General features: G+C 44.6%; 2 protein-coding genes across 5 annotated transcripts; both read right to left on the bottom strand.

Annotated features, from left to right (window-relative positions):
- Positions 1-25242: 25242 nt before the first annotated feature.
- LOC121545519 (leucine-rich repeat-containing protein 38) lies at positions 25243-39191 on the bottom strand. The gene is made up of 2 exons (XM_041856100.2): positions 38252-39191; positions 25243-25869 (listed from the first exon to the last, which is right to left on the bottom strand). Exons 1-2 carry the CDS (start codon positions 38877-38879, stop codon positions 25622-25624), a joined length of 876 nt encoding a protein of 291 aa, XP_041712034.1. The 5' UTR covers positions 38880-39191; the 3' UTR covers positions 25243-25621.
- Positions 39192-47661: 8470 nt separating this feature from the next.
- LOC121545520 (ephrin type-B receptor 2-like) lies at positions 47662-128033 on the bottom strand. Of its 4 annotated transcripts, none has more exons than XM_041856101.2 (15): positions 127870-128033; positions 91321-91385; positions 89676-90360; positions 60550-60705; positions 58071-58406; positions 57089-57213; positions 56810-56972; positions 56489-56662; positions 56005-56148; positions 53854-54101; positions 52304-52519; positions 51410-51559; positions 50972-51165; positions 48930-49085; positions 47662-48701 (listed from the first exon to the last, which is right to left on the bottom strand). In XM_041856101.2, the coding sequence occupies exons 1-15, from the start codon at positions 127964-127966 to the stop codon at positions 48593-48595; spliced, it is 3018 nt and encodes a 1005-aa protein (XP_041712035.1). In that variant the 5' UTR covers positions 127967-128033; the 3' UTR covers positions 47662-48592. The 4 variants fall into 4 exon arrangements, with proteins under 4 accessions (XP_041712035.1, XP_041712037.1, XP_041712036.1 ...); XM_041856103.2 differs by having other exon boundaries at positions 56026-56148; XM_041856102.2 differs by having other exon boundaries at positions 56005-56139.
- Positions 128034-143930: the final 15897 nt, after the last annotated feature.

Raw genomic sequence — 143930 nt, 5'->3', positions numbered from 1 at the left:
TTAGATTCCCATGATTCCCCCATCGTCCATCCATCCATCCATCCATCCATCCATCTAATGACTCCCATTCTAGGCCCCACTGTGTTTCAAACCCCTTGTGTAATTACTGGGCTGGCCTGATCCCAACAGTTCATCAGATTTGCTAAATGTACAGAGAACACTAATCCATCCAGACCCCACAAATCTAATCGCTATAGTCACCTGACCAGGAGGCTACACACACATGGACACGCACGCACATTACATGCAGGCATGCACAAACATATACACACACAGACACGCACACCAAAACCTATTTTGTTGAGTCAGCATAGGGCCCTATTCATACGGTAAATACATCTAAACACCAATTTGATTCCTATTACACCGGTAGGCCTTTCTAAATGTAAAGCCTGCTGTAGCCTGTCTCTTTTACATTTTTGAAAAGTCACTTTATTGCGCTACAATCCACTTTAGAATTTGTATGTTATGATGTTAGGTTGAAAATGGATTGGTGTATTGTTTCAAATAATGTGGTTAAATGAGTTATACAGGGGCTGAGACATACAGATAAGAGTAAACAGTGTAATAATCACAGAATTAAATAGAACACATAAAATATAGCATCTCTATGGTAATAACTGCACTCGGTCTCCCCTATAGTATATTCTGCAAGCATAACCTCCCATGTTTCCCCATCTTCCATCACTGTCCAGCAGCATTAAGCCCTGGCAGATGTGAATCTTCCCACTACACTACCCCCATAAACCCCACCCCCACTTGCTCCACAGGCAGGTCCTGTGCCACCACATAATCCAAGGCAAACCCACAGTGTCAAAGTAGGCCATCTGTTCCAGCTCACAGATCTGTAACCCTCCACATCTGGACACTGCACGAGGCGAGGCAAGGGGAAGATGGGATGCCCACTCACCCTCACCCAAACTGGCCCAAATGGGAAAGGATTGATATTGCTCTCATTTCTCTCTCTCTCTCTCTCTCTCTCTCTCTCTCTCTCTCTCTCTCTCTCTCTCTCTCTCTCTCTCTCTCTCTCACACACACACACACACACACACACACACACACACACACACACACACACACACCAGTCCTTTCACAACAGCTCTCTGATTTCTTGACGTGTTATTTTAGATATATTATAATCAAATCAAATCAAATTGTATTTGTTACATGCGCTGAATGCAACGGGTGTAGACTTTACTGTTAAATACTTGCTTACGAGCCTCCTGAGGGGGAAAAAGCACCCTCTTTACGACTGTGTCGGTGTGTGGACCATGTTAAAATCAAATCAAATCATATTTTATTAGTCACATGCTTTGTAAATAACAAGTGTAGACTAACAGTGAAATGCTTACCTGCGGGCCCTTTTCCAACAATGCAGACTTAAAGATAAAGAAAAAACTGAAATAGAGGAATAAATACACAGTGAATAACGAATAACAATAATGATTATAAATAACATGACTATATACATGAAGTACCAGTACCGAGTCGATCTGCAGGGGTAAGAGGTAATTGAGGTAACTATGTACATATACAGTGAGGGAAAAAAGTATTTGATCCCCTGCTGATTTTGTACGTTTGCCCACTAACAAAGACATGATCAGTCTATAATTTTAATGGTAGGTTTATTTGAACAGTGAGAGACAGAATAACAACAAAAATATCCAGAAAAACGCATGTCAACATTTTTATAAATGGATTTGCATTTTATTGAGGGAAATAAGTATTTGACCCCTCTGCAAAACATGACTTAGTACTTGGTGGCAAAACCCTTGTTGGCAATCACAGAGGTCAGACGTTTCTTGTAGTTGGCCACCAGGTTTGCACACATTTCAGGAGGGATTTTGTCCCAGTCCTCTTTGCAGATCTTCTCCAAGTCATTAAGGTTTCGAGGCTGACGTTTGGCAACTCGAAACTTCAGCTCCCTCCAAGATTTTCTATGGGATTAAGGTCTGGAGACTGGCTAGGCCACTCCAGGACCTTAATGTGCTTCTTCTTGAGCCACTCCTTTGTTGCCTTGGCCGTGTGTTTTGGGTCATTGTCATGCTGGAATACCCATCCACGACCCATTTTCAATGCCCTGGCTGAGGGAAGGAGGTTCTCACCCAAGATTTGATGGTACATGGCCCCGGCCATCGTCCCTTTGATGCTGTGAAGTTGTCCTGTCCCCTTAGCAGAAAAACACCCCCAAAGCACAATGTTTCCACCTCCATGTTTGACGGTGGGGATGGTGTTCTTAGGGTCATAGGCAGCATTCCTCCTCCTCCAAACACGGCGAGTTGAGTTGATGCCAAAGAGCTCAATTTTGGTCTCATCTGACCACAACACTTTCACCCAGTTCTCCTCTGAATCATTCAGATGTTCATTGGCAAACTTCAGACGGGCCTGTATATGTGCTTTCTTGAGCAAGGGGATCTTGCGGGCGCTGCAGGATTTCACTCCTTCGCGGCGTAGTGTGTTACCAATTGTTTTCTTGGTGACTATGGTCCCAGCTGCCTTGAGATCATTGACAAGATCCTCCCGTGTAGTTCTGGGCTGATTCCTCACCGTTCTCATGATCATTGCAACTCCACGAGGTGAGATCTTGCATGGAGCCCCAGGCCGAGGGAGATTGACAGTTCTTTTGTGTTTCTTCCATTTGCGAATAATCGCACCAACTGTGTCAGGTTTTGGCCATGACTGTTCGGGTTTTGGTCACTAGATGTCCCCATTGCACCTTTTTTGTACCTTTTGTTTTTTCTTGATCTATTATTGTTTGCACCTGTAGGTCATTCCCTTGTTAGTATTTAAACCCTGTGTGTTCCTCAGTTCCTTGCTCAGTGTTTGTAAGTTAGCACCCAGCCCCAGCCCAAGCCTTGTGTTATATGGATATTTCTCTGGTGGGATTTTTACCACTTTGTGGAGTTTCTTTGTTTTTGGAGGTTTTTCCTCTTTGTGCCTCTTGGCTTTATTTTTGGACATTGTGGATTTAGTTTCTTTGCCTGAGGATTTTGTTCTTTATTAACCACCATCTCTAGTACTGCTGTGTCTGCCTCATCTTCTGGGTTCTGACAATTATTAGTGACTGTTTCTCGCTCTGGTCCTGACAGAAACACTGAGCCATTATTATGAACCCAGAGGCAGCCAGTACCCAGGATTTTTTTTCCATGCTGTCCCACCAGGAGGGGACTGTCCAACGCCACGAAGCTGCTCTGGTTCAGCAAGAGGCCTTAATGGCTAGACATTCTCAACTTCTGTCAGAGATGCTGACTTCCATAAAGCAGATTTCGGATCGACTTTCCCCGGCAACCGCTTCTGCTCCAGTTCATCCGATTCAAGGGCTCCTGGCAGTTAATCCCCTGGCGGAACCTCGTCTGCCGCCTCCTCAACGGTTCTCAGGGGACCCAAGTGTTTGTAAGGGGTTTTTCACCCAATGTTCTCTCTCCTTTGAGCTGCAACCATCGTCGTTTCCCACCGACCGGTCCAAGATAGCATATATCATCACCCTGCTGTCGGAAAAGGCTCTAGCCTGGGCTACTGCTGTGTGGGATGCCCAAAGTCCCTGCTGTGCCAGCTACTCTACCTTTGCTGAAGAATTCAAGCGAGTGTTTCAAAGGTCCTACCAACGGCCCTGACTCAGCCAAACAGCTCCTGATTCTCCGCCAAGGTCGGGCGCAGCGTGACGGACTATGCCATCCAGTTCCGCACTGTGGCAGCAGCAAGTGGCTGGAACGACGAGGCGCTCACAGTGTGTTTTGAAGGGCCTTTCTGACACCATCCAAGATGAACTGGCCACTCGGGAACCACCGGACAACCTCGAGTCCCTTATCAAGTTGGCTTCACGCATAGACCAGCGTCTGAGAGAGAGAGAACAAAACCATAGACCGCTCACCCTAGTTCCTATCGGTTCCAACTCCGAGTCTCCACCTTTATCCTCGCTGGCTCCACCAGAACCCATGCAGGTTGGACGCATCTCCCAGGCTGAGAGAGTCGCCGAATGAGGGAGCAATGCTGTCTATATTGCGGCAAACCGGGCCATTTCCGCTCCACGTGTCCCGGGCTCCAGGGAAACGCACTCTCCCGTGCAGGCCTGGGAGGACTGTAACGGGAGACATAACCTCCTCCCATCTATCCAACTCCCGCCTGCTCATTCCTGTTACCCTTTCCTGGGACGACCACGAGGTTTCTCTTCAAGCCTTGGTAGACTCTGGAGCCGCAGGTAACTTCATGGATGGGATCTGGGCGAAGGAGAATGGCGTTCCTTCTGAACCTCTAAGTGACCCCCATAAGGGTTACTACGTTGGATAGAAGTCCTTTGGGATCTGGACTTGTCACTCGTGCCACTACCCCCTTACGACTTTCAGTTTCCCAACACAAGGAAGTGATGAACTTTCATCTGATCGCCTGTTCCGAGTTTCCTCTCGTCCTTGGCTATCCCTGGCTTCACAGCCATAACCCTCACATCGACTGGTCTGTGGGCACTATCAAGCAGTGGGGTCCCACGTGCCAAGCCACTTGTATCTTCCCGAGTTCCCAGAGTTCTCCTTCCGAGTCTCTAGAATCCATCGACTTGTCCCGAGTTCCCGAGTGTTACCATGACCTCAAACTGGTATTTAGCAAACAGAGGGCCACCAAACTACCACCCCATAGACCTTACGATTGCACCATCGACCTGTTGCCAGGGACCTGCCCTCCCAGGGGTCGGATCTTTTCCCTTTCTCCTCCCGAACGAGCTGCTATGGATACCTACATCAAGGACGCTCTGACAGCAGGCCTCATGCGTCCATCTACCTCGCCCGCGGGAGCAGGGTTTTTTCTTTGTGGCCAAGAAAGACGGCGGATTACGACCTTGCATCGACTACCGGGGACTCAATGCCATAACCGTCCGTAACCGCTACCCGCTACCTCTTATGGCCACAGCCTTTGAGCTGCTCCAGGAAGCAGTTGTCTTCACTAAGCTTGACCTGCGGAACGCATACCATCTGGTGCGGATCAAACCCGGGGACGAGTGGAAGACCGCTTTCAACACGCCTACTGGTCACTACGAATACTCGGTGATGCCCTTCGGCCTGACCAACGCTCCGGCTGTGTTCCAAGCGCTCATAAACGATGTGCTTAGGGGATATGCTTAACATCTTCGTGTTTGTGTACTTGGATGACATCCTCATCTTTTCGAGCTCCCTTCAAGAACACACTAAGCATGTCAGACAAGTGCTCAACGCCTCCTAGACAGCCATTTGTACGTTAAGCCGGAGAAGTGTGAATTCCATTCCTCTCGAGTACAATTCCTGGGATTTATAGTGGAACCCGGACGAGTCCAGATGGACCCCAAGAAGGTAGAGGCGGTAGCGGATTGGCCCACCCCCAAGTCCGTTAAGGAAGTTCAACGTTTCCTGGGCTTCACCAACTTTTACCGCAAGTTCATCAAGAACTTCAGCTCGGTGGCAGCCCCTCTCTCGGCGGTAACCAAGGGTGGCAACACAAGGTTTCTGTGGGGAAGAGAAGCTGAGACGGCCTTCCAAGGACTCAAGCAGCGCATCCTCTCTGCTCCCATCCTGACACTACCAACGGCGGAGGAACCTTTTGTGGTGGAGGTAGACGCATCAGAGGTTGGGGTTGGAGCTGTCCTGTCTCAGAGGGGTGAAGACAAGAAGCTTCATCCTTGCGCCTTCTTCTCTCACCGGCTTACCCCCGGCCGAGAGGAATACGATGTGGGGGGACCGTGAACTCCTAGCGGTTAAGATGGCATTGAAGGAATGGAGACACTGGCTCGAGGGGGCTTCTCAACCGTTTCAAGTGCTTACGGACCACAAGAATCTGGAGTATATCCAGCAGGCGAAGCGGTTGAACGCCAGACAGGCTCGATGGTCTCTTTTCTTCAGCCGATTTCAGTTTATCCTCACCTATAGACCCGGTCGAAGAATCTCAAACCGGACGCCTTGTCACGAATCTACTCTCCTGCCATTCGAGAAGATACTGACATGACTGTCCTTCCGGCCGCTAAGATCGTGGCTCCGATCTCGTGGCAAGTGGAGGATACCGTGAAACAAGCTCAAGCCATCGAACCGGGCCCTGGTGGAGGTCCTGCTAATCGGTTGTTTGTTCCCAAGGCAGCAAGGTCCCAAGTCCTTCGGTGGGGCACTCCTCTCGCCTCACCTGTCACCCGGGCATAGGCCGCACCTTGGAGTTCATCCAGCGTAAGTTCTGGTGGCCCACCATGAAGGAAGACATTGCCACTTTCATCAAGGCCTGTTCCGTGTGCTGTCAGGGCAAATCTTCTCACCTTCGCCCTCAAGGACTCCTTCACCCTCTATCTATTCCCCACCGACCCTGGTCCCATATCTCATTGGACTTTATTACTGGCCTTCCTCCGTCCCATGGTAATACTACGATCCTAGTCATCATCGACAGGTTTTCTAAGGCGGCCAGGTTTGTTCCTTTGACCAAATTACCTTCTGCCAAGGAAACAGCTGAGTTGGTGATTAACCATGTGTTCCGAGTCTTTGGGATCCCGCAAGATATGGTTTCCGACAGAGGTCCCCAGTTCGCCTCAAGGTTTTGGAAGGCCTTCTGCCAACTCATAGGGGGCCACGGCCAGTTTATCTTCCGGGTACCATCCGAGTCCAATGGCCAAACTGAGAGGATGAATCAGGAGCTGGAAACCACCCTCAGATGCATGGTTTCCAACAACCCGTCCACTTGGTCATCCTTCATTGTTTGGGCCGAGTACGCGCACAACACCTTGTGCTCCTCCTCCACTGGTATGTCCCCGCATGAGTGTCAGTTTGGCTATGCACCTCTATTGTTCCCGGACCAGGAGGCAGAAGTCAGAGTGCCTTCAGCCTCGAGGTTCATCAGACGCTGTCGAGCTTCACGTGGAAGAAGGCACGTCTTAATCTTCTGCGTTCCTCTCAGCAGTACCAACGACAAGCCAACAGAGGTCGCCGTCCCGGTCCTACCCTGTACCCCGGCCAGAGAGTATGGCTCTCAACTAAGAACCTACCGCTACGGGTGGAGTCTCGCAAGCTGTCCCAGAGGTTCATCGGTCCCTTTAAGATTGCCAGGAGAGTCAATCCCGTTACTTTTCGCCTGCACTTACCCAGATCCCTTAAGATCAATCCAACATTTCACATTTCTTTATTAAAACCTGTTGTTTTTTCTCCCCTTATTCCGGCAGGCAGACCTCCCCCTCCGCCCCGTGTCATCGGTGGCCAGTCGGCTCATACCGTCCACCGGATACTGGATTCCCGCCGGGTGCAGCGGTCCCTGGCAGTATCTGGTGGACTGGGAAGGCTACGGTCCCGAGGAGCGCTCCTGGGTTCCTGCCAAGGACATACTGGACCCTGACCTCATTCGTCAGTTCAGGGCCCTCCACCCTGAGAAGGCTGGTAGGAACGTCAGGAGCCGTTCCTAGGAGGGGATTCTGTCAGGTTTTGGCCATGACTGTTCGGGTTTTGGTCACTAGATGTCCCCATTGCACCTTTTTTGTACCTTTTGTTTTTTTCTTGATCTATTATTGTTTGCACCTGTAGGTCATTCCCTTGTTAGTATTTAAACCCTGTGTGTTCCTCAGTTCCTTGCTCAGTGTTTGTAAGTTAGCACCCAGCCCCAGCCCAAGCCTTGTGTTATATGGATATTTCTCTGGTGGGATTTTTTACCACTTTGTGGAGTTTCTTTGTTTTTGGAGGTTTTCCTCTTTGTGCCTCTTGGCTTTATTTTTGGACATTGTGGATTTAGTTTCTTTGCCTGAGGATTTTGTTCTTTATTAACCACCATCTCTAGTACTGCTGTGTCTGCCTCATCTTCTGGGTTCTGACAATTATTAGTGACTGTTTCTCGCACCGGGTCCTGACAAACTGTTGTCACCTTCTCACCAAGCTGCTTGGCGATGGTCTTGTAGCCCATTCCAGCCTTGTGTAGGTCTACAATCTTGTCCCTGACATCCTTGGAGAGCTCTTTGGTCTTGGCCATGGTGGAGAGTTTGGAATCTGATTGATTGATTGCTTCTGTGGACAGGTGTCTTTTATACAGGTAAGAAACTGAGATTAGGAGCACTCCCTTTAAGAGTGTGCTCCTAATCTCAGCTCGTTACCTGTATAAAAGACACCTGGGAGCCAGAAATCTTTCTGATTGAGAGGGGGTCAAATACTTATTTCCCTCATTAAAATGCAAATCAATTTATAAAAATTTTTACATGCGTTTTTCTGGATTTTTGTTGTTGTTATTCTGTCTCTCACTGTTCAAATAAACCTACCATTAAAATTATAGACTGATAATTTCTTTGTCAGTGGGCAAACGTACAAAATCAGCAGGGGATCAAATACTTTTTTCCCTCACTGTAGGTAGGGGTAAAGTGACTAGGCAACAGGATAGATAATAGACAGTAGCAGCAGCGCATGTGTTGAGTGTGAATGTGTGTGAGTGTGTATGTGTGTGTATGTGTGTGTGTGAGTGAATGTGTGTGTGGCAACAGTATGCATGTGTGCATGTTATGTGTGTGTCGGCGTATGTAGTGTGTGTGTGTACAGTGGGGAAAAAAAGTATTTAGTCAGCCACCAATTGTGCAAGTTCTCCCACTTAAAAAGATGAGAGAGGCCTGTAATTTTCATCATAGGTACACGTCAACTATGACAGACAAAATTAGAAAAAAAATCCAGAAAATCACATTGTAGGATTTTTTATGAATTTATTTGCAAATTATGGTGGAAAATAAGTATTTGGTCACCTACAAACAAGCAAGATTTCTGGCTCTCACAGACCTGTAACTTCTTCTTTAAGAGGCTCCTCTGTCCTCCACTCGTTACCTGTATTAATGGCACCTGTTTGAACTTGTTATCAGTATAAAAGACACCTGTCCACAACCTCAAACAGTCACACTCCAAACTCCACTATGGCCAAGACCAAAGAGCTGTCAAAGGACACCAGAAACAAAATTGTAGACCTGCACCAGGCTGGGAAGACTGAATCTGCAATAGGTAAGCAGCTTGGTTTGAAGAAATCAACTGTGGGAGCAATTATTAGGAAATGGAAGACATACAAGACCACTGATAATCTCCCTCGATCTGGGGCTCCACGCAAGATCTCACCCCGTGGGGTCAAAATGATCACAAGAACGGTGAGCAAAAATCCCAGAACCACACGGGGGGACCTAGTGAATGATCTGCAGAGAGCTGGGACCAAAGTAACAAAGCCTACCATCAGTAACACACTACGCCGCCAGGGACTCAAATCCTGCATTGCCAGACGTGTCCCCCTGCTTAAGCCAGTACATGTCCAGGCCCGTCTGAAGTTTGCTAGAGTGCATTTGGATGATCCAGAAGAGGATTGGGAGAATGTCATATGGTCAGATGAAACCAAAATAGAACTTTTTTGGTAAAAACTCAACTCCGTCGTGTTTGGAGGACAAGGAATGCTGAGTTGCATCCAAAGTACACCATACCTACTGTGAAGCATGGGGGTGGAAACATCATGCTTTGGGGCTGTTTTTTCTGCAAAGGGACCAGGACGACTGATCCGTGTAAAGGAAAGAATGAATGGGGCCATATATCGTGAGATTTTGAGTGAAAACCTCCTTCCATCAGCAAGGGCATTGAAGATGAAACGTGGCTGGGTCTTTCAGCATGACAATGATCCCAAACACACCGCCCGGGCAACGAAGGAGTGGCTTCGTAAGAAGCATTTCAAGGTCCTGGAGTGGCCTAGCCAGTCTCCAGATCTCAACCCCATAGAAAATCTTTGGAGGGAGTTGAAAGTCTGTGTTGCCCAGCGACAGCCCCAAAACATCACTGCTCTAGAGGAGATCTGCATGGAGGAATGGGCCAAAATACCAGCAACAGTGTGTGAAAACCTTGTGAAGACTTACAGAAAACGTTTGACCTGTGTCATTGCCAACAAAGGGTATATAACAAAGTATTGAAAAACTTTTGTTATTAACCAAATACTTATTTTCCACCATAATTTGCAAATCAATTCATTAAAAATCCTACAATGTGATTTTCTGGATTTTTTTTTCTCATTTTGTCTGTCATAGTTGACGTGTACCTATGATGAAAATTACAGGCCTCTCTCGTCTTTTTAAGTGGGAGAACTTGCACAATTGGTGGCTGACTAAATACTTTTTTCCCCCACTGTATGTGTGTTGGGATGTCAGTGTAAGTATGTGTGAGTGTTTGGGTAAAGTCCATTATGTGAGCATAGAGTCATTGCAAGAGAGTTAGTGCAAAAAAGGGTCAATGCTTGTAGTCCGGGTAGCCATTTGATTAGCTATCTAGCAGTCTTATGGCTTGGGGGTAGAAGCTGTTCAGGGTCCTTTTGGTTCCAGACTTGGTGCACTGGTACCACTTGTAGTGCGGTAGAAGAAAGAACAGTCTATGGCTTGGGTGGCTGGAGTCTTTGTCAATGTTTTGGGCCTTCTTCTGACACCGCCTGGTATAGAGGTCCTGGATTGCAGGGAGCTCAGCCCCAAAGATATACTGGGTCGTACTCACCACCCCTGTAGCACCTTGTGGTTGGGTGCCTTGCAGTTGTCGTACCAAGCAGTGATGCAGCCAGTCAAGATGTTCTTAATGGTGCAGCTGTATAACTTTTTGTGGATCTGAGGGCCCATGCCAAATCTTTTCAGCCTCCTGATGGGGAAAAGGCGCTGTCGTGCCCTCTTCACAACTATGTGGGTGTGTGTAAACCATGTTAATTCCTTAGTGATGAGGACATCGAGGAACTTGAAGCTCTCGACCCACTCCACTACAGCCCCATCGATGTGGGTGGGGGTGTGCTCGCCCCTCTGTTTCCTGTAGTCAACGATCAGCTCCTTTGTCTTGCTGACATAGAGGGAGAGGTTCTATCACCGTCGTGTCGTCAGCAAACTTGACGATGGTGTTCGAGTCGTGTGCGGCCACGCAGTCGTGGGTGAACAGGGAGTACAGGAGGGGACTAAAATACACACCCCTGATGTGCCCCATATTCATGGTTAGCGTGGCGGATGTGTTGTTGCCTACCCTCACCACCTGGGGGCTACCCGGAAGGGAGTCCAGGAAGTCCAGGATCCAGTTGCAGAGGGAGATGTTCAGTCCCAGGGTGCTGAGCTTGGTGATGAGCTTGGAAGGGACTATGGTGTTGAATGCTGAGCTGTAGTCAATGAACAGCATTCTTAAAACAATAAAAATAAACACAATCCACCTGCAGTGAAGCCACTCAACTATCCAAGACCCCCCACAGTCCCCCATAAAAACCTCCCCCTCCATCCCCCCTCCCCAAACCCCCCCATCTCCACCCCCTCCGAGCCACCATCCCCATCCAACCCAACCAAACAACTACCCACCCGATATGCCAACGACCAATACATTTAGAAGAAATGGAGAAAAGAGACAAGAACAAAGGAAAACAACAATGTAAAACAAAAGACATCAACGACAAGAAAAAACAGCAAGGTGTGTTTGTGTGCATGTGTGGCACTATTTACATTAACAGCATTCTTACATAGGTATTCCTCTTCTCCAGGTGGGTGAGGGCAGTCTGGAGTGCAATAGAGATTGCATCATCTGTGGATCTGTTGGGGCGGTATGGGAATTGGTGGGTCCAGGGTGTCTGGGATGATGATGTGAGCCATGACCAGCCTTTCAAAGCATTTCATTGCTATAGACGTGAGTGCTATGGGCCGACAGTAATTTAGGCAGTTACCTTGCTGTTCTTGGGCACGGCGACTATGGTGGTCTGCTTGAACAAAGTTGGTATTACAGACCGAGTCAGGGATAGGTAAAAAATGTCAGTGAAGACACTTGCCAGCTGGTCTGCGCATGCTTTGAGAATGCGCCCTGGTATTCCGTCAGGCACGGCGACCTTGCGAGTGTTAACCTGTTTAGGGAGCGCGAGATCACACAGTCATCTGGAACAACAGGGGCTTTCATGCAAGACTCAGTGTTGTATTCCTCGAAGTGAGCATAAAAGGCATTTAGCTGGTTTGGGAGTTCTAGATCACTGGGCATCTCACGGCTGGGATTTCCTTTGTAATCCGTTATCGTCTGCAAGCCCTGCCACATATGACGAGCGTCGGAGCTTGTGTAATAGGATTCCACCTTCCTCCTATATTGTCCTTATATGGTTTCATTATGTTACCATTTGTTTATCTTGTTCATGCTTTGCACTGTATCTTGGTGATGTGACCCACAGTAATGTCCAACATACAGTAAGTCTAAAGCTTACAGCAGGCAGCAGCTCCCTTTCAGCACACAACATGCTTGAATGTATGCAACCTGTTGTTCTATTAATCACGCTTTAACATGGGATCGAGTGTACACAGAGGCGCATCAGAAATATTAGCAATGTCTAGCATAGGAAAGAAGATCATGCAGGTTGTGTGGTACTCTGGTATCGTGCTTCCTTCTTGTTCTAACCACTGATTTCAATCATTAGCACCGTAATAGATCAATATCATTATCACTGGATTTTAAACTTCAACTGGTTCTAAGTACAGTCGTGGTCAAAAGTTTTGAGAATGACACAAATACTAATTTTCAAAAAGTCTGCTGCCTCAGTTTTGATGATGGCAATTTGCATATACTCCAGAATGTCATGAAGAGTGATCAGATTAATTGCAATTAAGTGCAAAGTCCCTCTTTGCCATGAAAATGAACTGAATCCCCCAAAAAACATTTCCACTGCATTTCAGCCCTGCCACAAAAGGACCAGCTGCCATCATGTCAGTGATTCTCTCATTAACACAGGTGAGAGTGTTGGCGAGGACAAGGCTGGAGATCACTCTGTCATGCTGATAGAGTTAGAATAACAGACTGGAAGCTTTAAAAGGAGGGTGGTGCTTGAAATCATTGTTCTTCCTCTGTTAACCATGGTTACCTGCAAGGAAACACGTGCCATCATCATTGCTTTGCACAAAAAGGGCTTCACAGGCAAGGATATTGCTGCTAGGAAGATTGCACCTAAATCAACCATTTATTGGATCATCAAGAACTTCAAGGAGAGAGGTTCAATTTTTATTTTTATTTTTAAAAAAAATCTTACTGGCCCCCCGTGGGAAACAAACCCACATCCCTGCTGGCCAAACTCTCCCCTACCTTGGACGACGCTGGACCAATTGTGCGCCGCCCATGGGTCTCCCGGTCGCGGCCGGCTGCAACGGAGCCTGGACTCGAACCAGGATCTCTAGTAGCACAGCTAGCACTGCGATGCAGTGCCTTAGACCACTGCGCCACTCGGGAGTCACAATTGTTGTGAAGAAGGCGTCAGGGCTCCCAAGAAAGTCCAGCAAGCGCCAGGAACGTCTCCTAAAGTTGATTCAGCTGGGGATCGGGGCACCACCAGTGCAGAGCTTGCTCAGGAATGGCAGCAGGCATGTTTGAGTGCATCTGCACGCACAGTGAGGCGAAGAATTTTGGATGATGGCCTGGTGTCAAGAAGGGCAGCAAAGAAGCCACTTCTCTCCAGGAAAAACATCAGGTACAGACTGATATTCTGCAAAAGGTACAGGGATTGGACTGCTGAGGACTGGGGTAAAGTATTTTTCTCTGATGAATCCCCTTTCTGATTGTTTGGGGCATCCGGAAAACACCTTGTCCGGAGAAGACAAGGTGAGCGCTACCATCAGTCCTGTGTTATGTCAACAGTAAAGCATCCTGAGACCATTCATGTGTGGGGTTGCTTCTCAGCCAAGGGAGTGGGCTCACTCACAATTTTGCCTAAGAACACAGCCATGAATAAAGAATGGTACAAACACATCCTCCGAGAGCAACTTCTCCCAACCATCCAAGAACAGTTTGGTGACGACCAATGCCTTTTCCAGCATGATAGAGCACCTTGCCATAAGGCAAAAGTGATAACTAAGTGGCTCGGGGAACAAAACATTGACATTTTGGGTCCATGGCCAGGAAACTCCCCAGACCTTAATCCCATTGAGAATTGGTGGTCGATCCTCAAGAGGCGGGTGGACAAACAAAAACCCACAATTTCTGACAAACTCCAAGCATTGATTATGCAAGAATGGGCTGCCATCAGTCAGGATGTGGCCCAGAAGTTAATTGACAGCATGCCAGGGCGGATTGCAGAGGTCTTGAAAAAGAAGGGTCAACACTGCAAATATTGACTCTTTGCATAAACTTAATGTAACTGTCAATAAAAGCCTTTGACACTTATGGAATGCTTGTAATTATACTTCAGTATACCATAGTAACATCTGACAAAAATATCTCATAACACTGAAGCAGCGAACTTTGTGAAGACCAATAATTGTGTCATTCTCAAAACTTTTGACCACGACTGTAGTTTGTCCCTTACTGGTGCTGTGGCAGTCAACCTTGTCATGGCTTTTGTTAGTGTCCTGAACCTCATGTCACTCCAATCCCTTTTTTGGACCTCAGAATATTATTCATACTGTTCAACTCAAGGTGTAGCATTACTTCCAATGTTCTCTGCATAATTCTGCCCTGCAGGGCTCCGCAATTAACCCTGCAGTGTAAGCTACAGTGAGTAGATGTGGGACATTCGACATGTGTTCATTTTTTATGGTCTTAAATTGCTTTCTGTGTAAAGGGATACAAAAGCTACAGCATCTAAAACCTATACGTTCCTGCCAATTATTGCCTGACTGGTTTAGATTCTACAGGCTGATGATAGAAGGAGTCAGGCGCAGGAGAGTAATACGCATCCAAAGAGTTTATTCTGTCGATAAACAATTGCGCAAGCATGCGACAACGAAACTCAGGCACAGGGGAAATATCTACCCTGGCAACAACAAGGTAAGGGTAGCTCAACCGAGCTACACACAGCTCACTACAAACAATCACCCACACAGACAAGGAAGTAGAGGGAACACTTATACAATGACTAATTGGGGATAAGGACCAGGTGTGTGTGATTAATTAGACAAGACAAGTGGAGTGATGATAAATGGATCGGCAGCAGCTAGTAAGACGGTGACGACGAACGACGAAACCTGCCCGAACACCAAACAAGGAGGGGAGGCAGCCTCGGCGGAAGTCGTGACAGTACCCCCCCACCCCGGCGCGGGTCCAGCAGGGCACCGACCCCGGCCTCGGGGACGGCCAGGAGGACGCGGAGCAGGGCGAGCCAGATGGCGACGGTGGAAATCCCATAACATGGAGGGATCGCGAGGATATCCCTCACCGGGACCCAGCACCGTTCCTCCGGACCGTACCCCTCCCACTCCACAAGGTACTGAAGGCCCCCCACCCCACGCCTCGATTCCAGGATGGAACGGACTGAGTACGCCAGGGCCCCCTTGATGCCCAGAGGAGGTGGAAGGACCTCCCGCACCTCAGACTCCTGGAGCAGACCAGCTACCACCGGCCTGAGGAGAGACACATGAAACGAGGGGTTAATACGGTAATCAGGGGGAAGTAATAACCTATATGTGACCTCGTTGACTCTCCTCAGGACTTTGAACGGCCTCACAAACCGCGGGCTCAGCTTCCGGCAGGGCAGGCGGAGGGGCAGATTCCGGATAGAGAGCTAGACCTGATCCCCCGGTACAAAGACGGGGGTCTCACTGTGGTGGCGGTCAGCGTTGGCCTTCTGACGACGCACGGCGCGATGGAGGTGAACGTGGGCAGCATCCCACGTCTCCGCCGCGCACCGAAACCAGTCATCCACCGCAGGAGCCTCGGTCTGGCTCTGGTGCCACGGTGCCAGAACCGGTTGGTAACCTAGAACACACTGGAAAGGCGTTAGGTTAGTGGAGGAGTGGCGGAGAGAGTTCTGGGCATATTCTGCCCATGGCAAGAACACCGACCACTCCCCGGCTGGTCCTGGCAGTAGGACCGCAGAAACCTACCCACGTCCTGATTTACCCGTTCCACCTGCCCATTACTCTCTGGGTGGAACCCAGAGGTCAGGCTGACCGAGACCCCCAGACGTTCCATGAACGCCTTCCAGACCTTGGACGTGAACTGGGGACCACGGTCAGACACTATATCCTCTGGTACCCCGTAGTGCCGGAAGACATGAGTAAACAGGGCCTCCGCAGTCTGCAGGGCCGTGGGGAGACCGGGCAGAGGAAGGAGGCGGCAGGACTTGGAGAAGCGGTCCACAATGACCAGGATGGTAGTGTTACCTTGGGAGAAGGGAAGATCAGTCAGAAAATCAATGCTAAGGTGAGACCATGGTCGTTGTGGAACTGGTAACGGTTGTAGCTTACGCGCTGGGAGATGCCTAGGTGCCTTACTCTGGGCGCACACCGAGCAGGAGGAGACGTACACCCTCACGTCCTTAGCCAAGGTAGGCCACCATTATTTTCCGGTCAGGCAACGCACTGTACGGCCGATACCTGGGTGACCAGAGGAGGGTGGCGTGTGTGCCCAGTAGATCAGACGATCACGGATAAGAGCAGGCACGTACTGTAGCTCATCTGGACCCTGAGGTGGAGAGGAATCCGTGCGTAATGCCTGCTCTATATCCGCGTTCATCACCCATACTACCGGCGCCACAATGCAGGAGGCCGGCAGTATGGAAGTGTTGTCTCTGGGCCTCTCCTCTGTGTCATACAGCCGGGACAGTGCGTCTGCCTTCACGTTCTTCGTACCCAGGATGTATGATAGAATGAAATCAAACCGGGTGAAGAATAGGGCCCACCTGGCCTGGCGAGGATTCAGCCTCCTCGCTGCCCGGATGTACTCCAGGTTACGGTGATCCGTCCAGACGAGGAAAGGGTGTTTTTCCCCCTCGAGCCAATGCCTCCACACGGTCAGGGCTCGGACAACAGCCAACAGCTCCCGATCACCAACGCTGTAGTTCTGAGCTTTGGTGGCGTACACGAGCGTTGAGACAGGACAGCTCATATCCCAACCTCGGACGCATCCATCTCCACTGCGAACGGTAGTGATGAATCGGGGTGGGCCAGTACTGGGGCTGAGGTGAACAGACCCCGCATTTTGCTGAAGGCCAGGTCAGCCTCAGCAGACCAGCGGAGCCGGGACTGCACACCCTTCGACAGGGAGGTAATGGGAGCTGCGACCTTCCCAAAGCCCCGGATAAACCTCCGATAATAGTTGGCAAAGCCAAGGAAGCGCTGCACCTCCTTAACTGTGGTTGGGGTCGGCCAATTACGCACGGCTGAAATGCGATCTCCCTCCATCTCCACACCGGAGGTGGAAATGCGGTATCCAAGGAAGGAGACGGACTGCTGGAAAAACATACACTTCTCTGCCTTAGCATAAAGGTCATTTTCCAACAGTCGGGCCAGCACCTTGTGAACCAGGGACACATGCTTGGCGCGCGTAGTGGAATACACCAGGATGTCATCGATGTAGACCAAGCATGTCCCGAAACACCTCGTTCACAAAGGACTGGAAAACTGAGGGAGCATTCATCAAACCATAGGGCATCACCAGGTATTCATAATGCCCCGTGGTTGTGCTGAACGCTGTCTTCCACTCATCTCCCTCTCGGATACGCACCAGGTTGTACACACTCCTGAGATCTAATTTGGTGAAGAAGCGCACCCCATGCATTGATTCAATCACTGAAGGAATGAGGGGGAGAGGATAACTCCCCTGTTCAGTGGTCGATAATCAATGCATGGGCGCAGACCTCTGTCCTTCTTCTTCACAAAGAAGAAATTCGAGGAGGCGGTTGAAGTGGAGGGACATATATACCCCTGGCGCAGGGACTCTGTGACGTATGTTTACATAGCCACCGTTTCAGCCTGTGACAGGGGGAATATATGACTCCTGGGAGGTACAGCGTCTACCCGGAGGTTTATCGCGTAATCCCCCGCCCGATGAGGTGGTAATTTAGTAGCCTGCATTTTAGAGAACGCTTGCGCCAGATCTAGGTATTCAGGGGGAATGCGCACGGTGGAGGTACTGTCTGGACTTTCCACCATGGTTGCACCAACGGAAACACCTAGACACCTACCCTGACACTCTCGCGACCACCCCGTGAGAACCATCTGCGGCCATGAGAAGGTGGGGTTGTGGAGTGCTAGCCAAGGGATACCTAATACCACAGGGAAAGCAGGAGACTCAATAATGTAAAAAGTAACCTGCTCACAATGAGTCTCCTGGGTAATCATGGTGACTGGTGCAGTAACTTCCTTAACCAACCTGGACCCTAATGGTCGACTATCAAGTTCTCTGATGGGGCGTGGAATGGATAGGGGAATCAATGGAATGCCTATTTGGTGTGCGAATGCCCTGTCCATAAAGTTCCCAGCTGCGCCTGAATTGACTAGCGCCTTACACTGGGGAACATCCATGTGCTCAGGAAAGGAGACAAGTATTTTACAGTGCGCAGCAGAGGGCTCTGAACGAGTGTGGGTGTTCGATACCTGGGGTTATGCGTGAGTGCCCTGCCTGCCGCCTCCAGGCCTAAAATAACGTTGACTATGACATGTGGTGGATTGTCCCTTTGTGCCACCAGAGTGGCACTGTCGCTGTCCTCCTCCCCTCTCTCGGCCGGCGGCTCCACCCAGCTCCATCGGCTCGAGGTCCGAGTCTTCCAGTGTGGAAATGGGCAGACTTCTACCAGGACGTCCTCTGGCTGCCAGCAGGTTGTCCAACTGAATGGCCATGTCCACCAGTTTATCGAAGGACAACATGATGTCCCGGCAGGCTAGCTCCCGTCGGACGTCCTCTCGCAGATGGCACCGGAAATGGTCGATCAGGGCCCGCTCGTTCCACCCGGACCCCGCTTCCAGCGTTCCGGGACTCCAACGCGAAGTACTGTGCGGTCCTCGTCCCCTGCCTCAGGTGGACCAGTCGCTCACCCGCCTCTCGACCCTCGGGTGGGTGGTCGAATACCGCCCGAAAGAGGCGAGCGAACTCCCTGTAGTTCTCCAACGCGGCTCCTCCTTCGTTCCACACCGCGTTGGCCCACTCCAGGGCTTTCCCATAGAGGCAGGAAATGAGGACGACACCTTCTCCCGCTCCGATGGTGCCGGCCTGATGCTGGCCCCTCAAACGCCCGTTGTCGGGATATCTGGATCCCTCCTGGTGCTGGGGTGTAGGTGGCTGGATCCGGTTGGCCAGCTGGTCTCGACAGATCGGGTCTGCTCCTCTTCAGGCGTTGGACGACCTGAAGAACCCGATCCATCGCTTCCCCCAAGCTGGCCAGCATCATGGAGTGCTCCTGGACCCGTGCCACGACTCCAGGTATGCGCTCTTCTCCCGCTGCCTCCATAGCGGGTGGGTGATTCTTTGATGCGTGTGATAGAAGGAGTCAGGCGCAGGAGATGTGGGACATTCGACATGTGTTCATTTTTTATGGTCTTAAATTGCTTTCTGTGTAAAGGGATACAAAAGCTACAGCATCTAAAACCTATACGTTCCTGCCAATTATTGCCTGACTGGTTTAGATTCTACAGGCTGATGATAGAAGGAGTCAGGCGCAGGAGAGTAATACGCATCCAAAGAGTTTATTCCGTCGATGAACAGTTGCGCAAGCATGCGACAACAAAACTCAGGCACAGGGGAAATATCTACCCTGGCAACAACAAGATAAGGGTAGCTCAACCGAGCTACACACAGCTCACTACAAACAATCACCCACACAGACAAGGAAGTAGAGGGAACACTTATACAATGACTAATTGGGGATAAGGACCAGGTGTGTGTGATTAATTGGATGACCGAGTGGCGCAGTGGTCTAAGGCACTGCATTGCAGTGCTAGCTGTGCCACTCTGTCTTGGCCGGCCGCGACCAGGAGACCCATGGGGCGGCGCACAATTGGCCCAGCGTCGTCCAGGTTAGGGGATGGAATGGCCAGCAGGGATGAAGCTCAGTTGGTAGAGCATGGCATTTGCAACGCCAGGGTTGTGGGTTCGATTCCCACGGGGGGCCAGTATGAAAAAAATAATAATAATGTATGCACTCACTAACTGTAAGTCGCTCTGGATAAAGAGCGTCTGCTAAATGACTAAAAATTTAAAAATGTAAACAAGACAAGAGGAGTGATGATAAATGGATCGGCAGCAGCTAGTTAGCCGGTGACAACGAACGCCGAAGCCTGCCTGAACAAGGAGGGAAGGCAGCCTCGGTGGACACCTACATGCAGATATCCACAGACAGTGTAAAATTAGGCATTAGATTTAATGCAGTTATGTCATAATTGTGAGGCATCAGAATTATAATACTATTGTATAATTCAGATGTTTGTTAAACTGTGTATATACTGTAAGTGTAGTAGACGGTGGGGAGGAATGAGACAGAGAGAGAGGGTGGTGGGGGGGGGGGGAGCAGTGACGCAGCAATTTTGAAGGCTCTTCCTCAGTGGTAGTTTCAGCTTCCAACCAAACTGGCCCCCTAGCCATGTAACCATGGTGACAACAGGAATTCAGGGGATGCAGGAAAATCCCAATTTTCTGCTCCTCTTTCCCCCTCCTCCGCTCTCATCCTACTGCTATCCATTCTGTATGGCGACTCAGCTGGCTGCATGGCTCAAAGGATGAGGAGGGAGGCACTGGCAGGAAGGCTCACCCTCCCTCCACTCTCATCTTCATCAGTGGCGTGTTGGTCGGAGGTCTGTTCTAACATCACGCCCCACTGTTGATCCAGTTGCTTTGTTTGTGTGTCCGTGCCCACAGGGTTCAACTGTACTCCGTCCAGTTGTTTTACAGCACACAAGACAGTGTTGTTCAACTCCCTTCGCAAACACTCTCTAACAACACGTTGACTCCCAGTGCATGATGCACTATTTCAATGTGTATAATACTATAACATCAAGCAGGAGCATAAGGCTTGATGAATATATGTTATTGTTATGTTATGAGTTAGATACCACGAAATGAGAAATATTACTAACATTATCTTCAGAACAATATACACCATTGTGTTATTGGGTTAAACAAAACCTAGAAAAGGATAGACCTATAGTTTATGTTTGTATTTATATGAAGTGATGAACACTAAATCTCTTTTATGTACAGTTAATCTAGAAATGTTACTGTACTGTTATGACATGGGAGTAAGACCTGACCCTGAATGGAAATGAAAACGTCCTTGGCAGCTCTTCAAAATTAAATTTAACAGCTAGTGTTAAAAAACACCCCCAACTTCCATGTCTCTCTGTTCTGTGGCGTGTGATGTGGATGCCAGCTTTAGCATTATGGGACCTGTGATTATTGGACCGAAGAAACAGATTTCATTGAGCGTAAAGGGCACCCATATGGGGTCCTTTGGTTGGACAGTGACAGCATCTCCTCACATTGAGATGTGATGTGTACATCCAGGAGCCTGGACTAAAGCAATAATGGAAAATTGTCTATGGGCCCCTATTTCAAGTAATAAAAGTGTCAACAGTTTTCATATATTAATTGTTTTTACTTGTAGTGTTTTGTTTAACAGAGAAAAATGTAATTGTATTATACACTGAACGAAAATATAAAAGTAACATGCAACAATTTCAAAGATTGTACTGAGTTACAGTTCATATAAGGAAATCAGTCAACTGAAAGAAATTAATTAGAACCTAATCTATGGATTTCACATGACTGGGAATACAGATATGCATCTGTTGGTCACAGATACCTAAAAAAAATAAAAGTAGGGGCGGAGATCAGAAACCCAGTCAGTATCTAGCATGACCACCATTTGCCTCATGCAGCATGACACATCTCCTTCGCATTGAGTTGATCAAGCTGTTGATTGTGGGCTGTGGAATGTTGTCCCACTCCTCTTCAATGGCTGTGCAAAGTTGCTGGATATTGGCGAGAACTGGAACGTGCTGTTGTACAGTACATGATCCAGAGCATCCCAAACATCCCAAACATGCTCAATGGGTGACATGTCTGGTGAGTATGCAGGCCAAGGAAGAACTGAGACACTTTCAGCTTCCAAGAAATGTGTACAGATCCTTGCGACATGGGGCCGTGCATAATCATGCTTAAACATGAGGTGATGGCGGCAGATGAATGGCACGACAATGGGCCTCAGGATCTCGTCACGGTATCTCTGTGCATTAAAATATCCATCGATAAAATGCAATTTTGTATGTTGTCCGTAGCTTATGCCTGCCCATACCATACCCCCACCGCCACCATGGGGCACTCTGTTCCCAACGTTGACATCAGCAAACCGCTCTCCCACACGACGCCATACATGCTGTCTGCCCAGTACAGTTGAAACTGGGATTCATCAGTGAAGAGCACACTTCTCCAGCATCCCAGTGGCCATCGAAGGTAAGCATTTGCCCTCTGAAGTCGGTTACGTCGCCGAACTGCAGTCAGGTCAAGACCCTGGTGAGGACGACGAGCGCGCATTTTAGCTTCCCTGAGACGGTTTCTGACAGTTTGTGCAGAAATGATTTGGTTGTGCAAATCCACAGTTTAATCAGGTGTCCAGGTGGCTGGTCTCAGACAATCCCACAGGTGAAGAAGCCGGATATGGAGGTCCTGGGCTGGTGTGGTTACACGTGGTCTGCTGTTGTGAGGCCGGTTGGACGTACTGCCAAATTCTCTAAAACTGACATACCTGCAGTCAGGATACCAATTGCATGCTCCCTCAAAACTTGAGACATCTGTGGCATTGTGTTGTGTGACAAAACTGCACATTTTAGAGTGGCCTTTTATTGTCCCCAGCACAAGTTGCACCTGTGTAATGATCATGCTGTTTAATTAGCTTTTTGATATGCCACACCTGTCAGGTGGATGGATTATCTTGGCAAAGGATAAACGCTAACTAACAGGGATGTAAACACATTTGTTCACAAAATTTGAGAGAAATAAGCTTTTTGTGTGTATAGACAATTTCTGGGATATTTTATTTCAGTTCATGAAACTTGGGACCAACACCTTATGTTGCATTTATGTTTTGTTTAGTATACAATGTTTTTGGTTCCAAAGTGTACTTATTAGCCAGGTCGTTATTGCAAGTGAGAATTGGTTCTCCATTTACACACCTTGTTATATAAGAGTTAAATCAATAAATAAATAAAATTCTACAAACACTGAGTGTACAAAACATTCGCAACACCTTCCTAATATTGAGTTGCACCCCCCCTTTTGCCCTCAGAACAGCCTCCATTCGTTGAGGCATAGACTCTACAAGGTGTCGAAAGCATTCCACTGTAGCTCAGCTGGTAGAGCACGGCGCTTGTAACGCCAAGGTAGTGGGTTCGATCCCCGGGACCACCCATACACAAAAATGTATGCACGCATGACTGTAAGTCGCTTTGGATAAAAGCGTCTGCTAAATGGCATATTATTATTATTATTATTATTCCACAGTTTTGTCAAGTTGGCTGGATGTCCTTTGGGTGGTGGACCATTCTTGATACACACGGGGAAACTGTTGAGCGTGAAAAACCGAGCAGCGTTGCAATTCTTTACACACTCAAACCGGTGCATCTGGCGCCTACTACCATACCCCGTTCAAAGGCACTTAAATGTTTTGTCTTGCCCATTCACCCTCTGAATGGCACACATACACAATCCATGTCTCAATTGTCTCAAGGCTTAAAAATCCTTCTTTAACCTGTCTCCTCCCCTTCATCTACACTGATTGAAGAGGATTTAGGTGACATCAATAAGGGATCATAGCTTTCACCTGGATTCTATGTCATGACCTGGTCAGTCTATGTCATGAAAAGAACAGGTGTTCCTAATGCTTTGTACACTCAGTCTACAGTGTATATCTTCATTCAAAGAAACAAGAAGGTTATGTGAAATAAAAGTTATAAAAACAAAGTTCCAGAGCATAATGTGTTTATTTTACTGCTTCATTTTCTCACACTTACATTTTGTAACATTGCACTTTGCGACTCCATGATTATCTTTTTAATGTGTTTGTTATGGTGCATCAGAAAAAAAGCCCTTTAATCCATTTTTGGGATCTCAAATCTCATTGGTAGGTTACAAGCGCCAGAGACAGATATAGTTTGACAGACAACCTCTCAAATCTCAGGTCTTGAAGCATCTGTGAGTATGCTGGTTTTCATTTATCATCTCCCAGTAGTTTCAGTAAGCCAAACAATACACATGACATCATTGACCTATAGCATTCATTCATCAATTTCACCTGGCTGCTACTAGCTGCTGGTCTATTGAGGATGGCTCCAGTACCCGGTCGTAATAAAGGCCGACATAGGAAAGGACTGGAAGGTCCAAACATCAAGGATGATCGAGATATGGAAACAATTAACAGATTTTAACCTTAGCCCTGTTAGCTTGGAATTAGAGATATCAAATCCCCATACAAACAAGAGACATCATAAAAAAAAATATATATATATATATATATATATATATATATATATATATATATATATATATATAAACATTTTGTTCAAATGTAAAATAAGTTACATTATGCCTGAAACAGGGAAATACATTGGCCCACTTACAGCTGTATAATATAATGATTTCCATAATTACATTTATGGGTGATAATTGGCAGGATATTTTAGCATATTGTTCTGTATAGTATACTGTACCTAACGTGTGACTGTTTTTTAACCAAGAATACATTTGTGCTAGCCTGAGTGCCAGTCTGTTTGTGCTCTCCTTCGGGTGTTGTAACGCCAAACATTGTCAGGCTACATTTTTGCTCCAAAAAAAGATATTGTAACTATGCTCTCCATATTTACTACATTTTGCACTTTTTGAGTTTGTGTCAAAATTTAGTGTAACATCCCTGTTGATTGATCATGCTATCCCATTTCTGCGTCCTATATTGTAACAATAGAATCTTCTCATTCGGACTGCTCTTTGGTAAACAAAGGTTACGTAGGTTGCTACTCAAATCAATGCAATGGACATAAGTGTGCATTAGACTGCAGTGTGCCGGTCCCTTGTCCCCCTCTCTGTCCTTTCACCTCCCAGCTCAAGCCAGATCTTAAAGAACCCCCTGGCAGCAGAGTAATATCCTCTTTGAAAGGGTGGTGTATATAATTTTACACCATGTTAGACTACAGGCCAAATATAGTACAACTAGGATTTCAAGAGAATGCTGAATGATCTATCCAAAGTAAGGTAGAGATGTATGATGAGCTTTGTGATTTACATAAATTCACTGAAAACCCACACTAACACACAGTTATATTAACAGTATTGCACATTTCATGTAGCCTACTTTTGGCCAGCTAATAGCCTAACCACCGATCAAGCAACATTATGGACTAAACGTTCAAATCCTGTTGCTGCAGGATTATTTTGCTGTGACGATATACTGCAGGTCAAATGAAATTCCTACATCTGTAGTAAGGCTGTGTTCAACCAATGAAACGTACACTCTTAGAAACCTAAAAGGGTTCTTCAGCTGTCCTCATAGGAGAACCCTTTGAAGAACCCTTTTTGGTTCCAGGTAGAACCCTTTTGGTTCCAGATAGAACCCTTGGGGACAGCCGAAGAATCCTTTTGGAACCATTTTTTCTAAGAGTGTTGTACATTTCGTACTTCAGTGATAAGAAAACGTGGATCATTCAAGCTGATTTAACACAATCTTTCCTAACATGGTTTAACCCCTCCCGGTGTGCTGCTGACTGCCACCAATGAAGTACACAGGAATTCACATGGTAAGAGCTTTCTGGCACAATTCCTAGGCCATATACTCCCTCCTCGTTGTCCATGTCTTGCTCTCCCATTGTCCTGCCCTTCTTCCTGGCCCTCTTACGAGGCACCTAGTCGGGGTCTGCAATGTCCGCAGTGATACTGAATCTGGTCCCAGATCACGCTTTTTCTCCCCCTCAGTCGTTGCCCTCCTCCTCGTCTGCCTGACCGGCTTTGCCCAGTCGCTGGAAGCAGTGGACCATGGAGGCCAGGAAGAAGCTGGCTATAATGGCCACCACAGAGACTGAGATGCCCGAGAAGATGACAATGAGGATGTCCGTAAGGGAGAGGTAGCCCCGGCACTCCCGGAAACTGGCCTCAGAGAGCAGGCTCAGGGACATAAGACTCCCATCCATGGGGAGGGAACACTGCAACCCCTCCATACCTGAGAGAGAGAGAGAGAGAGAGAGAGAGAGAGAGAGAGAGAGAGAGAGAGAGAGAGAGAGAGAATATGATGTCATCAGTCTTGAACACAGTCACTCTATGGCCCAATCCCAAATCAATCCCCGGCCTACACACAGTGTAGATCTGAAATTATTAGAAATGTATAAGTATGGTCACATCTTAACAGGTAGCAGTGAAGGTAACAGCTTCACTCTAGCTTACATCTATCTATCCAGTCCTTTCAGGTCTAATTGCATGGTGGAGCTGACCTCCACTCTGATGACTGAATAAATACACAGGGGATTAGCTGTCCTGCCTGCTCACAGTACTGTGTCACTCAATGTCACTTTCAACTGTTGAAAAGCATGCTGACCATACAGTGTGGAATGGCACTGTGGTTGAAATCCACTAAGAATGTCTGGTCTGTGATATCATCTTACTGTAACAGTGTAAGTGAGGACACTGAGGGAACAGTTGGGTGCCATTGTTTTGCCTCAGAGTTGTTTGATATATTAGCTATAGCCCAGTACGCCTACGGAAGTAGCTACTGTGCCTGTTCATGTGTCTCACCATTTCCCACACATTGAGTCACATCAAGCCTCAAAAACCTATCCATTTGATCATTTGTGTTTAGTTATCCCACTTAAAGCATATTACACCATCATGAAAAGCTTGTCCCTTGGCGGTATCAAGTGACTGCATTACCATACATCAACACCTACATCAGGGTTTCCCAAACAAGGTCCTGGGGACCCTAAGGGGTGCATGTTTTGTTTTTTGCCCTAGCACTACACAGCTGATTCAAATAATAAAATAATCATCAAGCTTTGATAATTTGAATCAGCTGTATAGTGTTAGGGCAAAAACCAAAATGTGCACCCATTGGGGTCCCGAGGACCGAGTTTGGGAAACTCTGACCTACATGTACAGTAACACACACAGAGCTGAAAGGCCTACTGCATCTAGAGAAGTGCGTGGTCTTGACACATCTCTGTTATAGCTAGGTGATTTGGAGATAACACAATGCTTTTAACAGCCATATAAATACAGTACCGGTCAAAGGTTTGGACACATCTACTCATTCCAGGGTTTTAATTTATTTTCACTATTTTCTACATTGTAGAATAATACTGAAGACATCAAAACTATGAAATAACACATATGGAATCATGTAGTAACCAAAAATATATTTTATATTTGAGATTCTTCAAACTAGCCACCCTTTGCCTTGATGACAGCTTTGCACACTCTTTGTCACGATCGTCGAAATGAGTGGACCAAGGCGCAGCGTGATATGCGTACATCTTTTTAATGTGTACTTAGCAACACGATACAACAACCAAAACAACAAAATGAAACGTGAAGTCCTCGGTCATACACACAAACCTACACGGAACAAGATACCACGAATCACAAGTGCACAAAAGACTGCATAAGTATGGTTCCCAATCAGAGACAACAAGCAACAGCTGATTCTCGTTGCCTCTGATTGAGAACCACCCCGGCCAACATAGAAACACATAACCTAGAACAGAACATAGGAAACGAAACATAGACACTACACAAAGAAACTAACACCCTGGCTCAACATACAAGAGTCCCCAGAGCCAGGGTGTGACACTCTTGGCATTCTCTCAACCAGCTTCATGAGGTAGTCACCTGGAATGCATTTCAATTAACAGGTGTTCCTTAATTTGTGGAATTCCTTTCCTTCTTAATGCGTTTGAGCCAATCAGTTGTGTTGTGACAAGGTAGGGGTGGTATACATAAGATAGCCCTATTTAGTAAAAGACCAAGTCCATATTATGACAAGAACAGCTCAAATAAGCACAGAGAAACGACAGTCCATCTTTACTTAAAGACATGAAGGTCAGTCAATCCAGAAAATTTCAAGAATTTAGAAAGTTTCTTCAAGTGCAGTCGCAAAAAAAATCAAGGCAGGACCGCTACAGGAAAGGAAGACCCAGAGTTAACTCTGCTGCAGAGGATAAGTTCATTAGAGTTACCAGCCTCAGAAATTGCAGCCCAAATAAATGCTTCACAGAGTTCAAGTCACAGACACATCTCAACATCAACTGTTCAGAGGAGACTATGTGAATCAGGCCTTCATTGTCGAATTGCTGCAAAGAAACCACTACTAAAGGAGACCCATAAAAAGAAGAGACTTGCTTGGGCCAAGAAACACGAGCAATGGACATTAGACCGGTGGAAATCTGTCCTTTGGTCTGATGAGTCCAAATTTGAGATTTGCCATGTCTTTGTGAGACGCATAGTAGGTGAACGGATGATCTCTGCATGTGTGGTTCCTACCATGAAGCATGGAGGAGGAGGTGTGATGGTGTGGGGGTGCTTTGCTGGTGACACTGTCAGTGATTTATTCAAAATTCAAGGCACATTTAACCAGCATGGCTACCACAGTATTCTGCAGCGATACGCCATCCCATCTGGTTTGCGCTTAGTGGGACTATCATTTGTTTTTCAACAGGACAATGACCCAATACACCTCCAGGCTGTGTAAGGGCTATTTGACCAAGAAAGAGAGTGATGGAGTGCTGCATCAGATGACCTGGCCTCCACAATCACCTGACCTCAACCCAATTGAGATGGTTTGGGATGAGTTGGACCGCAGAGTGAAGGAAAAGCAGCCAACAAGTGCTCAGCATATGTGGGAACTCCTTCAAGACTGTTGGAAAAGCATTCCAGGTGAAGCTGGTTGAGAGAATGCCAAGAGTGTTCAAAGCTGTGCAAAGGGTGGCTATTTGAAGAATAACAAAATATAAAACATATTTAGATTTGTTTAACACTTTTTTGGTTACTACATGATTCCATATGTGTTATTTCATAGTTTTGATGTCTTCACTATTATTCTACAATGTAGAAAATTGTAAAAATAAAGAAAAACCCTTGAATGAGTAGGTGTGTCCAAACTTTTGACTGGTAGTGTACATGTGTTTAGTGCCAAGCTGCATTCCCGGTGTCTTTTTTCACTATCTAATTATGTCATGGGGTTGTTCAATGACAGACATGTATTTGTTCAAAATCTATCATTTGATGGTTTCATTTCAGAGACAAATAATAATGTTTATTTTCCAAAATGCTATATATCGGCCTCACTCGCAGATAAATAAGTAGTACTGCTAGGTTTTACACAGTCAAATGTAAGAAATAACGATTTAATAAAGAACTGTACAAATGATACGTCTGTGACATCAATATTTAAAACATGTTAAAAAATGTTTATTCAATACAGATCTGTTTGTAAAACATTTACATTTGACATTTTAGTCATTTAGCCGATGCTCTTATCCAGAGCTTCTTACAGTAAGTGCATTCATCTTAAGATAGCTGGGTGAGACTACCACATATCACAGTCAAATATACAGGATTATGAACAGTCCATTCCAGCTAAACAATGGATATATAGCTAGCATTTAGCAAAAAAACACATCTAAAATCTATGAATAAACAAATCTGAGAACAGTAATATTTTATACACAGATGAAGGTACCCATAAGCAATCATTTCTGATGAAAAAACACAAATGTGAAAGATTGGTGGATGTAGCGTTTTGGAAATTAACACTTCACTTATAAGTTAGGGTTCAAAGGGTTTTGTGATTGTTTTGTGTTCAGTTGCTATATGAAATGTAAGAATGCATAAACAGAGCATAAAGTATGAGTATTATAGTAGCCTACCCTACTTTGAGAGGATGAAAATAGACAGTCACATTATATCTTACTGCATGAGAATAACAGAAGTGTGCAGAACAAGGACGAGACCAATATTTGCGCTCTGGTGATTTGATAATATCATAAAAAGATACAATAATACACTATAACAGATAATAATGTAACAGTACAGTACCAAACTTCCTCATCAAATTATGAGGATAGATAGATTATACTGTGAATGATTTTACTGATAATGACAAGGGGCATCAATGGGGCTCTGGTTTCCTTGTAAACTAACCCAATCTATTCCACTAATACAAAGAGTCTGCAGATTTTGCTGTGAAGAGACAGAATCATTAGATCATTTGTTTTGGTTCTGTCCATTTGTAGCTTGTTTTTGGACACAGGTCCAGGAATGGCTAAAGGATTGCAATATTTACCTGGAGCTAACCTTGCAGATAGCAATACTGGGTGATCTGAAAAGTCATAGTCAATCAATCAATAATATAATAATACTTTTAGCAAAAATGTTTATTTTTAATTCACAATATGTAGAAGCAATGAGAATAGTAAGGTTCAGAACTTTTGTAAAACATCACAGTACGGTTGAAATATATATGGCAAATAGAAATCCTATATGGATGGTGTTAAGAGATAGATGGGAGGTATTGAATAGAGTTGAAGGATGGGACTAATAACAAATAACAACAAATAATAACAAAGATAGCTAATAATGTAAGCATACTGTGTCCATAATAAGTATATAGGTTGTATGTTGGGAGCTTTTGGGAAAGAGCACAGTTAGAAAGATATGGCATATAGAAGCAAACCGGATGGACATCATGAAAATGATCGGAGAGGTTGAGAGTAGAAGAAGTTCAGGAGCAAAAATAATAATAATAATATATATATATATATATATATATATATATATATATATATATATATATAATAGAATTATTGTAAAATTAACTCTGTCCATAAGGTGTAGATAGTAAGTATAGACCGGAAGTAGAGGCCTGGGCATTGTTGTTCACTAATTTACTCCAAGTAGGGAAAGGATGGTGGGGTTGAAAAGTAATAAAGGGGAGTGTATATATATATAAAAAAAACATGGGGGATTGGAAGTGATGCAGACAATTACATTGATAGAAGATACAATATATCTGCAATATTAAGCTGATCCATTCCCCCCAAAAAATTTTTTAAAATAAAAAATAAAAAAAAGAGTGTGAAAATAAATACATTATTTGTTATGTTTTCAATCAGTATTCGCTGTTTTTGAAATACGTATTTCAATAAAACATTACGTAATCTAAAAGCACATATGGTGCACCTCAGTCATGCTATAATAAAAGCAGTTTGGGGCGCTTCCATTTTAGCCTGCCTGTGTCTGTAGCTGCTGTGGCCAGCAGTCAGTAGACATCATTATCAAGTGTGTGTGTGTGTGTGCATGTGCATGTGCATGTGCGTGCATGCGTGTGTGCGTGTGTGTGTGTGTGTGTGTGTGTGTGTGTGTGTGTGAGTGTATATGTGTGGTGAGTCACAGTTAGACCAGAAGGGGTTTTCCACATGCAGAGGGACTCAGTGACCTCATCGCTCGGTGAAATTCCAGTCACGTGGCTCTCCTCTCCTCCTCACCACGCAGCACAACAAGCAAAGCTCAGCCCAGACACTGGCTCTTCTGCGCTCTCTCTCTGTCTCTGTCTCTGTCTCTATCTCTGTCTCTTTCTCTGGCTCTATCTCTGGCTCTGCACGCCACAGCCATAGTGTCTCGGTGTGGAGAGGACCAGAATACTACATTGCAAATAGATGGAAAGAGTCTGCATGGTTTCGGTGTTGGTGGTGATGGATGTGGGGGTGATTGATTGATTGATGGAGAAAGTCTGCATGGTTTTGGTGTTGGTGGTGATGGATGTGGGGGTGATTGATTGATTGATGGAGAAAGTCTGCATGGTTTCAGTGTTGGTGGTGATGGATGTGGGGGTGATTGATTGATTGATGGAGAAAGTCTGCATGGTTTCGGTGTTGGTGGTGATGGATGTGGGGGTGATTGATTGATTGATGGAGAGAGTCTTCATGGTTTGGAGAGAGTCTTCATGGTTTCGGTGTTGGTGGTGATGGATGTGGGGGTGATTGATTGATTGATGGAGAAAGTCTGCATGGTTTCAGTGTTGGTGGTGATGGATGTGGGGGTGATTGATTGATTGATGGAGAAAGTCTGCATGGTTTCGGTGTTGGTGGTGATGGATGTGGGGGTGATTGATTGATTGATGGAGAAAGTCTGCATGGTTTCAGTGTTGGTGGTGATGGATGTGGGGGTGATTGATTGATTGATGGAGAAAGTCTGCATGGTTTCGGTGTTGGTGGTGATGGATGTGGGGGTGATTGATTGATTGATGGAGAAAGTCTGCATGGTTTCGGTGTTGGTGGTGATGGATGTGGGGGTGATTGATTGATTGATGGAGAGAGTCTTCATGGTTTGGAGAGAGTCTTCATGGTTTCGGTGTTGGTGGTGATGGATGTGGGGGTGATTGATTGATTGATGGAGAGAGTCTTCATGGTTTCGGTGTTGGATGTGGCGGTGGGGATGGGTTGAGTATGCCTACATTGTCTGATGCTGCCTATAGACTTAACATCGTCAACAAAATCACTGCATCATATTTGACATGAGTATGCATAGTTTCCTATATTGATGTGTTATATATATACAGTGGAGAGAGCAAGTATTTGATACACTGCCGATTTTGAAGGTTTTCCTACTTACAAAGCATGTAGAGGTCTGTAATTTGTATCATAGGTACACTTCAACTGTGAGAGACAGAATCTAGAAAATCACATTGTATGATTTTTAAGTAATTAATTTGCATTTTATTGCATGACATAAGTATTTGATCACCTACCAACCAGTAAGAATTCCGGCTCTCACAGACCTGTTAGTTTTTCTTTAAGAAGCCCTCCTGTTCTCCACTCATTACCTGTATTAACTGCACCTGTTTGAACTCGTTACCTGTATAAAAGACACCTGTCCACACAATCAATCAAACAGACTCCAACCTCTCCACAACGGCCAAGACCAGAGAGCTGTGTAAGGACATCAGGGATAAAATTGTAGACCTGCACAAGGCTGGGATGGGCTACAGGACAATAGGCAAGCAGCTTGGTGAGAAGGCAACAACTGTTGGTGCAATTATTAGAAAATGGAAGAAGTTCAAGATGACGGTCAATCACCCTCGGTCTGGGGCTCCATGCAAGATCTCACCTCGTGGGGCATCAATGATCATGAGGAAGGTGAGGGATCAGCCCAGAACTACACGGCAGGACCTGGTCAATGACCTGAAGAGAGCTGGGACCAGTCTCAAAGAAAACCATTAGTAACACACTACGCCGTCATGGATTAAAATCCTGCAGCGCACGCAAGGTCCCCCTGCTCAAGCCAGCGCATGTCCAGGCCCGTCTGAAGTTAGCCAATGACCATCTGGATGATCCAGAGGAGGAAAGGGAGAAGGTCATGTGGTCTGATGAGACAAAAATTGAGCTTTTTGGTCTAAACTCCACTCGCCGTGTTTGGAGGAAGAAGAAGGATGAGTACAACCCCAAGAACACCATCCCAACCATGAAGCATGGAGGTGGAAACATACTTCTTTGGGGATGCTTTTCTGCAAAGGGGACAGGACAACTGAACCGTATTGAGGGGAGGATGGATGGGACCATGTATTGCGAGATCTTGGCCAACAACCTCCTTCCCTCAGTAAGAGCATTGAAGATGGGTCGTGGCTGGGTCTTCCAGCATGACAACGACCCAAAACACACAGTCAGGGCAACTAAGGAGTGGCTCCGTAAGAAGCATCTCAAGGTCCTGGAGTGGCCTAGCCAGTCTCCAGACCTGAACCCAATAGAAAATCTTTGGAGGGAGCTGAAAGTCCGTATTGCCCAGCGACAGCCCTGAAACCTGAAGGATCTGGAGAAGGTCTGTATGGAGGAGTGGGCCAAAATCCCTGCTGCAGTGTGTGCAAACCTGGTCAAGACCTACAGGAAACATATGATCTCTGTAATTGCAAACAAAGGTTTCTGTACCAAATATTAAGTTCTGCTTTTGTGATGTATCAAATACTTATGTCATGCAATAAAATGCAAATTAATTACTTAAAAATCATACAATGTGATTTTCTGGATTTTTGTTTTAGATTCCATCTCTCACAGTTGAAGTGTACCTATAATAAAAATTACAGACCTCTACATGTTTTGTAAGTAGGAAAACCTGCAAAATCGGCAGTGTATCAAATACTTGTTCTCCCCACTGTATATATATATATCAGCTGCCATGCTGCTATAGTTGGAATTATATTTGTGTGTGTGTGTGTGTGTGCGTGCGTGCTAGTGCTTACCTGCATATGTACATGCGTGCTTGTCTGCGTCCATGGGTGCATGTACGTTTGTGTGTGTGTGTTTGTGTATACGTTTGTGTGTGTTTGTTTGTGTATACGTTTGTGTGTGTTTGTTTGTGTTTCTTTGTGTATACGTTTGTGTGTGTTTGTTTGTGTATACGTTTGTGTGTGTTTGTTTGTGTATACGTTTGTGTGTGTTTGTTTGTGTATACGTTTGTGTGTGTGTGTTTGTGTATACGTTTGTGTGTGTGTGTGTTTGTGTATAAGTTTGTGTGTGTTTGTTTGTGTATACGTTTGTGTGTGTTTGTTTGTGTATACGTTTGTGTGTGTGTGTTTGTGTATACGTTGTGTGTGTGTGTGTCACTCGTAGAGCGATGGAGTGATGGAACATTAGTCTAGACCAGGGATGGGGGTGGGGCCAAAAATCTGAACTGATGATGGGCCACAGTGACTCACGGGTCTGCATATCCTCATCTATACCCACACCTGCAGTCAGAGCTGGCCCTAGCCTTTTGGGGCCCTAAGTGAAATTTTGTTGGGGGCCCACCCCCCCACCTTGCGACCAAACATTTTAGCGGCCCCCCTCTTGACAGCGGAGAGAAAACATTGAAGTTTTAGAGTTACTTTCCTGTAATTCTACACATTTCGCCATGGGGCGGAGAGAAGATTTTGCAGTTTTACAGCTAATTTCCTGCAATTCTACTCATTTTGCCATAGGGTGGAGAGAAATGTTTGCAATTTTGAATATGATATCTGAGTGAGGGTGACTAACAAAATCAATGGGGGCCCTCCAGTCGGTAATTTGACCAATTTTACTACAAGTTTAGATAGCTGGCTAGACTAACTCACCAATCAAATTTTTTAGCTGACATGGGCTAATTGAGTGACTGTCAATGACTCACATAACACGAGAAAAACTGCTGATGCACAAACAAAGTTCGAAATTGCACCTTGTGTATTCTACTATTCTAACTCTCAACATTAAGTTGAGTCCCAAGAATTGATCCTCGAGCCTACAGTTGCCCATCCCTGGTCTAGACAATGTCAGTGTCAATGGTAAGCTGTCATCAGTATCAAATTAAGTGTAGTAAAAAATGTATGCTGATTGTTCATCCTTGACCCAACAAGCACTAGAAACAGCACTTTATGGTGTGATTATACAGGTTACCGCTTTGACTCATTCACACACATTCACCTAAAGGCACCATTGTGAAATATCCTCAGCTACTGTGTTTTAAATGGGCAATCTGCAGTTCAAACAACAACAAAGTGGTTATATTCTTCAAGAATCAATGGGTATATATCTTATTATTTTTTAAAGATGTCCCAATCGCAGATTGACCCTATTACTGAGCTTTGTTGCATCTTGATGATACAGTACCTGAGAGCAGGCTACAATGTGTATGTGAAACCAGAACTTACAAACTCAATGAGTAAAGCTCAATAGTTTGTAAATGTCTATTTATGTTCTCAGATACTATACAGATCAAGACAATCTCAATCAGGAACTGACAGAGCAATGTCCCTGATAGCAAAGTGGGTAAAAGAAAGATGTTACTGTTTGGGTCAGTAGAATTACAGTGTCCAATGAAATTACAGTGTCCAAGAGAACATTTTGTTTTGGACTTATCCCACAAACCCAGTGACTGTGCGTGATTGAATGGTTCTGTGGAAGCGCCAAGGACAGCAAGTGATCCATTATCCTGTGCCCTTCACCCTCCAGTTTGTTCACAGTTCTAGTTCACACTCAGTAATTAAGAAGCATTTATTGTGATTAAGCCTCAGAGGGTCAGGAATTTAGTAATCAGCGATTAAAGGGCTAGTTTAATCCATCAAATCTTAATTTCTTATTAATGAATATACACTCCGATCCATGTTTCTGCTGCCTTGTCAGAATGATGACAAGATAATCATGGCATGCAACTAGTTTGTTCCCAAGGCAACGGGAAAGATTAAGTCTGCCTATATGTCAAATATCCTGTACAGCCACATGTCCTTTAGGGTAACATACAGTAGAGGTTTTCTAGGGTGAGCCCTACTAAGGCTGGAGCCTAAAGTTGCTAAGGCCTATAGCCTCCTGAGACCTGAGAAAAAAATTGTTGTTTGGGATTTATATATATTTTTTTACATAACATAAGTGTTTTGGGTGAAAAATACATGCTACCAATCATTTTTTGGGAACAAATATTGTTATTTTTATTGTAAGTGCAAAATGGTCCTTTGTAGTGGTCATTAGGATGTAAATATACACAAATTAACATTACAGTCAATGGGTACAGTCCTGTAGGTGAAAAACATAGTTGTGGCATCCAGGTGTCCACTACAGAGGACATTTCTTGATAAGCTCTTATTTAGCTCTTATTTAATGTTTAAAAAAATATTACACACTCCTGACAACTCACTTAACTATTCACTTACTAGAAAAATGTTGAATATCAAACTCACAAAAATGTTAATTAATAATTACACACAATTTTCAAATGTCCATAAAATGTGCTAATTTTGACGGCAGCCATTCTTTTAAGAACCAGGAAGATAAAGTCGTCAAGGTCACACCCCCACACGTGATATCAGTGAAAAGCCCGAATTCCAGAATGTCCTCTCAAAGGGGCAACAGGACTTAATACAGTGGCTTGTATGGCCTCAGAGATACGGACCAAGAACTGATGTCCACTAGAGAGGACAAAAATGAATTGCTGAGTCTCAGGAGGATAGAAGAGCACATAGAAAGCACCATAGTGTTGGTGTGTGTACTATATGTGTCTGGGCTCACCGAAGGCTAGGTGCTAATGTGCCTCACAGAATGTTGTTAGTATAACATTGTGTTCTGCCAGGTCACAGGTCACAGCTATTGAAATTAAATCCACTGTGAAGATTGTCGATGTGCCAATTTGGTAATTGATACGATCCATGGAACATCCCGTTGCTTTGATTAGCGTGCTGTAATAACATTGCTTGCATCCCAAATGGCACCCTATTCCCTATATAGTGCACTACTTTTGACCAGAGCCCTATGGGCCCTGATCAAAAGTAGTGAACTATAAAGGGAATAGGGTGCCATTTGGGACACACATATGGCTTATTTCAATACCGGTCCTAATTCCACCTGAAATAATATTGTGTCTTATTTGGACGGACCTTAATAAACTTGTTAGAACATGTATTTAGTAGCACTAGCCAGCTCTCTTGGGAAGCAGTTAAATGGATTCTTCGGGAGTCAGATTAACTTGTAGATACCATTTTTATGTGTATGTGTCCAGTATGAAGGAAGTTAGAGGTAGTTTCGCGAGCCAATGCTAACTAGCATTAGCACAATGACTGGAAGTCTATGGGTATCTGCTAGCATGCAGTTGGACTTCCACGCACAGAATGTCTGCTTCGGTCAGAGCTCAGCACTGTGCACCTACATGCAATGTGACGTGTTAGCTCTGGAGAATGAGAGTGAGCATTATATAATGCGTGCAATGACCTGTCAGTACTGCAAACAAGGAAGATTTCTGTAGACATTAATAGCCTCACTGTCTATACATATTGTAACACTACATAGTGTGGATCAGAAACTACATGTAATGCTTATCGTTCGTAATTAAATAAACAATGCAGGTATATTATGATCTATTAAGTGATTCAGATCCTATTGAATGTGATACCCTGGCCTCATATCTTTTTGATCTTGAAGATCTTATTCGTGATCTACTCCCTGTATATTTAGTCAGACAGTGTTTGAAGACGTAAACAATAAACACTCTTCTTGTTGCGATTACACGTAAACACACGCAAACACACACACAATCTGAGAACAGACTCTAATGAGGAATATGGTTAATTAATTATTCAGACACAATCTGGTATCTGGAATCTGGGACTCTCCAGTAGTCTACCACAAGTCTCTTTCTCTTTTTGTCATGCTTACCAAGATGTCTCAGAGTGATCTTATACATAACAACATTGAAGTGTCCATATCTATACAGAATTATCAGTAGTATGAGCAACAAGCTGCAATACATAAAGATGAGGTTGATAGCCAATAGCTGTTTAGATGATAGACAATTGAAAACAAAGAGGAGGAACCATATGTTATACATATAGCACATGGGCCAAGTAGAGACATATAATGTTATATACGTTACTGCATCTGTCTTTCAGTGTACTGTGAAGTCTTATATTATAATTCTATAACTGATTGGCTTAAGGTTGGATAGCTTATGAGTTGTTTGAATCAGAAATGAGTGGGCTGCTGGATTATGACAAAAGATTGGTTTTCTATGTCCTAGCACAGGCAAAGATGTTTTAACAAATACGTGCTGTTAAGCAGCTTACATACCCATTGGAAGCTTGTGGCAGTTCTCCGTGAGCCACACAAAAAGTTTGGCAAAGTGACAGTTGCACACCCAGGGGTTGCCCTCCAGGCGCAGCACCCGGAGTGAGGTTAGGGGCTCCAGCACCCCCACGTCCAGCCCCTGCAGGCCGTTCCTCTCCAGCTCCAGCTCCCGCAGCGAGGTCAGCCCCAGGAAAGCATCCTCTTCCACCAGGCTAAGGTAGGGGTTATTACCCAGACGCAGCTTGATCAGGCTCCGGGACTCCACAAAGGTCCCTGACTGGATCTCTGTCAGGTTGTTGCTGCCCAGGTCCAGGAAGACTAGGCGAGACGAGGTGCTGAGGGTGCCGGGCTCCAGCACCGACAGGGAGTTATTCCTCAGGTCCAGGTAGACCAGGTCGCTGTACAGAACCAGGAAGTCCGAGGGGATCCAGGGAATCCAGTTGTCGGAGAGCAGGAGGCGCCGAATGTCCAGGGGGATGGGGCTTGGGAGGTGGGTGAGACCTTGGCCCTGGCAGTCCACGGTGTGGTGGTCCGGACACAGGCAGCTGGACGGACAGTTGTGGCCCCGAGTCAGCAAGGTGGAGGAAAGCAAGGCAAGGAAAGGCTGAAGCCAGTTAATGCATGGTAACATTGTCAATGGGGTGAGAGGTGAGAGGGAGAGCAGGGGTTTAGATAGGGGAGGGGGAGGTTGGGAGGAAGTGGGTACAGGACAGGACAGGAGAGGGCACAGGGGAGGGGGTAGAGATCAAGGGGTGGGAGATTAAGGAAGGGGAGGGGGAAGCAAAAGGAAGAAAGGAGTCAATGTCCTGGCGCTGGCATCTTTCTTCCTCTTGGTGTGTAGTCTACAAAGGCTCGGCCATCGAGCGGCGAGAGAGATGCGGAACGATGTTTTCGAGGAGATCATGTAGCAAGCGGTCTGGATCGAAAAGCAGCCTGCTGGCTTTGAGGGAATAAGGGGAGGAGTGAGAGAGAGGGAGTGAGCGAGAGAGAGCGAGAGAGAGAGAGTAAGGGAGGGGGGATTAACACAGGGGTAAATAGAAACTAGCAAACCAGAGACGTGCGCTGGGGAGGGTGTGTGTTGGGAGCGAGGGGAGCGGGGGACGGGGGGGTGGAGGGCGATAGGGTAACCAGAAGGTGGTGTGAGTTGCAGGAGGGTCGACCCTCAGAGTCTCATTAACCCTGCGTTAGAACAATTAACGAGGGACACCGTCTGAGAGTCAGAAGAAGAATATACAGTGACACTCTAAGCATTGGAAGGCTAGACTCACTGAAAGCATGGGTGTTTATATCCAACCGTATGTGCTGGGAAGCTACCGACAGTGACTCGCTGTCCAAATGACGTCAGACACCCAACTCACATGTTGTGATGATGTCACATGGCTCGCAGAATCCCAGGAGGAATATAATCCTGACGACCATGATCCTTGGGAATCATCATCACATACATCTCCTCCTCAACTGTCCTCTGCCTCACTGTGCTGCACGATCCCGCCATCCCAGCTCTGTTGCCATGACAGCATGCTCTAAACATCCACCGTGGTGTGAAGCCGCCTGTGCAGCACAGGCAAATGTCCCAAAAGTGTCATTTTGAGGAACGCCATCACTTGACAGCTTGCCACAGCGGGGTGATGCGTTTGTCTCGTGCCTTCCCTGAGCAACAAGCTGAATGGCTGTCTCATACAATCCACTCCTGTAGCTTTAATGCACTATATCCTATACATACACAGTTAGAAAAACATACAGTACATCCACTGCAGTTTTAACACATCCACTGCAAAAACCCAATGGTCCTCAGAAATACTGTACCTTACACTAAGCAGTGTGTTCCCAATGGCAGTTACCTTACCAACGGCAGCTGATTTGCCAGCTGTTGTTGTTTACATGCTATTTACCTCTATGCTACAGTAGTCAGACATTATGTCCACAGACCTCAGTTACAGAAACAGAATTTATGCTATGTCCAGCAAGAGCATTTCCTGATACATCAAATGTTGCTTGTTGGGAATAGCATGTCACAGATATAGCTGTGGGAGGTAGGGGTGCTGAGGGTGTTGCAGCACCCCCTGAAATTGTTTTATTAAAAAAGCTAAGTTTTTACTAGTCCTGTCTTAGCAGACCAATATAGCCATCTGTAGCGCAGGCAACATTTTTTTCCAGAAATGTACTTGGGGGAGGGGGTGGAGAGGTCCAAAATAGGGGATGGGGGTGAAACTTATTTTAGTGTGGTTTTTTATTGGGCACAGGGGAGGGTAGTGCATTTTACCCCGGTTTGCTACCGGGCCATCGGGCCTTGGTATAACAAATATACAGTCACTAGTAAAAGTCTACACATCCCTTACACAGTCTTGACATTTTGCAGCCTTGAAGTTAAATAGAAAATGTATTAAATTAGATTATTTTCCTACCGATGTACTCCACATTTCCAAAGTGAAAGAAGAATTATATTTAAACAAATCCTAATAAAGATTTTTAATAAAAAGAAGATGTCTTGATTTCATATTTCTTTTGATTCTGACAAACTCCTCAGCCCCTGCCGGTGAAAGTCATTGTTTACGTTAGGGAGGGGGGTGCATTTTTTACAATTACACCTGAAGTTGGAGGTCCCTATAAGAATGGTAAATTCCATTGAATCCCAGTAATGGAGATGCACAGAGATTCAATGGAATTTTGTATGTGCCTATTTCTAATGTCTTCCTCTCCTGTCCCATTGGTCTAGAATAGATGATAGTTGGTTGTAATAGATGATTTTATGATGCAAAGCAAATTATTTAGATGCAGAGGACATTTCTATGCAAACAGACAATGAAGTATGATGTCCTCTCATTTCAATTCAAAGAAACATAGTTTAGGCTAACTCTCATCTTGGGTTACACAAGCTCCACATACAGGGCCATGCTGCAGAACTTTGGAGGGGAAGGTGCTCAAAGTGAGTTTGTTGTAGGCCTACTTAAAAATAGTCAAATTAACCCTTCCCTGTCCCTGACCGTGAGAGACAACATCCAACTCAAAAAGTAACCAGTGTGCCACTACTCATACTACCGCTAGGCGCCGGTTGTTTCTGCTTGTGCAACAGCAGGAGGATGAGTGCAGTGCAGCTGAATGAACGCTTGCGTGGGGGCAGAGGAGTGGGGGAGGGGACATTTCCCAAGATTCAAAAATTAGAAATGAGCGAGTTTGATGGGCAATTCTTTATAGAACAGGAGATAAATTAGATTAAAAGTTAAATAAAAATGGAAAGGGCACTTTACTTATAGTAGGGCAAAAGGGCAGGTGCTCAGGCACACCTAGAGCCCTATCTGTGCACGTGCCTGCATCAACATCAACTACAAATGTCATTGGCACCAACACAGAAATTATTATTGTTATTGACTAGTTGAACAGTCAGTATTCTTTAGTGTAAGTGTAGGGGGCTTTCCTGCAGGGGCCACTAGGGCCCTATGAAGTGAAAATAGGCTAATGTGTTTCCCCCCATGCAGTTCAGGTTTAGCATGTAAATAAATGTCAGTGTAGCCTGGTGTGTGGCACCCTGGGCCCGGAACAGCTGCACATACAGGGCTGGGAGGGAGGGAGGTGCCATGGAAAAGCATGGCGCCTCACTTTCCAACGGTCGTTCTCAAAGTGTCTGAAGCATCCAAGACAGTCGGGCCCAGCTGTCACTTCTTTAGTTGCACGTTGGCAGGTGTGACTCTGCCTGCTGGCTGTGTAGCAGGCCTGGGTGCCAGTCAAGGACAGACAGCTAGGGCCCGTAGGGGGAGTGCCACTGTGGAAAGTTAGACAGACAGACTCGTTCTTCTTCAAAAAGAAACCTGAGATCAACTGTCAGTCGTTCTGCGTGTACATGTGTTCGTGCGTGCGTGTGTCCAAACACCACACCTGCCAACTGTGAGACTTGAACAAGGTTGGCAGCTATGTGAGTCATCTTTTGTGATATCTGACTGAAGCTTAGCCACATTCTGTACTATCAAGAATCAGGATCAAGCTGCAGGAATTTGACAGACAAACAGACAGACAGGCAGGCAGGCAGACACTGGGCACTGGCACTTGGGCTTTCGAGGATGTCGTACAATGTGCCTTCTGAGAAATGGGATACACTTACCCAGATTATGTTGCCGAAATAAAGTAATACAGAAGTACTTGATCACAAGTGTCTTCAGCTGAGGAAATCTCTAGTCTAGTAAAGAAAGTTGCACCCACATCTGTTACATTGCCAGATGTACGTATACACTACTGTTCAAAAGTTTGGGGTCACTTAGAAATGTCCTTGTTTTCCATGAAAACATACATGAAATGAGTTTGAATAGGAAATATAGCAAAATGCATAGGAAATGTAGTCATTGACAAGGTTAGAAATAATGATGTTTAATATAAATTAGTCCCGTGTAGCTCAGTTGGTACAGCATGGCGCTTGCAACGCCAGGGTTGTGGGTTCGATTCCCACGGGGGGCCAGTATGAAAAATGTATGCACTCACTAACTGTAAGTCGCTCTGGATAAGAGCGTCTGCTAAATGACTCAAATTTAAAAATAAATAATAATTGTGTCCTTCAAACTTTGCTTTTGTCAAATAATCCTCCATTTGCAGCAATTACAGCCTTGCAGACCTTTGGCATTCTAGTTGTCAATTTTTTGAGGTAATCTGAAGAGATTTCACCCCATGCATCCTGAAGCACCTCCCACAAGTTGGATTGGCTTGATGGGCACTTCTTACGTACCATACGGTCAAGCTGCTCCCACAACAGCTCAATAGGGTTGAGATCCAGTGACTGTGCTGGCCACTCCATTATAGACAGAATACCAGCTGACTGCTTATTCCCTAAATAGTTATTGCATTGTTTGGAGCTGTGCTTTGGGTCATTGTCCTGTTGTAGGAGGAAATTGGCTCCAATCAAGCTCCGTCCACAGGGTATGGCATGGCGTTGCAAAATGGAGTGATAGCCTTCCTTCTTCAAGATCCCTTTTACCCTGTACAAATCTCCCACTTTACCACCACCAAAGCACCCCCAGACCATCACATTGCCTCCATCATGCTTGACAGATGGCATCAAGCACTCCTCCAGCATCTTTTCATTTGGTCTGCGTCTCACAAATGTTCTTCTTTGTGATCCGAACCCCTCAAACTTCGATTCGTCTGTCCATAACACTTTTTTCCAATCTTCCTCTGTCCAGTGTCTGTGTTCTTTTGCCCATCTTAATCTTTTATTTTTATTGGCCAGTCTGAGATATGGCTTTTTCTTTGCAACTCTGCCTAGAAGGTCAGCATCCCGGAGTCGCCTCTTCACTGTTGACGTTGAGACTGGTGTTTTGTGGGTACTATTTAATGAAGCTCCCAGTTGAGGACCTGTGAGGCATCTGTTTCTCAAACTAGACACTAATGTATTTGTCCTCTTGCTCAGTTGTGCACCGGGGCCTCCCACTCCTCTTTCTATTCTGGTTAGAGCCAGTTTGTGCTGTTCTGTGAAGGGAGTAGTACACAGCATTGTACAAGATCTTCAGTTTCTTGGCAATTTCTCGCATGGAATAGCCTTCATTTCTTAGGACACGAATAGACTGACGAGTTTCAGAAGAAAGTTATTTGTTTCTAGCCATTTTGAGCCTGTAATCGAACCCACAATTGCTGATGCTCCAGATACTCAACTTGTCTCAAGAAGGTTGTATTGCTTCTTTAATCAGCACAACAGTTTTCAGCTGTGCTAACATAATTGCAAAAGGGTTTTCTAATGATCAATTAGCCTTTCAAAATTATAAACTTGGATTAGCAAACGTGCCATTGGAACTCAGGACTGATGGTTGCTGATAATGGGCCTCTGTACGCCTATGTAGATATTCCATTAAATATCAGCCATTTCCAGCTACAATAGCCATTTACAACATTAACAATGTCTACACTGTATTTCTGATCAATTTGATGTTATTTTAATGGACAAAAAAATGGCTTTTCTTTCGAAAACAAGGACATTTCTAAGTGACCCCAAACTTTTGAAAGGTAGTGTATGTCCGGATTTGCTCCCAGTTTGTTTACATTTGATGGTTAAGAATGAAAGTACTCTCTCAGAAAGCACACATGGCCACACAATGACCCAGTGAGTGAAAGAACACTGTTAATGTACAACTTGGAATCAAGCCTTCTTAGTCTTGTATTTGGAAATGTAATTACAATATGATAAAAGACTAAACAGATGAGACTTCGGGCAAATGCTCACCAATTCCCTCCGAAAATAGCTTTGCAAAAACAAATAGACAAGCAACTTGACTGCTGACATTGTTGGACAAATATCCTAGAGTGGTCTCTACTTCCCTCTTGTGTTCAATGTGTTCTTTACGGTCTAAGCACCAGTTATTTTACAGTGAGGAAAAAACATTAAGTAGAAGACATGGTCAAATATAGAAAATAGTAAGTCATAAGATCTTTATTTGATGAAATATACATTTAATGCAAGATAAAGGGGAAAAGTTATTTTAGAAAATAAAGGTACTTTGAGACAGAATGTAACCAATATTTTTTATTATTATTGAAACAGTTGTACCGGCCTTCAGTTTGTTGTTGTAGTTGCTGTTTTCTTTTGTTTTGTCTTTATTTTATTTTATAAAATAGACAAATAACAGTATTACAAATAATTAGAATTGTTACATCATTCACAGGGTTACAGTCAATGTACATTTATACAGAAAACAAAACGTCCCAATGCAATCACAGTGGTTAGGCGGAGATTGGGGGACGGGGGACGGGGGGGACGGGGGGGACGGGGGGGACGGGGGTTGGGAGCGGAGTTGGGGTTTGGCAGACCAAGGATGGAGGACAAAAGTGAAAGAATGTGAAAAAGGTACTATAACGGTATAGAGGTACAGTAATAGTGCAGTTTTAACTTGGGACCAGCATAGGGAATGAGAGTTATTTTTTAACACCTAGAATGACAAATACTTAAATGTGGTCATATAGAGAGGGCACAACTATATTGACTTGAGGTTACAGTAGAAGCGTCCATTTTGGTTTATTTTGTTAGCAAATGGCATGCACTCAGAGATGGCAGGCTCTTTCTGAGTGTATTTGTTGACAGAAGCAAAAAATAAACAAATAAATATTTGTATGATTTGACAGTCTTCCTTCATTCACAAATTCAGATCTTGTATAGTCCATTGCCTCCCCACTTGTTATGCTAGGCCTATAAAAACAAAGTAAAATTGTGTCTGGGGCTATCCTATATGATCAAATAACAAAGCTTCCAACACATTAATGCACATGCTGTACCTTGATGAGAAGCTATGCTAAACGACAGATAATAAATTATAAGATGAGGACAATGTATCTGTGAAGAACTGCAGAGGATAGTATTTGGAAGAACATATCCCTATTTATCGAAGTGGGGAGTGTCTTTTTCCCCCAGAAAAGCAGAGTTTGTTGGTTGGGTAGCAGTAGTATAACATTTTAATAACACTGTTGTCTCATTGAGGTGTCTCCTAATTAGTACCTTATTTATAACTATTAAATGCTATGTGAGATGCCCTATGGAATGACTGATCATGATTTATCCATGAAGTGCTGAGACAATGGAATCATGCAGACACTGTAGCACTCAAGGAGCAGAGGTTGCAACAGCCTGGTTTTACTTGTCTAGTATCTTTTGGCTGCTTAGAAAAACACTTTTAAAAAACATTTTAAACGTTTTCCTGCTGATCCCTGAACCTCAAGTACAGTACGTTATGGACGGAGTATCAATGTGTAAACTTGTTGTGATTTGTGCTGACACAATAGGAGACCCTACCTCTCAGTACAAAAAAACTGAAGGCCATATTTTTTTTTAATGACCTTTCATCCATTTCTTTAAAAAGTCCCCACTTTTCTATGTGACGATTCATAAACACGTGTTCTAACTTTTTAAATAGTAACAGCAACAGTATATACATGTCAATATGTCCACCGTGTACGACCCCAGATTACGTGACAATTCACAGCTCCATACTGTCAATGGTGATCATAGGTAGCCGTATAAGAACAAACAATAAGCAGTGTTCTGTGAAGTCTTTTAAATATCAGCAGGCTCCCTTTCTAATAATTTCCCACCTGTGGAGCTTCAGAGGCTGCCATTTTGTGCAAGTACATTATAGTACACCTGGCTGCATAACCTAAGGCAGCCATTTTGTATGCACCATAAAGGGGAGGACAAGTGCTTCTTCATGACAGGACCAAAGTACATTGGTATTCACATGAGATCGTTTAAACATAGCGGAGGGCAAAGGGAAAGAGTAATCTAAACTTTGCACACAACACATTTGTAATGGAAGAATTCATGGTAGCGCCCATCCTACTTAACCATTAAGGTGCACATAGAAACATTTAAAAAACAACTCAAAGATTGCATGTAGCAGAACTCCAAAAAACAGTGAAAATGTCCGACATGGTTCAGTGGCTATGGCAACCTGTGATTCCCAGAAGAGAGAGAAACAATGGAGAGCCCCTAGCCTTTTGGGGGCCCTAAACAAGATTTGGTTAGCTGACATGGGCTAATTGAGTGACTGTCAGTGACTGACAATACAGTGAGCTCCAAAAGTATTGGGACAGTGACACATTTTTTGTTGTTTTGGCTCTGTACTCCAACATTTTGGATTTAAAATCATACAATGACTCTGAGGTTAAAGTGCAGACTGTCAGCTTAAATTTGAGGGTATGTTTCATATGTTTCTAAACACTTCTACATTAACGTGGATGCTACCATGATTATGGAAGGTCCTGAATGAATCGTGAATAATGATGAGTGAGAAAGTTACAGACGCACAAATATCATACCCCCAAGACATGCTAACCTCTCACTATTACATATAACATGGGAGGTTAGCATTTTTCGGAGGGGGATATATTTATGCTTCTGTAACTTTCTCACTCATCATTATTCACAATTCATTCAGGACTATCCATAATCATGGTAGCATCCACATTAATGTAGAAGTGTTTAGAAACATATTCGATTCTTATTTACAATAAAGTGACTCCAAAATTACACAATACATTATTTACCATTAATTTATATTGGGCACAAAATAATCTGAAACACAACCAAAGCAAACAGCAAATGCATCCAATAAGTTTGTAGAGTCACAAGCTTGATGTAGTCATTGCATGCTAGGAATATGGGACCAAATACTAAAATATTAATAAACAAAGAAGTGAATTTGTCCCAATACCTTTGGTCCCCTAAAATGGGGGGACTATGAACAAAAAGTGCTGTAATTTCTAAACGGTTAACCCGATATTGATGACAAATATCCTCAAATTAAATCTGACAGTCTGCATGTTAACCTCATCGTTATTGTATCATTTCAAATCCAAAGTGCTGGAGAACAGCGCTAAAACAACAACAAAAATGGTAAAACGTCCCAATACTTTTGGAGCTCACTGTAAGTGGAAAACTGCTGATGCAAAACCAAATTTCGAAATTGCACCTTGTGTAATCTACGTTTCTAACTCTCAACAGTAAGTTGAGACCCCGACTGAGACCCCTAGCGGCCACAGGGCCCTACGTGCAGCGCGTAGTCTGCAGACGGAGAGTCAAGTGCATCTGATATGTACAAGACAATGACATGCACAGTACATTACATTTATATTATGGTTATTTTGGGCTGTTGGAAGTAGTGTGTTCAAAGGTTTTTTAAAAACGTTCAAAAAATGTTTTCAAGAGATTGGAAGTACTCTAGGTGGCAAGCGGAAATATAATCACCATAATTTTCTAACTGTCAAAAGAGAGCATTATTCACAAGAACGCTGAGTCTGATGCTTCCAGAAGATGAGTCATTTCATTTTACATCCATAAAGTTCCATAGACTTTAACTTTATGGGAGTCCGTTCAGAGTACTGGTCATATTGTTGGAGTCGCTGATACCCTCAGAACCTCATTGTGAAAGATGAGAGTAAAGTTCTATGAAGTCTGGTCCCAACCTACTCTTAAATGCCCTTTTAAAGGGCAGTCTTGTTGATGAGTTTCAGTCTGGGGACTAGTAGAAATCATATCCAACCAATAGACTGTAAACAATATCCTTCTACAAACAGAGGGAGGGGCTGCAGCTCTGCACTCAACACAGACAGACTGCAGTTGGAGACCGGACACATTCTGGACACAGTCGTAGGCTCAGCACTAGAGACAGACTAAACATAAGAGGAGGCGGTGGTTGTGGACTGAGCACAGCTGCAGACTGACCAGACTTACCGCACAGTACGGCTGCAGACTGTTGACTGAACTCATGGGAGGATGGTCTAGAGAAAGGGGTCTGATGGGGGTGGGAGTCACAGTCTAACAGGGAGACCAGGCTGGGGGTCCGGTCCAGTCCGGTGTCCTCCCCGTCTAGAGGTCAGAGGTCAGACCTCCACAGAGGTGATCTGGTTCATCTGGGCCCGCATGGACTGGACACTGTTCAGGATCTTCTTCTGGTGGCCTACTAGCGTCACCCCTACTCGGAGGATGTCCCTGTGAAGAGAGAGAAAGCAATCAGCAACACAGCAGTCTAGGACACATTTAGTACAGTTTATGAGGCCAGATTTAGCACAGTTAGCACAGTCTAGAACACTTTTAACACAGTCTAGGTCTATGACACATTTAGCACAGTCTATGACACATCAAGATCAGTCTAAAACACATTCAACACAGTCTAGGACACATTTAGCAGGGGGAGGTTGTCTGGAGAGGTTAACTTACTCTGTGGTCATTTGTGAGACCACATCGAAGCTGGTGAACTCCTCATTGGCAAAGTTCTCCTTGTACTGGCCCATCTTGATGGCATCCAGCCACTCATCCACGGTGCTGAAGCTGGAGAAGTCAGGCGTACTGCGGCCTAGCAGAGGTAGGTGAACACTAGGAACAGGAGAGGAACCCAGTGAGAGCCCAAACAAATCCATTGAAAACCCATTGAGAACCCAAACAAATCCATTGAGAACCCAGTGACAACCCAAAGCAAACCAAAAAAGATAAGGAGAAAAGAGAAAGAAACAGTGAATCAAAGAGCCTCAGATGAAACAGTGCACCCCGGCCATCCTACAATCTAAACTAGATGCCCTCAATCTCACACAGGTTATCAAGGAACCTACCAGGTACAACCCTAAATCCGTAAACATGGGCACCCTCATAGATATCATCCTGACTAATTTGCCCTCTAAATACACCTCCGCTGTCTTCAACCAGGATCTCAGCGATCACTGCCTCATTGCCTGTGTCCGTAATGGGTCTGCGGTCAAACGACCACCCCTCATCACTGTCAAACGCTCCCTAAAACACTTCAGCGAGCAGGCCTTTCTAATTGACCTATGGGGGTGCCACAGGGTTCAATTCTCGGACCGACTCTATTCTCTGTGTATATCAATGATGTCGCTCTTGCTGCTGGTGACTCTCAGATCCACCTCTATGCAGACGACACCATTTTGTATACATCTGGCCCTTCCTTGGACACTGTGTTAACAAACCTCCAAACGAGCTTCAATGTCATACAACACTCCTTCCGTAGCCTCCAACTGCTCTTAAACGCTAGTAAATCTAAATGCATGCTCTTCAATCACCCACCCGCCCGACTAGAATCACTCGGCGGGTGGACAACTACAAATACCTAGGTGTCTGGTTAGACCGTAAACTCTCCTTCCAGACTCGCATTAAGCATCTCCAATACAAAGTTAAATCTAGAATCGGCTTCCTATTTCGCAACAAAGCATCCTTCACTCATGCTGCCAAACATGCCCTCGTAAAACTGACTATCCTACCGATCCTTGACTTCGGCGATGTAATTTACAAAATAGCCTCCAACACTCTACTCAGCAAATTGGATGTAGTCTATCACAGTGCCATCCGTTTTGTCACCAAAGCCCCATATACTACCCACCATTGTGACCTGTACGCTCTCGTTGGCTGGCCCTCACTACATATTCGTCGCCAATCCCACTGGCTCCAGGTCATCTATAAATCTCTGCTAGGCAAATCCCTGCCTTATCTTAGCTCATTGGTCAACATAGCAACACCCACCCGTAGTTTGCGCTCCAGCAGGTATATCTCACTGGTCATCCCTAAAGCCAACACCTCCTTTGGCCGCCATTCCTTCCAGTTCTCTGCTGCTAATGACTGGAACGAACTGCAAAAATCTCTGAAGCTGGAGACTCTTATCTCCCTCACTAACTTTAAGCATCAGTTGTCAGAGCAGCTTACCGATCACTGCACCTGTACACAGCCCATCTGTAATTAGCCCACCCAACTACCTCATCCCCATATTGTTTTTTATTTTGCTCATTTGCACCCCAGTATCTCTATTTGCACATCATCTTCTGCACATCTATCACTCCAGTGTTAATACTAAATTGTAATTATTTTGCACTATGGCCTATTTATTGCGTTACCTCCATAACTTACTACATTTGCACACACTGTATATAGATTTTCTATAGTGTTATTGACTTTATGTATTGTTTATCCCATGTGTAACTCTGTGTTGTTGTTGTTTTTATCGCACTGCTTTGCTTTATCTTGGCCAGGTCGCAGTTGTAAATGAGAACTTGTTCTCAACTGGCCTACCTGGTTAAATAAAGGTGAAATTAAAAATAAATTTAAAAAATGAGTCTGTCCTTTACAGCTTCCTTTCCTTGAGTCCTTTCCTTGGACTGGAGAGTCCACTAAAATTAGTGGTCGTCATTGAGGAAAGGAGATGAGGAAAGGATGGAAGCCATTTAAGATGACTGAGACATAGCCCGTGAGTGCCTTACCTTGATGACAGCGGCGTCATGGCCTTCAGACTGTTGGGATTGCGGATCATCTTGTCCAGGTTGTTGACAATCTGGCTGAACTTGGGCCGGTTGTTGCGGTCCTTCTGCCAGCAGTCCAGCATGAGCTGGTGCAGGGCACTAGGACAGTCCATGGGCGGGGGCAACCGGTAGTCCTGCTCTATGGCATTGATCACCTACAGGGCATTGGCACAGATTTATATGAAAATCAATAGCCTTGGCCTAAATTGTTTCTCTCCCCATGTGGTTAATACAGCCTGAAGTATAGTAAGACTGTCTCTCTCTCTGAATGTGTCTCACTGTCTCAATCGCTCCATCCCCCCTTTTCTCTCTGTTTTCTCCAAGTGACTGCAATAATCTGCTCTAGGAATAATATTGTAGGTGAAACGATGATGATGATGACTCCTCCTGGATACTCACATCTTGATTACTCATGTCCCAGTAGGGCCTCTCTCCGTATGACATCACCTCCCACATGACGATGCCGTAGCTCCACCCATCACTGGAGGAGGTGAACTTCCTGTACTGAATGGCTTCCGGGGCGGTCCATCGGATAGGGATCTTCCCTCCCTGTAAAGACAGACAAGTGTTCCATACCAATTCTCTACCCTTCAGCCAGGACTGTGCACTTGGTCACTCCCCTCATGCATTTAGAAGTATTGGATTGGTGCAAGTATGCCTGAAGGGAGTTACAATTTGGTAATTTAGCAGATCCTCTTCTCCAGAGTGATTTAGAGTCAGTTTCCACCATATTTCTTAAACCAGACCATTTCTTTTAAATCTATAAGAAGGAGTACTCAGTGCACAGTTCAGGAGAAGGGTAGAAAATCGGACTGCAGCCCGCAAATAAAGCATTGGTTGTGGGTGGATCTCAGTAGTCTCAAGAAGTGGCGTTGTTTCGTCGTCTTCTTCTGCACTGATCTGATAGCACTGGACAGGTAAAAGCAAATCCTTTGTTGAGACACTGATATTGCTTTCCTGTGTCCTATGCTTGCAAATCAATGGTGATGAAAGGAATGAGCCGAGGAGAGGAAGCCACTTTAGACTATTAGGATGCATCCTGCATGTATAATCTCAAACCTGATACATTTCCATACTAGCATACCACTTAGAATGCATGCCCAATACATTGCTTCATAATAAGTGGCATTCTAGTGTGTATATTGGAACCATAGAAATATTGTCTATTTCTATGATTGGAACAGAGCCATACTCACCAGGACACTGGTGTTTGTGGTGTCTAACTTGCCCAAAATACATTGCTTTATACTACATAGTATGGAAGTATGGATATTGGGACAGAGCCACACTCACCAGGGCACTGGTATAGGTGGGATCTGATGTGTCTTCCTCCAGAAAGCGTGAGAGCCCGAAGTCAGACACCTTACACACCAGGTTGCTATTGACCAGGATGTTGCGGGCAGCCAGGTCCCGGTGCACGTAGTTCATGTCATTTAGGTACTTCATGCCCGCCGCAATGCCACGTAGCATGCCCACCAGCTGGATCACCGTGAACTGCCCGTCATTTTGCTTTAAAAAAAAAAACACTGAAACTTTATATTGCTATACTATGTTATGTTATACTATGTTATGCTATTTTTATGCAATGTTATGTTATGCTATGTTATGCTATATTATGCAATGTTATGCTATGCTATGTTATGCTATGCTATGTTATGCAATGCTATGCTACATTCTATGATATGTGTTCAGGCGTGCGGTACACATTCCAAAAAATTATGCTGGTTCTCATATTAGTTCCCCTAGTGTTGTTAGCCACATAAAATTGAGTGTCTGGCTGATCATCACTTGTATCTGTGAGCTCACCTGATCTAACTAAGCCCACTCTACACACCTCACACCTGGGCCAGCCCGTGAGAAACCCACCAGAGCTAATTAAAAACCAAAAAGCTATTGTGTAGAAGTGTAGATGTGGAGGAGAGACAGCCACTGTGTTCTTGAATCCATTGGGTTCTTGATGTTGAAAAGCAGTTGAAAAATCAGTATGGTTACTATGATATTTCATATGACCTACAATACTTCACATCTAAATATAATTTTGATTCTGTCCTATTTATTATCTCTGAAATTCACTCATGAGATTAGGCAGAGATCTAGCCCTTAGCTGCTCCTCTCCTAATCTCCTAATCTAGTCACCTTTCCATTTATTTGCACTGATCCAAAAGAGAAGACAGGTGAAAGCCACCTACTGTATTTTAACCTGATACATGTCTGGAAGAAGGAAGGGAAGGAAAAAAGGAGAGGAGATCTCTCCAGAATATTGAGATGCTGAGGCCCACTGACCTACATATCTAGGATCTTAATTTGGGCCAGTTTGCTACAGGGGTTGCTAAATTTTTTGTAAGGGAACATCCCCACTGGGCACAGACGTCAGCTCAACGTCTAGCTTTGATTTACATTTGGTTGAGTTGTCAACTAACGTGAATTCAACGTGAAATCAACCAAATCAAATCAAATCAAATGTTTATTTGTCACATGCGCTGAATACAACAGGTGTAGACCTTACGGTGAAATGCTTACTTACAAGCCCTTAACCAACAATGCAGTTCAAGAAATAGAGTTAAGAAAATATTTACTAAATAAACTAAAGTACTAAACATTTCACCATACCAATGGACTAGTTTAAAATGCTCTTACAATGAGGACTTTTTGCAAATCCAATTAGTTTTCCATGTTGATTCAATGTCATCACATTGATTTTTGGGGTTGAAATGCCCAGTGGGTCAAATCTGAAGTTTCAAAGTGGAAATTGCAAACTTCAGAAGCCTTTTTAAAACTCAAATACACTAGGAAACTTCTCCAGTAACAAGGTAATCAAATTAAGATCCTACATCGGTACTGACCCTGAGGAAGGAGTCCAGTGATCCGTTCTCCATGAACTCAGTAATGATCATGACGGGGGCGCTCTTGGTAACCACGCCCTCCAGGTGGATGATGTTGGGGTGGTCAAACTGACCCATGATGGATGCCTCAGATAGGAAGTCCCGCCTCTGGCACTCTGTGTAGCCCGTCTTCAGTGTCTTGATGGCCACCAGGATCTCTCTCTTCCCAGGGAGACGCAGGTTCCCGCTGCACACCTCCCCAAACTCTCCTGAACAATAACAGGTTCAGGTTTCAGATATACTGTCCATCAGCAAAGGACTCTGATACACCACTATAAGACTTATCCAAGTGCTATAACATGGGACAGTAACTTGGATATCTTAAATGTACTGTAAGAAAATCTTACAATATGTATTATTGGGTTTAATCCACACTGTACACTACCGGTCAAAGGTTTTAGAACACCTACTCATTCAAGGGTTTTTCTTTATTTTTACGATTTTCTACATTGTAGAATAATAGTGAAGACATCAAAACTATGAAATAACATATATGGAATCATGTAGTAACCAAAAAAGTGTTAAACAAATCAAAATATATTTTATATTTGAGATTCTTCAAATAGCCACCCTTTGCCTTGATGACAGCTTTGCACACTCTTGGCATTCTCTCAGCCAGCTTCACCTGGAATGTTTTCCAACAGTCTTGAAGGAGTTCCCACATATGCTGAGCACTTGTTGGCTGCTTTTCCTTCACTCTGCGGTCCGACTCATCCCAAACCATCTCAATTTGGTTGAGGTCAGGGGATTGCGGAGGCCAGGTCATCTGATGCAGCACTCCATCACTCTCCTTCTTGGTAAAATAGCCCTTACACAGCCTGGAGGTGTGTTGGGTCATTGTCCTGTTGAAAAACAAATGATAGTCCCACTAAGCCCAAACCAGATGAGATGGCGTATCGCTGCAGAATGTTGTGCTAGCCATGCTGGTTAAGTGTGCCTTGGATTCTAAATAAATCACTGACAGTGTCACCAGCAAAGCACCCCCACACAATAACATCTCCTTCTCCATGCTTTACGGTGGGAAATACACATGCGGAGATCATCCGTTCACCCACACCGCGTCTCACAAAGACACGGCGGTTGGAACCAAAAATCTCCAATTTGGACTCCAGACCAAAGGACACATTCCCACCGGTCTAAAGTCCATTGCTCGTGTTTCTTGGCCCAAGCAAGTCTCTTCTTATTATTGCTGACCTTTAGTAGTGGTTCCTTTACAGCAATTCGACCATGAAGGCCTGATTCACACAGTCTCCTCTGAACAGTTGATGTTGAGATGTGTCTGTTACTTGAACTCTGCGAAGCATTTATTTGGGCTGCAATTTCTGAGGCTGGTAACTCTAATGAACTTATCCTCTGCAGCAGAGGTAACTCTGGGTCTTCCATTCCTGTGGCGGTCCTCATGAGGGACAGTTTCATCATAGCACTTGAAGAAACTTTCAAAGTTCTTGAAATGTTCCATATTGACTGACCTTCATGTCTTAAAGTAATGATGGACTGTCGTTTCTCTTTGCTTATTTGAGCTGTTCTTGCCATAATATGGACTTGGTCTTTTACCAAATAGGGCTATCTTCTGTATACCCCCCTACCTTGTCACAACACAACTGATTGGCTCAAATGCATTAAGAAGGAAAGAAATTCCACAAATGAACTTTTAAGAAGGCACGCATGTTAATTGAAATGCATTCCAGGTGACTACCTCATGAAGCTGGTTGAGAGAATGCCAAGAGTGTGCAAAGCTGTCATCAAGGCAAAGTGTGGCTATTTGAAGAATCTCAAATATAAAATACATTTTGATTTGTTTAACACTTCTTTGGTTACTACATGATTCCATATGTGTTATTTCATAGTTTAATGTCTTCACTATTATTCTACAATGTAGAAAATAGTAAAAATAAAGAAAAACCCTTGAATGAGTAGGTGTTCTAGAACTTTTGACCGGTAGTGTAAATCAATATCAACTTTTATGGGACTGTTTCCCAGACACAGATTAAGCCTAGTCCTGGACTAAAAAGTGCTTTCAACTGAAAATCTTCATTGAGAATGCTTTTTAGTCCAGGACTAAGCTTAATCTGTGTTATAATGTATATGTTATAATGTATATAGGGTTTTCACCTTCACCGGTTGATTTTTTACCTGCGCCAATGACTTGCTCGATCTTGACACAGGAGGTGTCGATCTCTTTGGCAAACTCCCTCACTGCCTCGTTGGGGTCCTCATAAGTGAAGGGGTCAATATAGATCTTCATTCCTGGAGACACTTGGAAGGAGAAACAGAGAAAAAACAGAGGCTATGCATAATATACAGCCTGGGGGTACGTATTGGCTACATACAACAGTAGCTAAAACCTTGCCTGGGCTTAGACCTGATACAGGTGGTTAGATACAGTAGTAACCCTTAACTCCCAGTATTTCACATCTAATCGTAATGTCACCACTGTCTCCAGGATGGTAGCGTTATTCCTTAACAAATGTTTCACTCCACTATTCAACACATTTCCCACGGATAGAAGGTTGTCTGTAGGAAGGAGAATTTATATCAATCAAAATTAATCCTAGTTTAAAAATCTATAATTACAATTGTAAAACATGTTACTCACTGTGGCCACTGGTGTAGTGCTGGACCTTGTCTGTGTATTCAGATTCTGGTCTCTCAGAGCTTCTTCGATTGCAGACGATGACCAATACGACCACAGCGATGATGAAGACCACACCTGCAGCAGCTGAGCCAATTATGAGGGGGAGCTTCTCCTGAAAGCTGGACTTGTACTCCTCTGCAAATACACAACCAAACAAACCCATTCCTCTTATTAACTTCTACAAGGTTGGCCTACTCTGTAATGTTGCACTTTTGGGACTATACCATATACCGGTCAAGATAATTCAAAAGTGTTTGAAAAATACTGGTTCGAATGGCATACCTTCAGTCATGGTCTGAAAGTACATCTTTCCGCTGAAGCGTCCGAATCCGGCCACGGTCCGAGCCCGCACCTGGAAGATGTATATAGCTCCGGGCTTCAGGCCACGGATGACTGCTGTGTTGGTCTGACTGCGCACCACCGATGAGTTCCACTCTGCCATGCTCTGGAACACACAGACACAGACACACACACAGACACACACACATACACACACAGGGTGTAAGACTGGATCTGCTCACTGTTTGAATTACAGCAGTAATACCTGTCAACTGACTTTACCTTATCATAGTACTGCAGCTCATAGTCCAGTATGAGGCCGTTGGGCTGGTCCGGTTGGGACCAAGAGAGAGTGATGCTGTCAGGGGTCCGGCTCACCTGGTGCATGATCGACACGGCCGATGGTGCTGATAGAGAGAGAGAGAGAGAGAGAGAGAGAGAGAGAGAGAGAGAGAGAGAGAGAGAGAGAGAGAGAGAGAGAGAGAGAGAGAGGGATAGAAGGGTTAGGGTTAAGGTTAGTGACATTACCACAACACCAGAAAGAAGCTTTCAAAACCCAACTGGTAATCAAGAACAAGACTAATGATGCAGCAAGGAACAAAGAGCCAGGAACATCGGAGATGGTTTATTGAGTATTATTACAGTCACCCAGGTGATTTATTGAGTATTATTACAGTCACCCAGGTGGTTTATTGAGTATTATTACAGTCACCCAGGTGGTTTATTGAGTATTATTACAGTCACCCATTCACTGAAAATACTAATAGTAATAATGTATTTGTTTTCAGTCTGAGATATGAAATATTCACTCAGTAGGCAGACACACTCACACTCACACTCACACACACACACACACACACACACACACACACACACACACACACACACACACACACACACACACACACACACACACACACACACACACACACAAGGCCTCTCCTAATGAGGACTTAATTAGGGCATGTTTATGTAACATTAGTGCTTTTGGTTATAGCCTGTAATTGCTGCCATGCAGGTCCCAGCAGCCCCAGAAAAACACTGGGGCTCATGGGAACCTGAGTTTGCTCTTTTCACAGTCCTATCCCAGACAGTAATTAGGACTGACAGCTAGTGCAGTGGAGAAAAGACTACAGTGTTAAGGGCAGAGAGTTGCAAGTGTATAGCCTGACCCTAATAACAACATTGCTTAACACCCAGTCCATTTGAAACTTGAACCTCAACTAATAACGCTGTAAATCATGTCTGAATACTATACCCTTACCGGCCTGGTTGGTGGTGATGTTGACTGAGGAGTAGTGTGGCGAGTAGGGGCTCTGGTCGGAGACTCCATTGACCGCCTGGATCTCAAAGGTGTACTGTGTGTGGGCCAGCAGGTCAGTGATGTGGACGCTGGTCTCCGTCAGGCCCAGTTGGCGAGGGATGAACTGGACATTGTCCCCGCAGCGTGTACAGCCTCCCCGGCCCCCTCCACAGCTCTTACAGATGATGTTGTAGACCACGTCCTCGCGGCCGCCGCCATCACGTGGCGTGCTCCACTCCAACCTCAGGGACGTCTCGTTCACGATGGAGATTACGCTCTGGGGCGCGGAGGGGATGGCTGTCAGGGGAGATGGGGGAGATGAAGAAGAGTTTAGGGAAGGTCACTGATGATGAGGTTTATACTCCAGACAGTGGTCATCATCAAACCTGGTCCTGAGGAGCTACAGGGAGTGCAGCGTCAGATTCCAACACAACCCACACCCTGTACTATAGCTCTCCAGCATCAGGGTTGTTGACTGCTGGTTAACTCTGTAATAAATTAACTCTGTGTGGTTGGAGTAGTATACAGTAGGTTACAAAACTATAGTCTCCACACGTCAACATACTTCAATATTCGGACACTAATTTTTGTTTTTTATAAACAATACAAAACATACACATACAAACGACAACATCATACAAACATAAACTACATCACCCCTGCCCAGACCCACTAGCACACACCCCCATCTCCAGTGCCTGCATTTCTCTCCACCACATGGCCTGAAACTGCATTTTGTTTCTCTCCGTAGCCCACACACTTTCAATAATGAAATAATAAATCATTAGGTTTTTCCTTTGTGTTAATGATTGCGGATTGATAGATTTCCAAGTTTTTAGTATATGTTTTTTCAAGATGAGTGATGAAAAGAGAATCGTTCAACCCATCGGGTATCTCACTAGACCCCCATATGACATGTCTTAAAATATGCAGACAAACAGATTAAAAGTAAGGTTACATTGTTAATAGTTCTGACAGGCAACTTTCTAGCTCCGCCCACAACTTCCGGACTTTATTGCATTCCCAGAAAGCATGGATTATTGAGTCATTATTAGTTTTACACTTAAGACATGACTCTGCCGTTATGCTATAGAATTTGTGAATTTTGTCTCTTGTATAATACATTCTATACATTGGTCTATCCTGGATTAAGCGTACATTTTCGTTAACTGTAATTTTGTTAGTTATTGCTCCAACTTTCCCTCCATATTGTGCCAACATCAGTTATTTTTAAGTCTTGGTTCCAATAGTTTATATATATTTCTAAGAGATAGTCAGTTGGATATGCTCTCTACAAGGTTTTATAGTTCTTCCCTATCATATGAACATATTTTTCTGACTCAAATAAGATTCCCTCAAGGTTGCTCTGATGTCCAAAATATTTCAAATAGAAATGTTGTGATATTTAACTTTTATTCTGACACTAAATTCAAAGACTCCAAAGTATTTGCATGAGCTCTATTCAAGTCCATCAGGCTTCAGATCAACATTTCTATAGAAGGAAGAGAGAGCGGTTAAAAGAGCAGTGTGCTAGCTAACTAGCGTCCTGATGGAATCTGAGAGACACAAAGAATGCCCCTGCATGCTCATTTCTGCCTCTTCAATTAGAGAGAGACCGCTGAGGGCCACATCTCCATTGTGGCCCTGGCTACATCCCAAATGGCACCCTATTGCCTTTTTTGTGCACTACTTTTCCCCAGGGCCCATAGGGTGCCCATAGGGCTCTGGTTAAAAGTAGTGCACTATAAAAGCAATAGGGTGCTATTTGGGACACAAACCCATTTTCAAATTCAAAACAGCTGCCCCCTTCATAAGGGACAGGCTTATGCAAATCTCTCAGGCTATTTTCTCTGAGGTCCTTGTCGGACTGTTGCACCAATGGAAGAGAATGGAAGGGACATTCCAACAGTTCAGTGCTTTTACAAAAGAGGGCCACCACATGCCAGAATGAAACATAACCCTTGTTTGGCCCTTGGGCACCTAGAAGTATGCATCACTTTGGTATTTCTTGTACAAGTGGAGCTGGAGTGTTGATAAAAAAGTGAAAGTTGAATAGATTTGGCTTGAGGTTAGCACTTTTGTTTGTGCTCATTGCATTATGCACAAAATATATCAGAATCATTGTGTCTTTGCTAGGCAGGTTCTTTTTTCTATAGTGAATGACACATAAGGCCTACGTTACATTATTAGGGTTGAGGTGATGGATTCTGTTAGTAAATTCAAATAAAAAATGAAAACTCAGAAGAATTGATAATGGCCCATTATGTCCTGGGAGCATTTGTCAATTCATTATTTAAAATGTGAATTTTTATACTATTCTTATATACACAAAAAGCCTACTAAATAGACTGTTGTATGATAATCTCTACTGTGTCTTTCCTTAACACTGTGTAGTACCACCTATGGAGAGTGTGTGGTACTGTAAGGACTAGAAACCTACTGGTGCAGGGTATCTGCGGGGGATCCGAGTCGGTGCGGTAGTAGCCGTTGCGGCACACACAGTTGGTGGCCCCCTCGTTGGTGGTGCGACTGTTGATGGGACACTGGAGACACAGGTGGTCCCCCTGGGAAGACTTAAAGAACCCTGAGCCACACGCTGCATATGAGAGAGAGAAGGAGACGGGGACGGGGGGACGGGGGGGGGGAGGGACAGAGGGAGTTAGAGAGGTTATGAATTAACTTATTATACTGAAGAGTGACATAAAATGTAATACTCCAGACATTTTTCACATTGACAGCTTGAGAGAAAAAAGGGTACAGAGTCGATTGAAAGACAAATTCCCAGACATATAATAAAATATTGGTCTTGAAAGGCACAGACATAATAGGTTTTGGCATGTCCTTCTACATATGGTTAATAAAATATAACTTCCAGGAGTCTGAGGTTTGTTGCTATTCAGGTTTTTGTCTCATGGCATTTGAAAATCTTGGAGAACAGAGTGAGGCAAAGCTTATTATGGAGGTCTGGAATTGAATGGCTATACTATAAAAGGCAAAAGGTGTATGATAGGGAGAGAGAGGGAGAGGGGAAGGTACGTGTAAGGGACAGTATAGGGGGTTATACATATTCTACAACTGTGTTGTAATAGGGTTTAAAGAGAGAGAAGAGGATCGGTACCAAATCCTCATATCATTACCGTAGGAGGCTACAACTCTACATCATATATTCTCCTTCATGATTGCCTACATAGAGAATGTCTCACTGTACACTTGTAGTTTCTATGTGTAGAACCCTTTGTTCCAAACAACACATACTGCTAACCAATATCCTACAAAAACCATGGAGTTTGTCTTCTAAAGCATGGGTAAGTTATGTGAAATTCCAAATCTGGCCGTCATACCATCATGGCCAGCTAATCAACCCCGGCTTCCAATTGACTCATTCATCCTCCCTCCTCTCCCCTGTAACTTTTCCCCAGATTGTTGCTGTAAATGATAATGTGTTCTCAGTCAATTTACCTGGTAAAATAATGGTAAAATAAAATACAAAATAAATGTGTAAAGGTTACTGCAGCCTCCAGCTTTGCAAGCTAATCCAATCAAGATGGTGTGAAAGTTATTAGATGCCTGGCTGGCACTTCCTCAACTTTCTGGGTACGTCCCAAATGGCACCCTATTCCCTATATAGTCCCCATAGGGCTCTAGTCAAAAGTAGTGCACTATAAAAGAATAGGGTGCTACTTAGGACGCAGCTTCTGACTGTCTGACACTGGCAGAGACGTGGTAGTCTATCCCAGACCTCTTTGGGGTGCATTTAGCCAGTCTGTGTCATGACAGTGGGAACAAATATATACAGTAGTATATTTATTATTATTCTCTAGTATTGAAAGAGTGTTTGCCTCTTTTAAAACATTTATAATCTTGTTGAATTCATTTAGGTTTTGTCTTATTTCCCAAGAGGTCCAAACGCTCCCTAACAAACGCATTGGGCACAGATGTCAGTTCAACTAACATTAATTCAACAGGAAATCAACAACACATTTCACCCTGTCATTGGATTTAGGTTTAAAGTTCGATAAAAAAATGACAAAATTCCCTTACGTTGATGACTTTTTCCAATCAATTTTCTAAGTTGATTCAACGTCATCACATTGAATTTTGTTGTTGAAATTATGTGGAAACAACGTTGATTCAACCAGTTTCTGCCCAGTGGGAGGTATCTCACATCACCCTGCTTTGAATAACTGTCCTGTCTTTCACTTCCACAATGAGAAGCTATAGGAATCCTAGGATGTCAAAGGACAGCCAGTCTGACAAGACAAAAGGAAGAGTCTGTTGGCAGAGGGACCCAGGGAACACCCATGGCTAGACCCAGATAGAGAGGAAGACTGAAGGGGGAGAGAAAGCAGAGGGGATTGACAGTTCTATGACAGAGAGTCATTCAATAAAGAAAGAAAGTTGCACACTCAAATATAGTATGGACCAATGTCATCCCAGCCCCTGGATCCTGGATCCAACCACCATAGAAATATAATTACTAGAATGGGTTGAAGTCAATGAGGTTGCAATCAAATTACAGTGGTCTGAGACGCTTTCCCATTCTACTCATTCTATTTCTATTAAATTATATTTCTACCACAACACCCCCCTCCAGAGACAAATGTGTTATGAATCTTACAGTACAGTAATGAATAGCATACTAAATGCTCAATAACAGCCATCATTAAATCTTGTGGAGAGCTATTGACTTATACCTGAAATGGGTCAGCTGGGGTTGTGGTGGAACATTGATTTTGTCTGTTAGAAATGGATGAGTGTACCGTATCACCAAGCATTCACAGCTCTCTATCAAATTAATTTCAGATACTGTAAAATACGGATAGAAGTGGAGGGCGCTCAACCAACGAGTTGAGGTGCAACCAAATTTTGTATCATCCTTGTTTCATTCACTTCTCACTCCCCCCCCCCACCCCCGCTGCTCTGTGGACATTCCCTCTGGGACATTCTAAGAATTTCACTGTACCCTGCAATTACAAATACCCTGTACATGTGACTAATAAACAAATAAACTCATCCAATCTAACAAAATAAAAATAAAGGAAAAGGTGCGATGCTCGCTCACCATTAAAAACATTATTTTATTTAAATCTGTAATCCTTAATGGTGAAACAGCCACGCCCATTTGCGATATTACAACAACAAATAAGTTACTGCAAACACCAAACTGTTTTTTCCCATGGCACAGCATTAGAAGAGCACAATATGTACTGCATTTGCAGTGGTGGGGTGGCCAGTGGCGCTGTTTCCCCTACTGCGGATTCCATCTTTAAGAAACTTTAAAAGCTTGACGTTTCGGCCTTCATCAGAACCATCATCAGGCCGAAATGTCAAGCTTTTAATAGTTGCTTAAATAAAATAATGTGTTTTTAATTGTAAAGTACTATCAAATAAAATGGTATTGCACAATAATAATTGTATAATGTGTCTGAATGGCTCGATCAGAACTAGGGCTGTTGCGGTCATTACAGCCAGTGATTGTCAATCAAATAACTGCTGGTCTCACAGTAACTGACCGTTAATTAACATAAACACATTTAGCATCTCCTGCCTACAAGCCACTGATGCTGACCTTTGGAACATCTACATTTTATAAAGTCTAATAAATCTATGTAATATAGCCTACACCATCACAATAAATCCATTATTTATTTTAGACAGGTCTAAAGAAACATGATATGAAGAAAATGTAGTCTATTTCAGAAGAACAGAATAGCATACTCTGAGTTGTCCTTATGTTAGGCCCTGATCTGACTATGCAATATGGCTGTGGGCTACACTAGTTCATTTAGCAGACAAGATTTGCTTAGAATTCCATGGCATTATTTTATATTATTTTATACTATGAAGAATACAATTGAACATAGAAAGGATATTTTCTCCAAACGATTTGAGGTATTGCGCACATGCGGCTATTGTGTGTTGAGCAGTTAACAAAGAAACAGGTACTGCTATATGCTTAACTTAGAGTTATTTAAGTAACTTTAGTTGTGATACAAATGTTGGGCTATATGTTTGATTTTTAATACATTCTAAGGCTGCAAGATGCGACTTTAATGATGATTTGAAAAAAGTCACATGAAAGGCATGAGCTCTGCTTTTTGTTTTTGCGCAGACTGTACACACTTCATCAGTCTCTCATTCACAATTTGACAAGTATTTGATAATGCCTTGAATTTACTGGCTGCATCCCCTTTGTGTGGCCATAATCCCCCCCTAAAAAAATCCATGCCTTTTGCGGCCAGTGGCCGTTGTGCCCTTGGGCTGAATATAATAATTATAATTTCCGAAGCACCTCACACTCACATGACTCTCCATCACCTCTCACTCACATGGCTCTCAGTCACATGATTGCATCTTTCTCACAGGCTACAAGTGAAGACCGACACATCCGGGACGCAACTGCGCGCGTCCTTATCCAATTCCGAGGTGCATATTGAAGATATTGGAAGAACTGTCCACATTTACTTTTCGTCAGCCAACAAGATTAGGCCTAACAAACAGTAAAATCACTAGCCTATGTCAATCTACTATCCCCCATAGTACAAAAGTTGACCTATTCTATTCTGGGCGAGAAATAAATATTCCAAACATAGTCTGGGACAGTTGTGGGATTCAATAGATCCCAAATTAATACAATCCCGAGTGGCGCAGTGGTCTAAGGCACTGCATCGCAGTGCTAGCTGTGCCACTAGAGATCCTGGTTCGAATCCAGGCTCTGTCGTAGCCGGCCGTGACCGGGAGACCCATGGGGCGGCGCACAATTGGCCCAGCGTCGTCCAGGGTAGGGGAGGGAATGGCTGGCAGGGGATGTAGCTCAGTTGGTAGAGCATGGCGTTTGCAACGCCAGGGTTGTGGGTTTGATAAAATAATGTATGTGCTAACTGTAAGTCGCTCTGGATAAGAGCGTCTGCTAAATGACTAAAATGTAAATGATAACAAACCCAGTTTTAAGCAATGAGCCTGATGCAACAGATGACAACGTTTAGCTTAAAATGTTGATAAACTATTAGGCTATTTCTTCACATTAGAGGGGGGGGGGATCAATGTAAATAGTCCGGGTGGCCATTTGATTAGTTGTTCAGCAGTCTTATGGCTTGGGGGTAGAAGCTGTTAAGGAGCCTTTTGGACCTAGACTTGCGTATGCACCCTTTGTAAAGCAGATTAGTGTGCTTAATTTTAAGAAGTTACTTGGCCACTTTAGTTGTGATACAAACCTTATCAAAATGTATAGGCCTATGGGCTAGGCTACATGAGGTGCACGACTATGATTTGAAAAAGTCACACACAAAAAAACATGCGCTGTTTGCCTTAAGCTGGGCATCATTCACAAGTGATATTATATAATTCACAAGTGATAGGCTAATATGGTCAACCATCACACTATCCTTGATTTAATATTGTCTTTACATATACTAAATAATACATGTGTGAAATGTGTTTTGATTAGAATGTACCATTATCATGCGCCTGTCTTGAAACAGGGGCAGCTGAAAAAAATACATGTCTATGCACTTAAATAGCGAATGGAGGATGCTTTTCCGTGGTTAATTTTCACGCCAGCCAGGTGGGCTATACTCCTGTTTTGAAGAGAAGTAATGTGCTTAATATTAGGAAAGTTGAGAAATAAATATAGTAGGCCTAGCCTATAGAAAGCTGATGGGATCCTCCTCTTTTTAATAGAGGCCATCACTCTGTTTTCTCATGCAATTGCATAGCCTATAGAACCCATGGGGCACAATTGGCCCAGCGTCGTCCAGGTAGGGGAGGGAATGGCTGGCAGTGATGTAGCTCAGTTGGTAGAGCATGGCATTTGCAACGCCAGGGTTGTGGGTTCGATTCCCACGGGGGGCTAGTATGAAAAAATAAAAATAAATAATGTATGCACTCACTAATTGTAAGTCGCTCTGGATAAGAGCATCTGCTAAATGACTAAAATGTAAAAAAAATGTAAATGTTGAGCACCATCAGCTCATGGGCTCTCAAGTGTTTGATTAGATTTTCAATTACATTTGCATTGATGTCAGAGTGATTAGAGGGACAATAGAGTGCTGAGCACCAGGCAGTCAGCAAGTTTGGTAGGCTACTAATGACCGTCAGCAGCATCAGAGCTTGGAGAAGCCTAATTACCGTGACTAAACGGTCACGTGGAATTTGACTGCCGTCATGACTCGTGACCACCGGTTTGGCAGTAATACGGTCACTGTAACAGCCCTAAACAGAACCTTACTGCTCATCGAAGCACACACACAAAAAGCAGTTTCATATACGGTTGTGAATAGAGCACTTGTGATGGGTGATTTGAAGGAGTCAGGCGCAGGAGGGTAAATCACAGAATGACAGGATTTATTCTGGAATACAGAATATGCAGTAAAGCGTCAAAACAGTCCAGTGAGCAAAACAGGCACACTGTAACCAACAAGGCACACGGGGAAAATAACCTGGCGAATACAAAATACAAGGAGCTCCACCGAGCTTCACTATCCTCACAATAAACAATCATACACAAAGACAAGGGGGCAGAGGGAACACTTATACAGGTACTGATGAGGGGATATGAACCAGGTTTGTGTAATCAACAAGACAAAACAAATGGAATGATGAGATGAGAAGCGGCAGTGGCTAGAAGGCCGGTGACTACGAACGCTGAAGCCTGCCCGAACAAGGAGAGGAGGCAGCCTCGGAGGAAGTCGTGACAGTACCCACCCCCCTTGACAAGCAGCTCCAGCAGCGCGCCAACACCGGCCTCAGGGACCACCAGGAGGACGCGGAGCAGGGCGAGCCAGATGGCGACGGTGGAAATCCTGCAACAGGGAGGGATCGAGGATATCCCTCACCGGGACCCAGCACCGCTCCTCCAGATCGTACCCCTCCCACTACACGAGGTACTGAAGGCCCCCCACCCGACGCCTCGAATCCAGGATGGAACGGACGGAGTAAGCCGGGGCCCCCTCAATATCCAGAGGGGGTGGAGGGACCTCCCGCACCTCGGACTCCTGGAACGGACCAGCCACCACTGGCCTGAGGAGAGACATATAACGAGGGGTTAAGACGGTAATCTGAAGGGAGTAATAACCTATAAGTAACCTTGTTTATTCTTCGCAGGACTTTGAACGGCCCCACAAACTGCAGGCTCAGCTTCCGGCAAGGCAGGTGGAGGGGCAGATTCCGGGTCGAAAGTCAGACCTGATGACCCGGTACAAAGACCGGGGCCTCACTGTGGTGGCAGTCAGCGTTGACCTTCTGGCGACGCACGGCGCGTTGGAGGTGGACGTGAGCAGCTTTCCACATCTCCTCCGCGCACCTAAACCAGTCATCCACCGCAGGAGCCTCGGTCTAGCTCTGATGCCACGGTGCCAAAACCGGCTGATTACCTAAAACACATTGAAATGGCGTTAGGTTAGCAGAGGAGTGGCGGAGAAAGTTCTGGGCATATTCGGCCCATGGCAAGAACACCGACCACTCCCCCGGCCGGTCCTGGCAGTAGTTCCGCAGGAACCTACCCACATCCTGATTCACCCGTTCCACCTTCCCATTAGACTCGGGGCAAAAACCAGAGGTCAGGCTGACCGAGACCCCCAGACGTTCCATGAACGCCTTCAAGACCCTGGATGTGAACTGGGGACCCCGGTCAGACACTATGTCCTCTGGCACCCCGTAGTGCCGGAAGATGTGTGTAAACAGGGCCTCCGCAGTCTAAACAGGGCCTCTCCCGTGGGGAGACTGGGCAGAGGAAGGAGGCGGCAGGCTTTGGAAAAGCGGTCCACAACGACCAGGATGGTGGTGTTACCTTGAGAGAGGGGAAGATCAGTAAGGAAGTCAATACACAAGTGTGACCTTGGCCGTTGTGGAACTGGTAAGAGCTGTAACTTACCCGCTGGGAGGTGCCTAGGTGCCTTACTCTGTGCGCACACCGAGCAGGAGGAGACATATACCCTCACGTCCTTAGCCAAGGTAGGTCACCAGTACTTTCCGGTCAGGCAGCGCACTATATGACCGATACCTGGGTGACCAGAGGAGGGTGACGTGTGTGCCCAATAGATCAGACGGTCACGGACAAGAGACGGCACGTACTGCAGCCCAGCTGGACACTGAGGTGGAGATGGCTTTGTGCGTAACGCCCGCTCTATGTCCGCATCCATCGCCCATACTACCGGTGCCACAATACAGGAGGCAGGGAGTATGGGGGTGTTGTCTATGGGCCTCTCCTCTGTGTCGTACAGCCGTGACAGTGCGTCTGCCTTCATGTTCTTCGTACCCGGAATGTATGATAGAGTAAAATCAAACCGGGTGAAGAATAGGGCCCACCTAGCCTGGCGAGGGTTCAGCCTCCTCGCTGCCCGGATGTACTCCAGGTTACAGTGGTCCGTCCAGACGTGGAAAGGATGTTTCGCCCCCTTGAGCCAGTGCCTCCACACAGTCAGGGCTCGGACAACAGCCAACAGCTCCCGATCACCAACGTCGTAGTTCTGCTCTGTCGGGCTGAGCTTCTTGGAGAAGAAGGCACAGGGGCGGAGCTTGGGTGGCATGCCCAAGCGTTGAGATAGGACAGGGCCTATCCCTACCTCGGACGCATCCACCTCGACTACGAACGGTAGTGATGGGATGGGCCAGTACCGGGGCTGAGGTGAACAGAACCCTCAGGTTACTGAAGGCCCTGTCAGCCTCAGCAGACCAGCGGAGCCGGGACAGCCCACCCTTCAACAGAGATGTGATGGGAGCTGCAACCTTGCCAAAGCCCCGGAAAAACCTCAGATTGTAGTTGGAAAATCCAATAAAGCGCTGCACCTCCTTAACCGTGGTTGGAGTTGGCCAATTACGCATGGCTGAAATGCGATCTCCCTCCATTTCCACACCTGAGGTGGTAATGCGGTATTCCGAGGAAGGTGACGGACTGTTGGAAAAACAGACACTTTTCTGCCTTGGCATAAAGGTCATGTTCCAACAGTCGGGCCAGCACTTTGCGAATCAGGGACACATGCTCGGCGCACGTAGCGGAATACACCAGAACGTCATTGATGTAGACCACTACACCGCGACCAAGCATGTCCCGAAACACCTCGTTCACAAAGGACTGGAAGACTGATGGAGCATTCATCAAACCGTAGGGCATCACCAGGTATTCATAATGCCCCGTGGTTGTGCTGAATGCTGTCTTCCACTCGTCCCCCTCTCGGACACGCACCAGGTTGTACGCACTCCGGAGATCTAATTTGGGAAGAAGCGCGCCCCATGCATTGACTCGATCACAGATGGAATGACGGGTAGAGGATAACTATATTGTATTGTCCCCTTGTTCAGTGCTTGGTAATCAATGCAAGGGCGCAGACCTCCGTTTTTCTTCTTCACAAAAAACTTGAGGAGGCGGGCGAAATGGAGGGACGTATGAACCCCTGACGCAGGGACTCGGAGATGTATTTCTCCATCGCCTCAGTTTCAGCATGCGACAGGGGTTACTACAAGGTAGTGTCTGGACTTTCCACCGTGGTTGCACCAACGGAAACACCTAGACACCTACCCTGACACTCTCGCGACCACCCCGTGAGAACCATCTGTGGCCATAAAAAGGTGGGGTTGTGTAGTGCTAACCAGGGAAGACCTAACACAACAGGGAAATCAGGAGACTCAATAATAAAAAAGGTGACTTGCTCACTATGGGTCTCATGTGTAACCATAGTGACTGTTGCTGTAACTTCCCTAACGAACCCGGACCCTAGTGGTCGACTGTCAAGTGCTCTGATGGGGAGTGGAATGGATAGGGGAACCAATGTAATGCCTAGACTATGTGCAAATGACATGTCCATAAAGTTCAGAGCTGCGCCTGAATTGACCAGCGCCTTACACTGGGGAACTACTGTGTAGTCAGGAAAGTGGATGGGTAGGGTACAGTGCGCAGCAGAGGCCTCTGAACGAGTGTGGGTGTTCGATACCTGGGGTGACACGAGAGTGCCCTGTCTGCCACCTCCAGACCCAAAAGAACGCCAACGACAGCGTGCAGGAGAATGTCCTCTCGTTCCACTAGAGTGACACTGGCGCTGTCATCCTCTGCTCTCCCAGATCGCTGCTCCATCCAGTTCCATCAGCTCGTGATCCGGGTTAGGGGGGGATGGAACGGGCAGGCTCCTTCCAGGACGTCCTCTAGCATCCAGCAGGTTGTCCAACCAGATGGCCATGTCCACCAGTTGATTGAAGGACAACATGGTGTCCCGGCAGGCTAGCTCCCTTCGGACGTCCTCGGAAGTGGTCGATGAGGGCCCGCTCGTTCCACCCGGACCCAGCCGCTAGAGTCCGAAACTCCAGGTCGAAGTCCTGCGCGGTCCTCGTTCCCTGCCTCAGGTGGACCAGCCGCTCGCCCCCCTCTCTACCTTCGGGTGGATGGGGCCGGGCTGATGTTCGAATAATATAGCTCCAGTTGTAGGAGGAATTCCTGGCAGAGAGCAGCTGTCCCGTCAAAATCCTATGGTTGGGATATCTGGATCCCTCTGGGTGCTGGGATGTGGGTGGCTGGATCCGGTCGCTCATCTGGTCCTGACAGATCGGGTCCTCTCCTCTCCAAGCGTTGGACGACCTGGAGAACCCGATCCATCGCTTCTCCCAAGCTGGCTAGCATCGTTGAATGCTCCCGGACCCATGCCACGACTCCAGACATGTGCTCCTCTCCTGCTGACTACATGGCGGGTGTGTGATTCTGTGATGGGTGATTTGAAAGAGTCAGGCGCAAGAGGGTAAATCACAGAATAACAGGATTTATTCCGGAATACAGAGTACGCAGAAAATAACCCGGGGAATACAAAATACAAGGAGCTCCACCGAGCTTCACTATCCTCACAATAAACAATCACACACAAAGACAAGGGGGCAGAGGGAACACTTATACAGGTACTGATGAGGGGATATGAACCAGGTGTGTGTAATCAACAAGACAAAACAAATGGAATGATGAGTTGAGGAGCGGCAGTGGCTAGAAGGCCGGTGATGACAAACGCCGAAGCCTGCCCAAACAAGGAGAGGAGGCAGCCTCGGAGGAAGTTGTGACAGCAGTCTTTAACATCACGCTGATTGTTCTTTGATGGCTCAGCAGTTTCATGTCCTGAGTAAAAAATAAATAGTGTTAACTGTCCATTTAGGGTATACTTCCTCCATTATTCATATATCTATTCATCTGTGTTTGGCTATAATATTTCACTATTCTCTGGCGCCTGAGACACCGGTCTCAAGAGGTCATTTTCCTGCTTCCTTTGTCACCTGTAAGTGTGTAAGTGTATTGATGCATGTGTACATTGGGTACAGTGTGTGTGTACAGGTGTGTACACTAATGAGCGAGTGATCCGTAAATGTGTGACCACCAGAACAGTGTCAAATCATATTGGACGTAGAAACAGAGGCTTTGGCATTCCCATTGAAGTAAGGTATGGCGAGTAGGGATTAGGAACGGGTTGGGCCGTACTGGGAACACGCACCACTAACTTAGTGCGGGGAGCGGGAACGGGTCGGGCCGGACTGGGAACACGCACCACTAACTTAGTGCGGGGAGCGGGAACGGGTCGGGCCGGACTGGGAACACACACCACTAACTTAGTGCGGGGAGCAGGAACGGGTTGGGCCGTACTGGGAACACGCACCACTAACTTAGTGCGGGGAGCAGGAATGGGCCTGACCGTACTGGGAACACACACCACTGGCCTTGTGCGGGAATCAGGAACGGGCCGGACCGGACTGGTGACACACACCACTTGCTTGGTGCGAGGAGCGGGACTAGGTTTCCTCATAAACCTCCGCTCCCTCTGCTGCCTACTCAGTTCCTCTCTCCGTGCCTCCACACTCTCCTTCTCCCTCCTGACCAATGGCCCCCTTAACCTGGTGGCCTCCTCTCCTAGTCCACAAACTCGCCCTGTAGCTGCCTCCAGCAGCCCCGTCGTCCATGCCGTGTGCCCCCCCAAAAAAATGTCTTGGGGTTGCCTCTCGCCTGTCCGACGACGACACTGTTGGCGCGGTACCTCCTCTCTCGCTTTAACTTTAGCCCATGGCCCTTTGCCCGCGAACATGTCCTCCCAGGACCACCATTGGCCCACCTGGGCCATCGCCAACCTCTCCAGCTCCTTACCCGGCGTTTGCTCCTGCACACGCTGCTTGGTCCTTGTATGGTGGGATCTTCTGTCACGATATTCGTCATCAGTGGACCAAGGCACAGCGTGATAGGCGTACATCTTTTAATGAGTACTTTACACCAACAATAAAACAACAAAACGATACGTGAAGTCTAAAGGTTCACCAACACAAACCTATACAGAACAAGATCCCACAATCAACTGTGCAAAACAGGCTGCCTAAGTACTCAACATTAAAGAGTCCCCAGAGCCAGGGCGTGACACTGTCATTATCACTTCAATTGCTTTATGTGCTGAGGGTGTGAGTGCCCCTCTGCTCCTATCAAAGTGGTTTTGGCAGCACCTATCTGAGCAGGTGTGAGTTGATGTGCGTGAGCAGTGAGCACACTGTCATTTACTGACACTGTTACACAAGGACAACCCACTCCTCTGTATGCCTATTCCCAGCCACGCTACATTAATTAGCCTATATGGTCAACAACGTCCCTGAACCTTTGACTTTTGGGAAGTGAGGGTGTGTAAATATAATGTGTACATCACTTCATAATGAATAGGTCAACCACAAATAATGAATGCTTTACAAATATTGAGTCCAGGGCATGTTGTAGGGCGGATAAGAGGGGAAAAACATTTTCTCTCTCTCTCCTTTGTCTCGTTCTCGTGCCCAGCTTCTCTCATCGTGGCCCGGCAGGGAGAAAGGAGAGCCGTGAGGAAGTGAGATCGCCACTGACAGGAAGTGTCTGTTCGAGGAAGATCCTCGGATAGGCCGCTGGAGCCTGAGGGACGACAGCTCCGCTCCTCGAGAAGCCTTTGATCAATGAGCCTGTCGGCGATGACAACGGGACACCTGCGCTCCATCAAAAGGGGTTGCCCCTAGTAACAACTGTGTGGACAGCCACCAATCAGCAGAGATTAGGTCTGGCTCTCTGTCCTATCAGGCTGTTTAGGAAATTGAGACACTGACAGGATATCTAGGCTGGAGATTCTACTGTATGTGAACTGGAAGTTAGAAAGATTAAATCAAATTAGGTTTTGAAATAGAATCAGTATGGAGATATACGTGCATGTAACCTACAAATACTCTAACTGTTTCCTCATTATAAGAGTTTAAGTGCTTAATTAGGTATATGCCATATGGGAATAGGCATGGCACTTTACAAAATATCTATAGATTGAAAACAATTTAAAAGTGTTGGCTTACAGTATATAATGCTACAGTAAAAAATGAAACTGAAAACACCTAAATAATCATGTTCTTTGAGAAAATGTATCTTTATAAAATGAAATAATGAATGAGTCAACCTGATGAAGCATACTATTCTGGAGCAGTCAACATTTAACTTTGCCCTTATCAAGGGTTTAACAAAACAGGACATGTAGCAAAGGTCAATTTGTAAACAGTGCCTGACTTTGGTCCAGTAGCAGGTGGAGAAAAGCCAGTCCCATGCAATGTCGCTAACATTCTGAGGGGACATTCTCATAATAGGGCGAGAGCTGTTTGTGTTTCCCGACCATATAGGCTATAAATGTTAGGCTATGGTTCAACCCAGCACTCAGAGAAACAACACGACAAAGGGAGTGGAAGAAACAAAAATATTTAATCAAAGTTAAAATTGTCTTAGTCCAAAAACAACTGAAGTAAAGGAACAGAGTGGGCTAGTCGGCTCCGGAGGAAGGAGAGGCTGAGGCAGGCAGGCAGGCAGGCAGGCAGGCAGACCGACAGGCAGGAAGGCAGGCAGGTTGGGAGATATGTCCGAAACTAAAGACAAAACAAACGACAGGTTAAGGAGAGTGGAGAGCCAGGCTGAAGACAAAGACAAAATAACTTTACTGGTGAGCCAAGTTACCGCTCTGGTAAGAACAACGATCTGGCGCCGGTGGAGAGCCATGCCCAGGAATAAGTAGTGCAGGTTGATGAGAGAATAGGATGCAGCTGCGTGAGGCAGGAATCACTGGAAACAACCCGCAGCTGCACAGGAGAGGCAGATCCTGAGCACGCCCCTGATCCACTCCAGACACACCCACATAAAGGGGACAAACACACATACAGATACAACAGAAAAAGAGGGGACAAAACAAGGAGGAAGGGAAACAGAAAAGGGAGAGACAAGCTGCCCACATAACAGTACCCCCCTCAATGGTCGCCACCTGGCGACCCACCAGGCCTGTCAGGGTTGTCGTGATGGAAGTCCGTGATCAGCTGAGGATCCAACACAAAACGCTTAGGGACCCAAGACCTCTCCTCTGGTCCATAACCTTCCCAATCGACTAGGTATTGAGACCCCTACCCCGCCTCCGAGAGTCCAGGAGCCTACTGACGGTGTAGGCCGGATGGTCGTCAATGAGGCGAACAGGTGGAGGTGGATCAGCCGGGCGGACACAAAAGGCTGGAGGACACAGGTTTCAGTTGGGAGACGTGGAAAGTAGGGTGTATCTTCATGGCTGAAGGCAACTTCAAACGAACCGCAGCGGGGTTAATGATGGACTCCACCACAAACGGACCCAGGTACCGAGGAGACAGCTTGCGTGATTTGGTACGAAGAGGTACGTTCTTAGATGACAGCCAAACCTCTTGACCAGGATGAAACACAGGTGCGGGAGTCCTGCTCCTATCCGCTGTTGTCTTGTTCCTGTCGGTGGTCCGAAGCAATGCTTCCCGAGCGTCGCTCCACACTCTCTGGCAGCGGCGGAGGTTCTCCTGAACCGAAGGAACAGCCAATTCCTTCTCCTGAGCAGGAAACAGAGGGGGTTGATAACCCATGGTAACCTCGAAGGGTGAAAGACCGGTGGCAGAGGCGGTGAGGGAGTTGTGGGCGTACTCTATCCAGGGCAGATGTTTGGCCCAGGATGATGGATGTTGAGCAGCCACACAACGAAGGGTTGCTTCGAGGTTTTGATTGGCTCTTTCTGTTTGACCGTTGGTCTGGGGATGAAACCCTGAGGACAGACTAACGGAAGCACCCAAAGCAGAACAGAAACCCTTCCAAACACGGGAAGTAAACTGTGGGCCTCTATCAGATACGATGTCCACAGGTATTCCATGGGGACGGAATACATGTTGGACTAGGAGGTCCGCTGTCTCACTGGCAGACGGTAATGCTATATAGTGGACAGATTTAGAGAATCTGTCCACAATGGTAAGTATAGTATCATTACCTTCAGACTTGGGTAGGCCGGTGACAAAATCCATGGCAATGTGGGACCAGGGACGGCTGGGAACTGGGAGGGGTAGCAGCAGCCCCGAAGGGGACTGATGGGAGGCTTTGCCCCGAGCACAGGTTGAACAGGCTGCCACAAAAGCCCGAACGTCAGTTTCCATTGAAGGCCACCAAAAATGTCTCCTAAGCAGCGTCAACGTGCGTCTCATCCCAGGGTGACCAGCAAAAGCGGGAGGTGTGAATCCACTGCAACACCTGAGACCGGACCGTCTCGGGAACAAAGAGTAGGTTGGGAGGTCCATCACCCGGTCCCGGGTCCGTGGCAAGTGCAGTCTTCACAAGAGACTCGATCTCCCACTGAACAGCCGCCACGACGCATGAGGAAGGCAGGACTGCCTCAGGCTCGCTGGTCTCCGAAGGGTCAGCAAACTGGCGGGACAAAGCATCTGGTTTAACATTTCTTGACCCCGGTCTGTATGTAAGAATAAAGTTAAACCTACTAAAAAACAGGGCCCATCTGGCTTGGCGTGAGTTGAGTCTCTTAGTGGCTTGGATGTAAGCCAAGTTTTTGTGGTCAGTCCAGACCACAAACGGCAGTTCAGCTCCATCCAGCCAGTGCCGCCATTCTTCCAGTGCAAGCTTGACCGCCAGCAGTTCCCGGTTTCCAACGTCGTAATTCCGTTCTGTGGGTGACAATTTCTTGGAGAAAAAAGCACAGGGGTGAAGCTTTTGGTCAGTGGGGGGAGCGCTGGGAGAGGACTGCTCCCACACCTGAGTCCGACGCGTCCACCTCCACAACAAACTGCAGAGAGGTATTGGGGTGTATCAACACGGGGAGGTGGAAAACAGTTCCTTCAAAACCCCTACCGCCTGCTCCGCCTCAGGGGACCACCGAAAAGGGACTTTAGGAGATGTGAGTCTTGTAAGGGGTGCCACCACTCTACTAAAACCCTTAATGAATCTACGGTAGAAGTTAGCAAAGCCCAAAAATCGTTGAAGTTGCTTACGGGTGGTGGGTGTGGGCCATTCCGTCACTGCCCGGATCTTCTCGGGGTCCGCCTTCACCTGCCCGCTCTCAATTATGAATCCAAGGAACGATGTAGACTGTTTGTGGAACTCACACTTCTCTGCTTTGACGTACAGCTTGTTCTCCAAGAGCCGTTGAAGGACTTGACGGACGTGTGACTCATGCTCCTCGGGTGACTTGGAAAAAACAAGAATATCATCCAGGTATACAAAGACAAAACGGTTCAAAAATCCCTAAGAACATCGTTCACCATGGCTTGGAAAACCGCAGGGGCATTTGAAAGCCCAAAGGGCATGACCAAATACTCAAAATGTCCCAGTGGAGTGTTGAAAGCGGTTTTCCACTCATCTCCCTTTCGGATTCGGACAAGGTGATAAGCATTCCTGAGGTCGAGCTTGGAAAACACTGTGGCGCCATGCAGAGGTTCAAAAGCTGAGTTGATGAGTGGAAGGGGATACTTGTTTTTAACAGTTATGTTGTTTAAACCCCTGAAATCGATACAGGGGCGTAACGACTTGTCCTTCTTTTCCACGAAAAAGAAACCTGCACCCAAAGGAGACGAGCGAGGGACGGATTATGCCCGAGACCAGAGAATCACCAATGTACTGCTCCATTGCCTCTCTTTCCGGTCGGGACAGATTGTATAACCGACTAGAGGGCAAGGGAGCACCAGGAAGCAGTTCAATAGGGCAATCATAAGGCCTATGTGGTGGTAGAGACAGAGCCTTGTCCTTACTGAAAACCTCCGCTAAGTCATGGTATTCTTTGGGGACAGATGACAGATCAAGAGGAGCTGAGGGAGGAGTTGGGTTACACTTAGTGGGGGGAACCGCTGACCTCAGGCACTGGGAATGGCAGTTAGTGCTCCAACTGAGAATGGTGTGACGTGTCCAATCAATTTGTGGGTTGTGAAGAGCCAACCAGGGGAAGCCAAGGATTAGGGAGGTAGCTGAGCCAGACATAACTCTTAGCTGAATGCTTTCACAATGATTGCCAGAAATCACTAGGGAAACGGGGTGGTTTGATGAGTTATCTCCGCGAGGAGGCGCCCATCAAGGGCTGTGACCCGAATGGGGGTAGGTAGTGGCTCCATGGGGATACGAGCTTGTGTAACGAACTGGTGGCTAATAAAGTTATCTTCTGCACCTGAGTCTACGAGAGCTGAGAGTGGCAGGGAATGACTCTGGAAACGTGAGGTTACAGGTACTTGTAATCGGGGAATGATGGGTTCAGGATCTAACTCTGGGCTCGCAAGTAGACCCACCGTTACGAGCGAGCCTTGTCTTTTGGCCGCTTAGGGCATGTAGCCAGAATGTGTGTGGCGTCTCCACAGTACAGGCACTCACCCGCCTGGAGGCGCCCGTTGCCGCTCTGCTGGAGGTAGTCGAGCTCGACCCACTTGCATAGGTTCCTCCTCTGTGCTCGGGATGGAATCAGGAACAAGAAGCTGCCGACTCCGGAGAGGCGAGACTCGAGTGGTTGAAGGCTGGGGAACTCGTCCTCCTAGACGTGGCCGATCGCCTCTCTCCCGACGCCTCTCCCGCAACCGATTGTCTAGCTTGATGGACAGGGAAACGAGAGAATGTAAATCATGTGGCTCATCACGAGCAGCCAGTTCATCCTTAATGGCTTCATTCAAACCGTTTAGAAATGCTCCTTGAAGTGCCACATTGTTCCACTTGGAGTCCGCTGCCAACGTCCAGAACTCAATAGAGTACTCTGCCACACTGTTAGAACCCTGCCTCAAATTAAAAAGTATCTTGGAGGAATTACCCACATGGTCAGGATGGTCAAAAACAGTCTTCAATTTAGCAGAGAAATCAGCAAAAGTCAATCCAGTCAAAGTTTGATCTGAGCACACAGCCTCAGCCCAAACCAGAGCTTTCCCTCTTAACAGCCCCAGAACATAATGTACCTTAGATGAATCAGTAGAAAACGACAGTGGTCTCTGCCGAAAAAATCAAGTCACACTGAAGCAAAAATCCCCGGCACTTGTCCAATTCTCCATTGAACGGTTCAGGCGACGTGACAGGGGGTTCCCGACGGAACGAAGCCTGCCTAGTGTCCGAGGAAACAACTTGGGGTGCATCAAACTGGGGGTCAGAGAGAGATGGAGAACTGATAACAGACAATTTAGAGACGTGTGTAGTTAACTGAGTCACCTGGTTCAGCAGTTGATGATTATCTTCCACAAGAGTCCGAATCAACTGGTCATGCTGTCCTAGCAACGTTCCTTGAGCCTGGATAGCTTGTTGGAAGCTGTCTTTGTTTGCCCCGTGCTGTTTCTCTGTTGGGTCCATGGCCAGATCGTTCTGTTAGGCTATGGTTCAACCCAGCACTCAGAGAAACAACACGACAAAGGGAGTGGAAGAAACAAAAATATTTAATCAAAGTTAAAATTGTCTTAGTCCAAAAACAACTGAAGTAAAGGAACAGAGTGGGCTAGTCGGCTCCGGAGGAAGGAGAGGGCTGAGGCAGGCAGGCAGGCAGGCAGGCAGGCAGACCGACAGGCAGGAAGGCAGGCAGGTTGGGAGATATGTCCGAAACTAAAGACAAAACAAACGACAGGTTAAGGAGAGTGGAGAGCCAGGCTGAAGACAAAGACAAAATAACTTTACTGGTGAGCCAAGTTACCGCTCTGGTAAGAACAACGATCTGGCGCCGGTGGAGAGCCATGCCCAGGAATAAGTAGTGCAGGTTGATGAGAGAATAGGATGCAGCTGCGTAGGCAGGAATCACTGGAAACAACCCGCAGCTGCACAGGAGAGGCAGATCCTGAGCACGCCCCCTGATCCACTCCAGACACACCCACATAAAGGGGACAAACACACATACAGATACAACAGAAAAAGAGGGGACAAAACAAGGAGGAAGGGAAACAGAAAAGGGAGAGACAAGCTGCCCACATAACAATAAATAGGCCCACTTGCACACACACACACACACACACACACACACACACACACACACACACACACACACACACACACACACACACACACACACACACACACACACACACACACACACACACACACACACACACACACACACACACACACACACACACACACACACACAGTCTGCACTAAGAGGCTCTGTCAGAGACGAAGAAGAGACACTTGTATCAGAGAAGCTGAGTTCAGGAGTGGCAGGGGTCCTGAAAGCAATATCCCGATAGGTCACCTCCACCATTACCACTCTGTCTCCTCTACATAGCCAGCCCTGTGAATCTTTGAACACTGTGGGTAAGTCAAAATAACATACAGATGCGGTCAAATATTTTGGCAACCAAGCAATTTACAATGCAGTGCAATGGAGCAGAATGTTCTGTTTTCTCTTTTCAAAACTAGTTGAATGGCTATTTTAACCCTGTAGGCACCTGAAACTTACCACAGATAAATTACCAGTAAACGAGAATCACTTGCCTCCAATCACATTCATATGAAATTTGAATAATTTAGTCGAGGCCATTTTTTACTTTGAAGTGAAAGATCTCAATTTCAGTTAAGATTTTATTGGTGCTGTACAGTTGTAAATCAAACAAATACACATGTGAACACCAAAATGTATTTTTAGAAAAAGTAGTGAATTGTGCAAGGGTGCCAATATATTGGTCGCATCTGTATCAACTGTGTGTGTGAGAGAGGGGGAGGACAGAAAGAGAGAGAGAGAGGGGGGGGGGGGGGGAGCAAAAGGAAAAAGAGGGATGTGGATAACTCAGTTTCTGAGGGAGTCTAATCTACCATGTTTGTAGGATTGGTGGTGAATTGAGAGGACAGTCTTTGCCCCTCATGCATTTACAGATCTCCTGACCCGTTAGTAAACACTTGGGTTTGGGAGTCTGCCCTAACATAGTCCGACATTTTATTCTCAGAATGACTTCCTTTGCAATGGCTTGGTTCAAATGACTATTTTACACACAATAATCATGACATCCCAATAATCTGAGTGTGGCACAGCATTCCATAGGACCATCTGTCTGTTGGGTGGAGAGAGAGAGGGGTAAACACTACAGGGTGTTGCCATGTTGCATGTACAGAAGCAGTCATGTACTCTCTTCGCAAATAACCCTACCAATGTTTTGATTTTGTTATACAGAATTGTCATTGTAATTTACAATGTAAGAGTTGTAAATCTGGTGTTGAATGAGAGGAACCTAATTGAGCATTTGATTTACACTGGGGCAGCAGGTGTGTTCTCTCTCTCTCTCTCATTATGTTCAATGACCATTGAATTCTCAGTAGAAGCCAAAACCCAGAGGACAACATCCACTGTTGCAGGAGATAACCCTGGCTTCCCCACAGGACAGAGTAAATGCCTACAGTGTAGAGTGAGGGAAAAAACGATTTGATCCCCTGCTGAATTTGTAAATTTGCCCACTGACAAAGACATGATCAGTCTATAGTTTTAATGGTAGGTTTATTTGAACAGTGGGAGACGGAATAACAAAAAAATACAGAAATACGCATGTAAACATTTTTATACATTGATTTGCATATTAATGAGGGAAATAAGTATTTGACCCCTCTGCAAAACATGACTTAGTACTTGGTGGCAAAACCCTTGTTGGCAATCACAGAGGTCAGACGTTTCTTGTAGTTGGCCACCAGGTTTGCACACATCTCAGGAGGGATTTTGTCCCACTCCTCTTTGCAGATCTTCTCCAAGTCATTAAGGTTTCGAGGCTGACGTTTGGCAACTCGAACCTTCAGCTCCCTCCACAGATTTTCTATGGGATTAAGGTCTGGAGACTGGCTAGAGCCACTCCAGGACCTTAATGTGCTTCTTCTTGAGCCACTCCTTTGTTGCCTTGGCCGTGTGTTTTGGGTCATTGTCATGCTGGAATACCCATCCACGACCCATTTTCAATGCCCTGGCTGAGGGAAGGAGGTTCTCACCCAAGATTTGACGGTACATGGCACCGTCCATCGTCCCTTTGATGCGGTGAAGTTGTCCTGTCTCCTTAGCAGAAAAACACCCCCAAAGCATAATGTTTCCACCTCCATGTTTGATGGTGGGGATGGTGTTCTTGGGGTCATTGGCAGCATTCCTCCTCCTCCAAACACGGCGAGTTGAGTTGATGCCAAAGAGCTCGATTTTGGTCTCATCTGACCACAACACTCACCTTGCGGGTCCTGCAGGATTTCAGTCCTTCACGGCATAGTGTGTTACCAATTATTTTCTTGGTGACTATGGTCCCAGCTGCCTTGAAATCATTGACAAGATCCTCCCGTGTAGTTCTGGGCTGATCCCTCACCGTTCTCATGATCATTGCAACTCCACGAGGTGAGATCTTGCGGCCGAGGGAGATTGACAGTTATTTTGTGTTTCTTCCATTTGCGAATAATCGCACCAACTGTTGTCACCTTCTCACCAAGCTGCTTGGCGATGGTCTTGTAGCCCATTCCAGCCTTGTGTAGGTCTACAATCTTGTCCTTGACATCCTTGGAGAGCTCTTTGGTCTTGGCCATGGTGGAGAGTTTGGAATCTGATTGATTGATTGCTTCTGTGGACAGGTGTCTTTTATACAGGTAACAAACTGAGATTAGGAGCACTCCCTTTAAGAGTGTGCTCCTAATCTCAGCTCGTTACCTGTATAAAAGACACCTGGGAGCCAGAAATCTTTCTGATTGAGAGGGGGTCAAATACTTATTTCCCTCATTAAAATGCAAATCAATTCATAACATTTTTGACATGCGTTTTTCTGGATTTTTTTGTTGTTATTCTGTCTCTCACTGTTCAAATAAACCTACCATTAAAATTATAGACTGATCATTTCTTTGTCAGTGGGCAAATGTACAAAATCAGCAGGGGATCAAATACTTTTTTCCCTCAGGGCTGGGCGATATGGCCAAAATGTCATATCACTGTATTTTTCAAATTTTTGACGATATTTTATGCTATTTGCTGTGCTATTGCCTTTAGGATGTAGGACTGAGGAGCTGTGGTAATGCAATCTCTATTAATGTCTTTCCTCCAAACATATGGCATTTCTGGTCCTAACATTGATGACATAAACCAGGAAGAATCCAGTGAGCTCTAAAAGGATTGGGACATTGACACATTTTTTGTTGTTTTGGCTCTGTACTCCAGCACTTTGGATTTGAAATGATACAATGACTATGAGTATAAAGTGCAGACTAGCAGCTTTAATTTGATTGTATTGTCATCCATGTGAACCGTTTAGAAATTACAGCACTTTTGTACGTCGTCCCCCCATTTTAGGGGACCAAAAGTATTGGAACAAATTCACTTCTATGTGTATTAAAGGAGTCAAAAGTGTAGTATTTGGTCCCATATTCCTAGCACGCAATGATTACATCAAGCTTGTGACTCTACACACTTTTTGGATGCATTTGCTGTTTGTTTTGGTTGTGTTTCAGATTATTTAGAGCCCAATACAAAGTAATGGAAAATAATATATCATGTAATTTTGGAGTCACTTTTATTATAAATAAGAGTAGAATATGTTTCTAAACACTTCTACATTAATGTGGATGGTTCCATGATTATGGATAGTCCTGAATGAATCACTTTAGTAATTGTAGGCCGTCATAGTAAATAAGAATTTGTTCTTAACTGACTTGCCTAGTTAAATAAAGGTAAAAAAAAATAAAAAATAACAATAACAATAATGTTTACATAATGTTTACATGCTGCTGTATTTAGTCAATGCCACTCCGACATTGCTAGTCCTAATATTTATATATTTCTTAATTCCATTATTTTATTTTAGATTTGCGTGTATTGTTGTGAATTGTTAGATACTACTGCACTGTTGGGGGGGTCTACGCCTGTAACTTTCTCACTCATCGTTATTCACGATTCATTCAGATTTATCCAGAATTATGTAGAAGTGTTTAGAAACATATTCTATTCTTATTTACAATAAAAGTGACTCCAAAATGATTTACCATTCATTACTATTGGGCACAAAATAATCTGAAATTACCCTCAAATTAAATCTGACAGTCTGCACTTTAACCTCATAGTCATTGTATCATATCAAAGTGCTGGAGTACAGAGCCAACACAACAACAACAACAAAAATCACTGTCCCAATACTTTTGGAGCTCACTGTTGGTTATTAATATATGAGTTGCCTATGAACTATATACAGTGCCTTGCAAAAGTATTATTACATTTACATTTAAATCATTTAGCAGACGCTCTTATCCAGAGCGACTTACAGTTAGTGAGTGCATACATTTTTCATCCCCTTTTCATATTTTTACAACCTGTAATTTAAATGGATTTTTATTTGGATTTCATGTAATGGACATACACAAATTAGTCAAAATTGGTGAAGTGAAATGAAAAAAAAAACTTGTTTAAAAGAATTCTAAAAAATAAATAACGGAAAAGTGGTGCGTATATATGTATTCACCCCCTTTGCTATGAAGCCCCTAAATAAGATCTGGTGCAACTAATTACCTTCAGAAGTCACATAATTAGTTAAATAAAGTCCACCTGTGTGCAATCTAAGTGTCACATGATCTGTCACATGATCTCAGTATATATACACCTGTTCTGAAAGGCCCCAGAGTCTGCAACACCACTAAGCAAGGGGCACCACCAAGCAAGCGGCACCATGAAGACCAAGGAGCTCTCCAAACAGGTCAGGGACAAAGTTGTGGAGAAGCAGACTCTGTCGCAGCCGGCCGCAACCGGGAGACCCATGGGCGGCGCACAATTGGTCCAGCGTCGTCCAAGGTAGGGGAGGGTTTGGCCGGCAGTGATGTGGGTTCATTTCCCACGGGGGGCCAGTATGAAAAAAAAAAAACGTATGCATTCACTAACTGTAAGTCGCTCTGGATAAGAGCGTCTGCTAAATGACTAAAATGTTAATGTAAATGTAAGTACAGATCAGGGTTGGGTTATAAAAAATATCAGAAACTTTGAACATCCCACGGAGCACCATTAAATAAATTGAAAGAATATGGCACCACAACAAACCTGCCAAGAGAGGGCCGCCCACCAAAACTCACGGACCAGGCAAGGAGGGCATTAATCAGAGAGGCAACAAAGAGACCAAAGATAACCCTGAAGGAGCTGCAAAGCTCCACAGCGGAGATTGGAGTATCTGTCCATAGGACCACTTTAAGCCGTACACTCCACAGAGCGGTGCTTTACGGAAGAGTGGCCAGAAAAAAGCCATTGCTTAAAGAAAAAAATAAGCAAACAGGCATGTGGGAGACTCCCCAAACATATGGAAGATGGTACTCTGGTCAGATGAGACTAAAATTGAGCTTTTTGGACGTCAAGGAAAACGCTATGTCTGGCGCAAACCCAACACCTCTCATCACCCCGAGAACACCATCCCCACAGTGAAGCATGGTGGTGGCAGCATCATGCTGTGGGGATGTTTTTCATCGGTAGGGACTGGGAAACTGGTCAGAATTGAAGGAATGATGGATGGCGCTAAATACAGGGAAATTGTTGAGGGAAACCTGTTTCAGTCTTCCAGAGATTTGAGACTGGGATGGAGGTTCACCTTCCAGCAGGACAATGACCCTAAGCATACTGCTAAAGCAACACTCGAGTGGTTTAAGGGGAAACATTTAAATGTCTCGGAATGGCCTAGTCAAAGCCCAGACCTCAATCCAATTGAGAATCTGTGGTATGACTTAAAGATTGCTGTACACCAGCGGAACCCATCCAACTTGAAGGAGCTGGAGCAGTTTTGGCTTGAAGAATGGGCAACAATCCTTGTGGCTAGATGTGCCAAGCTTATAGATGAGACATACCCCAAGAGACTTGCAGCTGTAATTGCTGCAAAAGGTGGCTCTACAAAGTATTCACTTTGGGGGGTGAATGGTTATGCACGCTCAAGTTTTCTGTTTTTTTGTCTTACTGCTTGTTTGTTTTACAAGAAAAAATATTTTGCATCTTCAAATTGGTAGGCATGTTGTTTAAATGAAATGATACAAACCCCCAAAAAATCCATTTTAATTCCAGGTTGTAAGGCAACAAAATAGGAAAAATGCCAAGGGGGGTGAATACTTTCACAAGCCACTGTATAAAAGCTAAGTATGAGGTATAAAAGTAAGTCTGAGGGTGCCTGGTGATATGAAGTTTCTGTCTTCATCCAGTTCTCATACAAGGCTTGCCATGTCAAATTACAATCACAAATGGACTCTGGAATAATGACTTCCTGAAGGACTAAACAAAATCTCACTGGGTATCACTGGGTGTAACAATATGACTAATGCGCAGTGATATCATTGGCTACCTCTGGCTATTTAAGTGCTCCTCCCCCCCAAAGATACAAACCATCACACTGTGAAATATAGCAGAATGGGTCATCGAGGGCTTCATTAGCAGTGCTTGGTATTTCTAATCAAATGACCAGGGACACATGAAAATGCGCCCTCCCATGCTCATAATTAGTCAATTATGGCCGCCATTAAAGCAGGGCATTATGGGGGATTATTGTCGGGGGAAATGAGTGAGACATGCTGCTGCCGCACAGCGGCTGAGGATATTAGCCATCTCCATCCATCAGCTCCACCAGATGGGAGGACTATAATCATTTAGATTCTGTCAACGGCAGCAGGGAGGGCGCTGCCAAAAGCCTCTCCTCATTTCTACTCCCCACTCGTTCAGTGGAATCATATCCGCCGGTACAGAGAAAAAAAGAGGAGTAACCATTGTCTGTTGTCTCGATGTGTGAAACGGTGTGTGTGTGTGTGTGTGACATTGGTGTAGTGGAAGGTAAACACGTAAACACCATTTACGCATCTTTTTATTTTGCCTGAGTGTTAACCCACCTTTATTGAAAGTATAGGGAGTGTTACTTAATTCACCATGAATGGCAATCAGCATTTACCCACCTATTTTTTACCACTACATCACTGGTGTGTGTGTGTGTGAGTAGGACTCTGACATTTTCCTTGTCTCTTCCGACACTAGGGGTAAGGGAAGAGACAGGGATAGTGCTTTCTTGGCATACAGTGAGATCTCTCTGAATGTAAGGCTGCAACCTGGACTCAGGGGTAGACGTAACATAGTAAATGTAAATCTGAGACACTCCAATAATAATAATAAAGTAATAATTTGGGGGGTGCTTATATTTGTCCTGTTACACACAAGTGTGTAATGGATTTTTGTTTTGGCTAATGTTAGCTCGGTAGCTAGGTGGAGAATGCTAATGTTAGCTATGTAGCTAATGTTAGCTAGGCTAGGGGTTAGGAGTTAGGGTTAAGGTTAGGGTTAGGAGTACGGTTAAAGGGTTAAGATTAGGGTTAGGAAAAAGGGTTAGCTAACATGCTAAGTAGTTGCAAAGTAGCTAAAAATTAGTAAGTAGTTGCAAAGTTGCTAATTAGATAAAATACTAAGGTTGTTTGTGATGAGATTCCAACCCGCAACCTTTGGGTTGCTAGACGTTCGCATTATATGCCGACCCATCCACCCTGACCAACATGTAAAGTGTTGGTCACATGTTTCATGAGCTGAAATAAAATATCCTAGACATTTTTCATACACACAAAAAGCTTATTTCTCTCCAATTTTGCACACATTTGTTTACATTCCTGTTAGTGAGCATTTCTCTTTTGCCAAGATAATCCATCCACCTGACAGGTGTGGCATATCAAGAAGCTGATTAAACAGCATGATCATTACACAGGTGCACATTGTGCTGGGGACAATAAAAGGCAACTCAAAAATGTGCAGTTTTGTCATATAACACAATGTCACAGATGTCTCAAATTTTGAGGGAGCATGCAATTGGCATGCTGACTGCAGGAATGTCCACCAGAGCTGTTGCCAGCAAATGTAATGTTAATTTGGCAGTACGTCCAACCGGTCTCACAACCGCAGACCAAATGTAAACACGCCAGCCCAGGTCCTCCACATCCGGCTTCTTCACCTGCGGCATCGTCTGAGACCAGCCACCCAGACAGCTGATGAAACTGAGAAGTATTGGTGTCTGTAATAAAGCCCTTTTGTGGGGAAAAACTCATTCTGATTGTCACCCATGGCTGTGCCCCTGCCCAGTCATGTGAAATCCATAGATTAGGCCGAATTTATTTATTTCAATTGACTGATTTCTTTATATAAACTGTAACTCAGTAAAAGTGTGAAATTATTGGATGTTGCGTTTATATTGTTGTTCAGTATAATTTGAGTGTGCCGGAATTTACTTTTTAATATGTTACGTCTAGTCTATGAGACCAGGCTGGCTGGGACACAGGTCTACGGTTTAAAGACACCTCTAATTACCCTCAACACTCTCCCCCCTACAGTACGTTCTTGACCCATCTTTCCTGGCACTAATTTAGTTCCCCTAGTGATTCTACTGTAGTTAGTAAACCAAAGTCATTATATCCATTATACAGTGTATTCGGAAAGTATTCAGACCCCTTTACTTTTTCCACATTTTGATACGTTACAGCCTTATTCTAAAATGGTCCTCTGTAGCTCAGCTGGTAGAGCACGGAACTTGTAACGCCAAGGTAGTGGGTTCGATCCCCGGGACCACCCATACACAAAAAAATTATGCACGCATGACTGTAAGTCGTTTTGGATAAAAGCGTCTGCTAAATGGCATATTATTATTATTATTATTCAAATGGATTAAATTGTTTTTTTTCCCTCATCAATCTACATACAATACCCCATAATGACAAAGCAAAAACAAGTTGTTAGAAATGTTCGCAAATTTATAAAAAATTAAAACCTGAAATATCTCATTTACATAAGTATTCAGACCCTTTACTCATTACATTGTTGAAGCACCTTTGGCAGCGATTACAGCCTCGAGTCTTCTTGGGTATGACGCTACAAGCTTGGCACACCTGTTTTGGGGAGTTTCTCCCTTTCTTCTCTGCAGATCCTCTTAAGCTCTGTCAGGTTGGATGGGGAGCGTCGCTGCACAGCTATTTTCAAGTCCGGGCTCTGGCTGGGCCACTCAAGCACATTCAGAGACTTGTCCCGAAGCCACTCCTACGTTGTCTTGGCTGTGTGCTTAGGGTCGTTGTCCTGTTGGAAGGTGAACCTTCGCTCAGTCTGAGGTCCTGAGCGCTCTGGAGCAGGTTTTCATTAAGGATCTCTCTGTACTTTGCTCCGTTCATCTTTCCCTCGATCCTGACTAGTCTCCCAGTCCCTGCTGCTGAAAAACATCCTCACAGCATGATACTGCAACCACCACCATGCTTCCCCGTAGGGATGGTGCCAGGTCTCCTCCAGACGTGATACTTGGCATTCAGGCCAAAGAGTTCAATCTTGGTTTCATCAGACCAGAGAATATTGTTTCTCATGGTCTGAGAGTCTTTAGGTGCGTTTTGGCAAACTCCAAGTGGGATGTCATGTGCCTTTAACTGAGGAGTGGCTGCCGTCTGGCAACTCTACCATAAAGGCCTGATTGGTGGAGTGCTGCAGAGATGGTTGTCCTTCTGGAAGGATCTCCCATCTCCATAGAGGAACTCTGGAGCTCTGTCAGAGTGACCATCGGGTTCTTGGTCACCTCCCTGACCAAGGCCCTTCTCCCCCGATTGCTCAGTTTGACCTGGCGGCAGCTCTAGGAAGAGTCTTGGTGGTTCCAAATTTCTTCCATTTAAAAATGATGGAGGCCACTGTGTTCTTGGGGACCTTCAATGCTGCAGACATTTTTTGGTACCCTTCCCCAGATCTGTGCCTCGAAACAATCCTGTCTCGGAGCTCTACGGACAATTCATTTGACCTCATGGCTTGGTTTTTGCTCTGACATGCACTGTCAACCGTGGGACCTTTTATAGACAGGTGTGTGCCTTTCCAAATCATGTCCAATCAATTGAATTTACCACAGGTGGACTCCATTCAAGTTGTAGAAACATCTCAAGGATGATCAATGGAAACAGGATGCACCTGAGCTCAATTTCGAGTCTCATAGCAAAGGGTTTGAATACTTATGTAAATACGATATATTTTATATATTTGTATAAATGCGCAAAAATGTCTAAAAACCTGTTTTTACTTTGTCATTATGGGGTATTGTGTGTAGCTTGATGAGAAAAAATAAATTATTTAATCCATTTTAGAATAAGGCTGTAATAAGGCTGTAAAAAGTCAAGGGGTCTGAATACTTTCCGAATGCACTGTATGTCTCTATCCTCTGGCTTATCATTAGTCTCACTAGTAAACGTAATCATTATTTCCATTTGGGAGGAACTTCGAAGACATTTAAAAGTGAGACCACAACAATATCTCTCTCCTCCTCTTTCTGTAACATTTGTAGACCCCAAGGCCAAACGTCCACAGTAGCAGTAAAACACATTATGTCAGCAGCTCTCACCTCGACACACGGTGCCATTCTCCACTGCCTCGTGCCCAGCCTTGCACATGCAGCGCCCAATGGGCACCATCCACTCCCCGTCCCCGTTACAGTAGAGCTTGATGGGCACGTCCACCTCCTCCCCGTTGGGCACACACACGCCCCGCGCTGCCACCAGGGAGGTGCTCTCCGCCCCTGACAGGGTCTCGGGGAACATGGCACCGTTCAGGACCACACGGGGGCACTTCCTGTAGAAGACGCGCACGGCGATGAGCGACATGCAGCCGCCATAGTCCTGGAAGGCCAGATAGAAGCCTTGGCGTGACACAGGGCCGAAGCTCCGTACCTCTGTGTTGATTTTCATCACCCGGCCGCCCAGGTCCACCTGGGAGAAGCTCTCGTCGGCTGCGATGGTGTCCACCTTGATCCAGGGGTTCTCCATCCAGGCCGGGGACACCTTATTGGCCGTGTCCGAGTCCGTCTCGTAGTAGTACAGGTTAAAGGTCTCCTTACAGGAGCCGGGGACGCTGGGGATGGAGCTGCAGTCCCGCACCGAGAACTTCATCTCCACATGGATGCGCTGGGCGCCTCGCCGGCTGATGTACTTGGTGCGGACCCAGTTGTTCTGGTTGTTGTCGAAGACATTGCACACCTGGTAGGTGCGGATGGTGTTCATGTTCTCATCGTATCCACTCACCTCCTCCCACTGCCAAGGACAGACAGAGCAAGAGGTCAGTTTAACATCCATGACCAGTGAAAACAACTAATCAGTCAACGTATTCATTTAACGGGACATTTGATTACTGGTCAATTTATTACTGGTCAAGGGAATAAAACCCCCAAAACCCATATTATGGTTATTATCACAATAAATGTGGTAACAATATGATATGACCATATGATATGAATATGAAATATAATTGAAATAAATAAATCATCCAATTGGACGCTTTGGACAAGCTTCTTAGTTACTAAATCCAAATGTAAATGTAAATGTAATATACTGTCAGATAACATTGTTTTCAGATAAGATTGCTATATTTCTGCTTTTTATTTGAGACCTTTGTCTATGTAACTTTGTCTGCCTGTGAAAAAAGAATAAATAAGAAGGGTAAATGAGCCAGACTTGACACCTCTTCAAAATGTGGAATTACTAACACAGTCGGTAGCAGTGGAGGCTTCTGAGGGGAGGACGGCTCTTAATAATGGCTGGAACGGAGCGATTGTAATGGCATCAAACCATGTGTTTTATGTATTTTATACCAATCCACCTATTCCACTCCAGCCATTACCACGAGCCCGTCCTCCCCAATTAAGGTGCCACCAACCTCCTGTGGTCCGTAGATACCAAACATAAAAGAGTACATTTTCATGTCAGACAATTGTCTTCCTGGGCTGCCTTGTTCGGAGGCGTGCACAAAGAGCTGACAGTCAGACTATTCAGCAATAAGACTCCGTTGAAGTATCACTTCGCTCACGCGACTTACAGTCATCACACATGCTGTATGGGGGTCTTTTCCTGCTATACTGTTTTTGTTGTTGTTCTACATTGGCCTTCTCATGTTGCTGCTACTGGAGACTATCCAAAAATGGATCTGCAAAATGACTAAAAGTTTTTAAAGTTAGTAAAATGGTGTCATATAAAGAGATGCTTTGTTCTACTCACCCCCAATGCTGGGTAGATAGTCCATCCTAGCTCTGCTGTTGCCGTCGTAGAGTCCATGAGTATTTCTAGAGAGAAATCAAGAGGAACAAGTTAATGTACTATTCAAAATCACAACTGAAGAACAGGGCACCCCAAAGCTCTGCTCTGCATTCTTAACAGCACTATCAACAAGGCAGGTCCTACAGGCCCTAGTTTTGTCGCATCTGGACTACTGTTCAGTCGTGTGGTCAGGTGCCACAAAGAGGGACTTAGGAAAATTGCAATTGGCTCAGAACAGGGCAGCACGGCTGGCCCTTGGATGTACACAGAGGGCTAACATTAATAATATGCATGGCAATCTCTCCTGGCTCAAAGTGGAGGAGAGATTGACTTCATCACTACTTGTATTTGTGAGAGGTATTGACATGTTGAATGCACTGAGCTGTCTGTTTTAACTACTGGCACACAGCACGGACACCCATGCATACCCCACAAGACATGTCACCAGAGGTCTCTTCACAGTCCCCAAGTCAAGAACAGACTATGGGAGGCGCACAGTATTTTTAAAATATTTTTAGTCATTTAGCAGACGCTCTTATCCAGAGCGACTTACATGAGCAATTAGGGTTAAGTGCCTTGCTCAAGGGCACATCGACAGATTTTTCACCTAGTCGGCTCAGGGATTAGAACCAGCAACCTTTTGGTTACTGGCACAACGCTCTTAACCACTAAGCTACCTGTGTGTGTACTCTATGTAGTCTGTACTGACTCTATGTAGTCAGTACTACATAGAGCCATGACTACATGGAACTATATTCCACATCAAGTACCTCATGCCAGCAGTAAAATTAGTTTTTTTTTTAAACAGATAGAAATACATCTTATGTGTTGTGAAATCTGTTATGAATGTATTGTAATGTTTTAAAAATGTATAACTCCCTTAATTTTGCTGGACCCCAGGAAGAGTAGCTGCTGCCTTGGCAGCAGCTACTGGGGATCCATAATAAATACAAATACAAATACAAATACAAATACAGCAAGACACATTATTTTCATTGTGAAATATTGTGAGGAGAAAATAGTAAATGTCTGTTTCTCTAGCCACAGATTCATCCGTTCATCCTTCGATAGAGGGTTGTAACAGGGCTGCCTTCTATCCCCTCTGCTCTTCGCTCTATCTCTGGATCCTTTTTCTGTATTTCTCTGGAGTCTTTACATGTATATCTCTGGATTCTTTACATTTCTATCTCTGGATTCTTTACCTGTAAATCTCTTGATTCTTTACATGTAAATCTCTGGAATCTTTACATTTCTATCTCTGGATCCTTTATCTGTATTTCTCTGGAGTCTTTACATGTAAATCTCTGGAATCTTTACATTTTTATCTCTGGATTCTTTACCTGTAAATCTCTGGAGTCTTTACCTGTATATCTTTCTCATAAAATGTTTCCATGTGGTGTTTCATGATGCAGTCATGACAATTCTCTTGGTTTATCATACTCCTTATAGGGTTTGACTGAATGGCACAATTATGATCATAACCCACTTTTGGGACTTGATGTAGACTGATATTATATCATCGAAGTATTGTGTTATGACCCGTGCCCCTGCTTTGTGATGTTTCAGCAATGGTGTGTGTGCAGTAGAGGTCTTCACGGGTCCAAAAAGTTGGACCCGTTCCGAAATGGATCCGTGGCTTTCCCACCCAAACCAATATGCATAAATTAATTTTCAAAAAAACAAAGACCCATTCCGAATGGACCAGAGGACAGTCAGACACGTCCCAAACAGACCCGTGCTGGTTCGGATCCGAGAGACTCGTTCAGATCCGAGAGTAGAAAGAGAGAGAGAAAGAAACCGCAGACTGAGCGTTGCCAGCGCCATCAATAAACGAGCGATATTGGCCAAATGATCCACTGTTATGTGTCCTTAAAAACATTAATTTTTTTATAAAGATAAGCATTATATTGTTAGATTAAAGGAGTAACTCAGGTAGGCCTAAAACATTCTTCCTCACCTCAAGTTCAACGGAGTGCCGGTGCGCACTGCCTTCATAGGTCTGCAGTAGCTAAGCCTAATAATAGCTATACCACACCAAACCTTAACAAAAGTTGCTTAACTTTATTCGGGTAATATCAAAATAAAGTAAAGTCATTGTTTATAGGGAAAATACGAACAGGTTATTATATTGCGGCATTAAATTACATTTTTTTTTTTTTTTTTTTTTTTTTTCTGGGGGGATGGATCAGCTTAATATTGCAGATAGATTGTATCTTCTATCAATGTAATTGTCTGCATCACTTCCAATCCCCCATGTTTTTTTTATTTTTTATATATATATATTCCCCTTTATTACTTTTCAACCCCACCATCCTTTCCCTACTTGGAGTAAATTAGTGAACAACAACGCCCAGGCCTCTACTTCCGGTCTATAATTACTATCTACACCTTATGGACAGAGTTAATTTTACAATAATTCTATATCCATATATATATATATATATATATATATACAGTGGGGAAAAAAAGTATTTAGTCAGCCACCAATTGTGCAAGTTCTCCCACTTAAAAAGATGAGAGAGGCCTGTAATTTTCATCATAGGTACACGTCAACTATGACAGACAAATTGAGAAAAGAAATCCAGAAAATCACATTGTAGGATTTTTAATGAATTTATTTGCAAATTATGGTGGAAAATAAGTATTTGGTCACCTACAAACAAGCAAGATTTCTGGCTCTCACAGACCTGTAACTTCTTCTTTAAGAGGCTCCTCTGTCCTCCACTCGTTACCTGTATTAATGGCACCTGTTTGAACTTGTTATCAGTATAAAAGACACCTGTCCACAACCTCAAACAGTCACACTCCAAACGCCACTATGGCCAAGACCAAAGAGCTGTCAAAGGACACCAGAAACAAAATTGTAGACCTGCACCAGGCTGGGAAGACTGAATCTGCAATAGGTAAGCAGCTTGGTTTGAAGAAATCAACTGTGGGAGCAATTATTAGGAAATGGAAGACATACAAGACCACTGATAATCTCCCTCGATCTGGGGCTCCACGCAAGATCTCACCCCGTGGGGGTCAAAATGATCACAAGAACGGTGAGCAAAAATCCCAGAACCACACGGGGGGACCTAGTGAATGACCTGCAGAGAGCTTGGACCAAAGTAACAAAGCCTACCATCAGTAACACACTACGCCGCCAGGGACTCAAATCCTGCAGTGCAAGACGTGTCCCCCCTGCTTAAGCCAGTACATGTCCAGGCCCGTCTGAAGTTTGCTAGAGTGCATTTGGATGATCCAGAAGAGGATTGGGAGAATGTCATATGGTCAGATGAAACCAAAATATAACTTTTTGGTAAAAACTCAACTCGTCGTGTTTGGAGGACAAAGAATGCCGAGTTGCATCCAAAGAACACCATACCTACTGTGAAGCATGGGGGTGGAAACATCATGCTTTGGGGCTGTTTTTCTGCAAAGGGACCAGGACGACTGATCCGTGTAAAGGAAAGAATGAATGGGGCCATGTATCGTGAGATTTTGAGTGAAAACCTCCTTCCATCAGCAAGGGCATTGAAGATGAAACGTGGCTGGGTCTTTCAGCATGACAATGATCCCAAACACACCGCCCGGGCAACGAAGGAGTGGCTTCGTAAGAAGCATTTCAAGGTCCTGGAGTGGCCTAGCCAGTCTCCAGATCTCAACCCCATAGAAAATCTTTGGAGGGAGTTGAAAGTCCGTGTTGCCCAGCGACAGCCCCAAAATATCACTGCTCTAGAGGAGATCTGCATGGAGGAATGGGCCAAAATACCAGCAACAGTGTGTGAAAACCTTGTGAAGACTTACAGAAAACGTTTGACCTGTGTCATTGCCAACAAAGGGTATATAACAAAGTATTGAGAAACTTTTGTTATTGACCAAATACTTATTTTCCACCATAATATGCAAATAAATTCATGAAAAATCCTACAATGTGATTGTCTGGGATTTTTTTTTAAATTTTGTCTGTCATCGTTGACGTGTACCTATGATGAAAATTACAGGCCTCTCTCATCTTTTTAAGTGGGAGAACTTGCACAATTGGTGGCTGACTAAATACTTTTTTTCCCCACTGTATATATATTTATTTATTTTTTTGCTCCTGAACTTCTTCTACTCTCAACCTCTCCGATCATTTTCATGATGTCCATCCGGTTTGCTTCTAAATGCCATATCTTTCTAACTGTGCTCTTTCCCAAAAGCTCCCAACATACAACCTATATACTTATTATGGACACAGTATGCTTACATTATTAGCTATCTTTGTTATTATTTGTTGTTATTTGTTATTAGTCCCATCCTTCAACTCTATTCAATACCTCCCATCTATCTCTTAACACCATCCATATAGGATTTCTATTTGCCATATATATTTCAACCATACTGTGATGTTTTACAAAAGTTCTGAACCTTTCTATTCTCATTGCTTCTACAGATTGTGAATTAAAAATAAACATTTTTGCTAAAAGTATTATTATATTATTGATTGATTGACTATGACTTTTCAGATCACCCAGTAATGCTATCTGCAAGGTTAGTTCCAGGTAAATATTGCAATCCTTTAGCCATTCCTGGACCTGTGTCCAAAAACAAGCTACAAATGGACAGAACCAAAACAAATGATCTAATGATTCTATCTCTTCACAGCAAAATCTGCAGAGCTGGGAAGATTGTATCCCCCATATAAATAACATTCTATTGGTAGCAAGAATTTTATATAATAATTTAAATTGAAAGATTCTAATTTTTGAATCCGGTGTCGTTTTTGCGTGTCAGTTCATAAACACTATGCCATGGGATTGGTACGTCAAAGATCTCTTCCCAACTATTTTGCAATCTATATGGGACGGCTGTCAATCCTTTGGTCCTTAAGTGAAACTGATATACTTTTTTATTTATCACAGTTTTCCTTAACCAATTATGTTCTTTAATGCAAGGCCGACAGACAAGTTCCTTACTTTCTCCCCCTTCAACTTTCCTCTTCCACTTTTGCGGTAAGGCTGCAATTATTTGGTTGTAATTTTGGGTAGAGCAGACATTTCCATATGTTTTTGTTAGCTGCATGTGCGACATAACTCCACCAGTCCTACCGATGATATCATTTACGAAGATTATACCTTTTTTAAACATTCTGTCAAAAAATAAAGGTTTTTTGTCAATTAGTATATTTGAATTTAACCACAATATTTGTTGCATTATTTGTTCTGTCGTTTCTGGAGGATTAAATTGAAATTGCAACCAACTTTCTATGGCTTGTTTTAGAAATAGTGACATTTGGGAGATTATTTCCTTTTCAAATAACTGAAAGTGAGAGATTGTAATCTGAATAAAGGGAAAAAGGCCTGTCTTGAACAGTGGGTGAGACAATCTTACTAATTTGCTTGAGAACCAGTTCGGATTTAAGTATAACTTTTGGATGACTGAAGATTTTAGTGATAGGGCTAATGCTTTAATATTTAATAATTTCTGTCCTCCGAATTCATATTCATTATATAAATATGCTCTTTTAATTTTGTTTGGCTTGCCGTTCCAAATAAAATTGAATATTTTTTTCTCATATATTTTAAAAAACTGTTTGCTAGGCGTAGGCAAGACCATAAGCAAATAGGTAAACTGGGATAATACTAAAGAGTTAATCAGGGTGATTTTTCCACAAATTGACAGGTATTTTCCTTTCCATGGTAGTAAGATCTTATCTATTTTTGCTAACTTTCTATTAAAATTTATTGAAGTGAGATCATTTATTTCCTTTGGGATATGTATTCCGAGTATATCCACATCACCATCAGACCATTTTATTGGTAAACTACATGGTAATGTAAAAATTGTATTTTTTAGTGATCCAATACGTAATATAGTACATTTGTCATAATTTGGTTTTAATCCAGAGAGGTTAGAAAATGTATCTAGATCCTCTATGAGGCTGTGGAGGGATTCTAGTTGTGGATCTAAAAGAAAACATGAATCATCTGCGTACAATGACACCTTTGTTTTTAAGGCCTGTATTTCTAATCCCCTGATATTATTATTGGATCTGATTTTAATAGCTAACATCTCGATGGCCACAATAAATAGATATGCCGATAGTGGACAACCTTGTTTCACTCCTCTTGATAGTTTAAAACTTTCTGAGAAATAGCCATTATTTACTATTTTACACCTAGGGTTACTATACATGATTTTGACCCATTTTATAAGAGATTCTCCAAAATTGAAATGCTCCAGGCATTTATATATAAATTCCAGTCGAACTTTATCAAATGCCTTTTCGAAGTCTGCTATGAATAGCAGGCCTGGTTTCCCATATTTTCCATAGTGTTCTATTGTTTCCAATACTTGCCTTATATTATCTCCAATGTATCTTCCATGTAAAAAACCTGTCTGATTAGAATGAATAATATCCGACAATACCTTTTTAATTCTATGCGCAATACATTTTGCTAGGATTTTTGCATCACAACACTGAAGTGTAAGGGGCCTCCAATTTTGTAAATGGATGGATCTTTATATTTTCCACTTGTATCCTGTTTCAGTAATAATGAGATCAGACCTTCTTCTTGAGTGTCAGATAATCTACCATTTATTTTATTTTACAACAGGCCTATTTTTAACAAAATTATCACAAAATTAAAAATACTTAATTTAGCCAACGAAAATGTAGAATATCAACAAAATGAATTTTTGCATAAAGAACTGGTTTAGATTCTTAAATAGGCCTACTATAATAATAATAATAATGATTTACAATAATAATAATAATAATGAGAAACTTTGAGAATTGGACATACAGTCCATTTGGCCACGCCAATGTTCTTCTCATCTTTGTCCACTAAAACTTGTCCCGAGGACATTCCCCTTGTAAGCTGCTTTTTACTATACTCCTTCTCCTCTAGCTTTTGTTTTACTTCAATGAAAAAGGACTCCATCTCCGCAATCAACAGTAGCCCAGGCCAAGGCTCCTTTCACTTGGTCTCTCTCGCTCTCCTCAGCATCAGGCGCATGTGACGTGAGCAGCAGGAACCTGTTATAGCTGGACATAAGCTATATGTTTTATTGTGTTGCAATTGGCTGACACAGATAACAAGCTCACGTAGTTTTCATTGACTCACACACATTAAATGAACAGAGGATGGGTCCAATCGGGTCCAGTCACTACATTTATTTTAATTGCACATACCCGAGACTCATGGCAATTATATCAGACCCGATCCGAGACAAAAGTCCGAATTTAGGACCCTGACCGCTCGGGTCCCAGGTCAGATCTCAGACTTTCGGGCCCGTTGGACCCCTGAAACCTCTAGTGTGCAGTCACGTTAAGGGGGACACAGGGACATTCTGCTGCACCTCAACTGCACTTGCTACAGAAGGAAAGGTAATGGATGACTCTGCCCGGTGACATCTGCTCTCTCTCTCTCTCTCTCTCTCTCTCTCTCTCTCTCTCTCTCTCTCTCTCTCTCTCTCACTCTCTCACTCTCACTCTCACTCTCACTCTCACTCTCACTCTCACTCTCTCACTCTCACTCTCACTCTCACTCTCACTCTCACTCTCACTCTTCCTCACACGCATACACACACAGCATCACCAAAACATACAAACAGCACCACCAATCTATAACCAATCTATTATAACCGAACGTCAGTATCCAGACACACACACACACACACACACACACACACACACACACACACACACACATACACAGTAAAGCTCATAATCTCTCCTCTTACTACCCCCACCAGAGGGGGGAGGGCAAGTAGGCCACGAGTCGCCCAGTGTAGACTGACTTTGCCTGTGTAGACTGACACATTTTCAATTATTCACAGGGTCCTATCAGTGCAGTGCTGCTGAGTGAAGAGATATATTTAAGCCTTGTATGGTGGTAGGGAATACAGGAATGGGGACAGGCTACAATCTACTTATGCAGTGGTAGAACATAGGTTGGTCCCTGACTCTGCCGACTGAGCACCATTCTCTCTCTAGCAAAATTGACCTATATGGAAACCATACTTGGGGGGAAAGGGTTAGGGTTAGTTGTTTATCGAGTGTATTCCTCATGATAACACACTGCCTGGTACCCCACATCTGCTGTTGAGGACAATGACTTATGGAAAGCCATGAGCATCAATGGCCGGTCCACAAGGACACTGAAACACTGTCTGCCACCCTAGAGAATCGACACTTGAGTCGCCATGCTAGGGCCAGGATTTCACACTGGCGGTTGCCAACCAGGAAAATCTCCTGCTTTTAACTATTTGTTTAAAACAATTTTCCCCCACTGTCAGGTCACATGTTCAGGAGAAAAACAGCCCCAGATGCTCTCTCTTTAGCACATGTCTGTCTGCAACCCCCTACTGATGGACAGAGAGGAGAGATGAGACACATTGTACAGTACATTATGATCCATTATCGGAGGAACCTCTGAGTCTGGTTTCTCTCCAGATTTCTTTTGTCCTTGACACTGTGCTGCTGCTTGGTCTTTGGGGATCTAGGCTGGGTTATTGTTGATGTAACACTGATATATAAATAGACCTTCATTGATTGATTGATGGATTGCTTTGTCACACCATTGGTTGCTGAAAGGGCAGAGACTGTGACTGACGCTGAGTTCTTAGAGATGGATCACAACATCATGTTACTCTATACTTCATCACGTCTAATGATCATTGATCTGAGATTCTTCTAACATCCTTCCAACAGTACATGTGAATCAATATGGACCTAGCTAACCACCTACTATACTATTTGATTATAGTAAAAACACAGAGGCAGAGTGAAAGTGCAAACAGATAGGCAAACCTTCTGGCTGCCAAGCAGAGCCAGCTCAGAGTGCTTGGTCATGAAATTTAACAACAAGCTAGCTAGCTAACGGCATCGTAATGCCCACCATAACAACACACAAAAGTGTGGTGCCAGCAGGTCCTGAGCAAAAGTTGATCTAAAGTATGCATAATGAACTAGGCTATTGAATATGTAAATACCATGTAAATACTATATTCTCCAAAATAAAGCATCTCTCAATAGTTGAGAGCTAAAATGTTCAAGTTAAATTATTAGATATACACTACATGTAAAAAGTATGTGGACACCCCTTCAAATTAGTGGATTCGGCTATTTCAGCCACACCCGTTGCTGACAGGTGTATAAAATCAAGCACACCGCCATGCAATCTCCATAGACAAACATTGGCAGTAGAATGTCCCGTACTGAAGAGCTCAGTGACTTTCAACGTGGCACCATCATAGGACGCCTTTTGCGGGTGATGTTGGACGGAGTCAGGCGCAGGAGAGGAAATCACGCTATAGAATGTTTATTCAAATAAACAGAGGTACGCAGCAATGCGTAATATACACCAGCGCGGTAAACGGCGCACTGGGGAAGACAAGGCACATGGGTGAAAATCCCGGCGATACACAATACAAATCTAGCTCCACCGAGCTATATATCCTCTACAATGAACAATCACACACAAAGACAAGGGGGCAGAGGAAACACTTATACAGGTACTGATGAGGGGATATGAACCAGGTGTGTGTAATAAAGAAGACAAAACAAATGGAATGATGAGATGAGATGAGGAGCAGCAGTGGCTAGAAGGCCGGTGACGACGAATGACGAAGCCTGCCCGAAAACGGAGAGGAGGCAGCCTCAATGTCCAGAGGGGGCGGAGGGACCTCCCGCACCTCAGACTCCTGGAGCGGACCAACCACCACCGGCCTGAGGAGAGACACATGGAACGAGGGGTTAATGCGGTAATCTGGAGGGAGTAGTAAGCCATAGGTAACATCGTTTATTCTCCTCAGGACTTTGAACGGCCCCACAAACCGCGGGCTCAGCTTACGGCAGGGCAGGTGGAGGGGCAGATTCCGGGTCGAGAGCCAGACCGGGGACGAGGACTGCGCAGGACTTCGCCCTGGAGTTCCGGACTCCAGCAGCTGGGTCCGGGTGGAACGAGCAGGCCCTCATCGACCACTTCCGGTGCCATCTGTGGGAGGATGTCCGAAGGGAGCTAGCCTGCCGGGACACCATGTTGTCCTTCACGGAACTGGTGGACATGGCCATCCGCTTGGACAACCTGCTGGCGGCCAGAGGACGTCCTGTTGGGGGTCTTCCCGTTCCAACCCCGGCCGACTCGGATCACGAGCTGATGGAGCTGGGTGGAGAGGTGATCCGAGAGAGTGGAGGACGACAGCGCCAGTGTCACTCTGGTGGCACGAAGGGACATTACACCACACAATGTCGTCAGCGTTCGTTTGGGTCTGGAGGCGGCAGGCAGGGCACTCTCGCGTTACCCCAGGTATCGAACACCCACACTCGTTCAGAGCCCTCTGCTGCGCACTGTACCCTACCCATCCACTTTCCTGATTACAGTGTAGTTCCCCAGTGTAAGGCACTAGTAGATTCAGGCGCAGCTGGGAACTTTATGGACAGGGCATTCTCACACAGTCTAGGCATTTCGTTGGTTCCCCTATCCATTCCACTCCCCATCAGAGCACTTGACAGTCGACCATTAAGGTCCGGGTTTGTTAGGGAAGTTACAGCACCAGCCACTATGGTCACCCGCGAGACTCATCGCGAGCAAGTCACTTTGTTTCATTATTGAATCTCCTGCTTTCCCTGTGGTATTAGGTATTCTTTAGTTAGCACTCCACAACCCCACCTTCTCATGGCCACAGAAGGTTCTCACGGGGTGGTCGCGAGAGTGTCAGGGTAGGTGTCTAGGTGTTTCCGTTGGTGCAACCATGGTGGAAAGTCCAGACAGTACCTCCACCGTGCGCATTCCCCCCGAATACCTCGATTTGGCGCACGCGTTTTCCAAAACGCAGGTGACCAAGTTACCACCTCATCAGGCGGGGGATTGCGCAATAAACCTCCGGGTAGACACTGTGCCTAACAGGAGTCATGTGTATCCCCTGTCACAGGCTGAAATGGAGGCTATGGAGACATACATCACCGAGCCCCTGCGCCAGGGGTTTATACGTCCCTCCACTTTGTCCCCGCCTCCTCAAGTCTCTTTTTTGTGAAGAAGAAAGACAGCTGTCAGCGCCCTTGCATTGATTATCGATCACTGAACAAGAGACGATACGATTTAGTTATCCTCTCAACCTCATTCCTTCGGTGATCGAGTCAATGAATGGAGCGCGCTTCTTCACCAAATTAGATCTCCGGAGTGCGTACAACCTGGTGCGTGTCCGAGAGGGGGATGAGTGGAAGACAGCATTCAGCACAACCACGGGGCATTATGAATACCTGGTGATGCCCTACGGTTTGATGAATGCTCCATCCTTCTTCCAGTCCTTTGTGAACAAGGTGTTTCGGGACATGCATGGTCACGGTGTAGTGGTCTACATCGATGACATTCTGGTGTATTCCACTACGCGCGCCAAGCCTGTGTCCCTGGTTCGCAAAGTGCTGGCCCGACTGTTGGAAAATGACCTTTATACCAAGGCAGAAAAGTGTCTGTTTTTCCAACAGTCCGTCACCATCCTCGGAATACCGCACTACCACCTCAGGTGTGGAGATGGAGGGAGATCACATTTCAGCCATGCGTAATTGGCCAACTCCAACCACGGTTAAGGAGGTGCAGCGCTTTATTGGCTTTGCCAACTACTATCGGAGGTTTATCCGGGACTTTGGCAAGGTCGCAGCTCCCATTACATCTCTGTTGAAGGGTGAACCGTCCCGGCTCCGCTGGTCTGCTGAGGCTGACAGGGCCTTCAGTAACCTGATGGTCTTTTCAGCCCCGGTACTGGCCCACTCCGATCCATCACTACCGTTCGTAGTGGAGGTGGATGCGTCCGAGGTAGGGATAGGCGCAGTCCTATCTCAACGCTCGGGCACGCCTCCCAAGCTCCGCCTCTGTGCCTTCTTCTCCAAGAAGCTCAGCCCGGCGGAGCAGAACTACGACGTTGGTGATCGGAAGCTGTTAGCTGTTGTCCGAGCCCTGACCGTGTGGAGGCACTGGCTCGAAGGGGCGAAACACCCTTTCCTCGTCTGGACGGACCACCGTAACCTGGAGTACATCCGGGCAGCGAGGAGGCTGAATCCTCGCCAGGCCAGGTGGGCCCTATTCTTCACCTGGTTTGATTTCACTCTATCATACATCCCGGGTACGAAGAACGTGAAGGCAGACACACTGTCACGGCTATATGACACAGAGGAGAGGACCTGAGACAACACCCCCATACTCCCGCCTCCTGCATTGTGGCGCCGGTAGTATGGGCGATGGACGTGGTTATAGAGCAGGCGTTATCCTCGATCCCTCCATGTTGTGGGATTTCCACCTTCGCCATCCAGCTCGCCCTGCTCCGCGTCCTCCTGGCCGTCCCAGAGGCCAGTGTTGGCGCGCTGCTGGAGCTGTGCGTCAAGGGGTGGGTACTGTCACGACTTCCTCTGAAGCTGCCTCCTCTCCTTGTTCGGGCAGGCTTCGGCGTTCGTTGTCACCGGCCTTCTAGCCACTGCCGCATCTCATCTCATCATTCCATTTGTTTTGTCTTGTCTATTACACACACCTGGTTCATATCCCCTCATTAGTACGTGTATAAGTGTTCCCTCTGCCCCCTTGTCCTTGTGGGTGATTGTTTAATGTGAGGAGAGAGTAGCTCTTTTGAGCTACGTGTATTTTGTATTGCCGGGGTATATTTTCCCTGTGTGCCTGTTTTGTTCCAGTGCGCCTGTTTTGCGCACTGGACTATTTGACGCTATCCAGCGTAACTCTGTACTACAGAATATACTCTTTATTCTGTGATTTATCTCCTGCGCCTGACTCCTACAAATCACCTATCACAGAAATAGCCTGATAGTTTATCAACATTTTAAGCTAAACGTTCTGATCTGTTGCGTCAGCCACATTGCGTAAAAAATGTTTTTTTGATGCTAGTGGTTGTATTAGTTTGGGATTTATTGCACCCCACAACTGTCCCAGACTATGTTTGGAATATTTATTTATTGCACAGAATAGAATATGTCGACTTTTGTACTATGGGGGATAGTAGATTGACATAGGCTAGTGCTTTTGCTGTTCATTAGGCCTACTCATCTTGTTGGCTGACGGAATATAAATGTGGACAGTTCTTCCAATATCTTCAATATGCACCTCGGAATTGGATAAGGACGCGCGCAGTTGCGTCTCCGATGTGTCTGTCTTCACTTGTAACCTGTGAGAAAGACCTGATCACGTGACGGAGAGCCATGTGAGTGAGACATGCTTCGGATTGCGCAGCACTCAGGGAGAAGGGAACAACGCAGAACTCCGTGCGCAAAAGGCAATGAGAGACTATCGGAGAGTGTACAGCCTGTGCAAAAAACAAAGCAGAGCTCATGCCTTTCAAGCAACTTTTTTCAAATCATCATTAGAGTCTCATCATGCAGCCTTACAATGTATTAAAAATCAAAACATATAGCCCAACGTTTGTAGAACAACTACAGTTACATTAATAACTCTAAATTAAGCATATAGGGGTACCTATTTCTTTGTTAACTGCTCAACACAGAATAGCCGCATGTGTGCACTACCTTAAATCATTTTGAGAAAATATTTATATTTTATTCAGCTTTGTTCAATTGTATTCTTCATACTATAAAATAATATAAAATAATGCCACAGATTATAAGCAAATCTTGTCTGCTAAATGAACTAGTGTAGCCCACAGCCATTTGGCATAGCCACATCAGGACCTAACATAAGGTCAACTCAGAGTATGCTATTCTGTTCTTCTGAAATAGACTACATTTTCTTCATGTTTATTTATTTTTTATTTATTTCACCTTTATTTAACCAGGTAAGACAGTTGAGAACAAGTTCTCATTTACAACTGCGACCTGGCCAAGATAAAGCAAAGCAGTGCGATAAAAACAACAACACAGAGTTACATATGGGGTAAAACAAAACATAAAGTCAAAAATACAACAGAAAATATATATACAGTGTGTGCAAATGTAGCAAGTTATGGAGGTAAGGCAATAAATAGGCCATAGTGCAAAATAATTACAATTAGTATTAACACTGGAATGATAGATGTGCAAGAGATGATGTACAAATAGAGATACTGGGGTGCAAATGAGCAAAATAAATAACAATATGGGGATGAGGTAGTTGGGTGGGCGAATTTCAGATGGGCTGTGTACAGGTGCAGTGATCGGTAAGGTGCTCTGACAACTGATGCTTAAAATTAGTGAGAGAGATAAGAGTCTCCAGCTTCAGATATTTTTGCAATTCGTTCCAGTCATTGGCAGCAGAGAACTGGAAGGAATGGCGGCCAAAGGAGGTGTTGGCTTTGGGGATGACCAGTGAGATATACCTGCTGGAGCGCATACTACGGGTGGGTGCTGCTATGGTGACCAATGAGCTAAGATAAGGCGGGGATTTGCCTAGCAGTGATTTATAGATGGCCTGGAGCCAGTGGGTTTGGCGACGAATATGTAGTGAGGACCAGCCAACAAGAGCGTACAGGTCACAGTGGTGGGTAGTATATGGGGCTTTGGTGACAAAACGGATGGCACTGTGATAGACTACATCCAATTTGCTGAGTAGAGTGTTGGAGGCTATTTTGTAAATGACATCGCCGAAGTCAAGGATCGGTAGGATAGTCAGTTTTACGAGGGCAGCATGAGTGAAGGAGGCTTTGTTGCGAAATAGGAAGCAGATTCTAGATTTAACTTTGGATTGGAGATGCTTAATGTGAGTCTGGAAGTAGAGTTTACAGTCAAACCAGACACCTAGGTATTTGTAGTTGTCCACATACTCTAGGTCAGACCCGTCAAGAGTAGTGATTCTAGTCGGGTGGGCGGGTGCCAGCAGCGTTCGATTGAAGAGCATGCATTTAGTTTTACTAGTATTTAAGAGCAGTTGGAGGCTACTGAATGAGTATTGTATGGCATTGAAGCTCGTTTGGAGGTTTGTTAACACAGTGTCCAATGAAGGGCCAGATGTATACAAAATGGTGTCGTCTGCGTAGAGGTGGATCTGAGAGTCACCAGCAGCAAGAGCGACATCATTGATATATACAGAGAAAAGAGTCGGCCCAAGAATTGAACCCTGTGGCACCCCCATAAAGACTACCATAGGTCCAGACAACAGGCCCTCCGATTTGACACATTGAACTCTATCTGAGAAGTAGTTGGTGAACCAGGCGAGGTAGTCATTTAAGAAACCAAGGCTATTTAGTCTGCCAATAAGAATGCGGTGGTTGACAGAGACGAAAGCCTTGGCCAGGTCGATGAAGACGGCTGCACAGTACTTTCTATTATCGATCGCGGTTATAATATCGTTTAGGACCTTGAGCGTGGCTGAGGTGCACCCATGACCAGCTCGGAAACCGGATTGCATAGCGGAGAAGGTACGGTGGGATTCGAAATGGTCGGTGATCTGTTTGTTAACTTGGCTGTCAAAAACTTTCGAAAGGCAGGGCAGGATGGATATAGGTCTGTAACAGTTTGGATCTAGAGTGTCACCCCCTTTGAAGAGGGGGATGACCGCGGCAGCTTTCCAATCTCTGGGGATCTCAGACGTTACGAAAGAGAGGTTGAACAGGCTAATAGTAGGGGTTGCGACAATTTCGGCGGCTAGTTTTAGAAACAAAGGGTCCAGATTGTCTAGCCCAGATGATTTGTAGGGGTCCAGATTTTGCAGCTCTTTCAGAACATCAGCTGTCTGAATTTGTGTGAAGGAGAAGCGGGGGGGGGTGCATTGGCAAGTTGCAGCGGAGGGTGCAGAGCTGGTGGCCGGGGTAGTGGTAGCCAGGTGGAAAGCATGGCCAGCCGTAGCAAAATGCTTGTTGAAATTCTCGATTATTGTAGGTTTATCGGTGGTGATAGTGTTTCCTAGCCTCAGTGCAGTGGGCAGCTGGGAGGAGGTGCTCTTATTCTCCATGGACTTTACAGTGTCCCAAAACTTTTTGGAGTTAGTGCTACAGGATGCTAATTTCTGTTTCAGAAAGCTAGCCTTTGCTTTCCTAACCGCTTGTGTATATTGGCTCCTAACTTCCCTGAAAAGTTGCATATCGCGGGGGCTATTCGATGCTAATGCAGTACGCCACAGGATGTTTTTGTGCTGGTCAAGGGCAGTCAAGTCTGAGGAGAACCAGGGGCTATATCTGTTCTTAGTTCTGTATTTTTTGAATGGGGCATGTTTATTTCAGATTGAGAGGAAATTACTTTTAAAGAACAACCAGGCATCCTCTACTGACGGAATGAAAACGATATCCATCCAGGATACCTGGGCCAGGTCAATTAGAAAGGCCTGCTCGCTAAAGTGTTTTAGGGAGTCGTTTGACCGCGGACCCGTTACGGACGCAGGCAATAAGGCAGTGATCGATGAGATCCTGGTTGAAGACAGCGGAGGTGTATTTAGAGGGTAAGTTAGTCAGGATGATATCTATGAGGGTGCCCATGTTTACGGATTTAGGGTTGTACCTGGTAGGTTCGTTGATAATTTGTGTGAGATTGAGGGCATCTAGTTTGGATTGTAGGATGGCCGGGGTGTTAAACATATCCCAATTTAGGTCACCAAGCAGTACGAACTCTGAGGATAAATGGGGAGCAATCAATTCACATATGGTGTCCAGGGCACAGCTGGGGGCTGAGGGGGGTCTGTAGCAAGCGGCAACAGTGAGAGACTTATTTCTGGAAAGGTGGATTTTTAGAAGTGGAAGCTCAAACTGTTTGGGCACAGACTTGGATAGTATGATAGAGCTCTGCAGGCTATCTCTACAGTAGATTGCAACTCCACCCCCTTTAGCAGTTCTATCTAGACGGAAAATGTTGTAGTTGGGGATGGACATTTCAGAATTTTTGGTGGCCTTCCTAAGCCAGGATTCAGACACTGCTAGAACATCAGGGTTGGCGGAGTGTGCTAACGCAGTGAATAACTCAAACTTAGGAAGGAGGCTTCTGATGTTAACGTGCAGAAAACCAAGGCTTTTATTGTTACAGAAGTCAACAAATGATAGCTCCTGGGGAGTAGGAGTGATACTGGGGGCTGCAGGGCCTGGGTTAGCCTCTACATCACCAGAGGAACAGAGGAGGACAAGAATAAGGATACGGCTAAAGGCTTTAAGAACTGGTCTTCTAGTGCGTTGGGTACAGAGAATAAAGGGGGCAGATTTCTGGGTGTTGTAGAATAGATTCAGGGCATTATGTACAGACAAGTATATGGAAGGATATGAGTACAGTGGAGGTAAACCTAAGCTTTGGGTAACAATGAAAGAGATAGCATCACTGGAGGCACCGATTGAGCCGGTCTCGGCGTGTATGGGGGGTGGAACAAAGGAACTATTTGAAGCAGTTTGAGAGGGACTTGGGGTTCTACAGTGAAATTGTATAATAAGAACTAACTGGAACAGCAATAGGCAAGGCATATTGACATGGGAGAGAGACATAAAGCAATCACAGGTGTTATTAGAGAGAGCTAAGACAACAACTGGTAATGGCGATAAAGTTTGGGCTGAGGCTAAACAGATAAACAGGACAGGGTACCGTGTAAAGGAACAGTCCAGCAGGCATCAGCTGTGCAGCTGAGTGATCATAAGGTCCAGTGAACAGCAATATGTGAGTCCGAGAGCAGTTCGAATTGGTGCTACAGCACAGCGAGCAGGAAGCATGGCTGTTGTTTGCGTGTGCTAGCGGGCCGGGGCTAGCAGATGGATCTTCGTGGTAGTCGCAACGGGAAGCCTGTTGAAACCACAGACAATTACGTCGGCAGACCAGTCGTGATGGATCGGCAGGGCTCCGTGTCAACTCTAGGAGGTCCCGTCCGGTTGACAGAGAGGTAGATAGCCGGGAGATGTGCCTGACTCAAGGCTAGCTCAAGGCTGATTAGCCAACAACAACGTTCATTTGTTTGCAGCTAGCTAGTTGCGATTATCCAGTGTTAAAGGGCCAGTGATTCAGTGATTCCGGCAGAAGATCCGATAGCTGTGCAGACAGTGCAGACTGGCCGATAATAGTCCAGGCTAGAGCTGGCTGGTAGGTAGTGCAGGCTACGGACAATGGTGAAAAACCGCTAACGGTGGCTAATAGCAAGTAGCTAGTTAGCTGGTTAGCTGGCTATTCCCGTCCGGTAGACAGAGAGGTAGATAGCCGGGATATGGGCCTGCTCGAAGCTAGCTCAAGGCTAACTGGTGCTTGCTTCGGGGGCAGTGGTGATTAGCCTACAGCAACATCCATTCGACATCCATTCGGTTGCGGCTAGCTAGTTGCGATCCGGTGTTAAGGTCCAGTGATTCAGTTATTCCGGCAGAAAATCCGATGTTCTGGGTGAAAACCGCTAACGGTGGCTAATAGCAAGTAGCTAGTTAGCTAGTTAGCTGGCTGGCTAGTTTCAACTGGAGATTCTAGATAAAGGTGAGTAAATAATAGAATCCGTTCCACATTGAGTGAGGCGGGTTGCAGGAAAGTAAATTTAGTAGAAGGATGAAAAGTGTGATAGGGAAATATATACGTAAAATAAAAAATAAAATAAAAAACAGGCTATTTACATGGACACACAAGAGAACACGACCGCACTGCTACGCCATCTTAGATGATGTCATGTCATGCTTCTTTAGACCTGTCTAAAATAAATAATATATATTTCATGGATTTATTAAACTTTTTAAAATATAGATGTTCCAAAGGTCTGCATCATTGGCTTGTAGGCTATGTGTGGAGGCAAGGAGATGCTAAATGTGCTTATGTTAATTAACAGTCAATTACCGTGAGACCGACAGTTATTTGCTTGACAATCACCGGCTGACGAAATTTCGTGACCGCCAGAGCCCTAATAGTGCCAACTGTAACGTTTGGTGGAAGAGAAATAATGGTCTTGGGCTGTTTTACATTTACATTTACATTTTAGTCATTTAGCAGACGCTCTTAATCAGAGCGACTTACAGTTAGTGAGTGCATACATTATTATTATTTTTATTTATTTTTATTATTATATTTTTTTCATACTGGCCCCCCATGGGAATCGAACCCTCAACCCTGTTTTACATTGTTCGGGCTAGGCCCCTTAGTTCCAGTGAAGGCAAATCTTAATGCTTCCAACTTTGTGGCAACAGTTTGGGGAAGGCCCTTTCCTGTTTCAGCATGACAATGCCCCCGTGCACAAAGCGAGGTCTATACAGAAATGGTTTGTCTAGATCGGTGTGGAAGAACTTGACTGGCCTGCACAGAGCCCTGACCTCAACCCGATTGAACACCTTTGGGATGAATTGGAACGCCGACTGCGAGCCAGGCCTAATCGCCCAACATCAATGCACGACCTCACTAATGCTCTTGTGGCTGAATGGAAGCAAGTCCCCACAGCAATGTTCCTGGAAAGCCTTCCCAGAAGAGTGGAGGCTGTTATAGCAGCAAAGGGGGAACCAACTCCATATTAATGCCCATGATTTTGGAATGAGACATTCAACAAGCAGGTGTCCACATACTTTTGGACATTTCATGTATTTTGAATAACCAGAAATAACCAAAAAGTATTTATAACCAGCATTAGCACAAAACATTCCACGTTAGAATGTTAGAATATCAGCAATATTCGCCAGCAAACATTAAACTAGACCAATGTGAACCAGGATCTAGTGTCCATTACTATGTCTGTGTCAATTACATTACCACAAATAACCACAATGGTCAACGATTCCAGTTTCATGTAAGCCACCTGTGATAGAGGGGCAGTGGAGTAACCACAAATGATTTAAAACTTTCCATAATCACCTGATCAGAGTGATGGCATTCTCTCAACCAGCTTCATGAGGTAGTCATCTGGAATGCATTTCAATTAACAGATGTGCCTTGTTAAAAGTTAATTTGTGGAATTTCTTTTCACAGGTCATCATCATTTGTTTTTCAACAGGACAATGACCCAATACACCTCCAGGCTATTTTACCAAGAAGGAGAGTGATGGAGTGCTGCATCAGATGACCTGGCCTCCACAATCACCCGACCTCAACCCAATTGAGATGGTTTGGGATGAGTTGGATCGCAGAGTGAAGGAAAAGCAGCTAACAGGTGCTCAGCATATGTGGGAATTCCTAATATATTTTGATTTGTTTAACACTTTTTTGGTTACTACATGATTCCATATGTGTTATTTCATAGTTTTGATGTCTTCACTATTATTCTACAATGTAGAAAATAGTAAAAATAAAGAAAAACCCTTGAATGAGTAGGTGTGTCCAAACTTTTGACTGTTACTTTAAATGTAGGTAGGGATAAAGTGACTAGACAACAGGATAGATAATAAACAGTAGCAGCAGCGTATGTGATGAGTCAAAAGAGATCAATCCAAAAAGTGTCAATGCAGATAGTCTGGGTAGCTATTGGTTAACTATTTAAATAACTATTTAGCTGTCTTATGGCTTGGGGGTAGAAACTGTTCAGGGTCTTTTTGGTTTCAGACTTGGTGCATTGGTACTGCTTGCCATGCGATAGCAGAGACAACAGCTTATGACTTGGGTGGCTGGAGTACATTGCTATGGCCTTCCTCTGACACCGCCTGGTATAGAAGTCCTGGATGGCAGGGAGCAAGGCCCCAGTGATGTACTGGGCCGTACACACTACCCTCTGTAGCACCTTGTGGTCAGATGCCAAGCAGTTGCCATACCAAGCGGTGATGCAGCCAGTCAAGATGCTCTCAATGGTGCAGCTGTATAACTTTTTGAGGTTCTGAGGGCCCATTGCCGGATCTTTGCAGCCTCCCGAGGGGGAAGAGGCGTTGTCGTGCCTTCTTCACAACTGTGTTGGTGTGTGTGGACCATGATAATTGCTTAGTGATGAAGCTCTCGACCCGCTCCACTACAGCCCCGTTGATGTGGATGGGGGCATGCTCGACCCTCGGTTTCCTGTAGTCCATGATCAGCTCCTTTGTTTTGCTGATGTTGAGAGAGAGGTTGTTGTCCTGGCACCACACTGCCAGGTCTCTGACCTCCTCCCTATAGGCTGTCTCATCGTCGTCGGTGATCAGGCCAACCACCGTCGTGTCATCAGCAAACGTAATGATGGTGTTGGAGTCGTGCGAGGCCATGCAGTCGTGGGTGAACAGGAAGTACAGGAGGGGACTAAGCACAAACTACTGAAGGGCCCCCGGGTTGAGGGTCAGCGTGGCGGATGTGTTGTTGCCTACTCTCCCCTCCTGGGGGCGGCCCATCAGGAAGTCCAGGATCCTGTTTTAAAGGAAGGTGTTCAGTGCCAGGGTTCTGAGCTTAGTGATGAGCTTGGAGGGCACTATGGTGTTGAACGCTGAGCTATAGTCAATGAACAGCATTCTCACGTAGGTGTTCACGTAGGTGTATATGACATTACAACAGTAAGCATTTTATAATCAAGTTCAGACAAAACAATTGGTCTGCAAATCAGCTCTGAACACGGGGAACCACTGTTGCTTCCAATTAGGCCATTTTCCGTGTGCTCAGTTCCTGTTAGTCTCAGTGTGGATTAATGAGGAGCTGCGAGGAAGTGGCGAGCCAGGTGTTGGTGCCGCCGCTAAACGGGAATAAAGAGGCCGGGAGCAGTGACCCGCTAAGAATTCCCATGAACTGAGCCAAAAGGATTAGGAAAGGGAGCGGGAGTCTGAGTGGAAAGGATGGAGAAGGGAAAGGACGGGTCTATGTGGATACTAGCTACAGCTCTCCAAGTCATACAGTAGACTCAAGCTAACACACAATGCTCAACACTCAAGGCATGCACAATCTGATGAACTGTAGCTGCAATAGGGGACAGGGGAGGGGGGGTGACATTAGTTACTGCATGTTGCCCTCCTTTCGTGACTAGACATGTGTCATCAAGGCTCTTCAGTTTCTGCTTGAGTCCAACTGAGTGTGCACAGTAGGTCGCAGAGATCTTGTCACACACAACACATGGAAGGCTATGTTAAAGCTGAGTATTATACATTCTCTAAGAGATAAAGATTTCTTTAAAATAAACATAATAGTCTATACCTATGCTTTCACTAAAGCCTGTTATGTGTGGTAAGGTTAAAGGGTAGGCTTTGAGGCTGTATTCGCTAAGATAGAACTATGCACTTCAAAGCTAACTCGCCTGTAATGTGTAACATATAAACACTGCATAAACAAATCCACCATTATCTACCGCCCAGTAAGTATTTTTAAACCAGAATTAACAATGTGAGAGGGAGGGGGGAATAAAGTTGTGGTGGTCTCTCTTCCTCTCTCTCCTTCTCCCTCTTTCTCCACGTCCCCCTCCCCACCACATGACTCTATCTGTCCCTGCATTCCTCCAACTCTATCCCTCTCTCGCTCTCTTTCTCTCCATATTTCAATGAAAAGTAGGGCAACGAGGAGGAGAGAGTAGGGCAACTTAGTCCAGCACACATAATCCTTGCAGGCTGCGCCAAACTCTGTACGCCACACTGGATTAAACCCAGGGGACACATCCCTGGGCTTCACTCACTGGGTTTTATGTCACTGTGCCTACCGCCGTACCCGGAACTCTCAGTCCCACATTTCTCATTTATGGCCCTAATTCTTCTGCTGCTTTTAAATTAACACTGGAAGGGAACATCCCAGAGTTGTGTCATGTTTCACTATAACATGCACAGAGACCCGCCTGCATTGCAGAATGCAGCTAAATGGACCATATTGGCTCATGCATGTTCTGCAAAGGCAACAAATCTAATCATGCATATAGCCATTTTGGTTATGATGGTAAGAAATAGTGAAACTTAGGTTTTAAAAGTTTTCACAAGTTTCGAAGATTTTTACCGGATGGGGAATGGAGCTTCTAATATCTAAATAAATGAATTACATGTACTTAGCATGTGATATTGCATTCAGAGTGGGCATACTCAAGACCACAGCCTGTGAATTTAAAAACAGTTTTATGTAATATGACATCTTTAAGATCATTGTCTCTTTTCCTAAGAGGAATAATGGGAGATTTAATGGTTAGCTCTTGGAACTTGCTGTATATTTCATGGCGGGTTAACTAATTCACAGCATAGCTTTGATCCGACGTGACTTGCTCCAGTTGAAAAGCTTTCACCACCTCCCTGCCTGCCCAAGTGCCCATCCTCTCAGATGAATACAGTAAGGCTACCATTCCACTGTGTCAAGACATAGACCTAGAACAGAACAGAACACCAACAGAGCATTTCTTCACTCTTCTTCTCTGGTATTGGTATTTGTGTGAAAGGCACATTGGATGTCCTTCATTGCCTCAAAGAGTTGTGTGCATATGTACCAGAAGTCAGAATGCTTACATTGAAGTGAATAGAAAAAACGGAATACATTTCATCCCAAATAATTAGCATGTATGATCAATGTGGTAATTCTGAAGAATTTGACAGATCCATGTGGTGCTCCATTCCTTTGGACAACCAGATGCAGTCAACAGGTATCAACCATTTATGTTTGTGCATACTCCAGCCCTAAATGTACCTGATGAACCTCAAAGGACATCCAACAAAGCATTTATTTCAGCGTCCATGTCCCACTTCAATGTTGATTAAACAACTCCTACATAATGAATGAAGCCAAGACATCCCAAAGTTTTCAAACAAAACAAGCATGAAGTAAAGGTGATGTAAATGTATCCAGGCAGCAAAAAAAGACTTAACTGTAAGTGAATGCAACACATGGCTTATCTGAGTTCTTTCAAATCCTTTCATTTGTGGTATGTAGAGGCAATATACTGTATTAGTCTTATGTGTTAAGCCAATGGGGGGGAAACCTAATCAGTCAGGTTACAGTCAATTCATGAACTAAACAAAACAAGAGAAGTTGAGCAATGGTGAAAAATCTTCAAAATAGGCTGAAGCTGTATATCAATTTCCATTCAATGGACAGACAGATGCTGCATACAGTGGCTTGCAAAAGTATTCACCCCCCTTGGCATTTTTCCTATTTTGTAGCCTTACAACCTGGAATTAAAATTGATTTTTGGGGGGGTTTGTATCATTTGATTTACACAACATGCCTACCACTTTGAAGATGCAAAATATATTTTCTTGTAAAACAAACAAGAAATAAGACCAAAGAAAACAGAAAACTTGAGCGTGCATAACTATTCACCCCCCTCAAAGTCAATACTTTGTAGAGCCACATTTTGCAGCAATTACAGCTGCAAGTCTCTTGGGGTATGTCTCTATAAGCTTGGCACATCTAGCCACTGGGATTGTTGCCCATTCTTCAAGGCAAAACTGCTCCAGCTCCTTCAAGTTGGATGGGTTCCGCTGGTGTACAGCAATCTTTAAGTCATACCACAGATTCTCAGTTGGATTGAGGTCTGGGCTTTGACTAGGCCATTCCAAGACATTTAAATGTTTCCCCTTAAACCACTCAAGTGTTGCTTTAGCAGTATGCTTAGGGTCATTGTCCTGCTGGAAGGTGAACCTCCATCCCAGTCTCAAATCTCTGGAAGACTGAAACAGGTTTTCCTTAAGAATTTCCTTGTATTTAGCGCCATCCATCATGCTTCACTGTGGGGATGCTATTCTCGGGGTGATGAGAGGTGTTGGGTTTGCGCCAGACATAGCATTTTCCTTGATGGCCAAAAAGCTCAATTTTAGTCTCATCTGACAAGAGTACCTTCTTCCATATGTTTGGGGAGTCTCCAACATGGCTTTTGGCGAACACCAAACGTGTTTGCTTATTTTCTTCTTTAAGCAATGGCTTTTTTCTGGCCACTCTTCCGTAAAGCCCAGCTCTGTGGAGTGTACGGCTTAAAGTTGTCCTATGGACAGATACTCCAATCTCTGCTGTGGAGCTTTGCAGCTCCTTCAGGGTTATCTTTGGTCTCTTTGTTGCCTCTCTGATTAATGCACTCCTTGCCTGGTCCATGAGTTTTGGTGGGCAGCCCTCTCTTGGCAGGTTTGTAGTGGTATCATATTCTTTCAATTTTTTAATAATGGATTTAATGGTGCTCCGTGGGATGTTCAAAGTTTCAGATTTTTTTTTATAACCCAACCCTGATCTGTACTTCTCCACAACTTTGTCCCTGACCTGTTTGGAGAGCTCCTTGGTCTTCATGGTGCCGCTTGCTTGGTGGTGCCCCTTGCTTAGTGGTGTTGCAGACTCTGGGGCCTTTCAGAACAGGTGTATATTTACTGAGATCATGTGACAGATCATGTGACACTTAGATTGCACACAGGTGGACTAATTATGTGACTTCTGAAGGTAATTGGTTGCACCAGATCGTATTTAGGGGCTTCATAGCAAAGGGGGTGAATACATATATACGCACCACTTTTCCGTTATTTATTTTTTAGAATCTTTTGAAATAAGTTATTTTTTTAATTTCACTTCACCAATTTGGACTATTTTGTGTATGTCCATTACATGAAATCCAAATAAAAATCCATTTAAATTACAGGTTGTAATGCAACAAAATAGGAAAAATGCCAAGGGGGATGAATACTTTTGCAAGGCACCGTACACTGATTTATTAGGAGTGTCCCAGTTAATTACCTTCTTTAGTATGCTACTGCTCATGGGAGCAGCATCCACATTTTCACACATAATTTGTCTAATGGGAGAAATGGGACCCATTGATTTTCTAGTGCTCCATTTCTGTCAGTCTCTCCGTACTGTGAGAGGGTTGATGAAATATTGGGGTGGAAAACACTTGACTGATGAGGCTTACAGCACTGACACAATACACTGGATCAAGTACGTTGAACTCAAATTAATTTGCAGTTGCAGCTGTTAACACATTGCAACACAAAATGTAGGGCTAAATTGTATCAAAACCTGAAAGTGTTTTCTGCCAGAGAAACCAAGTGTGTGTGCACTCTCCTTCCCATCAGTAACATTCATTGAGTCAAAAAAACATTGTGACTGCATGACTTGAGGGCCTGAAATGTGTCAACTTGAAATCTTATTTATCTTATGTTCTCCATGTGACTGACTTAGATTACTCTATGTTTGAATGTATACACACAAGTACCTCAAGTTAGTATTTGTCCTTGTATGGTCACATAAACATTACTGGTCCTTGGGATGATGTGATAGAATGACTTAAAAAGGATGAATAGAAGTTGCAAGTAAACAGGTAGGCCCACTCTGTAAATATGGGAGTTCAGTGAAGTTGATAAGAGTACAGTAACAGGGAGGTTTACAGTTTTTCTGCTGATCTTTACAGTTATCCTGCCTCTGTCACTGGAGTGCTCACCTCAGTAAACCTCAGAACACTGTCATTCATTAGGATTTCCGACTCTCCAATGTCAATTACTTTTCAATGATTTTCAAGGAAGAAAATAAAGTTTCTCCCCCACTGGTGATCATATCAAGTCTCAAATGACAACATCCTGATCCTGTTCCAATGCAAAATTAGTGCTAAGCCATGTATAGGGGTGGCAGGTAGGCTAGCAGTTATAAAGGCGAGCCAGCAACCAGAGGGCTGCCAGTTCGAATCCTGGGACCGACGGGAAAAATCGTGCGGAAAGTGAGCTGGTAACAGGAGGGTTGCTAGTATCAAATCCTAGATGCCATTGCCTGCCGTTGTGCCCTTGAGCAAGGCACTTAAACCCCCCCCACACACACACACACACACAACAGGGGGGTTGGGGTAAAAGCAGTAGTCACATTTTGGTTGGACCTTATAATTGACCAATAAAGTGATCTTAAATGTGCAGTCAAAAATGTGATTTTCCTGTGTTTTATATACAGTATATTTCCACACTATGAGGTTGGAATAATACTGTGATGTTGTGAAAATTATGATAATGCCCTTTTAGTGTCAGAGCTGTTTGAAAAGATTGCCTAAAATTTCAGCCTGTTTTGGTGGGATGGAGTTTTGGCCTGCCTAGTGACATCACCAGGCGTTAAATTAGTTCACAGACCAATTAGAAAGGGAGTTCCAAACCTCTCTGCCAATAACAGCTAGTTTTCATTTTTCCCCTCCCCACTTTGACAACTCCCAGACAGTCCTAGCAAAATTCTTGCTTGAGAATTTGGTCTTTGCTAAGAAGCTATTTTTTTTCTCTTTTTGACCATTTTAATTGAAAACAATCACTGTAAGGTACTTAATTGTTACCCAGAAATTATTTGATATTGAGTTAAAATGGCTGCATTTGACCTTTAATCTTAATGTATAAAGACAATGATTTACTAAGCCTTTGCCACAATGAAAAGTTATACCTGTTGTTATCCAGAGGGAATAAAACATGAAATGTAGAGCAGAATTAAGAGAAGGAATAAGGTATTGAGGTAAGGTGTAGGACTATTCAATTTAGAGACATTTTTAGATACAAAATGTGTCAATGTTCCACAGGTGCAAACCCTTAATAAATCTGGCCAAGAGACAGATTTGCTTCTTTGGCCCATGTGCTTGCAGTTCCAGAATGGGTTCATTCACTGTATCCAATGTCCTTCTTACCTGGTGAATGGTTGTCTGGCTATAATTCAACATGGTAACAAGGATAGACCCATAACAAATGTATAACCATAACTAGGGAATATATAGCCCTATATAGGACGCTGCGCATCTGCGCATGGGAGTCCTAAAAGACTTCAAGGCGGAGCCAATCTATCTCCAAACCAGCACCTATAACTCGGCTGTGGTAGACAGCTTTCAAGACGTGCTTCCACGTAGCCTACCACTGTCTACCCCAGCTGAGTTATAGGTGACGGTTTCTTTACAGATATCCACATATTATACAATCCGGATGGACGGACAATGAGTTACGGATTATAGATTTGCCTTCAGTAACAGGATTTTCGGAAACAAGTACCCCCCTAAAAAATGTCACAAGTTATTTTCCAGGCTCCGCATTGGAGCCTTCTACGACTCCCATGCGTGGATGCGGGAAATCCTATATAGCTTGTGACATTTACATATCACTCACTGTTGAGTGTCTCAGTCATGTAAGCATAACCATGTTCTCTGAGTTTTGCAAGCCCACCATAGGGCAGAAGGAGAAGTAGGTCATGGCTGTTTTGATGCTCAATATTTTCTGTCACTGCTCCCAGAGGGGAAAGGGGAAAGAGTACTGCACTGAAGAGCAGCATAACACTGAATATTGATTGACCTCCACAACAAAATGTCTGCAAAGAGCAGAAAGGCTATTCTTGTGAATATATAAGTGAAGAAAATGTGATTCAGGGATTTTGATTGAACTTATGTTTAAAATAAGTGGTATGTTTTGTCTTGAACCAATGGCCAGGTATGGCCTGGCCTTAAGGTGGACCAAAATGGATTTAGCCTGGCGCAAGACGCAAGACATTGCTAAAAATCCTGCTGACTAATGCATGGCATGACTATTTGCGGCAGAGCTGTTGTGATATTGCAGACCTAATTTCTACCCCCCAAAATCTACGATTATATTTGACAATGGTAAAAAGTGTATAGATAGACCAAAGAAGTGGATGGAAAGAAGAACCATCAACCTGCAGTAGCTTACTGTTGCTGTGAATGAGTACATACTGTATCACACAGTCCTAGCCTGTAGGCAAGTTTAGAACAGCAGAGACACCCAGGTACATGACTCTGCCATTACGTGCCAAACATTTACAGTTGCACGCATCTCCTCTGGAATAAAAAGACCTACATGCACATACAGTTGAAGTCGGAAGTTTACATACACCTTAGCCAAATACATTTAAACTCAGTTTTTCACAATTCCTGACATTTAATCCTAGTAGAAATTCCCTGTCTTAGGTCAGTTAGGATCACCACTTTATTTTAAGAATGTGAAATGTCAGAATAAGAGTAGAGAGAATGATTTATTTAAGCTTTTATTCCCAGTGGGTCAGAAGTTTACATACACTCAATTAGTATTTGGTAGCATTGCCTTTATATTTTTTTACTTGGGTCAAACGTTTCGGGTAGCCTTCCACAATCTTCCCACAATAAATTGGTTGAATTTTGGCCCATTCCTCCTGACAGAGCTGGTGTAACTGAGTCAGGTTTGTAGGCCTCCTTGCTCGCACACGCTTTTTCAGTTCTGCCCACACATTTTCTATAGGATTGAGGTCAGGGCTTTGTGATGGCCACTCTAATACCTTGACTTTGTTGTCCTTAAGCCATTTTGCCACAACTTTGGAACTATGCTTGGGGTCATTGTCCATTTGGAAGACCCATTTGCGACCTGACTGATGTCTTGAGATGTTGCTTCAATATATCCACATAATCTTTCTTCCTCATGATGCCATCTATTTTGATGCTGCCACCCCCGTGCTTCACGGTTGGGATGGTGTTCTTCGGGCTTGCAAGTGCCCCCTTTATCCTCCAAACATAACGATGGTCATTATGGCCAAACAGTTATATTTTTGTTTCATCAGACCAGAGAACATTTCTCCAAATAGTACGGTCTTTGTCCCCATGTGCAGTTGCATACCATAGTCTGGCTTTTTTATGGCAGTTTTGGAGCAGTGGCTTCTTCCTTGCTGAGCAGCCTTTCAGGTTATGTCACGGATTCTGCCGAGGCTGCTCCTCCTCTTTGCTCGGGCAGGCTTCGGCGTTCGTCGTCCCCGGAGTACTAGCTACTGCCGATCGATGTTTTCGGTGTTTGTCTTGTGTTGTCTAGTTAGTACACCTGTTGCATATTAGTGTTGATTGTGTAGCATATAAGTTCCCTTGTTTTACGTTTGGGCTTTGTGTGTTATTGTTCATTGTCTTGTTGATGTTCGGCCTAGCTACTACTTCGGATTACGCCTATGGTGTTTTTCCCTCCAGTGTTGGAGACGTTTGTTTTGTGCGTAACGCTCAGTAAAGTAGTCAACCTGATTCTCTGTGTCCTGCGTCTGACTTCACTCGCCGCGTACACATCACCTCCTGACAGGTTATGTTGATATAGGACTCGTTTTACTGTGGATATAGATACTTTTGTACCTATTTCCTCCAGCATCTTCACAAGGTCCTTTGCTGTTGTTTTGGGATTTATTTGCAATTTTCGCACCAAAGTATGTTCATCTCCAAGAGAGAGAACGCGTCTCCTTTCTGAGCGGTTTGACGACTGCGTGGTCCCATGGTGTTTATACTTGCGTACTATTGTTTGTACAGATGAACGTGGTACCTTCAGGCATTTGGAAATTGCTCCCAAGGATGAACCAGACTTGTGGAGGTTGAACCAGACTCTTGGCTGATTTCTTTTGATTTTCCCATTATGTCAAGCAAGGAGGCACTAAGTTTGAAGGTAGGCCTTGAAATACATCCACAGGTGCACCTCCAGTTCACTCAAATGATGTCAATTAGCCTATCTAAAGCTTCTAAAGCCATGACATCATTTTCTGGAATTTTCCAAGCTGTTTAAAGGCACAGTCAACTTAATTTATGTAAACTTCTGACCCACTGGAATTGTGATACAGTGAATTATAAGTGAAATAATCTGTCTGTAAACAATTGTTGGAAAAATTACTTGTGTCATGCACAAAGTAGATGTCCTAACTGACTTGCCAAAACTATAGTTTGTTAACAAGAAATTTGTGGAGTGGTTGAAAAACGAGATTTAATGACTCCAACCTAAGTGTATGTAAACTTCTGACTTCAACTGTACATGGGTACCATCTGCATCTAACTGTGTGTTATGTGTAACCAACCACAATAAAAAAGCCACTCAGTCAGATAAAAAAAAGGAAGCCATGTCTGTGACGTGAAAGAACATAGCGGGGAGAGAGAGAGAGAGAGATCGAGAGAGAAAACGAGTGAGAGAGAGAGAGAGAGTGAGCGAGAGAGAGAGAGAGAGAGAGAGTCTATGCAGACCAGGGCTGAGCCGATAGCTCTTGACATGGCTGAAATCGGTCAGGTCTGCCCCGCTTACATAAAGGCTTGGAAACATGGGAGAGAGTGCAGCCCAGCCAGGGGGAGGGAGGTCTCACTGATGATACAGCGGGACAAGAGGAGACAGCAGGCTGGGAGCGCAGAGAAAGCAGACGTCACATGGGCCGAGAGCTGACAGACAGATATCACATGATCCCAAGCAACTTTTTATTATTTTGACTGACTGAAGCAAGGGAATATGGTCCACATGACTTAGTAAGGAGGGGGTGAGGGGAATAATTAAAAGGCATCTAGACCTATATATTTTAGGACAGTTTTTGTCAGAAGTTTGGTGACATTGTAATAGGTCTGGTACATGCATGATGTTATGTACAGTGAGGGAAAAAAGTATTTGATCCCCTGCTGATTTTGTACGTTTGCCCACTGACAAATAAATTATCAGTCTATAATTTTGATGGTAGGTTTATTTGAACAGTGAGAGACAGAATAACAACAACAAAATCCAGAAAAACTAATGTCAAAAATGTTATAAATTGATTTGCATTTTAATGAGGGAAATAAGTATTTGACCCCCTCTCAATCAGAAAGATTTCTGGCTCCCAGGTGTCTTTTATACAGGTAACGAGCTGAGATTAGGAGCACACTCTTAAAGGGAGTGCTCCTAATCTCAGCTTGTTACCTGTATAAAAGACACCTGTCCACAGAAGCAATCAATCAATCAGATTCCAAACTCTCCACCATGGCCAAGACCAAAGAGCTCTCCAAGGATGTCAGGGACAAGATTGTAGACCTACACAAGGCTGGAATGGGCTACAAGACCATCGCCAAGCAGCTTGGTGAGAAGGTGACAACAGTTGGTGCGATTATTCGCAAATGTAAGAAACACAAAAGAACTGTCAATCTCCCTCGGCCTGGGGCTCCATGCAAGATCTCACCTCGTAGAGTTGCAATGATCATGAGAACGGTGAGGAATCAGCCCAGAACTACACGGGAGGATCTTGTCAATGATCTCAAGGCAGCTGGGACCATAGTCACCAAGAAAACAATTGGTAACACACTACGCCGTGAAGGACTGAAATCCTGCAGCGCCCGCAAGGTCCCCCTGCTCAAGAAAGCACATATACAGGGCCGTCTGAAGTTTGCCAATGAACATCTGAATGATTCAGAGGAGAACTGGGTGAAAGTGTTGTGGTCAGATGAGACCAAAATCGAGCTCTTTGGCATCAACTCAACTCGCCGCGGTTGGAGGAGGAGGAATGCTGCCTATGACCCCAAGAACACCATCCCCACCGTCAAACATGGAGGTGGAAACATTATGGTTTGGGGGTGTTTTTCTGCTAAGGGGACATGACAACTTCACCGCATCAAAGGGACGATGGACGGGGCCATGTACCGTCAAATCTTGGGTGAGAACCTCCTTCCCTCAGCCAGGGCATTGAAAATGGGTCGTGGATGGGTATTCCAGCATGACAATGACCCAAAACACACGGCCAAGGCAACAAAGGAGTAGCTCAAGAAGAAGCACATTAAGGTCCTGGAGTGGCCTAGCCAGTCTCCAGACCTTAATCCCATAGAAAACCTGTGGAGGGAGCTGAAGGTTCGAGTTGCCAAACGTCAGCCTCGAATCCTTAATGACTTGGAGAAGATCTGCAAAGAGGAGTGGAACAAAATCCCTCCTGAGATGTGTGCAAACCTGGTGGCCAACTACAAGAAACGTCTGACCTCTGTGATTGCCAACAAGGGTTTTGCCACCAAGTACTAAGTCATGTTTTGCAGAGGGGTCAAATACTTATTTCCCTCATTAAAATGCAAATCAATTTATAACATTATTGACATGCATTTCTCTGGATTTTTTTGTTGTTATTCTGTCTCTCACTGTTCAAATAAACCTACCATTAAAATTATAGACTGATCATGTCTTTGTCAGTGGGCAAACGTACAAAATCAGCAGGGGATCAAATACTTTTTTCCCTCACTGTACATACAGTTGAAGTCAGAAGTTTACATACACCTTAGCCAAATACATTTAAACTCTGTTTTTCACAATTCTTGACATTTAATCCTAGTCAAAATTCCCTGTCTTAGGTCAGTTAGGATCACCACTTTATTTTAAGAATGTGAAATGTCAGAATAAGAGTAGAGAGAATGATTTATTTAAGCTTTTATTTTTTTCATCACATTCCCAGTGGGTCAGAAGTTTACATACACTCAATTAGTATTTGGTAGCATTGCCTTTAAATTGTTTAACTTGGGTCAAATGTATTGGATAGCCTTCCACAAGCTTCCCACAATAAGTTGGGTGAATTTTGGCCCATTCCTCCTGACAGAGCTGGTGTTACTGAATCAGGTTTGTAGGCATCCTTGATCGCACACACTTTTTCAGTTCTGCCCACAAATTTTCTATAGGATTGAGGTCAGGGCTTTGTGATGGCTACTCCAATACCTTGACTTTGTTGTCCTTAAGCCATTTTGCCACAACTTTGGAAGTATGCATGGGGTCATTGACAATTTGGAAGACCCATTTGCGACCAAGCTTTAACTTCCTGACTGATGTCTTGAGATGTTGCTTCAATATATCCACATAATTTTCCTTCCTCATGATGCCATCTATTTTGTGAAGTGCACCAGTCTCTCCTGCAGCAAAGCACCCCCACAGCATGATGCTGCCACCCCCGTGCTTCACGGTTGGGATGGTGTTCTTTGGCTTGCCATTCCCCCCTTTTTCCTCCAAACATAACAACGGTCATTATAGCCAAACAGCTCTATTTTTGTGTCATCAGACCAGAGGACATTTCTCCAAAAAGTACTATCTTTGTCCCCATGTGCAGTTGCAAACTGTAGTCTGGCTTTTTTATGCCGGTTTGGGAGCAGTGGCTTCTTCCTTGTTGAGCGGCCTTTCAGGTTATGTCGATATAGGACTCGTTTTACTGTGGATATAGATACTTTTGTACCTGTTTCCTCCAGCATCTTCACAAGGTCCTTTGCTGTTGTTATAGGAAGCGGTATGACGGCTGCGTGGTCTCATGGTGTTTATACTTGCGTACTATTGTTTGTACAGATGAACGTGGTACCTCCAGGCATTTGGAAATTGCTCCCAAGGATGAACCAGACTTGTGGAGGTCTACAATTTTTTTTCTGAGGTCTTGGCTGATTTCTTTTGATTTTCACATGATGTCAAGCAAAGAGGCACTGAGTTTGACGGTAGGCCTTGAAATACATCCACAGATACACCTCCAATTGACTCAAATGATGTCAATTAGCCTATCAGAAGCTTCTAATGCCATGACATCATTTTCTGGAATATTCCAAGCTGTTTAAAGGCACAGTCAACTTAGTGTATGTAAACTTCTGACCCACTGGAATTGTGATACAGTGAGTTATAGGTGAAATAATCTGTCTGTAAACAATTGTTGGAAAAATTACTTGTGTCATGCACAAAGTAGATGTCCTAACCGACTTGCCAAAACTATAGTTTCTTAACAAGAAATGTGTGGAGTGGTTGAAAAACAAGTTTTAATGACTCCAACCTAAGTGTATGTAAACTTCCGACATCAACTGTAAGCGCAACAGTCACACAGTTAGGCAGGCATACTATTAACCAGTAACACATTTGTTAAGTAATTTTCTGTGATTTCTTATCACATATCTTGATGTATCAAGTTTTACCATGTAAAAGCAAAAGACACAAAAATGAAACATAATAGTGGGCAGAATAGAAATAGCGCACATTGTACAGATCTACCGCTTCTTAGACTTGCTTTCAATGAGAATGACAGATCTATAACTCACATTTCTATGTAAATTTGGTCAGGTCGCCCAAAAAGTTACATATTGCAGCTTTAATTACGGGTCTAGTTAGTGTCTATGCCATCACAAGAGTTTACACTGTTGTTACCAAAGCAGTAAATGAAGGAATCCTGAACCTCTTTTAAGTTATTCTGCCAGCATATTCTTTAAACTCAGAAATAGTAGCTTTAACTCTCAAACCCTGAAAATCCAATGGACAGGCCAAACACACCACAGGGCCAGATCAGCTTTATAATACAAAAAGCCTTTCCAAGCAAAACCGATCTGATTTTTTGGGGCTGGATTTGGCCATCATGGGTCAGTTATGCTTCCCCACTTCCAACCCATCTTTCATTAAATACAGAAGAAACTTGAACAGTTGTGGAATGACCGAGGGAGCATATAAATTAACCCCAGATCAAATATCCCATGGATTGCTGTTCAGAGTGAATGCTTGCTTTTTTTAAATGACACCTGTACAAACAATAGGATATACCTATATCATGAAGATCTATTACCATGTTATTCATCAGACAACAACAGGGGATGGGCAGGGCTCTCCTTAGGATGAACATTCCACAGGTTTGGAGCTTTTTTGTACAATGTATTTGTTTTTACATTGTTACCATGCGTGTACGTATCTCTCGGTTTGTGTGTATGTGTGTGTGTGTGTGTGCGCGCGCGTGTGTGTAATTGAATTGCAAGGAAGGCCATGATTCAACATAGCATTTAACATACACTGAGTGTACAAAACATTAAGAACATCGGTCACATAGAGGATCTAGGTTTGGGTACATGAACAAGTACATGTCTAGCACAAATGTACGATAAATGGACACTCAACAATACTTGCTTTCATTCATCATCTGAGAATTCATAGTTCAGATCTTCTTCTCATTTTGTTTTACTGTTCAGAATAGGTGAGGGCTGTACCAATGAGATAGAAGCATATATACAAAACATTAAGAACACCTGCTCTTTCCATGACATAAACTGACCATGTGAATCAAGGTCAAAGCTATGACCCGTTATTGATGTCACTTCATAAATCCACTTCAATCAGTGTAGATGAAGGGGAAGGACAAGTTAAAGAAGGATTTTAAAGACTTGAGACAATTGAGACATGGATTGTGTATGTGTGCCATTCAGAGGGTGAATGGGCAAGACAAAATATTTAAGTGCCTTTGAATGGGGTATGGTAGTAAGTGCCAGGTGCAAAGGTTTGTGTCAAGAACTGCAACGCTGCTGGATTTTTCACGCTCAACAGTTTCCCGTGTGTATAAATAATGGTCCACCACCCAAAGGACATCCAGCCAACTTGACACAACTGTGGGAAGCAACGGAGTGAAGGAAGGTGTTCTTAATGTTTCGTGTATAGGCAGTCTATTTGACATACTCTACATTCTATTATCAAAGAAATAGCACAAACGACTCACCATGGGCTTGGGGTTACAGGGTTTGTTCACTACAAGTATGCCCCTCCCCTCCCCTCCCCTCCCCTCCCCTCCCCTCCCCTCCCCTCCCCTCCCCCCCCCCCTTCACAGACACACACACACACACAGACACACACACACACACAAACAGGCAGGCGTCTAAACGACATTTGTTACCGTATTATAATTATATGCTATGAAACAGATTCATTTCTACAATATTTATGACTACAGTTCGTTTAAGTCAAAACTTGTGTTTTGGACCTTTAAAATGACTGCAACATTGTTTTACCTATCATTGCTAAAACGATATACTGTATTTCATTTTTAGCATTTTATCTAATATAATAGCTTTTGTCTCAACATAATTTCATTAGGCTTTGATGCATACAAACATCGGCGTTCCAATGTGACAGTCCCCCAGAAAGACTTTACTGTTATCATTTATACCTTTTTTACAATCATAAACACTATCAAAATCCCACACCATTCCTGTATGTAGGCTACATGGTATTTGCGGTACACCTTACGTCTACGGAATCAATAATTTACACTGTGTAATTAATGGATTTTTGCTGAGAGCTTATAAATGACAGTCGTTCATGCACGTTTTAATTATGCATTCTGACGAGATAAAGAAAAAGCAGCGTTCTTACCTTCGACAGCCCCTACCATTGTACATATCCATACAAAATATAAGATATCCATAACAACTGAAATACTTGGCATTTTGGCTGTAAAAAGCCAAAGCATTCATAGAAAACAGGTCCACCAGCGGGCCATTGACAGCGAATTCATCTACAGAAGCGCAAAACCACACACAGCCAATGGGTAGAACGAACCACTTTTGCAGGGAAAACACGCATAATATAAACCAAGTTTGGGCGAAACCAACGGGATTCATACAGGGGGCAATGTCCACTACATGGCTAAAAGTATGTGGACACCCATTCAAATTAGTGGATTCGGCTATTTCAGCCACACACGTTGCTGACAGGTGTATAAAATCGAGCACACAGCCATGCAATCTCCATAGACAAACATTGGCAGTAGAATGGTCCGTTACCGAAGAGCTCAGTGACTTTCAGCGTGGCACCATCATAGGATGCCACCTTTCCAACAAGTCAGTTAGTCAAATTTCTGCCCTGCTAGAGCTGCCCAGTCAACTGTAAGTGCTGTTATTGTGAAGTGGAAACGTCTAAGAGCAACAACGGCTCTGCCGCAAAATGGTAAGCCAGACAAGCTCACAGAACGGGACCGCGGAGTGCTGAAGCGCGTACCGCGTAAAAATCGTCTGTCCTCGGTTGCAACACTCACAACCGACTTCCAAGCTGCCTCTGGAAGCAAGGTCAGCACAAGAACTGTTCGTTGGGAGCTTCATGAAATGGGTTTTCATGGCCGAGCAGCCCCACCCAAGATCACCATGCACAATGTCAAGCGTCGGCTGGAGTGGTGTATAGCTCGCCGCCATTGGACTCTGGAGCAGTGGAAACACGTTCTCTGGAGTGATGAATCACGCTTCACCATCTGGCAGTCCGACGGACGAATCTGGGTTTGACGGATACCAGGAGAATGCTACCTGCCCAAATGCATAGTGTCAACTGTAAAGTTTGGTGGAGGAGGAATAATGGTCTTGGGCTGTATTTCATTGTTCGGGCTAGGCCCCTTAGTTCCAGTGAAGGCTAATCTTAATGCTTCAGCATACAATGACATTCTAGACGATTCCGTGCTTCCAACTTTGTGGCAACAGTTTGGGGAAGGCCCATTCCTGTTTCAGCACGACAATGCCTGCATGCACAAAGCGAGGTCTATACAGAAATGGTTTGTAAAGATCGGTGTGGAAGAACTTGACTGGCCTGCACAGAGCCCTGACCTCAACCCTATCGAACACCCTTGGGATGAATTGGAACGTCGACTGCAAGCCAGGCCTTATTACCCAACAATCAGTGCCCAACCTCACTAATGCTCTTGTGGCTAAATGGAAGCAAGTCCCCACAGCAATGTTCCAACATCTAGAGGAAAGCCTTCCCAGAATAGTGGAGGCTGTTATAGCAGCAAAGGGGGGAGCAACTCCATATTAATGCCCATGATTTTGGAATGTGATGTTCGACGAGCAGGTGTCCACATACTTTTGTAGTGTATCTGTAATTTGGAGATGGCTGCAATCTTCCTTTGCAAGATTCATCTGAAATGTGGTTTTAATAATTGTTGTAAGTAAATAAACTCAATGTACACTATTATACTGTGGATTTCATCATTTTTGTGTACATATTAGCAACAATACTACCACCACCACTATAAATAGCCTACCACCAGTTGTAGCTACAATTACATAGAGCATACATTCATAAAATATTTGAATAAAGTGGTTAAATTGTTTGTTTTGTTGATTGACTGAGCCTGTGTTTATAGGTTTTTGGAATACACATACACACATACACTACAAGTCAAAAGTTTGTACACAGCTACTCATTCAAGGGTTTCTCTCTACTATTTTTTACATTGTAGAATACTAGTGAAGACATCAAAACTATGAAATAACACACATGGAATCATGTAGCAACCAAAAAAGTGTTAAAAATATCAAAATATATTTTATATTATTTAAGATTCTTCAAATAGCCACCCTTTGCCTTGATGACAGCTTTTCACACTCTTGGCATTCTCTCAACCAGCTTCATGAGGTAGTCACCTGGGATGCATTTCAATTAACAGGTGTGCCTTCTTAAAAGTTAATTAGTGGAATTTCTTTCCTTCTTAATGCGTTTGAGCCAATCAGTTGTGTTGTGACAAGGTAGGGGGGTATACAGAAGATAGCCCTATTTGGTAAAAGACCAAGTCCATATTATGGTAAGAACAGCTCAAATAAGCAAAGAGAAACGACAGTCCATCATTACTTTAAGACGTGAAGGTCAGTCAATACAGAACATTTCAAGAACTTTGAAAGTTTCTTCAAGTGCTAAGTGGAACTGGCTCTCATGAGGACCACCACAGGAATGGAAAACCCAGAGTTACCTCTGCTGCAGAGGATAAGTTAATTAGTGTTACCAGCCTCAGAAATTGCAGCCAAAATAAATGCTTCACAGAGTTCAAGTAACAGACACATCTCAACATCAACTGTTCAGAGGAGACTGTGTGAATCAGGCCTTCATGGTTGAATTGCTGCAAAGAAACCACTACTAAAGGACACCAATAAGAAGAAGAGACTTGCTTGGGCCAAGAAACACGAGCAATGGACATTAGACCAGTGGAAAGTTGTCCTTTGGTCTGGAGTCCAAATTTGAGATTTTTGGTTCCAACCGCCGTGTCTTTGTGAGACGCGGTGTGGGTGAACGGATGATCTCTGCATGTGCAGTTCCCACCGTAAAGCATGGAGGAGGAGGTGTTATGATGTGGGGGTGCTTTGCTGGTGACACTGTGATTTATTTAGAATTCAAGGCACACTTAACCAGCATGGCTACCACAGCATTATGCAGCGATACGCCATCCCATCTGGTTTGGGCTTAGTGGGACTATCATTTGTTTTTCAACAGGACAATGACCCAACACACCTCCAGGCTGTGTAAGGTCTATTTGACCAAGATGGAGAGGGATGGAGTGCTGCATCAGATGACCTGGCCTCCACAATCCCCCGACCTCAACCCAATTGAGATGGTTTGGGATGAGTTGGACCGCAGAGTGAAGGAAAAGCAGCCAACAAGTGCTCAGCATATGTGGGAACTCCTTCAAGACTGTTGGAAAAGCATTCCAGGTGAAGCTGGTTGAGAGAATGCCAAGAGTATGCAAAGCTGTCATCAAGGCAAGGGGTGGCTATTTGAAGAATCTCTTTAACACTTTTTTGGTTACTACATGATTCCATATGTGTTCTTTCATAGTTTTGATGTCTTCACTATTATTCTACAATGTAGAAAATAGTAAAAATAAAGAAAAACCCTTGAATGAGTAGGTGTGTCCAAACTTTTGACTTGTACTTAATACACACACACACGTGTTAGGATCACACTGTTGAAAGGAGATAGAAGCTGCATAGGACTTCTTAACTAGCTTTGTGGTCCTCTGTAGCTCAGCTGGTAGAGCACGGCGCTTGTAACGCCAAGGTAGTGGGTTCAATCCCCGGGACCACCCATACACAAAAAAAAGAAAATATGTATGCACGCATGACTTTGGATAAAAGCGTCTGCTAAATGGCATATTATTATTATTATTAACTAATGGTCAATCAAGCCACTGGCTCTTTGAATCAACTGCATGAACATTATTACACTTCTCTGCTCAAATATTATGAATTTTCAAATGCCTCAGCAGTAAGTGTAACTTTTATAAACGTATATATTTATACTTAAGATAATCTGTAGGTGAATAATAAACAAAGCAAAGCATGTCAACTATTTTCAAATGAAAAGATCAGACGTCTTTGGTGCTTCTCCTGAATGTACAGTATCCTTCAAGAACAAGGGTGCCACCGTGAGTAGGAAATAGAAACTACATGATATGAGCTGTGTTTTTTAGACATAAGGGTTTCTGGAGAGGTTCTAGTGTCAGGTTTTCTGCTGGAAACTGAAATTACAGATTGGGGCTTTAATATAATAGAGAGGGTAAACTATTGGCTGAGTCTGTTTAGTGTGATGGATCATCCAATTGGAATGCTAGGATTTGGTATGGTCAGTAAGAAACAAATGGCCCATTGTCAAGTGCACACTTGGTCTTTGACCCTAACCTGAGAACATCAACAAAGCAATGTATCCTGGAATTAACCCCCATTTAGACAAGGATTAACACCTTTCATTTCTATAATCAACAGCACTTAAAGTAATGCCACAGACATGGAGCCCAGGGCACCTGATATCAATCCCTAAAACCCCCTACTGTAAATACAGTAAGTATATTTCCAAACAATACCTTAATTAAGATCTGCCCATCAATAAATGTATTATGATAAGATAATTATGATAAGATAAATTATTTATGATAAGATTGTTGGATACAGTCCTAATTCAATAGCTTGAATAAATATGTATTTAAGATTATATTTTGTAGTTTTAAAAAACACCTGCTATTTCTGTTTCCGTATTGCATAAAGACAGAATAATATAATCAAAGAAAAAACTATTTAAAATGAAAAAAAAATAACCACCCACTGGCCACTGCATTAATCATTTGAACGTTGATCCTACCTGAATACTGTATACTATGGGCCTTGATGTATTTGCATCATTTAGTGGCTAGGTGGATCTAGCACATCACATCTGTTTGGATTCGGGATTGATACATGTTTGATGCACAGGGACACATCAAACACATTGATGTGTTGATCAAAACCATATGCATGTCTATTGTCACTGTACACTCTCAGAGAGTACGCAGCAGGCTGGCCCTGCATCTGTGTTCCTGTGCTGCCTGTGGACAGCTGAGATCCGCTCAATGTCAAGAGAAATAACAGAATTATGACAAAGCATCCCAGTCACGCTTATGTGTATTTCATATTTACATCTAGAATATTTGTATAAATTAATCATACCATGTCTGTTGTGGAAAAATAGATATCTAAGATTATGGCATATTTTTCGGGTATTTCAACAACAACAAAAATGTCTGGTCAGTCTCTATAGCAGATGAATGTGAAACATGCTGCTGGGATTTCAGTGGGAAAACCAGGCTGATTCACAGCAAAACACAGTAGAGCTTCGGTAGATAAAGATGCAAGGAAGATAAAACAGAGCAGAGCGCCTGCCGACCAGAGAGGGAGGGAGGGAGTGAGGAGTGGGGGCGGGGGGAGGCAAAGAGGGAGTGGGCCTAGGGTGGGGAAATAGAGCAGAAGATTATGGGACTGACATAAAGGAATCCAGCATAACTCAGTCTCAAGATGAGTGAGGGCTGGAAAACAGCAGATTAGAGGAGCCAGAGGTCGTTCCCATGGAAACCTTTGCCCAGGGAGATCGGCCACTCGCTAGTCTGCCAATGCGAGCTGAGCTCAGATTGTAGGTCACACATGGCACCAACGATCCAGTCAGGTCTAATATGTCTTGATTTATGGGTCATAAATTGAACTTGGAAGCTGGTTCCCTCTCTGGCTTCCTTCACTGACAACGCTCATTTCTTTATTAATGTCGATCCTGCCACACAGCCAAATTTAGCAACACAACCTGTCGGCCACAGATTTTTTAAATGAATATTATAAAACTAACCAATGTTCAGCTCATACCCTCAAATACAAAGGGATAAAACACACACACAAACACACACACACACACACACACACACACACACAGATACGTGCACGCACGGTAACAATGTTTACAATTGTTACAAATTACGCTGTACAAAAGAGACACACAACTAGCGTGGTCTTGGATAAAGGTATTTTTATAGAATTCAATATTCTATGGACTTACAGTGGGGAAAAAAAGTATTTAGTCAGCCACCAATTGTGCAAGTTCTCCCACTTAAAAAGATGAGAGAGGCCTGTAATTTTCATCATAGGTACACGTCAACTATGACAGACAAAATGAGAAAAAAAATTCCAGAAAATCACATTGTAGTATTTTTTATGAATTTATTTGCAAATTATGGTGGAAAATAAGTATTTGGTCAATAACAAAAGTTTCTCAATACTTTGTTATATACCCTTTGTTGGCAATGACACAGGTCAAACGTTTTCTGTAAGTCTTCACAAGGTTTTCACACACTGTTGCTGGTATTTTGGCCCATTCCTCCATGCAGATCTCCTCTAGAGCAGTGAGGTTTTGGGGCTGTCGCTGGGCAACACAGACTTTCAACTCCCTCCAAAGATTTTCTATGGGGTTGAGATCAGGAGACTGGCTAGGCCACTCCAGGACCTTGAAATGCTTCTTACGAAGCCACTCCTTCATTGCCCGGGCGGTGTGTTTGGGATCATTGTCATGCTGAAAGACCCAGCCACGTTTCATCTTCAATGCCCTTGCTGATGGAAGGAGGTTTTCACTCAAAATCTCACGATACATGGCCCCATTCATTCGTTCCTTTACACGGATCAGTCGTCCTGGTCCCTTTGCAGAAAAACAGCCCCAAAGCATGATGTTTCCACCCCCATACTTCACAGTAGGTATGGTGTTCTTTGGATGCAACTCAGCATTCTTTGTCCTCCAAACACGACGAGTTGAGTTTTTACCAAAAAAGTTCTATTTTGGTTTCATCTGACCATATGACATTCTCCCAATCCTCTTCTGGATCATCCAAATGCACTCTAGCAAACTTCAGACAGGCCTGGACATGTACTGGCTTAAGCAGGCGGACACGTCTTGCACTGCAGGATTTGAGTCCCTGGCGGCGTAGTGTGTTACTGATGGTAGGCTTTGTTACTTTGGTCCCAGCTCTCTGCAGGTCATTCACTAGGTCCCCCCGTGTGGTTCTGGGATTTTTGCTCACCGTTCTTGTGATCATTTTGACCCTACGGGGTGAGATCTTGCGTGGAGCCCCAGATCGAGGGAGATTATCAGTGGTCTTGTATGTCTTCCATTTCCTAATAATTGCTCCCACAGTTGATTTCTTCAAACCAAGCTGCTTACCTATTGCAGATTCAGTCTTCCCAGCCTGGTGCAGGTCTACAATTTTGTTTCTGGTGTCCTTTGTCAGCTCTTTGGTCTTGGCCATAGTGGAGTTTGGAGTGTGACTGTTTGAGTTTGTGGACAGGTGTCTTTTATACTGATAACACGTTCAAACAGATGCCATTAATAGAGGTAACGAGTGGAGGACAGAGGAGCCTCTTAAAGAAGAAGTTACAGGTCTGTGAGAGCCAGAAATCTTGCTTGTTTGTAGGTGACCAAATACTTATTTTCCACCATAATTTGCTAATAAATTCATAAGAAATCCTACAATGTGATTTTCTGGATTTTTTTTTCTCAATTTGTCTTTCATAGTTGACGTGTACCTATGATGAAAATTACAGGCCTCTCTCATCTTTTTAAGTGGGAGAACTTGCACAATTGGTGGCTGACTAAATACTTTTTTTCCCCACTGTACATCATGCATTAGGAAAAGACGCACACTCACTCGCTTCCCTGATTTTCCTCTAGGCAAATGCTGAAGACTCACACTATGATCAAACAACACCCCTGACCTTTTCGTGCCTGTAATGACAAAACAAAACCATCAGGGATTGGATCATTATGTGGAAAAATTGGACCTCCAGGCAAAAACCTGTGCTTGGGAAATAAGTATTTTGTCACGCTCTGGCTCCGGGACTTTGTATTTTGAGCCAGGGTGTGTTCGTTTTGTTGTGTTTTGGTTGGTTGTCTTTGGTTGTGTTTTCTTGGTTGATCGAGTGACTCCCAATCAGAGGTAACGAGTGTCAGCTGTCGGCTCGTTATCTCTGATTGGGAGCCATATTTAAACTGTCTGTGTTCACCTTGTGTTTGTGGGTTTTTGTTCCTGTACAGTCATTGTCACTGTGGACTTTACGATCGTGTTTTGTTTTGTTTCGTGTACTTTACCAATTAAAGTCATGTTCGTATCGCACGCTGCGCCTTGGTCCACTCATTTCGTAGACGATCGTGACAGAAAAACCCACCATACAAGGACCAAGCAGCGTGTCCAGGAGCAGGCAGCCTGGACATGGGAGGATCGCCGGCCATGGAGAGAGACTGACGAGAGGCAACCCCAAAAAAATTTTAGGGGGGGGCAAACGGCACGGACGACGGGGCTGACGGAGGCAGAAAAGGGGCAGATTCAAAAGGCCACCAGGTTACGGGGGCTACTGGTCAAAGTAGGGAAAGGAGATGTAGAGGCACGGCGAGTGGTACTGGGGTGTATTACCAGTCCGGTCCGGCCCGTTCCAGTTCCCGGGGTAGAGCCAGTGGTGTGTGTCCCCAGTACGGTCCGGCCTGTTACGACCCCTCGCACCAAATGGACGGTGCGCGTCGCCAGCCCAGCCCGGCCTGTTCCTGCTCTACGCACAAAGCCTACGGGGTGCGTCGCCAGCCCAGCCCGGCCTGTTCCTGCTCCACGCACAAAACCTACGGTGTGCGTCACCAGCCCAGCCCGGCCTGTTCCTGCTCCACGCACAAAACCTACGGTGTGCGTCGTCAGCCCAGCCCGGCCTGTTCCTGCTCTACGCACAAAGCCTACGGGGTGCGTCGCCAGCCCAGCCCGGCCTGTTCCTGCTCCACGCACAAAACCTACGGTGTGCGTCACCAGCCCAGCCCGGCCTGTTCCTGCTCCACGCACAAAACCTACGGTGTGCGTCGTCAGCCCAGCCCGGCCTGTTCCTGCTCTACGCACAAAGCCTACGGGGTGCGTCGCCAGCCCAGCCCGGCCTGTTCCTGCTCCACGCACAAAACCTACGGTGTGCGTCGTCAGCCCAGCCCGGCCTGTTCCTGCTCCACGCACAAGGCCTACGGTGTGCGTCGCCAGCCCAGCCCGGCCTGTTCCTGCTCCACGCACAGAGCCTACGGTGTGCGTCGCCAGCCCAGCCCGGCCTGTTCCTGCTCTACGCACAAAGCCTACGGTGTGCGTTGCCAGCCCAGCCCGGCCTGTCCCTGCTCTACGCCCAAAGCCTACAGTGTGCGTCGCCAGCCCAGCCCGGCCTGTTCCTGCTCTACGCACAAAGCCTACGGTGTGCGTTGCCAGCCCAGCCCGGCCTGTCCCTGCTCTACGCCCAAAGCCTACAGTGTGCGTCGCCAGCCCAGCCCGGCCTGTTCCTGCTCCACGCACAGAGCCTACGGTGTGCGTCGCCAGCCCAGCCCGGCCTGTTCCTGCTACTCGCACCAAGCCAAGGGTGCGAGTCGTCAGCCTGGTCCAGCCTGTTCCTGCTCCACGCACAGAGCCTACGGTGTGCGTCGCCAGCCCAGCCCGGCCTGTTCCTGCTACTCGCACCAAGCCAAGGGTGCGAGTCGTCAGCCTGGTCCAGCCTGTTCCTGCTACTCGCACCAAGCCAAGGGTGCGAGTCGTCAGCCTGGTCCAGCCCGTTCCTGCTACTCGCACCAAGCCAAGGGTGCGAGTCGTCAGCCTGGTTCAGCCCGTTCCTGCTACTCGCACCAAGCCAGGGGTACGAGTCGTCGGCCTGGTCCAGCCCGTTCCTGCTACTCGCACCAAGCCAAGGGTGCGAGTCGTCAGCCTGGTTCAGCTCGTCCCTGCTACTCGCACCAAGCCAAGGGTGCGAGCCGTCAGCCTGATCCAGCCCATTCCTGCTACTCGCACCAAGCCAGGGATGCGAGTCGTCAGCCTGGTGAGGCCCGTTCCGAATCCACGCATCAAGCCTAGGGTGCGTATCGTCGGCCAGGTCCGGTCCGTTCCTGCCTCACGCACCAAGCCAGGGGTGCGCGTCGTCAGTCCAGATCCTACCAGCTGGGTCAGATCGGACCGGGGGCGCTACGGGGATTGAAGAAGGGTGGTGGTCAAGCCCGGAGCCGGAGCCGCCTCCGAGGAGTAATGCCCACCCAGCCCTCCCCTGTTTGGGGTTTTTGAGGCGCGGTCGCAGTCCGCGCCTTTAGGGGGGGGTACTGTCACGCTCTGGCTCCGGGACTTTGTATTTTGAGCCAGGGTGTGTTCGTTTTGTTGTGTTTTGGTTGGTTGTCTTTGGTTGTGTTTTCTTGGTTGATCGAGTGACTCCCAATCAGAGGTAACGAGTGTCAGCTGTCGGCTCGTTATCTCTGATTGGGAGCCATATTTAAACTGTCTGTGTTCACCTTGTGTTTGTGGGTTTTTGTTGCTGTACAGTCATTGTCACTGTGGACTTTACGATCGTGTTTTGTTTTGTTTCGTGTACTTTACCAATTAAAGTCATGTTCGTATCGCACGCTGCGCCTTGGTCCACTCATTTCGTAGACGATCGTGACATATTTACTAGACAAGAAAGAATTATAACTAATTAATTGCAAAGGATAAGGTCGAAATGGTCAGGGTAACTATTCGGTGACTCCTGACTAGTGCAGGGCAGAGTGAGATAAGTCAGGGTGAGGCGTGAGGTGGAGAGGTGACAAGGTACAAGGTGGATGTCTGAAGATGTCCTAATATGGATGCCCTACTTAATGCAGAACTTAATATATATACAGTGGGGGAAAAAAGTATTTAGTCAGCCACCAATTGTGCAAGTTCTCCCACTTAAAAAGATGAGAGAGGCCTGTAATATTCATCATAGGTACACGTCAACTATGACAGACAAATTGAGAAGACAAAATCCAGAAAATCACATTGTAGGATTTTTAATGAATTTATTTGCAAATTATGGTGGAAAATAAGTATTTGGTCACTTACAAACAAGCAAGATTTCTGGCTCTCACAGACCTGTAACTTCTTCTTTAAGAGGCTCCTCTGTCCTCCACTCGTTACCTGTATTAATGGCACCTGTTTGAACTTGTTATCAGTATAAAAGACACCTGTCCACAACCTCAAACAGTCACACTCCAAACTCCACTATGGCCAAGACCAAAGAGCTGTCAAAGGACACCAGAAACAAAATTGTAGACCTGCACCAGGCTGGGAAGACTGAATCTGCAATAGGTAAGCAGCTTGGTTTGAAGAAATCAACTGTGGGAGCAATTATTAGGAAATGGAAGACATACAAGACCACTGATAATCTCCCTCGATCTGGGGCTCCACGCAAGATCTCACCCCGTGGGGTCAAAATGATCACAAGAACGGTGAGATGAAATCCCAGAACCACACGGGGGGACCTAGTGAATGACCTGCAGAGAGCTGGGACCAAAGTAACAAAGCCTACCATCAGTAACACACTACGCCGCCAGGGTCTCAAATCCTGCAGTGCCAGACGTGTCCCCCTGCTTAAGCCAGTACATGTCCAGGCCCGTCTGAAGTTTGCTAGAGTGCATTTGGATGATCCAGAAGAGGATTGGGAGAATGTCATATGGTCAGATGAAACCAAAATAGAACTTTTTGGTAAAAACTCAACTCGTCGTGTTTGGAGGACAAAGAATGCTGAGTTGCATCCAAAGAACACCATACCTACTGTGAAGCATGGGGGTGGAAATATCATGCTTTGGGGCTGTTTTCTGCAAAGGGACCAGGACGACTGATCCGTGTAAAGGAAAGAATGAATGGGGCCATGTATCGTGAGATTTTGAGTGAAAACCTCCTTCCATCAGCAAGGGCATTGAAGATGAAACGTGGCTGGGTCTTTCAGCATGACAATGATCCCAAACACACCACCCGGGCAACGAAGGAGTGGCTTCGTAAGAAGCATTTCAAGGTCCTGGAGTGGCCTAGCCAGTCTCCAGATCTCAACCCCATAGAAAATCTTTGGAGGGGAGTTGAAAGTCCGTGTTGCCCAGCGACAGCCCCAAAACATCACTGCTCTAGAGGAGATCTGCATGGAGGAATGGGCCAAAATACCAGCAACAGTGTGTGAAAACCTTGTGAAGACTTACAGAAAACGTTTGACCTGTGTCATTGCCAACAAAGGGTACATAACAAAGTATTGAGAAACTTTTGTTATTGACCAAATACTTATTTTCCACCATAATTTGCAAATAAATTCATAAAAAATCCTACAATGTGATTTTCTGGAAAAAAAATTCTCATTTTGTCTGTCATAGTTGACGTGTACTTATGATGTAAATTACAGGCCTCTCTCATCTTTTTAAGTGGGAGAACTTGCACAGTTGGTGGCTGACTAAATACTTTTTTCCCCCACTGTATATATATATATATATATATATATATATATATATATATATATATATATATATATATATTTAATATTTCACCACCACAAATCCTAACTGTTTCCTGAAATGACAAATACAGTAAGTAAACACTACACAGACTATTCCCAGTCCCACGCATCCAGTGAACTTGTCCTTGATAATGATGCGTACTGAAGTGCGTCTGGCCTTTCAGGCCTCTGCACTAAATTGAAAAAATTGACCTTGCTGATGGAGGTGACACGAGCCTGCTCTGGAAGACATTTCCGGAGCTAAACGGTCTCTACAAAGACTGCCACGCAGCTGCAGGGAGAAGCAAATACAGTAGTTAAAAAGTAATTTAATATCTGGAGCTGTTTAGAAGAAATAGGCAGTCAGTCGTGCATGACTGGTGCCCAAAACCTACATTCTGTAATTTTTGCAGAATCAAAAATCTTAATACAAAATGTCAATATGAATTAAGAAATGATATAAAACATATAAATGTCAAGATGATTGTAATTGACAACTCACTTTGACTCCTGTATGATGGCAGTGTGAAGAGAAAACTATTCATGCTGCATGGGGTTAATGTCTATCTGTCTGTGAGTCCTGTCTGTCAGTGACCTTCCACTTTCTCCTGCTTGGCTGCAGTGATGAGGTCACAGCAGAGATGGGATGGGTCAGAAATGGAAAGTAGCAAATAGCAGCTTCCTCTGTTCACTCCATCCGGAAGTGGCTTGGCTTGTGGAGCGAGGGTGGAGAGGTGTCTAGAAAATCTATAATTTGCATTCTCTCTCTCTTTCGCATTTTGGTACAGTCCATAATTACTCACATAAGCACATATCTAACACAAATTGTGAATATAAGACAGGCTCTGAGACTTAGGATTTCCTCCTCCACTCACATGCAGTAGTCCATTCTGAGTGTGCACTCTTAGAAAAAAAGGAGCTATCGAGAACCTAAAGGGTTCTTCGGCTGTCCCCATAGGAGAACCCTTTGAAGAACCATTTTTGGTTCCAGGTAGAACCCTTTTGGGTTCCATGTAGAACCCTTTCCACAAAGGGTTCTACATGGAACCCAAAAGGGCTCTACCTAGAACCAAAAAGGGTTCTACCTGGAACCAAATGTATTTTCCTATGGGGACAGCCGAAGAACCCTTTTGGAACCCTTTTTTCTAAGAGTGTGGTTTCCACTGTTTCACTTTGTGTTTTGTCTGTAGCTACTGTATGGCCGACTGCCTGTGATACAAAATAATTTCCAAACGGATTATAATAAAGTCAAGTTAGGAAGTTGGAGGTCCTTTACTCTGGTGAGCAGCACTTCCTTAGAAGTTGAATTTAATTGAATTTTCTTGAAACATTTGGGAAAATATCTGGGTATAGGATGAATCTGCATAAAAGTAAAATATTTTGTATTCTCTCGCATGATGGCTCCATCAGTTCAGCTGCACTTCCATTCAAAAGGGTCTCAAGCCAGTTCACATATCTGGGTGACTCAGTTACCCGCCATTTTAAAGACCTCCTAAAGACAAACAAAGGTACTATAACATACTAAACTAGACTTTGAGAGCTGGACGCTTCTTCCCCTTTCTCTATCTGGATGCATAAATACTGTGAAAATGAATGTCTTGCCAATGTTTATCCATCTATTTCAATGTGTCCCAGTTTTTCTTTCTAAATCCTTCTTTAACAATCTAGATCATTTGGAATACGAAAACCCCTTGCTTATGTAAAATATTCCTTCAAAGGCCTAAAAACCAAGGTGGCCTGGCATTGCCCAACATACAGTTCTACTACTGGTCTACAAACATCAGAAATATATGATGTACTGGCTTGACTCATAACTATAAAACGTATCCCTCTTGGATGCAAATTGAAGAATCAGCCTTTGAAACCACATCTTTATCTGCACATCTGTTCACCCTTACCTCTGCAGATATCCAGGCACGGCGCTTGTAACGCCAAGGTAGTGGGTTCGATCCCCGGGACCACCCATACACAAACATTTATGCACGCATGACTGTAAGTCGCTTTGGATAAAAGCATCTGCTAAATGGCATATTATTATTATTATTATTGTTAAACAATCTATGAGAAAACATTTTGGGCTTCACTCTGCCTCTATCTGAATGTCAATAAACAAGAACCATATGTTCCCTCCATCATATGAAGACAGAGTATGTGATGTATGGCAGAGGAAAGGTGTTGTTTCAATTTTCGCCTTTCTTGTCAGGCCCTTGATAAAAATGTATATTTTTCTGAACAATAATTTTGCCTTGTTTGACCAACTAGTCAAAAACTTTGGTCTTTCCAGATGTAATTTATTTTGTTATCTTCAGGTATGCAACTTTGTTAGTAGGACCTTTACTACATTTCCTTTACTCCCCCCAGCCTCACTATTGGACACTATTTTTATCAAGGGCCTGACAAGAAAGGCGAAAATTGCAGCAATACACTGAGTGTACAAAAAATTAAGAACACATTCCTAATATTGAGTGGCACCACCATTTTTGCTTTTTCATGTACCCAAACCTAGATCCTCTATGTGACGGATGTAGAGAGGCCCCTGCAGACCGTACTCATATTTTTTTGTCCTGTCCCAAGATTGTTACATTCTGGTCAAGTGTTTTTGCAACATTGTCTGACATTTTTGGAGTCAATGTAGAATTGTGCACTCTGGTGACCCTTTTGGTCTACCACCTACTGGTTTAATGGTGTCTAGGCCAGTAATCCACTTTTTTAAAACTTTTAAAGGGAAAAAATATGTAATCCACGAGTTGAGAAGCATGGCCTTCTAACAATGTAAAAATGTCCATGTCCATTACCCATCTAAATATATCTGGGTTGTTACACCAATTCGGTGCCTTTTGAGAAGTGTAACTTGGTAAATAAACAACAACATTGATTTAACTTAATTTTAACATTCTGTCATGAAGTGCATATGTCCAACTTTATACAAATAGTTTTTCCATCTAAAAAAAAAATATTATAGTAAGTGCTTATTAAGTGCCAAATAGTGCAACAGGATAAAAAATATAGGACAAAACACATCACGACAAGAGAGACACCACAACACTACATAAAGAGAGACCTAAGACAACAACATAGCATGACAGCAACACATGACAACACAGCATGGTAGCAACACAACATGGCAGCATCACAACATGGTAGCAGCACAAAACATGGTACAAACATTATTGGGTACAGACAACAGCACAAAGGCAAGAATGTAGAGACAACAATACATCACGCGAAGCAATGAACAATGTGACTATACATGCTGCATGCATACAAATAAGTCAAGCCCTTAAATGTACTAACCAACACAATATAAAAACACATAAGAGTTGTATTCAGAATGCCTACAATTAACCTTACAAAAAATACACAGAGACTGAAAAAGGATTGTCAACTGCAAATGGTATGTTCATGGACTATAGCTGGAGCTGGGCCTAGGAGACAGCAGGACTGTACCTGGCTTGCCATTTCCTGGCTTCAGGACATGCACCACCATTTTGAGGGAACAGGTGGAGGTGCATTGTTCATAGTCACACCTGGAACCAGTCAGAGCACAGAAACAATTAATTTAAACTGACCAATGGGAGAGCATACACAGTTTACATGATTACTGTAGTTACTCTAACTAGGACAGGCACCTCCACCCCTTTACAAGCCTTACTTTAAATTCTTCTGATAAGGCCTCCTCAATTTGTGCACTAAAAGCATACATTAGTTTAGATTTTGTAAGAGCTTTCATGGTATATCTAGAATCTACTCTGAGTAAACTAATAGAGGAAAATGTGTTTTGTTAGACACATCATCTATTTTTACAAAAATATCAGTGTATTCATAACTCTATATTGTCCTAACAATATTGTTGCTGGCTTAATTCAAATCCAATCAATCCTTACTGGTGCTTAGTGTTGCTATCATGGTTGCTATTACCAAATCCAGTTTTAATCCTGTAAAATGTGATGAGTTTGCCACAGCCCGGTTATAGCCACAGTATTTACTGCCCTCTTGTGGTCTGATTGGAATGCGTTACGGTTATGACCCGAATGCGTCATGCCTGATACATTATGTATGAAGCTACTGTAT

The sequence above is a fragment of the Coregonus clupeaformis genome, chromosome 30, assembly GCF_020615455.1.
Source record: "Coregonus clupeaformis isolate EN_2021a chromosome 30, ASM2061545v1, whole genome shotgun sequence".
Lineage (NCBI taxonomy): Eukaryota > Metazoa > Chordata > Actinopteri > Salmoniformes > Salmonidae > Coregonus > Coregonus clupeaformis.
The sequence above is the reverse complement of the archived record's forward strand: the minus strand, read 5'-3'. Positions and strand labels throughout refer to the sequence as shown.

Bases quoted from the DNA above. Each gene is read 5' to 3' on its own strand.
- LOC121545520 (XM_041856101.2), bottom strand. From the start codon at position 127,966: ATGCTTTGGCTTTTTACAGCCAAAATGCCAAGTATTTCAGTTGTTATG. The intron at 51,166-51,409 runs GTGAGTATCCAG...AATGCCCTGTAG, and splicing joins GGGACATGAGTAATCAAGAT to GTGATCAATGCCATAGAGCA. The intron at 48,702-48,929 runs GTAAGTTAACCT...CTCTCTTCACAG, and splicing joins GTCTCACAAATGACCACAGA to GGACATCCTCCGAGTAGGGG.
- LOC121545519 (XM_041856100.2), bottom strand. From the start codon at position 38,879: ATGTTACCATGCATTAACTGGCTTCAGCCTTTCCTTGCCTTGCTTTCC. The intron at 25,870-38,251 runs GTATGTAAGCTG...TCTCTCTCTCAG, and splicing joins CTGCCACAAGCTTCCAATGG to GTATGGAGGGGTTGCAGTGT.